Source organism: Oncorhynchus mykiss, chromosome 8, assembly GCF_013265735.2.
Source record: "Oncorhynchus mykiss isolate Arlee chromosome 8, USDA_OmykA_1.1, whole genome shotgun sequence".
Lineage (NCBI taxonomy): Eukaryota > Metazoa > Chordata > Actinopteri > Salmoniformes > Salmonidae > Oncorhynchus > Oncorhynchus mykiss.
The window spans coordinates 82,695,756-82,839,934 of record NC_048572.1 but is presented as its reverse complement, the minus strand read 5'-3'; the positions used below and the strand labels follow the sequence as shown (position 1 = coordinate 82,839,934).

Here is a 144,179-nt window from a genome sequence, read left to right as displayed (position 1 = left end):
GCCCCTTACCCTAACTTTAACCCCCAAATCACTCTTGCCTCTAACCCTAGCACCTAACCCCTACACCTAACCCTAGCCCCTAACCCCTACACCTAACCCTAGCCCCTAACCCCTACACCTAACCCCTGCACCTAACGCTAACCCTAGCCCCTACACCTAACCCTAGATCCTAACCCTATCTCCTAGCCCCTAACCCCAACACCTAACCCTAGCCCCTAAAACTAACCCTAGCCCCTAAAACTAACCTTAGCTCCTAGCCCATATCCATAGTCCCTAACCCTAGCCCCTAAAACTAACCCTAGCCCCTAAAACTGACCCTAGCCCCTAACCCTGGTCCCTAAAACTAACCCTAGCTCCTGACCCTAAAACTAACCCTAGCTCCTGACCCTAAAACTGACCCTAGCCCCTAAAACTGACCCTAGCCCCTAAAACTGACCCTAGCCCATAACCCTAGTCCCTCACCCCAGCCCCTAAAACTGACCCTAGCTCCTAACCCTAAAACTGACCCTAGCCCCTAAACCTAGCCACTAAAACTGACCCTAGCCCCTAACCCTGGTCCCTAAAACTGACCCTAGCTTATAACCCTAAAACTAACCCTAGCCCCTAACCCTAAAACTAACCCTAGCTCCTAACCCTAAAACTGACCCTAGCCCCTAACCCTAAAACTAACCCTAGCGCCTAACCCTAAAACTGACCCTAGCCCCTAACCCTGGTCATTAAAACTAACCCTAGCCCCTAACCCTAGCCCCTAAAACTAACCCTAGCCCCTAAAACTAACCCTAGCCCCTAAAACTGACCCTAGCCCCTAAAACTGACCCTAGCCCCTAAAACTGACCCTAGCCCCTAAACTGACCCTAGCCCCTAAAACTGACCCTAGCTCCTAACCCTAAAACTGACCCTAGCCCCATAACCTAAAACTGACCCTAGCCCCTAACCCTGGTCCCTAAAACTGACTCTAGTCCCTAACCCTAAAACTGACCCTAGCTCTTAACCCTAAAACTGACACTAGCCCCTAACCCGGGTCCCTAAAACTAACCCTGGTCCTTAAAACTAACCCTAGCCCCTAACCCTGGTCCCTAAAACCGTCCCTAGCCCCTAACTCTAAAACTGACCCTAGCTCCTAACCCTGGTCCCTAAAACTGACCCTAGCTCCTAACCCTAAAACTGACCCTAGCTCCTAACCCTAAAACTGACCCTAGCTCCTAACCCTAAAACTGACCCTAGCTCCTAACCCTAAAACTGACCCTAGCTCCTAACCCTAAAATGGACCCTAGCTCTTAACCCTAAAACTAACCCTAGCTCCTAACCCTGGTCCCTAAAACTGTCCCTAGCCCCTAACCCTAAAACTGACCCTAGCCCCTAACCCTAAAACTGACCCTAGCCCCTAACCCTAAAACTGACCCTAGCCCCTAACCCTAAAACTAACCCTAGTCCCTAACCCTAAAACTGACCCTAGCTCTTAACCCTAAAACTGACACTAGCCCCTAACCCGGGTCCCTAAAACTAACCCTGGTCCTTAAAACTAACCCTAGCCCCTAACCCTGGTCCCTAAAACCGTCCCTAGCCCCTAACCCTAAAACTGACCCTAGCTCCTAACCCTAAAACTGACCCTAGCTCCTAACCCTAATCCTAACACTAATTCTAACCCTAACCCCCCCTAGAAATATAGCATATGACCTTGTGGGGATTAACAACATGTCCCCAGTTGGTCCAATTTTTTGTTTGTTTACTATTGTTGTGGGGACTTGTGTGGTCCGGTATAGTTAAACAGATCCAGACACACATATTAAGATGGTAGGTATGGGAACTCACTCCCTCACATGTACAATGTAATGCTTTTACATACATCTACATGCATGTTTACTGCCTCCTGCAAAGTACATTTCCCAACTGGGATAATAAAGATTCTCTCCTGTAATTTCTCTCGTTCTGCAACACAATGGTGCTCGTTCCACTTTGGACGTACAGTTGAAGTCGGAAGTTTACATACACTTAGGTTGGAGTCATTAAAACTCCTTTTTCAACCACTCCACACATTTCTTGTTAACAAACTGTAGTTTTGGCAAGTCGGTTAGGACATCTACTTTGTGCATGACACAAGTAATTTTTCCAACAATTGTTTACAGATTAATTCACTTTATCACAATTCCAATGGGTCAGAAGTTAAAATTACACTAAGTTGACTGTGGCTTTAAACAGCTTGGAAAAGTCCAGAAAATTTTGTTATGGCTTTAGAAGCTTCTGATAGGCTAATTGACATAATTTGAGTCAATTGGAGGTGTACCTGTGGATGTGTTTCAAGGCCTACCTTCAAACTCAGTGCCTCTTTGCTTGACATCATGGGAAAATCAAAAGAAATCAGCCAAGATGTCAGAAAAGTAATTGTAGACCTCCACAAGTATGGTTCATCCATGGGAGCGATTTCCAAACGCCTGAAGGTACCACGTTCCTCTGTACAAACAATAGTACGCAAGTATAAACACCATGGGACTACGCAGCCGTCACACCACTCAGAAAGGAGACGCGTTCTCTCTCCTAGAGATGAACGTACTTTGGTGCGAAAAGTGCAAATCAATCCCAGAACAACAGCAAAGGACCTTGTGAAGATGCCGGAGGAAACAGGTACAAAAGTATCTATATCCACAGTAAAACGAGTCCCATATCGACATAACCTGAAAGGCCGCTCAGCAAGGAAGAAGCCGCTGCTCCAAAACAGCCATTAAAAAGCCAGACTACGGTATGCCACTGCACATGGGGACAAAGATCGTACTTTTTGGAGAAATGTCCTCTGGTCTGATGAAACAAAAATAGAACTGTTTGGCCATAATGACCATCGTTATGTTTGTAGGAAAAAGGGGGAGGCTTGCAAGCCGAAGAACACCATCCCAACCATGAAGCACGGGGGTGGCAGCATCATGTTGTGGGGGTGCTTTGCTGCAGGAGGGACTGGTGCACTTCACATAATAGATGGCATCATGAGGCAGGAAAATTATGTGGATATATTGAAGCAACATCTCAAGCCAGGATGTTAAAGCTTGGTCACAAATGGGTCTTCCAAATGGACAATGACCCCAAGCATACTTCCAAAGTTGTGTGCAAAATGGCTTAAGGACAACAAAGTCAAGGTATTGGAGTGGCCATCACAAAGCCCTGACCTCAATCCTATAGAAAATTTGTGGGCAGAACTGAAAAAGCGTGTGCGAGCAAAGAGGCTTACAAACCTGACTCAGTTACACCAGCTCTGTCAGGAGGAATGGGCCAAAATTCACCCAACTTATTGTGGGAAGCTTGTGGAAGGCTACACAAAATGTTTGACCCAATTTAAACAATTTAAAGGCAATGCTACCAAATACTAATTGAGTTTATGTAAACTCTGACCCACTGGGAATGTGATGAAAGAAATAAAAGCTGAAATAATTCTCTCTACTATTATTCTGACATTTCACATTCTTAAAATAAAGTGATGATCCTAACTGACCAAAGACAGGGAATTTTTACTAGGATTAAATGTCAGGAATTGTGAAAAACTGAGTTTAAATGTATTTGGCTAAGGTGTATGTAAACTTCTGACTTCAACTGTATTTGCCTTTTCAAATAGGTCATTTGTATTTTCTCTCCTTTCTCTAAATGTTTGTATGAATTGTTGACAGCCTGTTGCAAAGCAGGTTTCTGTTCTGGGATAATAATAAAATATATTCTGTACTCAACCCTCAGACTTTGGTATGACCAGAGACATCTATGAGACGGACTACTACCGTAAGGGAGGGAAGGGTCTTCTTCCTGTCCGCTGGATGGCTCCTGAGTCTCTAAAGGATGGAGTGTTCACCGCACACTCTGACTGCTGGTGAGGATACGTGACTGTCTCTCTGTGTCTGTCTGGCTGTCGCTCTGTGTCTGTCTGGCTGTCTCTCTGTGTCTGTTTGGCTGTCTCTCTGTGTCTGTCTGGCTGTCTCTCTGTGTCTGTGTCTGTCTGTCTCTCTGTGTCTGTGTCTCTCTGGCTGTCTCTCTGTTTCTGGCTGTCTCTCTGTCTGTCTCTCTGTGTCTGTCTGGCTGTCTCTCTCTGTCTGTGTCTCTCTGTCTGTGTCTCTCTGTCTGTGTCTCTCTGTCTGTGTCTCTCTGTCTGTGTCTCTCTGTCTGTGTCTCTCTGTCTGTGTGTCTGTGTCTCTCTGTCTGTGTCTCTCTGTCTGTGTCTCTCTGTCTGTGTGTCTCTGTGTCTCTCTGTCTGTGTGTCTCTCTCTGTGTGTCTCTGTCTGTCTCTGTGTGTCTGTCTCTGTGTCTCTCTGTGTCTCTCTGTGTCTCTCTCTCTCTCTGTGTCTCTGTCTGTCTCTCTGTGTCTCTGTCTGTCTCTCTGTGTCTCTGTCTGTCTCTCTGTGTCTCTGTCTGTCTCTCTGTGTCTCTGTCTGTCTCTCTGTGTCTGTCTGTCTCTCTGTGTCTCTGTCTGTCTCTCTGTGTGTCTCTCTGTGTCGCTGTCTCTGTGTCGCTGTCTCTGTGTCGCTGTCTCTGTGTCGCTGTCTCTGTGTCGCTGTCTCTGTGTCGCTGTCTGTCTGTGTCGCTGTCTGTCTGTGTCGCTGTCTGTCTGTGTCGCTGTCTGTCTGTGTCGCTGTCTGTCTGTGTCGCTGTCTGTCTGTGTCGCTGTCTGTCTGTGTCGCTGTCTGTCTGTGTCGCTGTCTGTCTGTGTCGCTGTCTGTCTGTGTCGCTGTCTGTGTCTGTCTCTCTGTCTGTGTCTGTCTCTCTGTCTGTGTCTCTCTCTTTCTGTGTCTGTCTCTCTTTCTGTGTCTGTCTCTCTTTCTGTGTCTGTCTCTCTTTCTGTGTCTCTGTCTGTCTCTCTTTCTGTGTCTCTGTCTGTCTCTCTTTCTGTGTCTCTGTCTGTCTCTCTTTCTGTGTCTCTGTCTGTCTCTCTGTTGCTGTCTGTCTCTGTCTGTCTCTCTGCCTCTGTCTCTCTGCCGCTGTCTCTCTGCCTCTGTCTGTATCTCTGTTGCTGTCTGTCTCTGTGTGTGTCTGTCTGTGAGAGTGTGAGCCTGCTAACTGGTTCCTCAAGGTTTTTCCCAACCTATCCACCTATGGAGTTTTTCCTTGCCACTCGTGTGTGTGTGTGTGTGTGTGTGTGTGTGTGTGTGTGTGTGTGTGTGTGTGTGTGTGTGTGTGTGTGTGTCCCAGGTCATTTGGGGTGGTGTTGTGGGAGATCAGTACCCTAGCAGAGCAGCCGTACCAGGGCCTGTCTAACGAGCAGGTCCTGAAGTTCGTCATGGATGGAGGATATCTGGACCGACCAGACAACTGTGCTGACCGGCTGTAAGTCTCTAGATCAATGTATCGTCCAGCTCAATGATATCACACTGTAGATATCTATGGTGTAGTCGTGGTCATTGTGGGATGGGAAGACCATTTATAGATGACAACGTTAGAACAATCACTCTTCTTTGGTGATCATGATATTGGGGAAATTAGTGATCATGATTTTGGGGATATTGGTGATCATGATACTGGGGATATTAGGAATATTAGTGATCGTGATATTGGTGATCGTGATATTGGGGGATATTGGTGATCATGATACTGGGGATATTGGTGATCATGATACTGGGGATATTGGTGATCGTGATATTGGCGATCATGAGACTGGGGATATTAGGAATATTAGTGATCATGATATTGGGGATATTGGTGATCATGATACTGGGGATATTGGCGATCATGATACTGGGGATATTGGTGATCGTGATACTGGGGATATTGGTGATCATGATACTGGAAATATTGGTGATCGTGATATTGGCGATCGTGATACTGGGGATATTAGGAATATTAGTGATCATGATATTGAGGATATTGGTGATCATGATACTGGGGATATTGGTGATCGTGATATTGGCGATCATGAGACTGGGGATATTAGGAATATTAGTGATCATGATATTGGGGATATTGGTGATCATGATACTGGGGATATTGGCGATCATGATACTGGGGATATTGGTGATCGTGATATTGGCGATCGTGATACTGGGGATATTGGTGATCGTGATATTGGTGATCGTGATACTGGGGAATGTTGGTGATCATGATATTGGGGATATTGGTGATCATGATACTGGTGGTATTGGTGATCATGATTTTGGGGATCATTATATTGATGATGATCATGATACTGGGGATATTATTAATATTAGCAATCGTGATACTGGGGATATTGGTGATCATGATACTGGGGATATTGGTGAACATGATATTGGTGATCATGATATTGGGGATATTGGTGATCATGATACTGGGGATATTGGTGATCGTGATATTGGTGATCATGATACTGGGGATATTGGTGGTCATTATATTGGGGATATTGGTGATCATGATATTGGGTATATTGGTGATCATGATATTGGGTATATTGGTGATAATGTTACTGGTGATCATGATACTGGGGATATTGATCATTATATTAGGGATATTGGTGATCATGATATTGGGGATATTTGCGATCATGATACTGGGGATATTGGTGGTCATGATTTAGGGATATTGGTGATCATGATATTGGTGATCATGATATTGGGGATATTGGTGACCATGATATTGGGTATATTGGTGATAATGTTACTGGTGATCATGATACTGGGGATATTGATCATTATATTAGGGATATTGGTGATCATGATATTGGGGATATTTGCGATCATGATACTGGGGATATTGGTGGTCATGATTTAGGGATATTGGTGATCATGATATTGGTGATCATGATATTGGTGATCATGATATTGGGTATATTGATGATAATGTTACTGGTGATCATGATACTGGGGATATTGATCATTATATTAGGGATATTGGTGATCATGATATTGGGGATATTTGCGATCATGATATCATGGGGATATTTGCGATCATGATACTGGGGATATTGGTGGTCATGATTTAGGGATATTGGTGATCATGATATTGGTGATCATGATATTGGGGATATTGGTGATCATGATATTGGGTATATTGATGATAATGTTACTGGTGATCATGATACTGGGGATATTGATCATTATATTAGGGATATTGGTGATCATGATATTGGGGATCATATGATATTGGCGATCATATGATATTGGCGATCATGATACTGGCGATATTGGTGATCATGATACTGGGGATATTGGTGATCGTGATATTGGTGAACATGATACTGGCGATATTGGCGATCATGACACTGGGGATATTAGGAATATTAGTGATCATGATATTGGTGATCATGATACTGGGGATATTGGTGATCATGATTTAGGGATAATGGTGATGTTACTGGTGATCATGATACTGGGGATATTGGTGATCGTGATACTGGGGATATTGGTGATCGTGATATTGGTGATCGTGATACTGGGGAATGTTGGTGATCATGATATTGGGGATATTGGTGATCATGATACTGGTGGTATTGGTGATCATGATTTTGGGGATCATTATATTGATGATCATGATACTGGGGATATTATTAATATTAGCAATCGTGATACTGGGGATATTGGTGATCATGATACTGGGGATATTGGTGAACATGATATTGGTGATCATGATATTGGTGATCATGATACTGGGGATATTGGTGATCGTGATATTGGTGTTCATGATACTGGGGATATTGGTGGTCATTATATTGGGGATATTGGTGATCATGATATTGGGTATATTGGTGATAATGTTACTGGTGATCATGTTACTGGGGATATTGATCATGATATTAGGGATATTGGTGATCATGATATTGGGGATATTTGCGATCATGATACTGGGGATATTGGTGGTCATGATTTGGGGATATTGGTGATCATGATATTGGTGATCATGATATTGGGGATATTGGTGATCATGATATTGGGGATATTGGTGATAATGTTACTGGTGATCATGATACTGGGGATATTGATCATTATATTAGGGATATTGGTGATCATTATATTGGGGATATTTGCGATCATGATACTGGGGATATTGGTGGTCATGATTTAGGGATATTGGTGATCATGATATTGGTGATCATGATATTGGGGATATTGGTGATCATGATATTGGGTATATTGATGATAATGTTACTGGTGATCATGATACTGGGGATATTGATCATTATATTAGGGATATTGGTGATCATGATATTGGGGATCATATGATATTGTCGATCATATGATATTGGCGATCATGATACTGCCGATATTGGTGATCATGATACTGGGGATATTGGTGATCGTGATATTGGTGAACATGATACTGGCGATATTGGCGATCATGAGACTGGGGATATTAGGAATATTAGTGATCATGATATTGGTGATCATGATACTGGGGATATTGGTGATCATGATTTAGGGATAATGGTGATGTTACTGGTGATCATGATACTGGGGATATTGATCATTATATTAGGGATATTGGTGATCATGATATTGGGGATCATATGATGATTGTGATATTGGTGGTATTGGTGATCATGATACTGAGGATATTAGGAATCATGAAATTGGTGATCGTGATATTGGGGATATTGGCGATCATGAGACTAGGGATATTAGGAATATTAGTGATCATGATATTGGTGATCATGATACTGGGGATATTGGTGATCATGATACTGGGGATATTGGTGAACATGATACTGGGGACATTGGTGATCGTGATATTGGTGATCATGATTTTGGGTATATTGGTGATCATGATTTAGGGATATTGGTGATCATTATATTGGGGATATTGGGGATCATGATATTGGGTATATTACTGATAATGTTATTGGTGATCATGATATTGGGGATCATGGTATTGGGGATATTGGTGATCATGATATTGGGTATATTGATGATAATGTTACTGGTGATCATGATACTGGGGATATTGATCATTATATTAGGGATATTGGTGATCATGATATTGGGGATCATATGATATTGGCGATCATATGATATTGGCGATCATGATACTGCCGATATTGGTGATCATGATACTGGGGATATTGGTGATCGTGATATTGGTGAACATGATACTGGCGATATTGGCGATCATGAGACTGGGGATATTAGGAATATTAGTGATCATGATATTGGTGATCATGATACTGGGGATATTGGTGATCATGATTTAGGGATAATGGTGATGTTACTGGTGATCATGATACTGGGGATATTGATCATTATATTAGGGATATTGGTGATCATGATATTGGGGATCATATGATGATTGTGATATTGGTGGTATTGGTGATCATGATACTGAGGATATTAGGAATCATGAAATTGGTGATCGTGATATTGGTGAACATGATACTGGGGATATTGGCAATCATGAGACTAGGGATATTAGGAATATTAGTGATCATGATATTGGTGATCATGATACTGCCGATATTGGTGATCATGATACTGGGGATATTGGTGATCAGGATATTGGTGATCATGATTTGGGGGATATTGGTGATCATGATTTGGGGGATATTGGTGAACATGATACTGGGGATATTGGTGATCAAGATATTGGTGATCATGATTTGGGGGATATTGGTGAACATGATACTGGGGATATTGGGTTTCATGATACTGGGGATATTGGCGATCATGATATTGGGTATATTACTGATAATGTTATTGGTGATCATGATATTGGGGATCATGGTATTGGGGATCATATCATATTGGCAATCATGATACTGCTGATATTGGTGATCATGATACTGGGGATATTGGTGATCAGGATATTGGTGATCATGATTTGGGGGATATTGGTGATCATGATTTGGGGGATATTGGTGAACATGATACTGGGGATATTGGTGATCAAGATATTGGTGATCATGATTTGGGGGATATTGGTGAACATGATACTGGGGATATTGGGTTTCATGATACTGGGGATATTGGGTTTCATGATACTGGGGACATTGGGTTTCATGATACTGGGGATATTGGGTTTCATGATACTGGGGACATTGGGTTTCATGATACTGGGGACATTGGGTTTCATGATACTGGGGATATTGGGTTTCATGATACTGGGGATATTTATATTGTCTTCTCTCCTCCTTCTCTCCTCCTCCCCTCTTCCTCCTTGTCTTCTCTGCTTCTTCTCTCCACCTTCTGCTCTTCCCCCTTCTCCTCTCTTCTTCCTCCTCTTCTCTCCTCTCTTCCTCCTCCTCCTCTTCTCTCCTCAGACACAATCTGATGTCAATGTGCTGGCAGTACAACCCCAAGCTGCGTCCCAGCTTCCAGGAGATCATTGAGATGCTCCACAAGGACCTTCACCAGTCCTTCCAGGAGGTCTCCTTCTACTATAGCCAGGAGAACAAGCCTCCGGAGCAGGAGGACTTTGACCTGGACATGGACAACATGGAGAGCATTCCCCTAGACCCATCCTCTTACTCCCAGAGAGGGGACCACAGTTCATCTTACTCCCAGAGAGGGGACCACAGTTCCTCCTACTCCCAGAGAAGGGACCACAGCTCTGAGCGGGACGAGGCGGGTTCGTCACTGGGGTTGAGACAAAACAACTACGAGGAACACATCCCGTACACACACATGAACGGGGGAAAGACTAACGGACAACAGACACTAGCCCTCCCTCGGTCTAGTCCCTCCTAACAGAACATTAAATGGAGGTAAGGGTCTAGTCCAGGGGTTTGCAGCTCCAGTCCTCTGATTGGTTCTGATTGGTGTCTTTCTTTTACCTCCATCCTATCAAACACAGCTGATTAATCAAATTGCGTTCTAAACTGAAGATCATGATTCGTTGATTATTGGAGTCAGGTGTGTTAGCTGGGGCAAAACTTTGACACCTATCAGGCCCACGAGGACTGGAAGTGCCCACCCTCGGTCTAGTCCCTCCTAACAGAACATTATATGGGGTAGGGGTCTAGTCCCTCCTAACAGAACATTATATGGGGTACGGGTCTAGTCCCTCCTAACAGAACATTATATGGGGTACGGGTCTAGTCCCTCCTAACAGAACATTATATGGGGTACGGGTCTAGTCCCTCCTAACAGAACATTATATGGGGTACGGGTCTAGTCCCTCCTAACAGAACATTATATGGGGTACGGGTCTAGTCCCTCCTAACAGAACATTATATGGGGTACGGGTCTAGTCCCTCCTAACAGAACATTATATGGGGTACGGGTCTATCTAGTCCCTCATAACAGAACATTATATGGGGTACGGGTCTAGTCCCTCCTAACAGAACATTATATGGGGTAAGGGTCTATCCAGTCCCTCCTAACAGAACATTATATGGGGTAAGGGTCTAGTCCCTCCTAACAGAACATTATATGGGGTAAGGGTCTAGTCCCTCCTAACAGAACATTATATGGGGTAAGGGTCTAGTCCCTCCTAACAGAACATTATATTGGGGTAAGGGTCTAGGTCCCTCCTAACAGAACATTATATTGGGTAAGGGTCTAGTCCCTCCTAACAGAACATTATATTGGGTAAGGGTCTAGTCCCTCCTAACAGAACATTATATTGGGTAAGGGTCTAGTCCCTCCTAACAGAACATTATATTGGGTAAGGGTCTAGTCCCTCCTAACAGAACATTATATTGGGTAAGGGTCTAGTCCCTCCTAACAGAACATTATATGGGGTACGGGTCTAGTCCCTCCTAACAGAACATTATATGGGGTACGGATCTAGTCCCTCCTAACAGAACATTATATTGGGTAAGGGTCTAGTCCCTCGTAACAGAACATTATCCCCATGTCTTTCTCTCACACAGATTAATTGATATGAATATAGTTTTGTTGTTTTGTATAGATGATTACTTTTTTCACTTGTTCAGAGGCCTCCTGGAAGTACACATCTCAAGGACATTATTGCTCTCTGTTGTCAAGATGCCACCCTCATTACACTACAGTATGTAGCCATGTTGTCCAATGTCAACCAGGAGAGAACATGCAACCAACCACATGTACACTTTTTGTATTCAAGAAAGACGAACCTCCCTCTCTACTGCTTCTCTCTTGTCCTCAATCTTTTTTTTATATTGCCAAGTTTCCACGAATGTGTGGCGGAGGTAGAAATCAACTGTGAAAATAATTAAACTTTGGGTCAACCTGAAGGCTGCTAACCCCAGGACTTTCCAGACTGTCCCTTCCCCAAGCTGAGGCTCTCTCCCTGGGCAGCTCAGCCCTCGCTGGGTCCCTAGGTCTCCCTGGGCCATGGAGATCCCCCATGGTGTCGCTCAGTGTAAAAGTGCCCTTTTATCTCTGTCTGTAACCTGCATCGAATGTCATGGAGCTGTGTGTCTGTCTGTGACCTGCATCTAATGTCATGGAGCTGTGTGTCTGTCTGTGACCTGCATCGAATGTCATGGAGCTGTGTGTCTGTCTGTGACCTGCATCGAATGTCATGGAGCTGTGTGTCTGTCTGTGACCTGCATCGAATGTCATGGAGCTGTGTGTCTGTCTGTGACCTGCATCGAATGTCATGGAGCTGTGTGTCTGTCTGTGACCTGCATCGAATGTCATGGAGCTGTGTGTCTGTCTGTGACCTGCATCTAATGTCATGGAGCTGTGTCTGTCTGTGACCTGCATCGAATGTCATGGAGCTGTGTGTCTGTCTGTGACCTGCATCTAATGTCATGGAGCTGTGTGTCTGTCTGTGACCTGCATCTAATGTCATGGAGCTGTGTGTCTGTCTGTGACCTGCATCGAATGTCATGGAGCTGTGTCTGTCTGTGACCTGCATCTAATGTCATGGAGCTGTGTGTCTGTCTGTGACCTGCATCGAATGTCATGGAGCTGTGTCTGTCTGTGACCTGCATCGAATGTCATGGAGCTGTGTGTCTGTCTGTGACCTGCATCGAATGTCATGGAGCTGTGTGTCTGTCTGTGACCTGCATCGAATGTCATGGAGCTGTGTGTCTGTCTGTGACCTGCATCGAATGTCATGGAGCTGTGTGTCTGTCTGTGACCTGCATCTAATGTCATGGAGCTGTGTGTCTGTCTGTGACCTGCATCGAATGTCATGGAGCTGTGTCTCTGACTCTTTGTACTCTCAAGTTGTCAAGGAACGACAGACTTTCTGAGACTTGAGAACTAGCTAACTTTTGGATTGATGAATGTGTCAAATCCATTTTCGAATCTTCGAACAAACTTTATCGATCCACTGGAGAAGCTTGTTGTCATCTCTCCTCACACTCTGCAGTATTACAAACATCACATAAAGAATTAACATATTTCTTTGGTTATATTTTTTTTATTTATTTAGGTTTCATTTTCTCATTTTGAGTTTTCACATTTACAGCTGAAGGATATTTAAAAATCTGAGGGGGGGAGACATTTTTACAAAAAAAAAAAAAAAGAGTTCCTCAGATGACCAATAGATGCTTCTTTTGGTATATTTTAGTGGGTATAGAAAATATAAATATATATATATATATAAATATATTATTGATGGTTTTTTTCTACATAGTTGTTGACATTGTGTTTCATGAGGTATTTCCGGTCTGTTTACATGTTTGTCTTTTATGTTTATTGTTTCTAATCCAGAAATCATACTAATAATCATTTGGACTTGTGATCGACCAGCAGCACTTGGTCTTTCCTCTCCGTATCAGATGCACAGTAAGAGGAGGAGGAGGAGGAGGAGGAGGAGGAGGAGCTTGGCCCGTTGATATCAAACTGTCTGCTCTAGATAAATAAAGCAGTGTGGTGCAACATGACAACACTCTGTCTCTGTCTCTCTGTCTCTGTCTCTCTGTCTCTCTGTCTCTGTCTGTCTCTGTCTGTCTCTCTGTCTGTCTCTCTCTCTGTCTCTGTCTCTCTCTGTCTCTCTCTCTGTCTCTCTGTCTCTGTGTCTCTGTCTCTGTCTCTCTCCTCATGCGTCTGTTATTGTTTTACTATGTAGTTTATTACGTCAGGATGTGGTATGTGTGTACAATTGATCTCAGAGTGAGGTCTTTGTGTAATCAATATACAGTACCAGTCAAAAGTTTGGACACCTACTCATTCAAGGATTTTTCTTTTAAGTTTACTATATTCTACATTGTAGAATAATAGTGAAGACCTCAAAACTATGAAATAACACCTATGGAATCATGTAGTAACCAAAAAAGTGTTAAACAAATCAAAATATATTTTATATTCAAAGTAGCCACCCTTTGCCTTGACAGCTTTGCACACTTGGCATTCTCTCAACCAGCTTCACCTGTAATGCATTTCCAACAATCTTGAAGGAGTTCCCACATATGCTGAGCACTTGTTGGCTGCTTTTCCTTCACTCTGCGGGCCAACTCATCCCAAACCATCTCAATTGGATTGAGGTTGGGTGATTGTGGAGGTCATCTGATGCAAATCCAAATCAAATCAAATTTCTTGGTCAAATAGTCCTTACACAGCCTGGAGGTGTGTTGGGTCAATGTCCTGTTGAAAAACAAATGATAGTCCCACGAAGCGCAAACCTGATGGGATGGCATATTGCTGCAGAATGCTGTTGTAGCCATGCTGGTTAAGTGTGCCTTGAATTTTAAATAAATCACTGACAGTGTCACCAGCAAAGCCCCCCCTACACTATCACATTCACACCTCCTCCATGCTTCACGGTAGGAACCACACATACAGAGATCATCCGTTCACCTACTTGGTGTCTCACAAAGACAGCGGTTGGAACCAAAAATTGCTAATTTGGACACATCAGACCAAAGGACAGATTTCCACCAGTCTAATGTCCATTGCTCGTGTTTCTTGGCCTAAGCAAGTCCTTTAGTAGTGGTTTCTTTGCAGCAATTCAACCAATCTCAATTGCACTCCACACTGCCCTTTCCCACCTGGACAAAAGGACCATTTATGTGAGAATGCTGTTCATAGACTACAACTCAGCTTTCAACACCATAGTGCCCAGCATTAAGCTAAGGACCCTGGGACTAAACACCTCCCTCTGCAACTGGATCCTGGACTTCCTGATGGGCCGCCCCCAGGTGGTAAGGGTAGGCAACAACACGTCTGCCACGCGGACACTCAACACCGGGGCCCCTCAGGGGTGTGTACTTAGTCCCCTCCTGTACTCCCTGTTCACCCACAACTGCGTGGCCAAACAACTCCAACACCATCATTAAGTTTTCTGACAACACAACAGTGGTAGGCCTGATCACCGACAACGATGAGACAGCCTATAGGGAGGAGGTCAGAAACCTGGCAGTGTGGTGCCAGGACAACAACCTCTCCCTCAATGTGAGCAAGACAAAGGAGCTGATCGTGGACTACAGGAAAAGGAGGGCCAAACAGGCCCCCATAAACATCGACGGGGCTGTTGTGGAGCGGGTCGAGAGTTTCAAGTTCCTTGGTGTCCATATCACCAACAAACAATCATGGTCTATACACACCAAGACAGATGTGAAGAGGGCACGACAACACCTTTTCCCCCTCAGGAGACTGAAAATATTTGACATGGGTCCCCAGATCCTCAAAAAGTTATACAGCTGCACCATCGAGAGCATCCTGACCAGTTGCATCACCGCCTGGTATGGCAACTGCTGTGCATCTGACCGTAAGGCGCTACAGAGGGTAGTGCGAACGGCCCAGTACATCACTGGGGCCAAGATTCCTGCCATCCAGGACCAATATAATAGGTAGTGTCAGAAGAAAGCCCAAAAACGTGTCAGAGACTCCAGTCACCCAAGTCATACTGTTTTCTTAGCTACCGCATGGCAAGCGATACCGGAGCGCCAAGTCTAGGACCAAAAGGCTCCTTAGCAGCTTCTACCCCCTAGACATAAGACTGCTGAACAATTAATCAAATGGCCACCAGATGGCCACCTTGTCACAACACAACTGATTGACTCAAACGCATTAAGAAGAAAATTAATTCCACAAATGAACTTTTAACAAAGCACACTTGTTAATTGAACTACCTCATGTAGCTGGTTGAGAGAATGCCAAGTATGCAAAGCTGTCATCAAGGCAGAGGGTGGCAGCTTTGAATAATTTAAAATATAAATTACATTTTGATTTAACACTCTTTTGGTTACTACATTAATCCATGATGTGTTATTTTGTAGTTTTGATGTCTTCACTATTATTCAACAATGTAGAAAATCGTAAAAATAAAAACCCTGGAATGAGTATGTCCAAACGTTTGACTGGTACTGTACATTCACATTCATCTTAAGGCTGAAACATATCGTTATGAAGGTGCTATCCCAAGAAGATTCGATATGTATATCATACATACACTGCGTTGCTTTTGACCCCACACATTGCTTCGTATAGAAAGAGTCTTGAAATAGTTTGGACATTACAGTGTAAATGGAAGGGGGAAACAAGAAGTTTCAAAATGCATACAGTACCAACAAGCCAATTCATAGCCTGCAGTGTCTGATTTTTACCACATGGGGGCAGTGCAGTCCAATGTCAGTTCAGGGTAATCTTTACACAGTTCTGGTTACTGCAAAACAAGGTCCACCATATTACACAATAGATCCACATATTTGTTTTCTACTCAATAATACTAATTCAGGTGTTGTTGCATTGGTGTCTGTTTGTGACAAGAAAAAAGGTTATTGGTCAGTAGTGACAAGTGTTTTTGTGCAACACACACACACACACACACACACACACAGCTGACCTACAAAAAGTAAACAAAACCCAACTGTCATCTGATGGTTTATCAGCAGATCAGAGAGAAGCCGAGTGCTATATAAACCTCCAGACTTGGCTCAGACACCACTGCACATTACATTTCTGTACTGCTTGGTCTCATTGGAATCCTTACAAACAAATGTCAAAGCCGTCAGAACAGTTTCAAAAAGATAGCCATCTGTTTATTTTCTACTCTAGTACGAAAAGGGTTTTCTTGGAGCTTCAGTAGCAGACTGCAGGACAAGTGATAAATACTGTGAGGCATAGGTGGTGTCCTCCCTACTTCTCCACATCCCTGACTTCCTGTCTGTTTCTGAGTCTACTTCCTCCACTGGTCCTTCTCTCCATGGCCCTCCCATCTGTCCACTGTTCGCCCTCTCCTTCTTCCCCCTTTCCTCACCCTTCTGCCTCCCCCTCCTCTCCTCCTCACCCTTCTGCCTCCCCTTCCTCTCCTCTTCATTCTTCTGCTTCCCCCTCCTCTCCTCCTTCTTCCCCTCATCCCCCCAGATGATGACCTCGTCCCAGCCATCCCAGCATGCCCAGTACTGGTCGTCAGCCCACGACACGCTGCCTGTCATGCTCACGCTCTTCTTCCGACGGAACGGCATGGGGCCTCTGTCGGCATGCAGGGGTAAGTTGCTGTACCAGCGTACCGTGTCGACCCCCCTGAGGCCCCTCTGTCGTCCCCCACCTTGAGGCATAGGCGCCAGGGCTCTCTTGTCTTGTCCCTTCATGGAGCTCTGCTGATGAGCCTCTCCCTCCTGGTTCTCCCTACTGGTTCCAATGGCCTGGGACAGGGCAGGGTGGGAGGTGTATGGGGTCCACTCCTCCCTCCGCTTCAGTGGAGCCCCCCCTACACCCCTGCCTGGGGTGTTGGCTCTTTTTGCCTGTATCTCTGTCCTTCCTCCTCCAGGCAGCATGATCACCACAGTGGACTGCTCACCCAAGGCCTCTGTGCTCTTGCAACGCAGCTCACGGCCAATCCCTGTCGCCCTGTCCACTGTCCTCCCCTCAGACCTCCCGGCCCCAGGGGCCACTGGCTCCCTCCTCAGGATGGTGACTCGGGCAGGGTCGGGACCCTGACAGGTCTCCTGCCCCCCAGCTCTGCTCCTCCTGAGGCCCACTGGCTGGTTGATGGTGTCCCCACAGCCATGCTCTGCACTGAGGCTTCTCACCAGGCCACTCATGCTCCTGGCTATGTCCAGATCCCCCTGGGCTGAGTGTTTTCTCCTCTTGTCTACCCTCACCATCTTAAAGTCTCTCTGGTGCCCACCAGCCTTCTTGGCCAGTGGCTCCCTCTGCTCTACAGGTGGCCTACTATGGCACTCCATGTTTCACTGTCAGTCAGTCTGTCCAATTATCTGAATGAATGCACAGAAATTCCTTTTTAAATTACAATTAAATTGGAACGTTTGACAGTTGGAAAGCTAGGCCTAATTATTCTTTGTTTACTTCAACAGCTAATGTTATTTATGAAAATTGATAAGCAAGCTACTGTAAACCTAGACAAACGTTACAGGCTAGGCTATGCCAATCCAATTCTTTGCATAGGGCTAACTATTTGCACATGTATATTGAACCTAAACTTAATTAACTATGTAACTTTCAAACTCTCACAGTACCTGTGCATATGTCCTGATGTGGAGAGATGTTGTGATTGAAGAAAAAACTGCATCATTTCTCAATCATCTCGTTTCCATGGTCACAGACTGAGATGACAGACGTCAAGGATCGTTCCAGCACAGCTGTGGATAGTTCTAGAATGACGTCACTGGTTGACAACCCAATGCGCATTGACTCCACCCCATTTTCGAACGTTGCTATGGACACAGCAAAACAACGGGAGTGATAGATTCGACTTCAGCTTTTCTCCCATATTGCAGCTCGCCGATGGCAAACTTGTCTGAGTAAATTATTTGATAGTCAATTTGTAGTGTATAAAAGTCAATTAAAGAAATGTAAGTTTATAAGTGTTAATGTATATTAATTTCAGTCAGGTTCGCCAAAGTTAGCTAGACTTACTAGTAGGCTAGTTCTGTTGTGATAATAGCATTATTTGTGTTGTGTCTGGGTTTACGTCTGCCCATCCACCAAGAACTATAACGATAAACTATTGGCTACATAACTATAAAACGTTGGTGGGCATCCACATTACAGGACAGTTTATGGTTCTACTGTCCTACACCTGTCAATCAACGGATCAACGCATCCTACAGCAATCTGCCTATTAATAAGGGGGTAAATCTAGACCATTCATGAGATCTCTAGCGCACAGATACTGGTTCAGACCATTCAGTGCTTTCATGTTGTGTTCATTGTCAGTGACAACTGCAAATAATACTTCAATGTACATTTAGGCCTAATAAAAAATAATGTAATGTAGTATTTACAACTCATATTTAAATGTAACAATTCAACAACATAAGCAATTTAGCCTGCGCATCTTTTAAATCAAATCAAATGTTATTGGTCACATACACATGGTTAGCAGATGTTAATGCGAGTGTAGCGAAATGCTTGTGCTTCTATTTCCGACAATGTAGTAATAGTTAACAAGTAATAATTCTTGCTAAATATCACAGCCATACAAGAAAAAAACATCTTATTCATTATTTTTTAAGGTAGATTTAAATAATTACTTTGCCACATTATAATATGTAAGAATAAGAAGGTATTGAAATCAATTGATACTCTTAAACTTTTCAAATTTCTTTTAATGTAAAAACCCTACTCTATTCGTGATGTTTTGTTACTTTTTTTAAGAAGGATGTATCGATTTCTTGTAACACATTTGAATTTGTATCCTTCAAAATGTATAGAATTTAAATTTTAAACACCATTACAAGAATAAAAACAGGAAGTTTATGATTCAATATTTGCTGTGATTTGTTGTCAACTCACATGACAAAATATACATTATTTAATTAATTAAAATAAAATTAATTAAAATAAAAAATGCAGAAAACCCAGTATACATACAGGAAGTATACAAATAGACAATGATAACATGTGCTAGGGGGTACAATAAATGACAGATTATATAAAATATTTTTTTGTACATGTAGACAATGCGAAACAGTATATGGATGCTCAACACAAAAAATACAGTCAATTTTAATGTCTTTTTGGAGTTTCTTCAGGTAATGATTCGCAGGGTAATACTTATGGATCATTCTGAAAGAGACATCTATGACCTTGTTAACAAGTAGGTATTTGTGTGGTAATAACCAGACTTTTTCCCAACAGATATTAGTGACCAATGTATTCCAGTAAATTGTGACATAAGGAATGGATACAATATCACTATAAAATAAAGCACGTATAGGTCTGTTCTGACTGAGCAAGGAGAAACACAGTGTCCCTATTGGAGAATCAACTGGATTAAGCGAGGGAAGGTTAAGAAGGTGAGGTCTGGCTATACCTCTAAATAACATGAGAGTTCCAGATGGAATAGCATCAAAAGCTACGGAGAACTCTCTAGGTGTAACAGAGATATTGTAACGAGATAAAAAATTCTTCACAATTGAGTAACAATCCTTCTGCATTAAAAAGTTGACTCACCAGCAGGATATGATTATTGAACCAGTTCTTTAAAAATAAAGATTTGTTTGTATACAAAATGTCCTTATTGTTCCAAATGAAATACCTATGTGGGGAAAATGATGTTTATATATTAACGACCATGCTAAGAATACTTGTCTATGAAAAGCAGATAATTTTGTAGGAATCTTATCAATGTTGTAAACTCAGCAAAAAAAGAAACATCCTCTCACTGTCAACTGTGTTCATTTTCAGCAAACTTAACATGTGTAAACATTTGTATGAACATAGCAAGATTCAACAACAGACATAAACTGAACAAGTTCCACAGACATGTGACTAACGGAAATTTAATAATGTGTCACTGAACAAAGGGGGGGTCAAAATCAAAAGTAACAGTCAGTATCTAGTGTGGCCACCAGCTGCATGAAGTACTGCAGTGCATCTCCTCTTCATGGACTGCACCAGATTTGCCAGTTCTTGCTGTGAGATGTTACCCCACTCTTCCACCAAGGCACCTACAAGTTCCCAGACATTTCTGGGGGAAATGGCCCTAGCCCTCACCCCACAATCCAACAGGTCCCTGACGTGCTCAATGGGATTGAGATCCGAGCTCTTCGCTGGCCATGGCAGAACACTGACACTGACATATATATATACATTTAAATAAATATTACAATAAAAAATAGAAAAAAGCAATAGAGATCCCATTTATATCGCTGGATTTTTTTAAAAACATGTAAGAAGTTGGGTTGCAAGCAGGAAGAGGTAAGGCAAAAGTGGGCAACTTTGCCTAATTCCTCTTTTCAAATCAAATCTAGAAGTGTCATGATTAAATTTAATGGAACTGTTCCCATTCATATAAAGAGTTTTAATAGTACTCCAAAATAATTCCCCAAAAAACACATTTCTCAAGGGAGAGAAATGGAGACTAATGTTCCACTGTATCGAAGGCTTTATAAAAGTCTAAGAAGGACAATAAAACTATCTTTAGATCAGATTAGATCAGAATAGTCAATAAGGTCTAACACCAGTCGGATATTATTAGATATATGTACACTGCTCAAAAAAATAAATAAATGTCACATGCTGTTGTGCAAATGGAATAGACAACAGGTGGAAATTATAGGCAATTAGCAAGACACCCCCAATAAAGGAGTGGTTCTGCAGCTGGTGACCACAGACCACTTCTCAGTTCCTATGCTTCCTGGCTGATGTTTTGGTCACTTTTGAATGCTGGCGGTGCTTTCACTCTAGTGGTAGCATGAGACGGAGTCTACAACCCACACAAGTGGCTCAGGTAGTGCAGCTCATCCAGGATGGAACATCAATGCGAGCTGTGGCAAGAAGGTTTGCTGTGTCTGTCAGCGTAGTGTCCAGAGCATGGAGGCGCTACCAGGAGACAGGCCAGTACATCAGGAGACGTGGAGGAGGCCGTAGGAGGGCAACAACCCAGCAGCAGGACCGCTCTCCGCCTTTGCGCAAGGAGGAGCAGGAGGAGCACTGCCAGAGCCCTGCAAAATGACCTCCAGCAGGCCACAAATGTGCATGTGTCTGCTCAAACGGTCAGAAACAGACTCCATGAGGGTGGTATGAGGGCCCGATGTCCACAGGTGGGGGTTGTGCTTACAGCCCAACACCATGCAGGACGTTTGGCATTTGCCAGAGAACACCAAGATTGGCAAATTCGCCACTGGCGCCCTGTGCTCTTCACAGATGAAAGCAGGTTCACACTGAGCACATGTGACAGACGTGACAGAGTCTAGAGACGCCGTGGAGAACGTTCTGCTGCCTGCAACATCCTCCAGCATGACCGGTTTGGCGGTGGGTCAGTCATGGTGTGGGGTGGCATTTCTTTGGGGGGCCACACAGCCCTCCATGTGCTTGCCAGAGGTAGCCTGACTGCCATTAGGTACCGAGATGAGATCCTCAGACCCCTTGTGAGACCATATGCTGGTGCGGTTGGCCCTGGGTTCCTCCTAATGCAAGACAATGCTAGACCTCATGTGGCTGGAGTGTGTCAGCAGTTCCTGCAAGAGGAAGGCATTGATGCTATGGACTGGCCCGCCCGTTCCCCAGACCTGAATCCAATTGAGCACATCTGGGACATCATGTCTCGCTCCATCCACCACAGACTGTCCAGGAGTTGGCGGATGCTTTAGTCCAGGTCTGGGAGGAGATCCCTCAGGAGACCATCCGCCACCTCATCAGGAGCATGCCCAGGCGTTGTAGAGAGGTCATACAGGCACGTGGAGGCCACACACACTACTGAGCCTCATTTTGACTTGTTTTAAGCACATTACATCAAAGTTGGATCAGCCTGTAGTATGGTTTTCCACTTTAATTTTGTGTGACTCCAAATCCAGACCTCCATGGGTTGATAAATTTGATTTCCATTGATCATTTTTGTGTGATTTTGTTGTCAGCACATTCAACTATGTAAAGAAAAAAGTATTTAATAAGAATATTTCATTCATTCAGATCTAGGATGTGTTATTTTAGTGTTCCCTTTATTTTTTGAGCAGTGTATATTCCTCATGAAGCCAGATTGGGTCTCTTCTATAATTGACTCCAATTCTGCCGTCATTATTTTTGCAACTATAGATAAAATATATATATATATATGTTTACCTTTATTTAACTAGGCAAGTCAGTTAAGAACACATTCTTATTCTTACCATATAAATATATAAATATATACTTTGCATTTGTTATTGAGCCAAAAAAGACATTCCATTGCATGGGCCACATCAGATAGCATCATTTGAATAAACATTCTACGTTGCCATGACAATCCAGAATCAATTGATAGAACATTCCGAATTGCCACGGAAATTATTTCCTCCGCATTACCAGGCGAGTGTGCCTATGCGTTTACCAGTCAAATTGCCTGGGTTCGAGCTACCAAACCGTTATATTCATTCTATTTCTGTTTCTTTCCAACCACCAAATGAGCAACTCCTCAAGGAAATCCAGCTGCACATTGAACTTTGAGATTGCCGAAAGGCCAGTCTCTTTGACAAACAGGAATGTCGAGATGCGGAATGTTAGCTAAAAAGACAGGGGCCCAGACTACATTGAGTCACCGATTCTCAACTGCTGGGTCGCGACGGGAGTTTATGAACGGGTCGCGTGTGTCAATTATCACAATTTTTTAAATGAAAATACTAGTCTGAATTTAAACAAAAAAAACAAGTTAGAAAGTGTGTAGAAATGATAGTTTAAAAAATAATTTAACCTCTGAACAATTTTTCTTCAATCATAGTATGTTCCATATAGGCCTATAGGTCTATTTGCAGAATTTGTGGTCTCAAACCAGAGTTTAACATTCTTCATCATGGGCTAAACTGAATTATTGACAATGAAAAAGGTGCGACTGTTGTTCACATGTTATATAATTGGTACATTTACTATCAATATAACAGTAAAAATAGTTTCCCAGATTGCATTTAGGTAAACATCGAATTGCCATGCGAATATTGGATTGCAACTGAGACAACCTGGTTCATTTTGGGTCACGAGGCAAAACCAGTTGAGTACACTATATAGACCAGTGGTCACCAACCAGACTGATCATCAAGGCATTACTTGTCGATCACCAAACATTTCTGTAGAAAAGCCAACGATAAAGGCATGTTGCGCTGTTGTTGGTAGGTGCACTTGATTCACATACAGAAAGAAAAAAACATCAGTCCGCCAATACAACGCTAGTAGGCCCAGTGCACTACTTTTGTAAGAGAAAAAATGTCAATTAAATGTATTTGAGTATTTACCAACATTTGTAACTTGAGGCTGACAATTACCTGTAGAAACCAGTTAATCTGATAATACTTATATTACCATTGATTCGTCCCAAAGAGCTGTCATTGTTAATGGGGAGAATCTGAAAGTTGTGTCCAACTTCAGGTATCTCTGCTTCATTTTGGACTCTTAACTTGACATTCAATAAACACGTGAAGAAGGTGGTTAACACAGTAAAGTTTGGATTATCCAACTTTAGGTTTATAAAATCTTACCTTCCTCTGGAGGCCGCCAAACTATATACTCGTGCTATGATATTCTCACATCGGAGATGTTGCCTCACATGCTGCTATTCTATTCTGAAACCAATTGAATCACGACAAACAAACATCTAAGATTTTTGATAACTAACCAAACCGTTACCACCATTGTCACGTCATTCACACACATAATTTATTCAGTCTGGACAGCTTCAAGCAGTATGTAGATACGGGCTTTGTCTTTAGGATCCCGCGTGGTCTTGTTGCTCCACCCCCATGCCCGCATATCATGCTCAAGGAAAGCCCCTCCAGGATAACAAGGGCAGTAAACTAGAGGGGATTGCGTTGTCCCTTTTTCTGACACAGTAAAATCAGTCAATCTGCCTTCTCTCTTAGAGCTACAGTATACTGGAGTGCAATGCCCATGGACTTGAGAAGCTGCACTGATTATTGTACGTTTACATGGAAATTGAAAACATAGCTCAAATCTATCCAAACTTTTACACATGAGTTATCTGTGGTTTCTCATGTGTAAGACAACAGCTGATGGTAGTGTTTTTTATTATGAATAAGTTGTTGTTGTTGTTAGAATTATATATTATTGGATGTAATGTATTGGTATTTTGTATTGTTTTAGTGAGTATTTGTATAGTGGCTGTGTAAAGGTCTTTACCTTCCCAGGGACTACGGGTGCAAATGATCTTTGGCTAACCCCGGCACATTTACATGGATGCTGCATTATTATAATATTGATGTTGATTAATGTGCATTGTCCCCTATAAATAAATACTACCATTTTAAAATAAAAACAACATATATACACTTGCTTGATATGTGTTTTCCAGTTTCTTGAAATACTTAGCAAGTGCAACTTATTTCTATGATCTATTCATTCCTTTTACATATTAGTAGATGCCCTTATCCAGAGCAATTTACAGTAGTGAACACATACATTTCCCCCTGTGGGAATGAAACCCACAACCCTAGCGTTGCAAGCACCACGCTCTACCAACTGAACCACATCATCACAAAGCCCTTGATGTCTCAATGTGTTCAATTACTGTAGTGGTCATTGTTTTATCTCCATGGTGATAGAAAGTCTTCAGGTACAAAGCTAGATGACCAGCCTATGTACAATACAGTCATGTACATTTACATTAAGTGTTTTGTAAGGATGGGAAATTAATGCTGCACAAAAATGGGTTGTTTTCCATATTATTTGACCAAGAAAAATATTTAATTTGATGTGGATGTTTTGTGTCTTTGTCCATAACTTTGCATCTTTTGATGTAAATGTTTGAGGACAGGTTTTGTTCTCTCTGGATTCCATTATAATTTTTAAATATTTTTTTTATTTTACCTTTATTTAACTAGGTAAGTCAGTTAAGAACAAATTCTTATTTACAATGAAGGCCTAGGAACGGTGGGTTAACTGCCTGTTCAGGGGCGACTGTGACTGACATCACAGACGGTTTATATATATATATAATAACAATGCCTATCTACATTAATGTAAAACAAAAAAAAAATACAGCGAAATGGTTGTCTCTGTAACAGGTCTAGCAGAATTAATTTGTGGAATGTGTTGCGTTCATGAAATAAACGAACAACGTCTCCCAGAATGCTAAGAGAAGGACTGATACTGGAGCGTATTCATTACGCCGATTGTGTTACAAAACGATTCTTAAACGGAAGCAAACGGAACGAAACGGGGAGGGACCTACCTGAATTTATTCAATAGAAACTCTCGTCTTAGTTGCAAAACTGTTTGGACTAATGATTACACCCCTGGCTCCTTGATCCAACGCTGGACGGGAATTTTCATTGCTTCATTTTTGTTGTTGGATCACTTGTCGCATAGGAAGTGTTACTTCCCACAGTGAAATGTATGTAGCCAATACAATTGTATCACTTTCCACTGGAACTACGTAGCAGCAGATACAAAGTAAACTTCTTTTATTTATTTTTATTTTACCACCGCTCGTGTTGGGCTCGAGTTGATCGAGAATGGGGTAAGAATTGGTCGAGCGGTTTGATGGCGTATTTTTGTCGTTTTATCTTTTACAGGGAAAGGACATACTTATTGTTGATGTACTCCGGCCAGGTTACAAAGCCTACAGTATGTGAAACTGGCAAAGTACATTGTTGTTCGGTTAGCTAGGTGCTACAAAAACGTTATAAAATTGGAAGCATTTGATAGCTATAATTGTAACTCATTAACTTTCCGAAAATTCCACATGTATTTTGCTAACTATGCTTTACATACGTTGTACAAACAAATGTCAAACCTTAACGCAACATTCAACCTTTACTGCAATTTGAGACTTATACGGTTGTCTCTCCAAGAAAGCTTAGATGTAAACATACACCTACTTCTCTACATACTCTACTGAGCAGAACACCTGCTGTTTACACTCCTGACTATTTCCTGTAAGTATTTAGTCAGCCACCAACTGTGCAAGTTCTCCCACTTAAAAAGATGAGAGGCCTGTAATTTTCATCATAGGTACACTTCAACTATGACAGACAAAATGAGAAAAAAAATCCAGAAAATCACATTGTAGGATTTTTTATGAATTTATTTGGAAATTATGGTGGAAAATAAGTATTTGGTCAATAACAAGTTTCTCAATACTTTGTTATATACCATTTTTTGGCAATGACAGAGGTCAAACGTTTTCTGTAAGTCTTCACAAGGTTTTCACACACTGTTGCTGGTATTTTGGCCCATTCCTCCATGCAGATCTCCTCTAGAGCAGTGATGTTTTGGGGCTGTTGCTGGGCAACACAGACTTTCAACTCCCTCCAAAGATTTTCTATGGGGCCAAACACACCGGGCGGTGTGTTTGGCATCATTGTCATGCTGAAAGACCCAGCCACGTTTCATCTTCAATATCCTAGCTGATGGAAGGAGGTTTTCACTCAAAATCTCACGATACATTGCCCCATTCATTCTTTCCTTTACGCAGAAAAACAGCCCCAAAGCATGATGTTTCCACCCCCATGCTTCACAGTAGGTATTGTGTTCTTTGGATGCAACTCAGCATTCTTTGTCCTCCAAACACGACAAGTTGAGTTTTTACCAAAAAGTTATATTTTGGTTTCATCTGACCATATGACATTCTCCCAATCTTCTTCTGGATCATCCAAATGCTCTCTAGCAAACTTCAGACGGGCCTGGACATGTACTGGCTTAAGCAGGGGGACACGTCTGGCACTGCAGGATTTGAGTCCCTGGCGGCGTAGTGTGTTACTGATGGTAGGCTTTGTTACTTTGGTCCCAGCTCTCTGCAGGTCATTCACTAGGCCCCCCCGTGTGGTTCTGGGATTTTTGCTCACCGTTCTTGTGAGATCTTGCGTGGAGCCCCAGATTGAGGGAGATTATCAGTGGTCTTGTATGTCTTCCATTTCCTAATAATTGCTCCCACAGTTGATTTCTTCAAACCAAGCTGCTTACCTATTGCAGATTCAGTCTTCCCAGCCTGGTGCAGGTCTACAATTTTGTTTCTGGTGTCCTTTGACAGCTCGTTGGTCTTGGCCATAGTGGAGTTTGGAGTGTGACTGTTTGAGGTTGTGGACAGGTGTCTTTTATACCGATAACAAGTTCAAACAGGTGCCATTAATACAGGTAACGAGTGGAGGACAGAGGAGAATCTTAAAGAAGAAGTTACAGGTCTGTGAGAGCCAGAAATCTTGCTTGTTCGTAGGTGAGCAAATACTTATTTTCCACCAAAATTTGCAAATAAATTCATTAAAAATCCTACAATATGATTTTCTGGATTTTTTTTCTCATTTTGTCTGTCATAGGCTTCTCTCATCTTTTTAAGTGGGAGAACTTGCACAATTGGTGGCTGACTAAATACTTTTTTGCCCCACTGTAGGTGAAGAGGTTTTACACCTGTTCAGTCACTGTGCTGGATCCTGCCTCTGTGTTGAATACAGTACAGAACATGACATTAGAAAGACAGATATTGCGCATTGTTCCTCTCCTATAATTATTTGTATTTATTGAACCTTTATTTAACTAAGGCCAAGTCAGTTAAGAAAATATTCTTATTTCCAATTACGGCCTACCCCCGGCCAAACCCGAACGGTGCTGGGCCAGTTGTGCGCTGCCCTATGGGACTCCCAATCACGGCCGGTAGTGATGCTGCCTGGATTCGAACCAGGTTCTGTAGTGATGCCTCTAGCACTGAGATGCAGTGCCTTGGACCGCTGCGCCACTCAGGAGCCCCAAGGTCAATGTGTTCTCTCTAACAAAACAGTAACATTCCATATATTCTCTCTGTTTCCATGGATTATGGCCTGTCCTGTCTCATGATCATTGTGGACCTTGCTAGGAGACCTGACACCTCTCAGATGGCACTTGAAAGTGTGTGTGTGTGTGTGTGTGTAAAAACTCTGGCCAGGCCAGCCATCAGGGAGGCTGTTTTCCCAGTCTGTCCCTGCAGAACCCCTGATGGGAGCAGGTCACATGATTATAATTAGGCCTAGATAGCTGGGCTGGGCTGGGCCACTCAAGATCATTCACCCACATCATTCTTCCCCAGCCTGAGGATTTACACTCTCACCATGAGGATTCGCTGCCACAGTCCACACACACAGAAAGAGACCAAGGGAGGGAGAGACCGGGGGAGAGTGGCGCAGCAATCTAAGGCACTGCATCTCTTGTGCTGGAGGCGTCATTACAGACCCTGGTTCGATCCCGGGCTGTATCACAACCGGCCGTGATCGGCAGTCCCATAGGGGCGGCACACAATTGACCCAGGGTTAAGGGAGGGTTTGGCCGGGGGTAGGCCGTCATTGTAAATAAGAATTTGTTCTTAACTGACTTGCCTAGTTAAATAAAGGTTAAATTAAATAAAGAATACAAAGAGAGAGAGACCTGCAGAAATATACTGTGTGTATAATGCAAAACCCCAAACAATGCACACAGACCAGAATCAGGACTATAGCCACTAGTTATCAAAATACAGAAAAGAGCTGTTAAATGCCAACACATTCCACCACAAAGCCCTCACATACAGAGATATGAACCTAGAGAAGTGTCCTCTAAGCCAGCTGGTTCTGGGGCTCTGTTCACAAACAAACCCCACAGAGTCCCCAGGATAGAAACGCATATGAGACCCAAACAAATTATGAGAAAGCAAAAAGATAACTTTTTGAGAAACTGGAAGGAATCGACCAAAAAACAGAGCAAATTGGAATGCTATCTGGACCTAAACAGAGAGTACACAGTGGCAGAATACCTGACCACTGTGACTGAACCCAAATTAACAAAATCCTTGACTATGTACAGCATTGGAGGCTCCTCAGAGGAGGAAGGGGAGGACCATCCTCAGTTAATTTCAGAAAAATGTAACTGAAACATTACAAATGTTATCCTTTTTAGATAAAACTATACTAAGTATATTCACGTCACCAAATCATTGATTAAAACACACTGCAATGAAGGTCTACAGTAGCCTCAACAACACTCTAGGGTAGCACCATGGTGTAGCTGGAGGACAGCTAACTCCTGTCCTCCTCTGGGTACATGTCCACCCAATCGAAGGATCAGAGAATAAATCTAGTACTGAAAGCATAAGCTAGCTAGCCCTGCAGTGTATAAAATGTCGTTGACTCAAAGAGAGGGAAAGACCATAGTTGAACAGGTTTGAAGCGAGAGAGATTTCAGATTTTTTTTCACTTAGCTTGCTAATGCAGCTTGCTAGTTTAGCCTACTCAAACAGAGAGGAATGCCATGTTAGCTAGCTGGCTTTGGTTATCTAACACTGGAACATTAACAAGTAAAGGTAACCTTTTGGTTTTATTAATTTATTGTCACCGGGGCCTGCCGGTGTAACTGATAAACTGCTTGCTGACTGTACACTGTACTGCATGATTGTAGCGGGTTTACTAACACGTTCTAGTAGCTATGTTGCCTTGATGTTAGCTAATATGGTGACAGTATTATGATATGAAGCTTTGGCTTGGAAAGGTATTTTCGCCTGATCACAGACAGCTGATGTGTTGTGCACTGAAGTCCACAAACGAAGGGAAAAGGTGAGAGGAGGAGGTTGCGTAGATGTGAGAAGGAATTATCCAACCATCTAAGTGATCATGCTGTTTGTACGTGTCTGCTATGAAAGTGAACTGTGTTTGCGTGTGACCAGGGGTGTATTCATTCCGCCGATTCTATTGAAAAACGTTTCTTATACAGAAGCAAATGGAACGAAATAGGGATAAATGGGGAACTGAATTTGTCCAATAGAAACTCTAGTTTGCAACTGTTGGACTAATGATTACACCCTACATCAGCTAGATGAAGGCAAGTTTGTGCAAGGCGGTACCGAATGTGTCACTGTCTGTCAACTTTATTACAAAAACATTATCTCGACCTGTGCACCTGCGCTGTAAACTTTCATTCATACTGTAGGCTAGGTTGTAGCAACCTCATAATGGGTACAGGGAAATTTGAGTATCATGTCATAGCCTAAACATCTCGATGTTACATTGACCTGGGTGAATGGAATATGAATGACAGTCATCCAATATGCTGTAATAGAAATCTTCCTCCCTCATTTTAAATGGCACAGACCACCACTGATGTACAGACTCAGTGAGCACAGCCTTGCTATTGAGGGAGTCTGCCGTAGGCGGTCCTGACTCTCAAGAGAAGACAGGCTATGTGCACACTGCCCACAAAATGAGGTGGAAACTGAGCTGCACTTCCTCACCTCCTGCCAAATGTATGACCACATTACAGACACATATTTCCCTCAGATTACACAGACCCACAAAGAATTTGAAAACAAATCAAACATTGATGAATTTCCGTATCTGTTTGGTGAAATACAGCAGTGTGCCATCACAGCAGCAAGATTTGTGGCCCGTTGCCGGAAAAGAGCAACCAGTGAAACACAAACAACATTTCATACTTCAACTACTTGCACATTGTTACAACACTGTACATAACCAATAATATAACGTTTGAAATGTCTATATTCTTTAACTTTTGTGAGTGTAATGTTTACGAGAGAGAGAGAGAGAGAGAGAGAGACTGTGAGAGAGACTGAGAGAGAGAGGAGACTGTGAGAGAGAGAGAGGAGACAGAGAGCGAGAGAGAGGAGACTGTGAAAGAGAGAGGAGACTGTGAGAGAGAGAGAGAGGAGACTGAGAGAGAGAGAGAGGAGACTGAGAGAGAGAGAGAGGAGACTGTGCGAGAGAGAGGAGACTGTGAGAGAGAGGAGACTGTGTGAGAGAGATGGAGAGAGTGAGAGGAGACAGAGAGAGAGGAGACAGAGAGAGATGGAGAGAAGGAGAGAGAGAGAGGAGACTGAGAAAGAGATGGAGACAGAGAGTGTGAGAGAGGGAACAATAGAAAGAAACAGAAGGGAGTAGGAGAGATACTGTAGCTAGCTACTGTTAATCAGTAAACAGTGTGTCAAGGCCCCTGCCATGTGGGCATGAAGGGAGCATGTTGAACATTTACTAACTAATTGGAGTGTGCGGACTGTTATCAAAAGCAGTCATTATTGTAGGTGAGGGTAAACACAAAAACACTGTTTACACACTACTTTATTTTGTGTGAATGTTAACACACCATTTGTGGAAAAATGCTTTTAGAGGCTTTCGTTAATTCCCCTGGACCAGGCCAACACAGTGTGTATTTCCTGATGGGGTTAAATCAGCATTTTTGGACATAACGAAGGGTGTTCCACAGGTATCGATTGTTGGCCCGGTTCTTTTCACTATTTACATTAACAATATTGGTCTATCTGTAAAAAAAACAAACACAACTTTCACCTGTGTGCACATGACACTTTGCTGTATGTCATCGCCCCCCAGCTGACCAGGCTCTATCAGAGCTTCAATCTACCTTCATTACCCCCCCAAGCTGACCAGGCTCTATCAGAGCTTCAATATACCTTCATTGCCCCCTCAAGCTGACCAGGCTCTATCAGAGCTTCAATATACCTTCATTGCCCCCCCAAGCTGACCAGGCTCTATCAGAGCTTCAATCTACCTTCATTGCCCCCCCAAGCTAACCAGGCTCTATCAGAGCTTCAATCTACCTTCATTGCCCCCCCAAGCTGACCAGGCTCCATCAGAGCTTGAATCTACCTTCATTGCCCCCAAGCTGACCAGGCTCTATCAGAGCTTCAATCTTTCAGTCAACATTCTTACCGGTTATTTAGACTATGGTGATGTCATCTATATGAATGCATCTGGCACCATATCGAAGCCATTGGATGCAGTTCATCATAGCGCATTGCGCTTTATTACGGATGACAGGTTTAGTATACATCTTTGCATTTTGTATCAGAAAGTAGGCTGGCCCTCTCGGAAGTCTCGTGTATTGATGCGTTGCGCTCGTCTTGCATAAACTTCTGCCCTACCTTACTTTATTGTTATCCTTCAGACGTATACCAGACCCGGAGTCAGAGATGACGAACCCTAGAGATCCATTCACCTAGTTAGGTCAATCTAATCAGTGTATTCTGTGTGTTTCGGAGTCATCTTTGTCCGCCTGGAGACAATCTATCTCAGATTCGAACTTAGAGTCACTGTAATTAATCTCTGAAAGTTGGCTCTGTTTGGCAGTGGGAAGTTCCCTCCCTACCAGATCTGGAAGTTGCCCTGGTGAAAGTGGGCTCTGTTCGGCAGTGGGAAGTTCCCTCCCTACCAGATCTGGAAGTTGCCCTGGTGAAAGTGGGCTCTGTTCGGCAGTGGGAAGTTCCCTCCCTACCAGATCTGGAAGTTGCCCTGGTGAAAGTGGCTCTGTTTGGCAGCGGGAAGATCCCGCCCTACCAGATCTGGAAGTTGCCCTGGTGAAAGTGGCTCTGTTCGGCAGTGGGAAGTTCCCTCCCTACCAGATCTGGAAGTTGCCCTGGTGAAAGTGGCTCTGTTTGGCAGCGGGAAGATCCCTCCCTACCAGATCTGGAAGTTGCCCTGGTGAAAGTGGCTCTGTTTGGCAGCAGGAAGATCCCTCCCTACCAGATCTGGAAGTTGCCCTGGTGAAAGTGGGCTCTGGTCGGCAGTGGGAAGTTCCCTCCCTACCAGATCTGGAAGTTGCCCTGGTGAAAGTGGGCTCTGGTCGGCAGTGGGAAGTTCCTTCCCTACCAGATCTGGAAGTTGCCCTGGTGAAAGTGGGCTCTGGTCGGCAGTGGGAAGTTCCCTCCCTATTAGATCTGGAAGTTGCCCTGGTGAAAGTGGGCTCTGGTCGGCAGTGGGAAGTTCCCTCCCTACCAGATCTGGAAGTTGCCCTGGTGAAAGTGGGCTCTGGTCGGCAGTGGGAAGTTCCTTCCCTACCAGATCTGGAAGTTGCCCTGGTGAAAGTGGGCTCTGGTCGGCAGTGGGAAGTTCCCTCCCTATTAGATCTGGAAGTTGCCCTGGTGAAAGTGGGCTCTGGTCGGCAGTGGGAAGTTCCTTCCCTACCAGATCTGGAAGTTGCCCTGGTGAAAGTGGGCTCTGTTTGGCAGCGGGAAGTTCCCTCCCTACCAGATCTGGAAGTTGCCCTGGTGAAAGTGGGCTCTGGTCGGCAGTGGGAAGTTCCTTCCCTACCAGATCTGGAAGTTGCCCTGGTGAAAGTGGCTCTGGTCGGCAGTGGGAAGTTCCCTCCCTAATAGATCTGGAAGTTGCCCTGGTGAAAGTGGGCTCTGGTCGGCAGTGGGAAGTTCCCTCCCTAATAGATCTGGAAGTTGCCCTGGTGAAAGTGGCTCTGGTCAGCGCTTTTAGTTGTTTTGCGCTTCTCGTGTAAAATGATCTCCACAACTCCTTAAAGGTGGATGCTAGAGGACATTTTACTGAATGTCATTTCATGTGATTTGTGTTTTGTTTTAATGTTTAGTGTAATTGATGTTGTATTGCTGTTCATGCAGGGCTCGTCTGTTTAAAAAAAAAAAAAGGCCTTGGTGTCAGCATGAGTCCCTGCCTTAGTAAAGGTTAAATGAACAAAAAGGCCTTGGTGTCAGCATGACTCAGTAAAGGTTAAATTAACAAAAAGAAGAATGCAGGGCACATTAGTCACTGCAAACAGTGATCCGTGTTTATCCACTTGTTTCTACCACTACTTCACTGCAGGCTCTGGCATGACAGGTTGATAATACAATATAGTGGTGGGGACTGACTTAGTAGAATTTTAAAAAACATGAGCTGCCACACGCCGCTGGGATCCTTGGCTGACTTGCTCGTCTAGTTCTTGTTCTGACTAACACAAAAGGGGCTAACCTGTATTTCATGCTCCACATCTTCTCCCAGTCTTCCCCTCCCTGTTCCTCCCTTCCTACCCTGTGCACTATATATAGGGAATAGGGCCTGGGAGGACAGGGTAGGAGGGGAGGAACAGGGAGGAGAGGACTGGGAGTAGGTGTGGAGCATGACATACAGGTCTGGCAGAACACGTGTTGTTTTAGCCTCTCAGCCTTAGTGATCTATCTGACAGAGCAGTGTTGTTTCTTAGCCTCGCAGCCTTAGTGATCTGTCTGATAGAGCACAGTGTTGTTTCTTAGCCTCGCAGCCTTAGTGATCTGTCTGATAGAGCACAGTGTTGTTTCTTAGCCTCGCAGCCTTAGTGATCTGTCTGACAGAGCAGTGTTGTTTCTTAGCCTCGCAGCCTTAGTGATCTGTCTGACAGAGCAGTGTTGTTTCTTAGCCTCGCAGCCTTAGTGATCTGTCTGACAGAGCACAGTGTTGTTTCTTAGCCTCGCAGCGCTAGTGATCTATCTGACAGAGCACAGTGTTGTTTCTTAGCCTCGCAGCCTTAGTGATCTGTCTGACAGAGCACAGTGTTGTTTCTTAGCCTCGCAGCCTTAGTGATCTGTCTGACAGAGCAGTGTTGTTTCTTAGCCTCGCAGCCTTAGTGATCTGTCTGACAGAGCACAGTGTTGTTTCTTAGCCTCGCAGCGCTAGTGATCTATCTGACAGAGCACAGTGTTGTTTCTTAGCCTCACAGCCTTAGTGATCTGTCTGATAGAGCACAGTGTTGTTTCTTAGCCTCGCAGCCTTAGTGATCTGTCTGACAGAGCACAGTGTTGTTTCTTAGCCTCGCAGCCTTAGTGATCTGTCTGACAGAGCAGTGTTGTTTCTTAGCCTCGCAGCCTTAGTGATCTGTCTGACAGAGCACAGTGTTGTTTCTTAGCCTCACAGCCTTAGTGATCTGTCTGATAGAGCACAGTGTTGTTTCTTAGCCTCGCAGCCTTAGTGATCTGTCTGACAGAGCACAGTGTTGTTTCTTAGCCTCGCAGCGCTAGTGATCTATCTGACAGAGCACAGTGTTGTTTCTTAGCCTCACAGCCTTAGTGATCTGTCTGATAGAGCACAGTGTTGTTTCTTAGCCTCGCAGCCTTAGTGATCTGTCTGACAGAGCACAGTGTTGTTTCTTAGCCTCGCAGCCTTAGTGATCTGTCTGACAGAGCACAGTGTTGTTTCTTAGCCTCACAGCCTTAGTGATCTGTCTGATAGAGCACAGTGTTGTTTCTTAGCCTCGCAGCCTTAGTGATCTGTCTGACAGAGCACAGTGTTGTTTCTTAGCCTCGCAGCCTTAGTGATCTGTCTGACAGAGCAGTGTTGTTTCTTAGCCTCGCAGCCTTAGTGATCTGTCTGACAGAGCACAGTGTTGTTTCTTAGCCTCGCAGCCTTAATGATCTGTCTGACAGAGCACAGTGTTGTTTCTTAGCCTCGCAGCCTTAGTGATCTGTCTGACAGAGCAGTGTTGTTTCTTAGCCTCGCAGCCTTAGTGATCTGTCTGACAGAGCACAGTGTTGTTTCTTAGCCTCGCAGCCTTAGTGATCTGTCTGACAGAGCACAGTGTTGTTTCTTAGCCTCGCAGCCTTAGTGATCTGTCTGACAGAGCACAGTGTTGTTTCTTAGCCTCGCAGCCTTAGTGATCTGTCTGATAGAGCACAGTGTTGTTTCTTAGCCTCGCAGCCTTAGTGATCTGTCTGACAGAGCAGTGTTGTTTCTTAGCCTCGCAGCCTTAGTGATCTGTCTGATAGAGCACAGTGTTGTTTCTTAGCCTCGCAGCCTTAGTGATCTGTCTGATAGAGCACAGTGTTGTTTCTTAGCCTTGCAGCCTTAGTGATCTGTCTGATAGAGCACAGTGTTGTTTCTTAGCCTTGCAGCCTTAGTGATCTGTCTGACAGAGCAGTGTTGTTTCTTAGCCTCGCAGCCTTAGTGATCTGTCTGACAGAGCACAGTGTTGTTTCTTAGCCTCACAGCCTTAGTGATCTGTCTGATAGAGCACAGTGTTGTTTCTTAGCCTTGCAGCCTTAGTGATCTGTCTGACAGAGCAGTGTTGTTTCTTAGCCTCGCAGCCTTAGTGATCTGTCTGATAGAGCACAGTGTTGTTTCTTAGCCTTGCAGCCTTAGTGATCTGTCTGATAGAGCACAGTGTTGTTTCTTAGCCTTGCAGCCTTAGTGATCTGTCTGATAGAGCACAGTGTTGTTTCTTAGCCTTGCAGCCTTAGTGATCTGTCTGATAGAGCACAGTGTTGTTTCTTAGCCTTGCAGCCTTAGTGATCTGTCTGACAGAGCACAGTGTTGTTTCTTAGCCTCGCAGCCTTAGTGATCTGTCTGATAGAGCACAGTGTTGTTTCTTAGCCTTGCAGCCTTAGTGATCTGTCTGATAGAGCACAGTGTTGTTTCTTAGCCTCGCAGCCTTAGTGATCTGTCTGACAGAGCAGTGTTGTTTCTTAGCCTCGCAGCCTTAGTGATCTGTCTGACAGAGCACAGTGTTGTTTCTTAGCCTCGCAGCCTTAGTGATCTGTCTGATAGAGCACAGTGTTGGTTCTTAGCCTTGCAGCCTTAGTGATCTGTCTGATAGAGCACAGTGTTGTTTCTTAGCCTTGCAGCCTTAGTGATCTGTCTGACAGAGCACAGTGTTGTTTCTTAGCCTTGCAGCCTTAGTGATCTGTCTGATAGAGCACAGTGTTGTTTCTTAGCCTTGCAGCCTTAGTGATCTGTCTGATAGAGCACAGTGTTGTTTCTTAGCCTTGCAGCCTTAGTGATCTGTCTGACAGAGCACAGTGTTGTTTCTTAGCCTCGCAGCCTTAGTGATCTGTCTGACAGAGCACAGTGTTGTTTCTTAGCCTCGCAGCCTTAGTGATCTGTCTGACAGAGCACAGTGTTGTTTCTTAGCCTCGCAGCCTTAGTGATCTGTCTGACAGAGCACAGTGTTGTTTCTTAGCCTCGCAGCCTTAGTGATCTGTCTGACAGAGCACAGTGTTGTTTCTTAGCCTCGCAGCCTTAGTGATCTGTCTGATAGAGCACAGTGTTGTTTCTTAGCCTCGCAGCCTTAGTGATCTGTCTGACAGAGCAGTGTTGTTTCTTAGCCTTGCAGCCTTAGTGATCTGTCTGATAGAGCACAGTGTTGTTTCTTAGCCTCGCAGCCTTAGTGATCTGTCTGATAGAGCACAGTGTTGTTTCTTAGCCTCGCAGCCTTAGTGATCTGTCTGACAGACGTTTACGTGAATGGTTCGCTGCACAGATAGCACAGCGGTAATCAATCTGCTATTTACAAGGCTAATTGTTTCTTGATGTACTGTACTGCAGGAAGTAACCGTGTCTGTCTGGGTACTTAACCTCTGGCTCACCTGTTATCGGGACTCTGTCTTTATTACCCAGCTACTACCCAGTATTACACACACACACACACACACACACACACACACACACACACACACACACACACACACACACACACACACACACACACACAGACATATAGCAAGTGGGTTACTTTTCTCTACATTACTGTAGAGCACACTAGAGTACAGTATACTGTACTGTACTGAACTCTTCTGTGATGTCCTGTCCTATCTTGTGAAACATAAACGTCTATGATTGATTGGTTCTGGTCTGGTCTGGACCAACCAAATGTGGTCTTGTTTGGGGGCCGAGTTCATTAGAAAAATAGCCCGTGTGTAGAATAATACCCAAATATGCAAAAAAAAAAAAAAAAAAAAGGATATTGCATATTTCTACCTTTTTTTTGTGTACCTTTTCAGGAAACGTCACCTTGATGAGAATAATATTAATATCCATCATTATGCATTTTTTGTGTAGTACAGATCACGGACCCATGGTGTAATTCTGTTACCGGATGTACATCCACTTCATCTACTGTAGTTCAATAACCCAAAATATATTTGTTCAAAGTCCAGGTGTGATGTCATAGCTGACAGCCAGTTCTTTCTGCAGATTTCTTGACATCTTAAGTTTTTTGGTGGAAAATGCAAAAAATGCACAAAAAAAAATAAATGAATATGATCTTTCTACCACATATTTGATGTACGACATTTGTTTATGAAACATCTATGTAAGTCTTAAAAAAGTGTTTATGAAGGCTTCATTAAGTTTATTTCATTTCTTGCAATTTAGTTGACAGGGACAGTGCACAATATCCAAAGTTAGTAGAAGTATTTTTCCTATGTCCTGCTATGTCTTGTGCGAATGCTCATTTTCTCGCTCTCTTTCTCGCTCTCTTTCTCGCTCTCTTTCTCGCTCGCTCTCTCTCGCTCTCTCTCTCTTTCTCTCGCTCTCTCGCTCTCTCACTCGCTCTCACTCTCTTTCTCTCTCTTTCTCTCTCTTTCTCGCTCGCTCTCTCTCGCTCTCTCTCTCGCTCTCTCGCTCTCTCACTCGCTCTCTCTCGCGCTCTCTCTCTTTCTCTCACTCTCTCGCTCTCACTCTCGCTCTCGCTCTCTCTCTCTCGCTCTCTCTCTCGCTCTCTCGCTCTCTCTCCTGTCATGTGTCTCATCTGTAAGCCTCTCGTGCCGTCAGTCTGTCAAACCAGTTTTCTCTTATTTACCTTTTTAGTTTTCACACCACTGCCTTTCTTTCTGTTCTGTGACATAAAACCGTCTGTCAGGATTCAACACCATCTGATCCTCTCTTCCTGTCGGGTGGTTTTGTACACAGGCTTTTGATCGTTCCAAGAAATCAACAGTAGAAACAAGTTTCACACGACCAAGGTGAGTCGATCTCTCTGTATCCCGATGAACTGCCCTTCTGAATATTATGTTAATGTAAATATGTCTAAACATGTCAAATTTACAGCAGGCCACAAAAAAATAAAACTGTGTCTTTACATGAAACCAGACTACCAGGACAGTGGAATTGTGACCTGGCCATGTTTCTACTCAATAGCTTTACAAGTTAGCATTTAAATAATCTCTCTCTCTTTTTTATCTTTCTTTCTTTTGCTCTCTTCTTTCTTTTTCTTCCTTCTTTCTTTTTCTTTCTTTCTTTTCTTTCTGCGTTTCCGCCACATGAACTCCACTGCTAACACCTTAGTCCCATCCTGACCTTTAACCTCTAAGATAACACATGGATGACCTGGATGCTGTCAGAGGACTGTCTCCCCGGCCTGCTCCTCCTCCTGAGGACTCGGTGTCCCTCTCCACGTCCTCCACAGACACCATCAACTTGGAAGGTACGTCACCTGGTTGCTTGCTGTAATAATAGGGGAATCTGAGCTAGAGCCTAGGCATTACTTTGGAGAGCTAATGCAAGTCTCCAGGTCTCAAATCAAGTGGGTGTGGTCAACCAAACCACCTTCATTCCAATATGGCCGTCACCCATTTCATTGTTGATGCCCAACAGATGACCAAGTGTTATTAAGGCTGTGTGTGTTATTGGGTGTGTATAGATGGCCACTACTCTGCCCTACGAGCGGAGCTGGAGGCTGATGCTCAGGACTTGGAGGGAGAGTCCTGGAGTGTTGCTGTGGACCAGCAGCACATAAACAGCCTCCACCAAGACGCTGTAAAGAGGCAAGATGTCATCTACGGTAAGAACATACAGTACTGGAGCTGGATATGAGGGTGGATGATGTTATCTGCAAAAGGCCTGTGTGGAGGGTGATGAGACTGAGGATAATGACTACTACAATTATGCTGATAATGGGCACCTTCGACATTGTAGCCAACTTAAAAGACGAGTTGAGACTGACTGATCTACAAATCATCAAGTAATTACTCAATAATATTTCTAGATCAGTCAGTCCCAAGATGCATCACAGCTTTGATGTTTACATGCACTAAGTTGACTGTGCCTTTAAACAGCTTGGAAAATTCCAGAAAATTATGTCATGGCTTTAGAAGCTTCTGATAGGCTAATTGACATAATTTCAGTCAATTCGAGGTGTACCTGTGGATGTATTTCAAGGCCTACCTTCAAACTCAGTGCCTCTCTGCTTGACATCAATGGAAAATCAAAAGAAGTCAGCCAAGACATCAGAAAAGTAATTGTAGACCTCCACAAGTATGGTTCATCCTTGGGAGCAATTTCCAAACGCCTGAAGGTACCACGTTCATCGGTACAAACAATATAATTAAAATATATACATTATGGGACCACTCAGCCATCATACCGCTCAGGAAGGAGACGCGTTCTGTCTCTTAGTTTGGTGCGAAAAGTGCAAATCAATCCCAGAACAACAGCAAAGGATATTGGGAAGATGCTGGAGGAAACAGGTACAAAAGTATCTATATCCACAGTAAAATGAGTCCTATATCGACATAACCTGAAAGGCCTCTCAGCAAGGAAGAAGCTACTGCTCCAAAACCACCATTAAAAAGCCAGACTACGGTTTGCAACTGCACATGGGGACAAAGATTGTACTTTTTGGAGAAATGTCCTCTCGTCTGATGAAATAAAAATAGAACTGTTTCGCCATAATGACCATCGTTATGTTTGGAGGAAAAAGGGGGTGGCTTCCAAGCCGAAGAACACCATCCCAACTGTGAATCACGGGAGTGGCAGCATCATGTTGTGGGGGTGCTTTGCTGCAGGAGGGACTGGTGCACTTCACAAAATAGATGGCATCATGAGGCAGGAAAATTATGTGGATATATTAAAGCGACATCTCAAGACATCAGTCAAGTTAAAGCTTGGTCGCAAATGGGTCTTCCAAATGGACAATGACCCCAAGCATACTTCCAAAGTTGTGGCAAAATGGCTTAAGGACAACAAAGTCAAGGTATTGGAGTGGCCATCACAAAGCCCTGACCTCAATCACATAGAAAATTTGTGGGCAGAACTGAAAAAGAGTGTACGGGCATGGAGGCCTACAAACCTGACTCAGTTACACCAGCTCTGTCAGGAGGAATGGGCCACAATTCACCCAACTTATTGTGGGAAGCTTTTGGAAGGCTACCTGAAATGTTTGACCCAAGTTAAACAATGTAAAGGCAATGCTACCAAATACTAATTGAGTGTATGTAAACTCTGACCCACTGGGAATGTGATGAAAGAAATAAAAGCTGAAATCATTCTCTCAACTATTATTCTAACATTTCACATTCTTAAAATTAAGTGGTGATCCTAACTGACCAAAGACAGGGGATTTTTACCACAAATGTTAGGAATTGTGAAAAACTGATTTTATGTATTTGGCTAAGGTGTATGTAAACTTCCGACTTCAACTGTGTAACAGGAGTGATAATGTAAAGACACTGTCCCCCTCAGAGTTGATCCAGACAGAGGTGCATCATGTGCGGACCCTGAAGCTGCTGCTGAGTGTTTACCAGTATGAGCTGAGACACAGCCTACATATGGAGGATACTAGGCTTGAGAGGATGTTCCCTCAGGTATCTCCATTTCTGACTCCTAAGGAGTTGAAAAGTAGTTTGAATAAACCACACGGGAGTGTAGTTCAGTGTGTGGACTGTAGTCTCTCTTTCCTTTAATCACATGTATTTGATCTCCTTCTTAAAACCAATCGATGTGTGTAATCGTTCCCTTATTCTTACATCAGATCGACAGCCTGCTGCACATCCACCAACACTTCCTGTGGTGTCTCAGGGACGGCCGGGACGGACACAACCACCACACTGTCACACAGCTGGGAGATATACTCATCAACCAGGTAGCGTGTGTATGTGTGTGTCTCTGTGTGTGTGGGTGTTGAGCTAGCTAACCCCTCAGGAGGACTGTGTTATGACAGGGTGGTGGTGTGCCACTGTCCTCACCAGCATGAATGGTTGCTTTGAGAAAACAAGGAAATCATGACTCTCTATACTTTCCCTTTGTCACACCTGATAAACATGTTGTTTACCTCGTCAGAAGGTTGTTTACCTGACGATCATGTTGTTTTCTAGTTTTCAGGTGAGATGGGGGAGAGGATGAAGGAGAGTTACGGCGTGTTCTGTAGTCACCACGCTGACGCTGTCAGTCTCTACAAGGAACAGCTACAGAACAACAAAAAGTTCCAGAACTTGATAATGAAAATCGGTCGGTTGTCCGTCGTTCGGAGGTTAGGAGTACCAGAATGCATCCTGTTGGTGACTCAGCGGATCACAAAGTACCCCGTCCTGGTGGAACGCATTCTACAGAACACTGAAGGTAACGAACTGACTCAACAAGCATTGTACTACTGAAATCACACAGTTCGACTGTATTGCTGAAGGTAACTAGGTGCACGTGATTAACCTGACTGGCATGGCAGGTAGTTCGAATCTGTTTGGCATTTGACCCAGAGTCTGCAGTGTGACTAGATTGATGGATTTATTTGACAGTGAATACATTGCATTTAAAGATATCAATATCAAATCATTTCTGGGTAACATTGAAAGTCAATATATTTAAAAAATACAAATAGTTTTCTTGTTTTTTGTTGGGGGATGGAGCCAACATGTCTCCATCCAACTTCCCATCCCATTCCCCCACCCAGCCAACATGTCTCCATCCAACTTCCCATCCCATTCCCCCACCCAGCCAACATGTCTCCATCCAACTTCCCATCCCATTCCCCCACCCAGCCAACATGTCTCCATCCAACTTCCCATCCCATTCCCCTACCGCAACCCAGCCAACATGTCTCCATCCATCCAACCTCCCCTACCGCCACCCAGCCAACATGTCTCCATCCATCCAACCTCCCATTCCCCTACCGCAACCCAGCCAACCTACCTCATCCCCATACTGTTTTTATTTATTTATTTTTCTGCTCTTTTGCACACCAATATCTCTACCTGTACATGACCATCTGATCATTTATCACTCCAGTGTTAATCTGCAAAATTGTAATTATTCGCCTACCTCATGCCTTTTGCACACATTGTATATAGACTCCCCCTTTGTTTTCTACTGTGTTATTGACTTGTTAATTGTTTACTCCATGTGTAACTCTGTGTTGTCTGCTCATACTGCTATGCTTTATCTTGGCCAGGTCGCAGTTGCAAATGAGAACTTGTTCTCAACTAGCCTACCTGGTTAAATAAAGGTGAAATAAAATGAAATTATTATTTTTTTTTTTTTAAATCCCATTCCCCTACCGCAACCCAGTCAACATGTCTCCATCCATCCAACCTCCCATTCCCCTACCGCAACCCAGTCAACATGTCTCCATCCATCCAACCTCCCATTCCCCTACCGCAACCCAGCCAACATGTCTCCATCCATCCAACCTCACATTCCCCTACCGCAACCCAGCCAACATGTCTCCATCCATCCAACCTCCCATTCCCCTACCGCAACCCAGCCAACATGTCTCCATCCACCCATCCATCCATCCAACCTCCCATTCCCCTACCGCAACCCAGCCAACATGTCTCCATCCCTCCATCCTCCCATTCCCCTACTGCAACCCAGCCAACATGTCTCCATCAGTCCAACCTCCCATTCCCCTACTGCAACCCAGCCAACATGTCTCCATCCATACAACCTCCCATTCCCCCACCCAGCCAACATGTCTCCATCCATACAACCTTCCATTCCCCTACCGCAACCCAGCCAACATGTCTCCTTCCATCCATCCAACCTCCCATTCCCCTACCGCAACCCAGCCAACATGTCTCCTTCCATCCAACCTCCCATTCCCCTACCGCAACCCAGCCAACATGTCTCCATCCACCCATCCATCCATCCAACCTCCCATTCCCCTACCGCAACCCAGCCAACATGTCTCCATCCCTCCATCCTCCCATTCCCCTACTGCAACCCAGCCAACATGTCTCCATCAGTCCAACCTCCCATTCCCCTACTGCAACCCAGCCAACATGTCTCCATCCATACAACCTCCCATTCCCCTACCGCAACCCAGCCAACATGTCTCCTTCCATCCAACCTCCCATTCCCCTACCGCAACCCAGCCAACATGTCTCCATCCATCCAACCTCCCATTCCCCTACCGCAACCCAGCCAACATGTCTCCATCCATCCAACCTCACATTCCCCTACCACAACCCAGCCAACATGTCTCCTTCCATCCAACCTCCCATTCCCCTACCGCAACCCAGCCAACATGTCTCCATCCATCCAACCTCACATTCCCCTACCGCAACCCAGCCAACATGTCTCCATCCATCCAACCTCCCATTCCCCTACCGCAACCCAGCCAACATGTCTCCTTCCATCCATCCTCCCATTCCCCTACCGCAACCCAGCCAACATTTCTCCATCCACCCATCCTCCCATTCCCCTACCGCAACCCAGCCAACATGTCTCCATCCAACCTCCCATTCCCCTACCGCAACCCAGCCAACATGTCTCCATCCACCCATCCATCCATCCATCCAACCTCCCATTCCCCTACCGCAACCCAGCCAACATGTCTCCATCCAACCTCCCATTCCCCTACCGCAACCCAGCCAACATGTCTCCATCCATCCATACAACCTCCCATTCCCCTACTGCAACCCAGCCAACATGTCTCCATCCACCCATCCTCCCATTCCCCTACCGCAACCCAGCCAACATGTCTCCATCCACCCATCCTAACATTCCCCTACCGCAACCCAGCCAACATGTCTCCATCCAACCTCCCATTCCCCTACCGCAACCCAGCCAACATGTCTCCATCCATACAACCTCCCATTCCCCTACTGCAACCCAGCCAACATATCTCCATCCATCCAACCTCCCCTACCGCCACCCAGCCAACATGTCTCCATCCATCCAACCTCCCCTACCGCAACCCAGCCAACATGTCTCCATCCATCCAACCTCCCATTCCCCTACCGCAACCCAGCCAACATGTCTCCATCCATCCAACCTCACATTCCCCTACCGCAACCCAGCCAACATGTCTCCATCCATCCAACCTCCCATTCCCCTACCGCAACCCAGCCAACATGTCTCCATCCCTCCATCCTCCCATTCCCCTACTGCAACCCAGCCAACATGTCTCCATCCATCCAACCTCCCATTCCCCTACCGCAACCCAGCCAACATGTCTCCATCCATCCAACCTCCCATTCCCCTACCGCAACCCAGCCAACATGTCTCCATCCACCCATCCATCCATCCAACCTCCCATTCCCCTACCGCAACCCAGCCAACATGTCTCCATCCATCCAACCTCCCATTCCCCTACCGCAACCCAGCCAACATGTCTCCATCCACCCATCCATCCATCCAACCTCCCATTCCCCTACCGCAACCCAGCCAACATGTCTCCATCCATCCAACCTCCCATTCCCCTACCGCAACCCTGCCAACATGTCTCCATCCACCCATCCATCCATCCAACCTCCCATTCCCCTACCGCAACCCAGCCAACATGTCTCCATCCATCCAACCTCCCATTCCCCTACCGCAACCCAGCCAACATGTCTCCATCCATCCAACCTCACATTCCCCTACCGCAACCCAGCCAACATGTCTCCATCCATCCAACCTCCCATTCCCCTACCGCAACCCAGCCAACATGTCTCCATCCCTCCATCCTCCCATTCCCCTACTGCAACCCAGCCAACATGTCTCCATCCATCCAACCTCCCATTCCCCTACCGCAACCCAGCCAACATGTCTCCATCCACCCATCCATCCATCCAACCTCCCATTCCCCTACCGCAACCCAGCCAACATGTCTCCATCCATCCAACCTCACATTCCCCTACCGCAACCCTGCCAACATGTCTCCATCCACCCATCCATCCATCCAACCTCCCATTCCCCTACCGCAACCCAGCCAACATGTCTCCATCCATCCAACCTCCCATTCCCCTACCGCAACCCAGCCAACATGTCTCCATCCATCCAACCTCACATTCCCCTACCGCAACCCAGCCAACATGTCTCCATCCATCCAACCTCCCATTCCCCTACCGCAACCCAGCCAACATGTCTCCATCCCTCCATCCTCCCATTCCCCTACTGCAACCCAGCCAACATGTCTCCATCCATCCAACCTCCCATTCCCCTACCGCAACCCAGCCAACATGTCTCCATCCATCCACCCATCCATCCATCCAACCTCCCATTCCCCTACCGCAACCCAGCCAACATGTCGCCATCCATCCAACCTCACATTCCCCTACCGCAACCCAGCCAACATGTCTCCATCCATCCAACCTCCCATTCCCCTACCGCAACCCAGCCAACATGTCTCCATCCACCCATCCATCCATCCAACCTCCCATTCCCCTACCGCAACCCAGCCAACATGTCTCCATCCATCCAACCTCCCATTCCCCTACCGCAACCCAGCCAACATGTCTCCATCCACCCATCCATCCATCCAACCTCCCATTCCCCTACCGCAACCCAGCCAACATGTCTCCATCCATCCAACCTCCCATTCCCCTACCGCAACCCAGCCAACATGTCTCCATCCACCCATCCATCCATCCAACCTCCCATTCCCCTACCGCAACCCAGCCAACATGTCTCCATCCATCCAACCTCCCATTCCCCTACCGCAACCCTGCCAACATGTCTCCATCCACCCATCCATCCATCCAACCTCCCATTCCCCTACCGCAACCCAGCCAACATGTCTCCATCCAACCTCACATTCCCCTACCGCAACCCAGCCAACATGTCTCCATCCATCCTCTCTTTTTTTTGTGTCAGTACTGCCTGCCAGCAGTAATCGTCTCTGATTGATTGAGAGATTAAAGCGGCTATCATCATTAAGTAACATAATAGATGCTGAGCATTGAATATTTATATTAATGCATTTCGATATGATTATTTTTTTTTACTTTTCCCCAGAAGTATTTAACCGCAGGGCACTCCCACTACATATGAAGGAATGTGCCTGCCTGATTTAGGGGACACAGTGAACATTTGGGAGTTGGGGACAATTTCATTGTAAGACTTCTCCTTGGTGTTAAAAACAGTCTGTGAACAAACTTAAACTGTATAAAATGACGGTTGGGATTACGGGATGCCAAGGTGATATTTTTCCATATCCTGTTCCAGTTAAAGGGTTGTTCAGATTAAATTTGGATCTGTTGACTGTACTTTTTGAATGGCTTGTTCAGAATATGAGCTTTCCAAAAGTGTTCTATATATTATAGTCCTTTCGGGAGCCCAGATAATTTATTTTTAAATCCCATCGTTGGATGGTTCGGTAGTTGGATTTCCCAAGGGACTCCATAGCCGGCATAGCTGACCTAAGTTGTAAATATAGAAAAAGGGACTTGCATACACATTACCAGGCATCTTTCAAATCTGGGGATGTTCTCAAACCATTACTGTCCATGATATTGGCATGGGTACAGATTCCACATTTAGATCATTGTGGGGATGCAAGAGGTCTCCCTCAACATGGCAAGGCATTATTGTGAAATATTGGAGTTATGCCGTTTTGATTCCCAGTTACACCGTTTTGAAATGTTGAGCAGTAATAGGATTAAAGTGTAGTTTACATTGTTTAAGAGATATATACAGTGAAGACCACCTCTTCCTGGTCAATAAGAGACACCATATTACATTGAGAAATATATCAGTGAAGACCACCTCTTCCTGGTCAATAAGAGACACCATATTACATTGAGAGATATATCAGTGGAGACCACCTCTTCCTGGTCAATAAGAGACACCATATTACATTGAGAGATATATACAGTGGAGACCACCTCTTCCTGGTCAATAAGAGACACCATATTACATTGAGAAATATATCAGTGAAGACCACCTCTTCCTGGTCAATAAGAGACACCATATTACATTGAGAGATATATCAGTGGAGACCACCTCTTCCTGGTCAATAGGAGACACCATATTACATTGAGAGATATATCAGTGAAGACCACCTCTTCCTTGTCAATAAGAGACACCATATTACATTGAGAGATATATCAGTGGAGACCACCTCTTCCTGGTCAATAAGAGACACCATATTACATTGAGAGATATATACAGTGGAGACCACCTCTTCCTGGTCAATAAGAGACACCATATTACATTGAGAGATATATCAGTGGAGACCACCTCTTCCTGGTCAATAAGAGACACCATATTACATTGAGAGATATATACAGTGGAGACCACCTCTTCCTGGTCAATAAGAGACACCATATTACATTGAGAGATATATCAGTGGAGACCACCTCTTCCTGGTCAATAAGAGACACCATATTACATTGAGAGATATATACAGTGGAGACCACCTCTTCCTGGTCAATAAGAGACACCATATTACATTGAGAGATATATCAGTGGAGACCACCTCTTCCTGGTCAATAGGAGAAACCATATTTCTCTCTCTACTCAGCCAGGGGCAGATGAATCATGTCTAAACCAATTTAGGATGGGGCGAAAAGCTAGTGCTTGGAAATACAATTTAAAGTTTGGTACGTCTTTCCCCCTTTGTAAGTTTGTTAGTTTGATCTGAGGTCGTTTTCCTTGCCACATACATTTTGAAACCGCACAATTATCTTTATCCCATAGCCAGAAGGGGGAGACATGGGAAGCATAGAACTACAGAAATTCAGCCGTTGCAATATGTTAATTTTGACAATAGATATTCTGCCAATCAAGCAACTGAGATATTATTACATCTGATGAGGTCGGATTGAATTGATTTGAGCATTCTGTTAAAAGTTTCTGGTTTTATCTAAGGAATGTTAGCAGTTGATGTTATAATTTAGTAACACAGACCCCAAAGCAAATCAAGGGATGAAAATAGGTTTATTCAAAGAGGATGAATTAGATGTTATGCTGAGAGGTAGATGGTCTCCCCTGTCCTCAGTGATTCTCTCCTGTGATTCTCTCCACAGAACAAAGAGACAGGATGTACTTTATACCCCAGCCCTAGCCCGTGGTTGACTATTTAGAATTCCTTGCAATAAAACTGGGACAATGGCCAAATAACAAGTATCCTATTTCGGGCTTGATGCCTAGACAAATTCCTCCTATGTCTCTGAACCATTGCTCATTAATCCCCTATTACAGAAAAAAAACACTATTTCCGTTGATTGTTAGTACTCTGTTGACTTTTATTCCTCTTAACCTATAGTACTGTATTGACCTCTCGTCCTCGATCTCTGCGTTGTGTATTTATCTGCTAAAACCATTAGCAGTAAGCATAAAATCATTCACATTAAACACCTTGCCTTTCTATAAAACACAAAGGGCATGCTGTACTTGCTGTTACAATAAGAAATAGATTTCAAAAAAGTTATAGAAAACAAGTGTTAACAGGTGTAATGATGTACCTTACAATTCATACCACATCCTGTATTAGGAGGAAACTCACAAAAAAAAAACATAATTGTCTACAAGACAATAATATTCAATCATCCCATTGGCAAGGTAATCATTCACCAAGTCCTTTAATTCCACACTGGTGTCAGTTCCACATTAGAAATTATGTTCTGACAGTCCTGGTTTCAAAAGAAATTGATATTTCACATAGATTTCCCCTAAGTAAGCATGTCCCGATTTTCAAGAAGACGTTGGACATTTCACATAAATATCCCTAATATGACGACTGTGGTGTACAACATAGAAGCTTATCAGGTTCTGATCATCTTACTATGCTTCTTCACTCGAGATTGCTAATCAATCCATTCATTATTCTCCAGGCTCCGCTTTGTCATCAACATGGACAACCTTGCAATGAGTGCCATGTATCCATTGTGATTTTCCCTGGACTTTTACTGCTGATCTTGTTATGAGCAAAACTTGATAGAGGACCTTCCCATTTTGACCCTAATGTCTCTATTACATATTTGTTTACCATCACCCACTGTCCTGGTACTACGTCATGCCCCCCCCCCCCCCCCCCCAGTTATTCCCCACACCTATTTTACTTCCCTACTGCTTTAGAGAGTTATATGCAATAGTTAAGCATTGTGTCGCTCATAAAGTGAACGTCTGCTTTGTGATATGGGCCGACCTGTGACGACCTCAAACGGGCTCAACCCTGTGGTTTTGTTGTGTGTTGCCCGTATACTGCATAATCCCGTAGGCAATGCATCTGGCCATGCTATCCCTTCTTGATGCGTCTTTGAAAGCCTCACTTTCAAAACTCGATTTGTGCGTTCTACCTGTCCACTCGATTAAGGATGATAGACTGGCAACTACACTGCCCTTATGTTCAGAAGAACGAAACACACCATTCCTGTGTAACGAGTGCATTAGTCAGAATGTAATTGTTCCGGAAATCCCCATCTGGGAATGATTTCTCGAATCAGAATTTAGCTGTGTGTTGTGCAGTTCCTTTCTTAGTAGGTTAGGCTTCAACCCATTGTGAGAAACAATCAACAATGACCTGCACATCTTCCTGACCTTTACATTTGGGCAGCGTGATATAATCAAGCTGTAGATGTCTGAAGGTTCCTGGTGGGGCAGGCGCTCATCGTGTCTGTACTTTCACTCATCCCTTGGTGTTGTTTTCCATACAAATGTTGTAATTCGCCACAACAGCCTCAGCTTCTTTCTACACACCAGGATTCCACCATTTGCCCACAAAACAATAAACTATCTTGTCCACACCAATGTGTCCCAAAGAGTGGATCTGTGTTGCCAAGTAGGGTAAGAGTGCATTTGGCGCTACACATCTCAGGTTGTATTTCCACACACCTTTTTGGTTGAGTTTGCATCCTGCAGCCAACCATTCCCACACTTTGTATTTTGGTGCACTGCTTTGCATGTCTCTAATGTGCTGCAATGTATCCAAGGTGTGTCTCCTAATCAGTTTAGGTGATGGAGGTGTTCTCTTGGCAGCCCTGCCAGCCAAGCCATTTCCTTTACTCTCGTCTGGAAAGATTTTTCCATGTGCTTTCATTTTCAAAATCGCAACTTGTCCAGGTAACTGGAGAGCATTCAGTAGAGCCATCACCTCTGGTCCATTGTTCACTGGAGCTCCCAGTGATGTCATGAATCCTCTGTTTTTCCATATTTTTCCAAAATCATGGGTAATTTACCTATCGCCCTCTGTCTCTGCATTGTTTATTTATCTTAGAAATATTCTTATAGGAAGGAAGTATATCTACTCCCAAGTTTTTAAAATGGGAAACGATTGGGATTCCGTAAGTAGAGATGGAGTCCTCCATCAGGGTCTTGGGCGACACTAGGGCTGATTTGGTTAGATTCATTTATAACTTGAGATAAAACAGAATTTACCAATTGATCTTCAATGTGTGCGGGAGCGATTTTTGATGCGTTGTCTAGATATTGGAAAATATTGTCTGTGTTTAACGAGATGAAGTGATCACTAGATTTGAGGGAAATTTGTGTTATTTTCTTCGATTGATGAATTGCTTTGGTCAGGGGTTCCATGGATAATAGCAAAGGTGAAATTGGATCTCCTTATCTGCTGCTTCTAGTGATTCTGAATGGAGCAGAGCAGATATGTCCTCCCTATAGATGAGGGATTAGCATATAGTATTTTAAGCATATTAATGAAATTAGAGACAATTCCCATACAGACTACAATGGACATATCTCTGGGTCTATCAAAAAGCTTTTTCTGCATTGAGAGAGATTACAGCCCAAGGAGCTGTTGTTTCTGATGAAGCGTTTATGATATGTAATAGTTGACGGAGGTTTTCTGGGGGAATTTCTTTTTCTTAACAAACCCGCTTTGGTTCCGTGTGGAGTCTCGAGACGGGATGACAACATTTTGGAAAAGAGTTTCATATGTGTTGATCTAAGATAGGGGGCGATACTGAGAACACTAGGTGGCATCCTTACCGTTTAAAAAAAAAAAAGAAAAAAAATGAATGCTGTATTCACATCTCTCCTGAAATGAACCATTGTGAACGGCTGTGTTCATAATTTCAAGCTATAGTGGACCTAATTTAATCCAACATTTTTAATAGACCTCAGAAGGAATAATAACCCATCCAGGTGATTTGCCTTTATTCATGCTATCCAATGACATAATCTTTAAATTCTGTTCTCTTTTTTTCTCAATAAATGTAAGTTCTGTCTTGACTTTGGAAAGAGTAATAGCCACATCGTCTGAAAAAGGTATTTGTTCAGAATGCTTTAATGCAGTAAATGACATTTCCAATTCTGATATCTACTTTAATTGTGATTTATTCAACCCAGATGCAAATGTAGTTGCATTATTTTAAATAAACCCTTTGGTGGCATCCCATAAAATCCAGGGGTCATCGAGTTAATTTTTATTGATCATTATGAATTCATTCAGTTCAATTTCAAATGTGTCACAGAATGTAGGACTTTGTAGAAATGCGATGTTGAAATGTCATCTTGTGGCTCTTTTAGTAGATTCTAAGATTTTAAGTTGGCAGTAGTAAAAGCGTGGTGGTCAGACAAGCTCTTATGTCAAATGTATATTTTCTTGATTAAAGACAATCGAGGTATAGATAATGTTTTATTCCTGTTGAGTAGAAAGTGTACTTACTGTAATAGTTCCATTAAAGAAGTTCCACAAGTTCCATTTTGATCCTCTGACTTCTCTCTCTCTGTGTCCTCCTCTCCTCCCACCAGCCGACAGTGAGGAGCACGGTGCCCTGATCCAGGCCCTGGTTCTGATCAAAGAGACCATCTCTGCTGTGGACTCCCAGGTCCATGACTATGAGAGGGCCTCCAGGCTGAGAGACATAGGCGGCAGGCTGGAGCCTCGTTCCCATGGCCGGTGGAAGGACGGCAGGGTGTTCACGAGAGAGGATCTGGCTGAGGGCCTCAGAACCCTGCTCCACGAGGGGACGGTCAGCTGTCGGGTGGCAAACGGACGGCTCAAAGGTGGCGACCTCTCTAATCGGCCCTTCTGGGATATTGCAATGGGTTGTTTTTTTGGGGGGGTGGTATTTGCGGTGGAAAAGCTTGGTTTTTACTGCAGTTTTTAGGAAAATTGGACAACGGTTTCTTCTAGTAATCAGTGATACTCATTCTGGACACCCAAGACCACATGTGACCTATCAGGCCCTGATATAGTCTATATCTAGAAGCCATAATTCCTTCTGGTCAGGTCACACAGTCAGAACTCCTGATCATAGTCATACTTATCTATTAGGAATGCTGTGACGATCTGTGAGGACGGCGTATTTGTTGATTTGAGTGTCTGCTTCTATCCCATGTCTTCAGACATCCACGCTGTTCTGTTGTCAGATGTCCTGCTGCTCTTACAAAAAGAAAAGGATCAGAAACTCATATTTGCTAATGTGGTGAGGGAGTTTTCTCAATATAAGAGAATCTGTGTCCAGCTACTCATTTTAATCCAAAAATGTGCTAGTTTTAAAGTATGGCCTCCTTCAAGGAGAGAAGGCCAGAAAATGTTGATAACCTCTGATCCTCTCCTCCTCGTCCTCCTCTCCTTTTTCAGGACAACAAGACGTCGGTGATCTCCCTCCAGATGCTGATCGTCAGGGAGATGGCCCATGAGGACAAGGCTATGTTCCTGATCAGTGCTTCGTCCAGCATGCCAGAGATGTACGAGATACACACCTCCTCCAGAGAGGACTGCAACACTTGGATGAGCCTTATACGAGACGCTGTCAACAGGTAGGAATCACACAGGTAGGAATCACACAGGTAGGAATCACACAGGTAGGAATCACACAGGTAGGAATCGCATAGGTAGGAATGACATAGGTAGGAATGGCATAGGTAGGAATGGCATAGGTAGGAATGGCATAGGTAGGAATGGCATAGGTAGGAATGGTAGGAATGACATAGGTAGGAATGACAGGTAGGAATGACAGGTAGGAATCACATAGGTAGGAATCAAATAGGTAGGAATCACATAGGTAGGAATCAAATAGGTAGGAATCACATAGGTAGGAATGACATAGGTAGGAATCAAATAGGTAGGAATCAAATAGGTAGGAATCACAAGTTATTTTACTTTCTACACTTTCAACTGATTTGGAATCAGCGTATGGGTCAGTTCTTAGGGCTTATAGTAACCGCAATGTGTTTGACTCTCTTTGTATCCCAGTTGTCCAGTAATGGAGGAGCAGCTGAGCAATGAGCAGGAGGAGGCCAGGCTAGCCAGGCTCAGAGACTTCCAAGGTATGAGACTCTACCAACTCTACCACAGAGCTTCAAAATGTCCTCAATAACAGCTGTCCAAATGCCTTCAATTCCCATTATCAAGCCTTAAGGAATGTTTCCAGAGCTTCTCGTGTTTTTTTTTTTTTTACCATAGAATCTGTGTGTTTTCAGAGCGTCTGTATGTGAAGGATTCCCAGATCGTGCAGAGCCTGACAGAGAAGCTGCAGATGTTTGCTGACATGGCGGAGGCTGTAACAGGGAGGGAGGATGTAGCTGCCCACTCCTGTCTGCTGCTCCGCGGTGACGCCTCAGACCTGCAGCAGGGGGAGACACTGCTCAAGGGGGCCATCACTGAGGGTAGGAATGAAGCACGAATCCACTCCTAGACCATGCCCTAAGCCAGGGGTGCCCAAACCTTTTCACTCAGGCCCTCCTTCCAGCATTGGGGAACATCTTGCGCCCCCCCCCCCCCCCCCCCCAATGTCTATTTCTATGGGCACAAGCACTGTTCATTACTCAAACTGTTCACACCCCTGTTGTTGGTGGAGAGAGAATTTAGCAGGTTTTAAGATTTTCTGCAATTCTACACATTTTGTCTAATGTGTATTCATGTGATATTTAAGTGATTGAAACATTATAACAAAATGGATGAGCTAAAAGCCGTTAGCTGACATGGGCTAGTTGATCTGGACATTTCTGACACGTTATAAATAGCTTTCTAAGGTCTTCCCTTAGGGGGAGCGCCCCACAGTTTGGGAACCACTCACCTAAGCAATTGTGGAGGGTTTGATAGGTTACATTTGATAGGTTAAAGCAATATTGTAATATCTCCCCCATCCCCTCTGTTGACCCCTGACCTTGGTACTCCTGGCAGGTCTGATCTGATAATAGTTCACGTCACCATCGTCTTTAGTAAATCTGTTCTAAATGTTGACCCACCATGAGAATCCAATGTCAGCTTGTCTGTCAGATAATCAGATTTTAGGTTCTTCTTATTCTTCTTCTCTCAGTGGAGAATCTGCAGAACCTTCTCCTGTCTGGTGTGACTGTGCGAGATCCCCACCCCCATCCAGAGGACAGCCTGGGACCAGGGAGGTTCAGTTTGAGGCCAGAAGTGGTACGGCTTTATCTACGGGGGCTAGGCCTTGGGCGGCTGGGGAACCTGTCGGTGCATAGGAGAGCTGAGACCTTTGGAGGTTACGACTGCAACCCTCCCACCCCCATCAAGAGTAAGTATTTTATTTATTAAAAAAATAACTAACCCCTTTTTCTCCCCAATTTCGTGGTATCCAATTGGTAGTTACAGTCTTGTCTCGTCGCTGCAACTCCCGTACGGACTTGGGAGAAGAGAAGGTCAAGAGCCATGCGTCCTCCGAAATACAACCCAACCAAGCCGCACTGCTTCTTGACACAATGCCCACTTACCCCTGAAGCCAGCCTCACCAATGTGTTGGAGGAAACACCATACACCCGGCGACCATGTCAGTGTGCACTGCGCCCATCCCACCACAGGAGTCGCTAGTGCGCGATGGGACGAGGATATCCCTGCCGACGCTGGGCCGATTGTGTGCCGCCCCATGGGTCTCCCGGTCGCGGCCGGCTGCGACAGAGCCTGAACTCGAATCCAGAATCTCTAGTGGCACAGCTAGCACTGCGATGCAGTGTCTTGGGCCTTCCGAGTGGTGCAGTGGTCTATCAAGAGTAAGTCTGTCGGTCTGTCGCTCAGTTGGTCTGTCGGTCTGTCGCTCAGTTGGTCTGTCGGTCTGTCGCTCAGTTGGTCTGACGGTCTGCCGCTCAGTCGGTCTGCCGCTCAGTTGGTCTGTCGGTCTGTCGCTCAGTCGGTCTGCCGGTCTGCCGCTCAGTCGGTCTGCCGCTCAGTCGGTCTGCCGCTCAGTCGGTCAGTCGGTCTGCTGCTCAGTCGGTCTGCCGCTCATACAGAGGGACTATTATGTCCATATCTGGTCCTATCGTTCCTCTACCACTGTCCATATCTGGTCCTATCGTTCCTCTACCACTGTCCATATCTGGTCCTATCGTTCCTCTACCTCTGTCCATATCTGGTCCTATCGTTCCTCTACCACTGTCCATATCTGGTCCTATCGTTCCTCTACCACTGTCCATATCTGGTCCTATCGTTCCTCTGCCACTGTCCATATCTAGTCCTATCGTTCCTCTACCACTGTCCATATCTGGTCCTATCGTTCCTCTACCACTGTCCATATCTGGTGCTATCGTTCCTCTACCACTGTCCATATCTGGTCCTATCGTTCCTCTACCACTGTCCATATCTGGTCCTATCGTTCCTCTACCACTGTCCATATCTGGTGCTATCGTTCCTCATATCTCACAAATCCAGTGTTATCTTTTGAACACAGTTTAACATAATGTTTTCCAGATGTGGAGGGACGACCTCAACGTTCAAACTCTGACCCCCAGCTACAGAACCTTGACCAATCAGAGAGCCTGGAACTGTCGGTGAGTGACCGGCTATCCCAATCTCCTCGCAAGTGTGCTCTTGTTTTCTCCTCAGAGAGGAAGGGAGGTGTGGACTAGTTTTTAGTTTGTCTGATTCATGGTTTAGTGATTACAAGCTGATGAGGCACCAGAATCATACTGTAGTTCTCCATGCTCAAATCCATCCTTCCCTGAAGCCAAGTTAGGTGTTACTAGATTACTCTCAACCTGAACATACAATATCTTGATGTTTAGTCTCCTGAATATCTGAAGTCAATTGGTTTTCTTGTCTCAACCTTATTTCTCAATCTCCCCAGTTATTTTGCGCCGTGCTGACGCTCTCACATAGACTCTACGGTCTGCAGGTAAGACATACACCGACTGTACAAAACATTAAGAACACCTGCTCTTTCCATGACACACTGACCAGGTGAATCCAGGTGAAAGATATGATCCCTTATTGGATGTCACTTGTTAAATACACTTCAATCAGTGTAGATGAAGGGGAGGAGACGGGTTAAAGAAGGATTTTTAAGCCTTGAGGAAATGTTGACACGGATTATGTATGTGTGCCATTCAGAGGGTGAATAGGCAAGACAAAATATTAGTGTCTTTGAACAGGGTATGGTAGTAGCTGCCAGGCGCACCAGTTTGTGTCAAGAACTGCAATGCTGCTGTGTTTTTCCACGAGCAACCGTTTCCCGCGTGTATCAAGAATGGTCCACCGCCCAAAGGACATCCAGCCAACTTACCTCAACATGGGCCAGCATCCCTGTGGAACGCTTTCGACACCCTTGTAGAGTCCATGCCCTGACGAATTGAGGCTGTTCTGAGGGCAAAGGGGGTGGGCGGGTGCGCAACTCAATATTAGGAAGGTGTTTCAAATGTTTGGTATACTCAGTGCATATATTATTTACATGCTACAGACACAGTTGTAGGTTCATCCTGTCTTATCTTACCAGTCTGAAGTGTGTCTCCCTGCCTCTCCCTAGTCTGAAGTGTGTCTCCCTGCCTCTCCCTAGTCTGAAGTGTGTCCCCCTGCCTCTCCCTATGTCCCCTGCCTCTCCCTAGTCTGAAGTGTGTCCCCTGCCTCTCCCTAGTCTGAAGTGTGTCCCCCTGCCTCTCCCTAGTCTGAAGTGTGTCCCCCTGCCTCTCCCTAGTCTGAAGTGTGTCCCCCTGCCTCTCCCTAGTCTGAAGTTTGTCCCCTGCCTCTCCCTAGTCTGAAGTTTGTCCCCTGCCTCTCCCTAGTCTGAAGTGTGTCCCCTGCCTCTCCCTAGTCTGAAGTGTGTCTCCCTGCCTCTCCCTATGTCCCCTGCCTCTCCCTAGTCTGAAGTGTGTGTCCCTGCCTCTCCCTAGTCTGAAGTGTGTATCCCTGCCTCTCCCTAGTCTGAAGTGTGTCCCCCTGCCTCTCCCTAGTCTGAAGTTTGTCCCCTGCCTCTCCCTAGTCTGAAGTGTGTCTCCCTGCCTCTCCCTAGTCTGAAGTGTGTCTCCCTGCCTCTCCCTGTCTCTCCCTGGTCTGAAGTGTGTCCCCTTCCTCTCCCTAGTCTGAAGTGTGTCTCCCTGCCTCTCCCTATGTCCCCTGCCTCTCCCTAGTCTGAAGTGTGTCTCCCTTCCTCTCCCTAGTCTGAAGTTTGTACCCTGCCTCTCCCTAGTCTGAAGTTTGTCCCCTGCCTCTCCCTAGTCTGAAGTGTGTCCCCCTGCCTCTCCCTAGTCTGAAGTTTGTCCCCTGCCTCTCCCTAGTCTGAAGTTTGTACCCTGCCTCTCCCTAGTCTGAAGTTTGTACCCTGCCTCTCCCTAGTCTGAAGTGTGTCCCCCTGCCTCTCCCTAGTCTGAAGTGTGTGTCCCTGCCTCTCCCTAGTCTGAAGTTTGTCCCCTGCCTCTCCCTATGTCCCCTGCCTCTCCCTAGTCTAAAGTGTGTCTCCCTTCCTCTCCCTAGTCTGAAGTATGTCCCCTTCCTCTCCCTAGTCTGAAGTATGTCCCCCTGCCTCTCCCTATGTCCCCTTCCTCTCCCTAGTCTGAAGTGTGTCTCCCTGCCTCTCCCTATGTCCCCTGCCTCTCCCTAGTCTGAAGTGTGTCCCCCTGCCTCTCCCTAGTCTGAAGTGTGTCCCCTTCCTCTCCCTAGTCTGAAGTATGTACCTTGCCTCTCCCTAGTCTGAAGTGTGTCCCCTTCCTCTCCCTAGTCTGAAGTATGTCCCCTGCCTCTCCCTAGTCTGAAGTTTGTCCCCTGCCTCTCCCTAGTCTGAAGTGTGTCCCCCTTCCTCTCCCTAGTCTGAAGTATGTCCCCTGCCTCTCCCTAGTCTGAAGTGTGTCCCCTTCCTCTCCCTAGTCTGAAGTATGTCCCCTGCCTCTCCCTAGTCTGAAGTATGTCCCCTGCCTCTCCCTAGTCTGAAGTGTGTCCCCCTGCCTCTCCCTAGTCTGAAGTATGTCCCCTGCCTCTCCCTAGTCTGAAGTTTGTCCCCCTGCCTCTCCCTAGTCTGAAGTTTGTCCCCCTTCCTCTCCCTAGTCTGAAGTTTGTCCCCCTTCCTCTCCCTAGTCTGAAGTTTGTCCCCCTTCCTCTCCCTAGTCTGAAGTTTGTCCCCCTTCCTCTCCCTAGTCTGAAGTTTGTCCCCCTTCCTCTCCCTAGTCTGAAGTGTGTCCCCTGCCTCTCCCTAGTCTGAAGTTTGTCCCCCTGCCTCTCCCTAGTCTGAAGTTTGTCCCCCTGCCTCTCCCTAGTCTGAAGTTTGTCCCCCTGCCTCTCCCTAGTCTGAAGTTTGTACCCTTCCTCTCCCTAGTCTGAAGTTTGTCCCCCTTCCTCTCCCTAGTCTGAAGTTTGTCCCCCTGCCTCTCCCTATGTCCCCTGCCTCTCCCTAGTCTGAAGTGTGTCTCCCTGCCTCTCCCTATGTCCCCTGCCTCTCCCTAGTCTGAAGTGTGTCCCCCTGCCTCTCCCTAGTCTGAAGTGTGTCCCCTTCCTCTCCCTAGTCTGAAGTATGTACCTTGCCTCTCCCTAGTCTGAAGTGTGTCCCCTTCCTCTCCCTAGTCTGAAGTATGTCCCCTGCCTCTCCCTAGTCTGAAGTTTGTCCCCTGCCTCTCCCTAGTCTGAAGTGTGTCCCCCTTCCTCTCCCTAGTCTGAAGTATGTCCCCTGCCTCTCCCTAGTCTGAAGTGTGTCCCCTTCCTCTCCCTAGTCTGAAGTATGTCCCCTGCCTCTCCCTAGTCTGAAGTATGTCCCCTGCCTCTCCCTAGTCTGAAGTGTGTCCCCCTGCCTCTCCCTAGTCTGAAGTATGTCCCCTGCCTCTCCCTAGTCTGAAGTTTGTCCCCCTGCCTCTCCCTAGTCTGAAGTTTGTCCCCCTTCCTCTCCCTAGTCTGAAGTTTGTCCCCCTTCCTCTCCCTAGTCTGAAGTTTGTCCCCCTTCCTCTCCCTAGTCTGAAGTTTGTCCCCCTTCCTCTCCCTAGTCTGAAGTTTGTCCCCCTTCCTCTCCCTAGTCTGAAGTGTGTCCCCTGCCTCTCCCTAGTCTGAAGTTTGTCCCCCTGCCTCTCCCTAGTCTGAAGTTTGTCCCCCTGCCTCTCCCTAGTCTGAAGTTTGTCCCCCTGCCTCTCCCTAGTCTGAAGTTTGTACCCTTCCTCTCCCTAGTCTGAAGTTTGTCCCCCTTCCTCTCCCTAGTCTGAAGTTTGTCCCCCTGCCTCTCCCTAGTCTGAAGTTTGTACCCTTCCTCTCCCTAGTCTGAAGTTTGTCCCCCTTCCTCTCCCTAGTCTGAAGTGTGTCTCCCTTCCTCTCCCTAGTCTGAAGTGTGTCCCCTTCCTCTCCCTAGTCTGAAGTTTGTCCCCCTGCCTCTCCCTAGTCTGAAGTTTGTACCCTTCCTCTCCCTAGTCTGAAGTTTGTCCCCCTTCCTCTCCCTAGTCTGAAGTTTGTCCCCCTGCCTCTCCCTAGTCTGAAGTTTGTCCCCCTGCCTCTCCCTAGTCTGAAGTATGTCCCCTGCCTCTCCCTAGTCTGAAGTATGTCCCCTTCCTCTCCCTAGTCTGAAGTGTGTCCCCTTCCTCTCCCTAGTCTGAAGTATGTCCCCTGCCTCTCCCTAGTCTGAAGTTTGTCTCCCTTCCTCTCCCTAGTCTGAAGTATGTCCCCTGCCTCTCCCTAGTCTGAAGTGTGTCTCCCTGCCTCTCCCTAGTCTGAAGTTTGTTTCCCTTCCTCTCCCTAGTCTGAAGTATGTCCCCTGCCTCTCCCTAGTCTGAAGTGTGTCTCCCTGCCTCTCCCTAGTCTGAAGTATGTCCCCTGCCTCTCCCTAGTCTGAAGTTTGTCTCCCTTCCTCTCCCTAGTCTGAAGTTTGTCTCCCTTCCTCTCCCTAGTCTGAAGTATGTCCCCTGCCTCTCCCTAGTCTGAAGTTTGTCTCCCTTCCTCTCCCTAGTCTGAAGTTTGTCTCCCTTCCTCTCCCTAGTCTGAAGTATGTCCCCTGCCTCTCCCTAGTCTGAAGTGTGTCTCCCTGCCTCTCCCTAGTCTGAAGTATGTCCCCTGCCTCTCCCTAGTCTGAAGTGTGTCTCCCTGCCTCTCCCTAGTCTGAAGTTTGTCTCCCTTCCTCTCCCTAGTCTGAAGTTTGTCTCCCTTCCTCTCCCTAGTCTGAAGTGTGTCTCCCTGCCTCTCCCTAGTCTGAAGTATGTCCCCTGCCTCTCCCTAGTCTGAAGTGTGTCTCCCTGCCTCTCCCTAGTCTGAAGTTTGTCTCCCTTCCTCTCCCTTGTCTGAAGTGTGTCTCCCTGCCTCTCCCTAGTCTGAAGTATGTCCCCTGCCTCTCCCTAGTCTGAAGTGTGTCTCCCTGCCTCTCCCTAGTCTGAAGTGTGTCTCCCTTCCTCTCCCTAGTCTGAAGTGTGTCTCCCTGCCTCTCCCTAGTCTGAAGTATGTCCCCTGCCTCTCCCTAGTCTGAAGTATGTCCCCTGCCTCTCCCTAGTCTGAAGTGTGTCTCCCTGCCTCTCCCTAGTCTGAAGTTTGTCTCCCTTCCTCTCCCTAGTCTGAAGTGTGTCTCCCTGCCTCTCCCTAGTCTGAAGTTTGTCTCCCTTCCTCTCCCTAGTCTGAAGTATGTCCCCTGCCTCTCCCTAGTCTGAAGTGTGTCCCCTTCCTCTCCCTAGTCTGAAGTTTGTCTCCCTTCCTCTCCCTAGTCTGAAGTATGTCCCCTGCCTCTCCCTAGTCTGAAGTGTGTCCCCTTCCTCTCCCTAGTCTGAAGTTTGTCTCCCTTCCTCTCCCTAGTCTGAAGTATGTCCCCTGCCTCTCCCTAGTCTGAAGTGTGTCCCCTTCCTCTCCCTAGTCTGAAGTATGTCCCCTGCCTCTCCCTAGTCTGAAGTGTGTCCCCTTCCTCTCCCTAGTCTGAAGTTTGTCTCCCTTCCTCTCCCTAGTCTGAAGTATGTCCCCTGCCTCTCCCTAGTCTGAAGTGTGTCCCCTTCCTCTCCCTAGTCTGAAGTTTGTACCCTGTCCATCACTGGTGTTAAAGGCAAGATGCACCCATTTTGAATGTTACTTCATATTTGTGCTTCCCCTCGATTCCCAGGGTCATTTCATGTTTTCACGTGTATCTGGGCTATTCACGTTCAAGCAGGAAGGAAATACATGTAGTATGATGAGTTTTGCATCATATGCCCTCTGCCTCCTGGTGTTAAATATGTCCACTGTCCCTCTCCGTAGGCCATCGTCTCGCAGCAGGACAGCCACATTGAGCTCCAGCGTGCCTCTCTTTTGGAGCGTGAGCGTCCGGGTCGCAACCGAGGCAACATGCTCCTGGAGCAGGAGAAACAACGTAACCTGGAGAAACAGAGAGAAGAGGTGGCCAACTTCCACAAGCTGCAGACACAGCACCGTCAAAACCAGGTACAATACAGTGTATTGTGTTAGGGAAGCGGAGGTAGGGAAATTCAACTCTGGACCTCGAAGTCAGATCCGCTGTTTTTGTCATGGTTCCCCTCTAATCAGGGACTGATTTAGCCCTAGGACACCCGGTGGGTTCAATTCATTATCTGGTAGAACAGAAATCCAGCAGGCTCCGGACCTTTTAAGTTAAGAGTTGAATACCCCTGATGTAGTGGATCTATCTCATCTCTCTCTCTCTCTCTCTCTCTCTCTCTCTCTCTCTCTCTCCATCTCTCTATCTCTGCATCTCTCCATCTCATCTCTCTCTCCATCTCATCTCTCTCTCCATCTCTCTCTCCATCTCATCTCTCTCTCCATCTCATCTCTCTCTCCATCTCATCTCTCTCCATCTCTCCATCTCATCTCTCTCCATCTCTCCATCTCATCTCTCTCTCTCTCCATCTCATCTCTCCATCTCTCCATTTCATCTCTATCTCTCTCTCTCTCCATCTCATCTCTCCATCTCTCTCTCTCCATCTCATCTTTCATCCATCTCTATCCCCAGGCTCGCTGGGAGAAGGAGCGGGAGCGTCACCGGCTGCAGGCGGAGGTCCTAGAGGCGGAGCTAAGACAGAGAGAGGAGGAGTGTAGGAGACTGGAGAAGAAACTAGAGACGGAGAGAGAGGAGCTGGAGAGACAGAGAGAGACATACCAACAGGTTGCTGCTTCCTTACAATATAATAATATACAGGAGAAAATCTGACCTCTCTGAAATGAAAATGGATGGCCCTCCCTTCAGTGAAAATATATTTTTACCCTCCCTGAACGTTTGAAAAAGTGATCCACCCCTATACCCCAAATAATAATTAAAACATAAAATGGATAGCAGAGAACATGCCAATCATTTACCCTCATTCCTAGGACAAACCAGAGTCTTAGATATTCAGTTTTAGAAACTGTTCTTCGTTTTGTAAGCATTACATGGCAAAGTACCCAGAAGGTTGTCAATTCACAGACTACCGCGGTCAAGAGTAGGGGTGAAGAGAGATCCGTTGTAATAAAAGCACTAAATTCATCTATCATATTTTTGCAGGCCAAGAAAAATGAGCCTTTTTATGAACTCATTTCATGCAATTCTATGTCATTTCTACGTGACTGTAGACGAGCAGAATCTATTTTAATACCACAACAGAGCATGACAACGAATGTGCACATGCTCCAGTGCCAGATACATTTTGATTTCTATACAGGCTAGTGTTAAAAAAAAGAGGACAGTCTAACAGTGATAAAGTTGTCTATCAAGTGTAAAAATATAGCAGAACACAACCAGTTACGACTGAAGTCTCTGATCATCAATGAATTTCAGAAAAATACATTCATTGTTTAACACAGCAGCCGCATATCATCAGGTAGGCCAATATACACTTGTAACTTTTTTTCATATGCAAAACTATCATTTTCTAATTCATTCCATGATACTGTTGTTACAAAATAGATTTGTGTTGGCTGTGATTAGGGTACGGAAATGTAAGAGCCTCTGCTGGGCTAAATTTAACAAACTAGGCATGCATAGCTCACCACATGATCCTCATACCCGAGACTGGCCAAACTCGTGTTTTATAAAAGCCAATTCAAAAGGCACTGTAGAATCACTGACTGTATAGCCTAATAAGACATTTGTCATTTAATTATTATTTAATTCAAAGTATTTTTTACATGTAGTATTTCATCACAATAAATAAATGTATAGGCATGTTGTTGAAACTCCTGCTAGCTTCTTGCATGTCTCAAATGCTTCACAATGGATTTCTTAAATGGCCTTGAAATAATAATAATAATAATAATAATAATATAGCCTAAATAATACATTTGTTTGTTCCTTCTTAGGCTACCTGGCTGGCTCCTGACTGATTTAGAGTTAATATGTTGTTTAATAGCGTGTTGAAATATTGAATGTCAATTGAAAGTGACAGAATCACACATTACTTCCCAAGCAAAGTACATGTTTTGTCTCCTCAGCAACAGAAGGTTGTAGCGAAGACTCTGAATGTGATAGAGACAAACCAAAGACATCCCATATGCATCGGAGTCACGTCTTTCCCAGCATTGTTCAGCTTGTTTCTAGCATGAAGAATTTGAAAAATAAACAACAAATTCTTATTTACAATGACGGCCTACACCGGCCAAACCCGGATGCTGGGCCAATTGTGCGCCGCCCTATGGGACTCCCAGTCACGGCCGGTTGTGATGCAGGCTAGATTCAAACCAGGGTATCTGTACTGACGCCTCTAGCACTGAGATGGAATGGAACCAGGGTGTCTGTAGTGTCTTAGACCGCTGTGAAACAGCCTGAATGGAACCAGGGTGTTAGACCACTGTGCTATGCTTTCATCCATTTCCTATAACAACAGCCACAATACCCTCACATACTGTACCCTCACATACTGTACCCTCACATACTGTACCCTCACATAACCCCTCAATACCAGATCTGGTTTTAACTGAACACACCAAGCTCTTCATTTAAGACAGATATTTATACGGAGTGCACGGTGACTGACAACATGTATGGATAGTAGCCTAGAAGACCAGAGGGAAGAGTGAACCCTACCTGCCCTCCAACACCACTTCCAGCAGCATCTGGTCTCCCGTCCAGGGACCGACCAGGACCAACCCTGCATAGCTTCAGAGGCAAGCTAGTAGTCAGATGTAGTGTGGTATGTTGCTGACAGCGGAAGGTAGCCTAGCAGTCAGAGCAGTGGACCAGGAACCGAAAGGTTGCTGGTTCGAATACTCGAGTCGACATGGTAAAAAATCTGCCAGTGCCCTTGAGCAAGGCACTTATCCCTAATTTTCTTCAGGGTCACCGTGCTACTATGGTTGACCCTGTAAAACAACACATTTCACTGCACCTATCCGGTGTATGTGACAATATTAGTTTATTTAAAGTAATTTCCATTTGTCATGTAACGTACCAACAGGATCTGGAGAGGCTGAGGGAGTCAATGAGGACGGTGGAAAAACAGAAGGAGCACCTCAATACACAGATGAAGTTGAAGCAGAACAAGACCGTCACCAACCCTGGGAGTTTTAACTTCAAAGCTCAGCAGGTGGGGATGTGGTGTGGTCGTTAAGAACTGAGGACCAATAGTGTGAGGAGCTGTTGTTGATGTATTTGTAGATGTTTACATCATCCGGACATTCTATTCTTCTCCTCAGGCTCCCCTCTCCCAGTCCTTCCGAGGGGATCCTCCCCTCCTCTCCCAGTCCTTCCGAGGGGATCCTCCCCTCCTCTCCCAGTCCTTCCGAGGGGATCCTCCCCTCCTCTCCCAGTCCTTCCGAGGGGATCTTCCCCTCTCCCAGTCCTTCCGAGTGGATCCTCCCCTCCTCTCCCAATCCTTCCGAGGGGATCCTTCCCTCTCCCAGTCCTTCCGAGGCGATCCTCCCCTCCTCTCCCAGTCCTTCCGAGGGGACCTGACAGCTGATTGGATGAAGGGAAGAGAGGTGATCCAGATCCCCAAGGTCCTTGTCCCCCCCAGCCTCTCTGTAGCCACCAACATTTTCCTGGAGCAGCCCCCGAAGGTGAGCTACATAGGACGTAATAGGACAGTGCATTCAGAAAGTATTCAGACCCCCTGACTTCTTCCAAAAAATTTTACGTTACAGCCTTATTCTAAAATGGAATACATCGTTTTTTTCCCTCATCAATCTACACACATTACCCCATAATGACAAAGCAAAAATAGGTTTTTAGAAATTTTAGCAAATGTTATAAAAAATTCAACTGAAATATCACATTTACATACACAATATCACATTTACATACACAATATCACATTTAAATACACAATATCACATTTACATACACTATTACATTTACATACACAATATCACATTTACATACACAATATCACATTTACATACACAATATCACATTTACATACACAATATCACATTTAAATACACAATATCACATTTACATACACTATTACATTTACATACACAATATCACATTTACATACACAATATCACATTTACATACACAATATCACATACACAATATCACATTTACATACACAATATCACATACACAATATCACATTTACATACACAATATCACATTTACATACACATTTCCCTGAGTACAGGGTGTTGAGACCCTGTACTCAGTAATTTATTGGTACACCTGTATTTGTGGAGTTTCTCCCATTCTTCTCTGCAGATCCTCTCAAGCTCTGTCAGGTTGAATGGGGAGTGTCGCTACACAGCTATTTTCAGGTCTCTCCAGAGCTGTTTAATCGGGTTCAAGTCTGGGCTCTGGCTGGGCCACTCAAGGACATTCAGAGACTTGCCCGAACCCACTCTTGCATTGTTTTGGCTGTGTACTTAGGGTCGTTGTCCTGTTAACTTGTTATGGCTGCAATCCCGCTAACGGAATCGATATGACAACTACCAGTGAAAATAGAGGGAGACAAATTCAAACCACAGAAATCTCATAATTACAATTCCTAAAACACATGTGTCTTATATCATTTTAAAGTTAATCTTGTTATTAATCCCATCAAAGTGTCCGATTTCAAATAGGCTTTTCAGCGAAAGCACTACAAACGATTATGTCAGGTCTCCACCAAACCACAATAAGCACAGCCATTTTCCAGCGAAATATAGCATTCACAAAAAGCAGAAATAGAGATAAAATGAATCACTAACCTTGAATTATCTTCATCAGATGACACTCATAGGACTTCATGTTACACAATACATGCATGTTTTGTTTGATAAAGTTCATATTTATATTAAAAAATCGGAGTTTACATTGGCGTATTAGGTTCACTAGTTACAAAAACATCAAGTGATTTTGCATAGCCACATCGTTTCAACAGAAATACTCATCATAAATGTAGATGATAATACAAGTTATACACATGGAATTATAGATATACCTCTCCTTAATGCAACCGCTGTGTCAGATTTCAAAAAAAGTTTACGGAAAAAGCACACTATGCAATAATCTGAGACGGAGCTCAGAACAGTAGCCAAATTAGCAGCCATGTCGGAGTCAACAGAAACCAGAAAATACATGATAAATGTTTCCTTACCTTTGATGAACTTCATCAGAATGCAGTCCTAGGAATCCCAGGTCCACAATAAATGCTTGATTTGTTCGAAGATTTGTCCGTTATTTATGTCCAATTAGCTACTTTGGTTAGCGCGTTTGGTAAACATATCCAAAGTCACAAAGCGCGTCCACTATAACGTGATGAAATGTCCAAAAGTTCCGTAACAGTCAGTAGAAACATGTCAACCGATGTACTGAATCAATCTTTAGAATGTTGTTTACATAGATCTTGAATAACATTCCAACCGGAGAATTAGAATGACTTCAGATGACCGGTGGAACGCAGGTCCTTCCCCTGTGAACGCGCATGGTGAAAGCATGATCAACTCGTGGCAGTGGTGACTATTTCCTGTCTCATTCAACCCCCCTTCACATTAGAGTCATCAGACAAAGTTCTATTGACTGTTGACATCTAGTGGAAGGCGTAGGAAGTGAAAACTCATCCATATCTCGCTGTAATTTCAATGAGAGCTTGGTTGAAAATCTGCTACCCCCAGAAAAAATACAAACAGGAAGTGGAATTTCTCAGGTTTTTGCCTGCAATATGAGTTCTGTTTTACTCTCAGACATAATTCAAACAGTTTTAGAAACTTCAGAGTGTTTTCTATCCAATACTAATAATAATATGCATATGTTAGCAACTGAGACTGAGGAGCTGGCTGTTTACAATGGGCACCTTTTCATCCAAGCTACTCAATACTGCCCCTGCAGCCATAAAAAGTTAAAAGGTGAACCTTTGCCCAGTCTGAGGTCCTGAGAGCTCTGGAGCAGGTTTTCATCAAGGATCTCTGTTCAGCTTTCCCTTGATGCTGACTAGTCTCCCAGTACCTGCTGCTAAAAAACATCCCCACAGCATGATGCTGCCACCACCATGCTTCACCGTAGGGTTGCTGCCAGGTTTCCTCCTAAAGTTCAATCTTGGTTTCATCAGACCAGAGAATCTTGTTTCCCATTGTATGAGAATCCTTTAGGTGGGCTGTGGGCTGTCATGTGCCTTTTACTCAGGAGTGGCTTCCGTCTGGCCACTCTACCATAAAGGCCTAATTGGTGGAGTGCTGCACATATGGTTTTCCTTCTGGAAGGTTCTCCCATCTCCGCAGAGGAATTCTGGAGCTCTGTCAGAGTGACCATCGGGACCAGGGCCTTTCTCCCCCGATTGCTTAGTTTGGCCCAGCGGCCAGCTCTAGGAAGAGTATTGGCGGTTCCAAACTTCTTCCATTTAATGATGGAAGCCACTGTGTTCTTGGGGACCTTCAACAATTCCTTCGACCTCATGGCTTGGTTTTTACTCTAACATGCACCGTCAACTGTGGGACCTTATATAGATAGGTGTGTGCCTTTCTAAATCATGTCCAATCAATTGAATTTACCACATATGGATTCCAATCAAGTTGTAGAATCATCTCAAGGATGATCAATGGAACAGGATGCATCTGAGCTCAATTTTTGAGTATCATAGTAAAGGTAGCAAAGGTACTTATGTAAATAAGGTATTTCAGTTTTTTATTTGTTATAAATTTGCACAAATTCTAAAAACCTGTTTTTGCTTTGTCATTATGGGTTATTGTGTGTAGATTGACGAGGGGAAAAAATGATTGAATCCATTTTAGAATAAGGCTGTAACGTAACAAAATGTGGAAAAGGTTGAGGGGTCTGAATACTTTCCAAATGCACTGTACCGACCATGGTTTTCTAGAAATCCCAGTTAGAGGATTCCTGGAATCAGGAAATAGTACTTTGTCAAGTTAGGAGTATTTTTCAACCCTAACCAACTACGTGAATGTGTGCTCACTTCCCAGTGTTTTTCTATTGTAACATGTTGTTCAATAGTGTATTGATATTGTGTATTTTGCATGCTGAATTTCCATGTAAATGGACAGTAATGTTCCCATTCGGTGCACTTGGTACAACACTCTTGCCAGTTAGATCTCCATAGCTGTGTGTTGTAACTCATTTTCCAGTAGTTCATTCACAGTTATATTCATAACTTTACGTTATTATATCTTAGGTGCCCCCTCGCAGGGAGAGCATCAGCCCCGGGCCCCCTAAACCGGAGTTCCCCATCCACCTGATCAGCACAACCAACCAGGTGGTTCACAAACCAGGGGCCGTGCAACAGCAGATACCCACCAAGCTGGCTGTCCTTGGTAACAAGGGCAAGGAGAAGAGCAGTAAGAAGAGGTCCCACCACAAGCGCAATCACAGCGCAGGTAAGAACCCGGCTCAGTAGAACACGGCGCAATTCAGAACACGGCGCAATTCAGAACACGGCGCAGGTCAGAACACGGCTCAGGTCAGAACAGAACACGGCTCAGGTCAGAACAGAACAGAACACGGCTCAGGACAGAACAGAACACGGCTCAGGTCATAACAGAACAGAACACGGCGCAGGTCAGAACAGAACAGAACACGGCGCAGAACAGAACAGAACACGGCTCAGGTCAGAACAGAACAGAACACGGCTCAGGTCAGAACACAACAGAACACGGCTCAGGACAGAACAGAGTAGAACACGGCGCAGGTCAGAACAGAACAGAACACGGCTCAGGACAGAACAGAGTAGAACACGGCTCAGGTCAGAACAGAGTAGAACACGGCTCAGGTCAGAACAGAGTAGAACACGGCTCAGGTCAGAACAGAACAGAACACGGCTCAGGTCAGAACACGGCGCAGGTCATAACAGAACAGAACACGGCTCAGGTCATAACAGAACAGAACAGAACACAGCGCAGGTCAGAACAGAACAGAACACGGCTCAGGTCATAACAGAACAGAACACGGCTCAGGTCATAACAGAACAGAACACGACGCAGGTCAGAACAGAACAGAACACAGCGCAGGTCAGAACAGAACAGAACACAGCGCAAGTCAGAACAGAACAGAACACGGCTCAGGTCATAACAGAACAGAACACGGCTCAGGTCATAACAGAACAGAACACGGCGCAGGTCATAACAGAACAGAACACGGCTCAGGTCATAACAGAACAGAACACGGCTCAGGTCAGAACAGAACAGAACACGGCTCAGGTCAGAACAGAACAGAACACGGCGCAGGTCATAACAGAACAGAACACGGCTCAGGTCAGAACAGAACAGAACACGGCGCAGGTCATAACAGAACAGAACACGGCGCAGGTCATAACAGAACAGAACACGGCTCAGATCATAACAGAACAGAACACGGCTCAGGTCAGAACAGAACAGAACACGGCTCAGGTCATAACAGAACAGAACACGGCTCAGGTCATAACAGAACAGAACACGGCTCAGGTCAGAACAGAACAGAACACGGCTCAGGTCAGAACAGAACAGAACACGGCGCAGGTCAGAACAGAACACGGCTCAGGTCAGAACAGAACACGGCGCAGGTCAGAACAGAACAGAACACGGCGCAGGTCAGAACAGAACACGGCGCAGGTCAGAACAGAACACGGCGCAGAACAGAACACGGCTCAGGTCAGGGGGGCGCCGCCAACCCAGACAGGATGACCACATCAGTGAATCAACCCACTCAGGTGACGCACCCCCTCCATGGACGGCATGAGATAACCCCAGTAAGCCAGTGACTCAGCCCCTGTAATAGGGTTAGAGGCAGAGAATCCCAGTGGAAAGAGACAGAGACAGCAAGGGCGGTTCGTTGCTCCAGAGACTTTCCGTTCACCTTCCCACTCCTGGGCCAGACTACACTCAATCATATGACCCACTGAAGAGATGAGTCTTCAGTAGAGACTTAAAGGTTGAGACCGAGTTTGCGTCTCTGACATGGGTAGGCAGACCGTTCCATAAAAATTTAGCTCTATAAGAGAAAGCCCTGCCTCCAGCTGTTTGCTTAGAAATTCTAGGGACAATTAGGAGGCCTGCGTCTTGTGACCGTAGTGTACGTGTAGGTATGTACGGCAGGACCAAATCAGAGAGATAGGTAGGAGCAAGCCCATGTAATGCTTTGTAGGTTAGCAGTAAAACCTTGAAATCAGCCCTTGCTTTGACAGGAAGCCAGTGTAGAGAGGCTAGCACTGGAGTAATATGATCACATTTTTTGGTTCTAGTCAGGATTCTAGCAGCCGTATTTAGCACTAACTGAAGTTTATTTAGTGCTTTATCCGGGTAGCCGGAAAGTAGAGCATTGCAGTAGTCTAACCTAGAAGTGACAAAAGCATGGATTAATTTTTCTGCATCATTTTTGGACAGAAAGTTTCTGATTTTGCAATGTTACGTAGAAGGAAAAAAGCTGTCCTTGAAATGGTCTTGATATGTTCTTCAAAAGAGAGATCAGGGTCCAGAGTAACGCCGAGGTCCTTCACAGTTTTATTTGAGACGACTGTACAACCATTAAGATTAATTGTCAGATTCAACAGAAGATCTCTTTGTTTCTTGGGACCTAGAACAAGCATCTCTGTTTTATCCGAGTTTAAAAGTAGAAAGTTTGCAGCCATCCACTTCCTTATGTCTGAAACACATGCTTCTAGCAAGGGCAATTTTGGGGCTTCACCATGTTTCATTGAAATGTACAGCTGTGTGTCATCCGCATAGCAGTGAAAGTTAACATTATGTTTTCGAATAACATCCCCAAGAGGTAAAATATATAGTGAAAACAATAGTGGTCCTAAAACGGAACCTTGAGGAACACCGAAATTTACAGTTGATTTGTCAGAAAACAAAACATTCACAGAGACAAACTGATATCTTTCCGACAGATAAGATCTAAACCAGGCCAGAACTTGTCCGTGTAGACCAATTTGGGTTTCCAATCTCTCCAAAAGTATGTGGTGATCGATGGTATCAAAAGCAGCACTAAGGTCTAGGAGCACGAGGACAGATGCAGAGCCTCGGTCCGATGCCATTAAAATGTCATTTACCACCTTCACAAGTGCCGTCTCAGTGCTATGATGGGGTCTAAAACCAGACTGAAGCATTTCGTATACATTGTTTGTCTTCAGGAAGGCAGTGAGTTGCTGCGCAACAGCCTTTTCTAAAATTTTTGAGAGGCATGGAAGATTCGATATAGGCCGATAGTTTTTTATATTTTCTGGGTCAAGGTTTAGGTTTTTCAAGAGAGGTTTTATTACTGCCACTTTTAGTGAGTTTGGTACACATCCGGTGGATAGAGAGACATTTATTATGTTCAACATAGGAGGACCAAGCACAGGAAGCAGCTCTTTCAGTAGTTTAGTTGGAATAGAACACGGCGCAGAACACGGCGCAGGTCAGAACAAAACACGGCTCAGGTCAGAACAGAACACGGCTCAGGTCATAACAGAACCGAACATGGCTCAGGTCATAACAGAACAGAACAGAACACGGCGCAGGTCAGAACAGAACACGGCTCAGGTCAGAACAGAACACGGCTCAGGTCAGAACAGAACAGAACACGGCTCAGGTCAGAACAGAACACGGCTCAGGTCAGAACAGAACAGAACACGGCTCAGGTCAGAACAGAACACAGCTCAGGTCAGAACAGAACACGGCGCAGGTCAGAACAGAACACGGCGCAGGTCAGAACAGAACTCAGCGCAGGTCAGAACAGAACACGGCGCAGGTCAGAACAGCACAGAACACGGCGCAGGTCAGAACAGAACAGAACACGGCGCAGGTCAGAACAGAACAGAACACGGCTCAGGTCAGAACACGGCGCAGGTCAGAACAGCACAGAACACGGCGCAGGTCAGAACAGAACACAGCTCAGTAGAACACGGCACAGGTCAGAACAGAACACAGCTCAGTAGAACACGGCGCAGGTCAGAACAGCACAGAACACGGCGCAGGTCAGAACAGCACAGAACACGGCGCAGGTCAGAACAGCACAGAACACGGCACAGGTCAGAACAGCACAGAACACGACGCAGGTCAGAACAGCACAGAACACGGCACAGGTCAGAACAGCACACGACGCAGGTCAGAACAGAACACGGCGCAGGTCAGAACAGCACAGAACACGACGCAGGTCAGAACAGAACACGGCGCAGGTCAGAACAGAACACGGCGCAGGTCAGAACAGCACAGAACACGACGCAGGTCAGAACAGCACAGAACACGGCGCAGGTCAGAACAGCACAGAACACGGCACAGGTCAGAACAGAACAGAACACGGCTCAGGTCAGAACAGAACAGAACACGGCGCAGGTCATAACAGAACAGAACACGGCACAGGTCAGAACAGCACAGAACACGGCTCAGGTCAGAACAGCACAGAACACGACGCAGGTCAGAACAGCACAGAACACGACGCAGGTCAGAACAGCACAGAACACGGCACAGGTCAGAACAGCACACGACGCAGGTCAGAACAGCACAGAACACGGCTCAGGTCATAACAGAACAGAACACGGCACAGGTCAGAACAGCACAGAACACGGCGCAGGTCAGAACAGCACAGAACACGGCACAGGTCAGAACAGAACACGACGCAGGTCAGAACAGAACACAGCTCAGTAGAACACGGCGCAGGTCAGAACAGCACAGAACACGGCGCAGGTCAGAACAGCACAGAACACGACGCAGGTCAGAACAGAACACAGCTCAGTAGAACACGGCACAGGTCAGAACAGCACAGAACACGGCGCAGGTCAGAACAGCACAGAACACGGCACAGGTCAGAACAGAACACGACGCAGGTCAGAACAGAACACAGCTCAGTAGAACACGGCGCAGGTCAGAACAGCACAGAACACGGCACAGGTCAGAACAGAACACGACGCAGGTCAGAACAGAACACAGCTCAGTAGAACACGGCGCAGGTCAGAACAGCACAGAACACGGCGCAGGTCAGAACAGCACAGAACACGACGCAGGTCAGAACAGAACACAGCTCAGTAGAACACGGCACAGGTCAGAACAGCACAGAACACGGCGCAGGTCAGAACAGCACAGAACACGGCACAGGTCAGAACAGAACACGACGCAGGTCAGAACAGAACACAGCTCAGTAGAACACGGCGCAGGTCAGAACAGCACAGAACACGGCGCAGGTCAGAACAGCACAGAACACGACGCAGGTCAGAACAGAACACAGCTCAGTAGAACACGGCGCAGGTCAGAACAGCACAGAACACGGCGCAGGTCAGAACAGAACACGGCGCAGGTCAGAACAGCACAGAACACGGCGCAGGTCAGAACAGCACAGAACACGGCGCAGGTCAGAACAGAACACGGCGCAGGTCAGAACAGAACACGGCGCAGGTCAGAACAGAACACAGCTCAGTAGAACACGGCGCAGGTCAGAACAGAACACGGCGCAGGTCAGAACAGAACACAGCTCAGTAGAACACGGCGCAGGTCAGAACAGAACACGGCGCAGGTCAGAACAGAACACGGCGCAGGTCAGAACAGAACACAGCTCAGTAGAACACGGCGCAGGTCAGAACAGAACACGGCGCAGGTCAGAACAGAACAGCACAGAACACGGCACAGGTCAGAACAGCACAGAACACGGCGCAGGTCAGAACAGAACACGGCGCAGGTCAGAACAGAACACGGCGCAGGTCAGAACAGAACACGGCTCGGGTCAGAACAGAACACGGCTCGGGTCAGAACAGCACAGAACACGGCGCAGGTCAGAACACTGCGCATGTCAGAACACGGCTCAGGTCAGAACAGAACATGGCTCAGTAGAACACGGCGCAGGTCAGAACAGAACATGGCTCAGTAGAACACGGCTCAGGTCAGAACAGAACACGACGCAAGTCAGAACAGAACACGGCGCAGGTCAGAACAGAACATGGCTCAGTAGAACACAGCGCAGGTCAGAACAGAACATGGCTCAGTAGAACACGGCTCAGGTCAGAACAGAACACGGCGCAAGTCAGAACAGAACACAGCGCAGGTCAGAACAGAACATGGCTCAGTAGAACACGGCTCAGGTCAGAACTGTACACGGCTTATTTCAGAACAGAACAGAACACGGCTCAGGTCAGAACAGAACATGGCTCAGTAGAACACGGCTCAGGTCAGAACTGTACACGGCACTCCTATAATCTCAAACCTTCCGTTTATTAGTCATGTACTGATTCACTTGTTTTGAAGTCCTACTCTTTCCTCTTGACCTCAGCTGTGCTAGGGGAAATCATAACATTTACCCCATATTGATATTTTCTATGATCTGTTAAAGCAGTGTGCGTATATCTCCACCACAGGAGGCTTGTGGTAATGGCTGGAGTGGAATCACTGGAATGGTATCAAACACATGGTTTCTATGCATTTGATGCCATTCCATTTGCTCTGTTCCAGACATTATTATGAGCCGTCCTCCCCTCAGCATCCTCCACTGATCTCCATAGTTCTGATGCAGTGTTCTCTTTCCTCCTGCAGCGTCCATAGAAATGTCTCAGGTGGTGCCGATCAGAGTGACAGGAAATCAGAGTCTGAGAGGGAAGAAGACTGTGAGCCCACAGAGAAACTACCAATTAGGTAAGAGCCCTCACAGAAACTACATCAGGTAAAACCCGTTACTGATGCTACCAATCAGGTAAGAGCCCTCACTGATACTACCAATCAGGTAAAACCCCTCACTGATACTACCAATCAGGTAAAACCCCTCACTGATGCTACCAATCAGGTAAGAGCCCTCACTGGACCTACCAATCATCTAAGACGAGAACCTTGGGAGTTCCAGATACATATTGTCTGATTTTTACTGTTTTAACATCTCAGGAACTAAATTAACACACACAATAACTAAGTTAACCGTACGCTGTTATGCCTCTTCAGATGATTTCTTTAGTCCTCCAGAGCCCCTGTCCAGCGCTAAGCCCTCCCAGACCCTGTCGTCCAGCAGCAGCATGAGGACCAATAACCAGAGCCACGTCCCTCCACCCAAATCTCCACCTCCCCCTCCACCCTTCCCCAAAGACATAGCAAGCAAACCAACCAAGGAACACGTTATCTACCTGTAAAGATGTGATTTATATATTTTTTTTTACTGATTGGGCTTTCTAATTGCTGGTACTTATTGAGTTCCTGTTGAATTTCCACATTTCCAAAATTAATTTCTATTGTTTGGATGAGTGCTTGTCTCTAAACTCTCTCTGCACTCAAGTCTTTATGTTTTTAAGCCTTTTTAAAGATGATTTAAATTCATGTTAGGAAGCTGGTTATTACTTTGAATTGTTTACAGGTCTGAGGTGCCAAGCACGTAATCTCAGAGCGCATTAGAAACTCTTTTAAATTTGAATTGACCTGTTCCTCGTTTTGTATTTCTTCATGTCATAGAATGTATGGAAGTAAATGTTCATTTAGCTGTGAGGTGTAAAACTGACCAGTTTACCAGACGCAGTTTAAGTTTAGTCCAGCACTAAAAAAAGATTCTCAGTTGAGATTCTCCCAGTTTAAACATTTTTTTTTGTCCAAGACTAGGCTTAATCTGTGTCTGGGAAATGGGCCCTTATGGTATGGGAATTATGGTGTATTTTAACACTGTGAATAATAATGACTACTGTACTAAATTATGCCAATTCTACTGTGGTTTATGCCATTTTGTGATTTTTGTTATGAAGTTTACAGGAGAGGGTTTCATGACATTTTGTCAGACAGCTTCTCCACACCCATATCAACATGGATTGTTGTCAGTCAAGTTTTAGTTTAGTTTTACGACAGGAAAGTTTGTGTGTGAGAGTGAAATGTTAGAACTATCTTATGTGTGTACTTTGAACAAGAGGCAAAGCGTTTTGCCAGATGGTTTTTGTTCATCGTGTACCTGTCAAAAGGTTATGTTCTGGGAACTTTTTGAACAATGTTCTACGGGGAAGATGTTTGGAAGGATTTGTGAAGTATGTTGCTCATGGTTACACGGTTTCCAGTGAACACAGTCTGGGAATAGAATTAGAACACGTATGACAAAACATTTGTTTTTACTGCTCTAATTACGTCGCTACTATCTTCAAAATGGAATCTCCCTATAACACATGTTCTATTGTTTCTACTATGCTGTTGTTCCTTCTAACCTGGGTGGTTCCAGCCCTGAATGCTGATTGGCTGATATAGCCGTGGTATATCACACTGTGTGCCACGGGTATGACAAAACATTTGTTTTTACTGCTCTAATTATGTCGGTAACCAGTTTATAATAGCAATAAGGCCAGACGTGGTGTGGTATATGGCCAATATACCACGGCTAAGGACTGTGTCCAGGTACGCCGCGTTGCGTCGTTCGTAAGAACAGCCCTTAGCCGTGGTATATTGGCCATATACCACACCACGTCTGGCCTTATTGCTTAAATATGGTCTGGACATTCTGCTGTGATGTTGATGTCCTGGAGAACTGTTGTGGTTCCCATCCACAGCCGATGGAAGGAATAAAAAATAATGATGTTGCCTGTAATCAGCCTTGCCTGTTTGTTTCTAGAAGGAGGGCTCAGTCAAGTCAGGCCGGGGTTCAATCCAATGGTTTCCTTTAAAATCTGCATTGGCGTAATCGGATTGAATCACCGGCCTCAATGTCACCTCCGAATGACTCACTTCCTCCCATCCCATGTCCAGTCTGAAATAGCAGTGAAGCAGAGCAAGGACAAAGCAGTTCTGTCGTCGTGTATGTTTTGCCTCCAGTTCAGCCCCTCAATGGGTGAATCTCAATTGTATTTCCTTGATTCCTTTCATCCTCTCGCTTCAAAACACTTGGATGAGGTCAGAGGGGTACCTCAGAATTATAGTCACCATTCTTCTTCTGTTGCTAATATAAAACATTCAGTTGGTGGTATATGACCTGGCAGTAGCTTGAGTTCTGAATGGAGAGTCTGTCTGACTGGGAGAGTCACTCCGGGAGCCGATGGAGACTTGATGCCCTGTCACTACCTGGTTGCCTGGTCCTGGTTGCCTGGTCCTGGTTGCCTGGTCCTGGTTGCCTGGTCCTGGTTGCCTGGTCCTGGTTGCCTGGTCCTGGTTGCCTGGTCCTGGTTGCCTGGTCCTGGTTGCCTGGTCCTGGTTGCCTGGTCCTGCCCGTTAGCGCTGATGAAGTCTCCTCTGGCTCCCGGAGTGACTCTCCCAGTCAGACAGAGACTCTCCATTCAGAACTGATGATTCACACAGCACTGCAGCGCCTCCCTTGGCTCTCATCTCATCAGCAAGGCAGGCACACATTGTGGAGAGAAGGCTAGAGAGTCTGACTGCTGTGAGAGTGTCATTTGAGACGGGGCCAGAATGAAAAGGGTCATTTCATATTCAGTTGCAGTACAACTCTAGCTACTGCCAGGTCATATACCACCAACTGAACGTTTTTATATTCGCAACAGAAGAAGAATGGTGACTATATTTCTGAGGTTGGCAAATGATGAAGCCATGCAGAGGATGAAATGCTTTGTTTATTTATTTTGGCATCCTCCTCAGATGTTTACAAACCACCTGGTGACGTCATCAAATAACCCTGGTGAATATCTCATCTCATTGGCTGCAAAATAGTGTGCGGATGAATCTTGACAGGTCGCAAATACTGAGCTATGTTGTATGCTCAAACTATCCTGAACAAAAATATAAACGCAACATGCAACAATTTCAAACATTTTACTGAGTTACAGTTCATATAAGGAAATCTGTCAATTGAAATGAATTAATTTGGCCCTAATCTATGGATTTCACCTGACTGGGTGAGGGTGCAGCCATGGGTGGGCCTGGGCACACCCAATGGGGAGCCAGGCCCAGCCAATCAGAATGGCCCGCAAAAGGGCATAGGCCCCAGAAAAAGGGCTTTATTACAGACAGAAATACTCCTCAGTTTCATCAGCTGTCTGGGTTGCTGGTCTTCGACGATCTCGCAGGTGAAGAAGCCGGATGTGGAGGTCCTGGGCTGGCGTGGTTACACGTGGTCTGTGGTTGTGTGGCTGGTTGGACGTAATGCAAAATTCTCTACAAATGACGTTGGAGGCGGCTTATGGTAGAGAAATTAACATTCTTTGGCAATAGCTCTGGCGGACATTCCTGCAGTCAGCATGCCAATTGCACGCTCCCTCAACTTTATCTGTGGCATTGCGTTGTGTGTCAGAACTGCACATTTTTCATGATTACTGATCAATTTCTTCATACATTTATAATTAGTAAGTTTTATGTTTTCACAAATATTTTGTATTTTGTACGTATGTATTGTATATCGTGGTGTGGTTTTCATATAAGCCTACATCTGCACACTGTTTTTTATTTCATTCGTTTTTTTGTATTTATCTCTTGTTTTCTTTGGTGCAAATTATTATTTTTGACTGGCCTTTTATTGTCCCCAGCACAAGGTGCACCCCTGTAATGATCATGCTGTTTAATCAACATATTGATATGCCACACCTGTCGGGTGGATGGATTATCTTGGCAAAGGAGAAATGCTCACTAACAGGGATGTAAACAAATTTTGTGCACAACTTTTTTTTGAGAAATAAGCATTTTGTGTATGAAATATTTCGGGTTTCTTTTATTTCAACTAATGAAACACGGGACCAACATTTTAAATATAGCGTTTTTATATATATTTTTGTTTATAGGTGCCGGTACTGTTTATATTTAGGTGCTGGAACTCAACAATACTTTTAACCTAATTTTCTATCAGAGGTTCAGGAACTGTTTATATTTAGGTGCTGGAACTCAACAATACTTTTAACCTAATTTTCTATCAGAGGTTCAGGAACTGTTTATATTTAGGTGCTGGAACTCAACAATACTTTTAACCTAATTTTCTATCAGAGGTTCAGGAACTGTTTATATTGAGGTGCAGGAACTGTTTATATTGAGGTGCAGGAACTGAAACAGTAGAAACATCTGAGGTGCCGATATTCAGTTCCGGAGAGCTCCTGCACAAATATTTAGCAAATGTATTAAGTAAAAAAAAAAAAGAAAGTTACTGGAGATTTGAGACAATTGATTATAAGCTCAGCAAAAAAAAAGGAAACGTACCTTTTTCAGGACCCTGTCTTTCAAAGATAATTCGTAAAACATCCAAATAACTTCACAGATCTTTATTGTAAAGGGTTTAAACACTGTTTCCCATGCTTGTTCAATGAACAATAAACAATGAATGAACACGCACCTGTGGAACGGTTGTTAAGACACTAACAGCTTGCAGACGGTAGGCAATTAAGGTCACAGTTATGAAAACTTAGGACACTAAAAAGGCATCTCTACTAATTCTGAAAAACACCAAAAGAAAGATGGCCAGGGTCCCTGCTCATCTGCATGAACATACCTTAGGCATGCTGCGAGGCATGAGGACTGCAGGTGTGGCCAGGGAAATAAATTGCAATGTCCGTACTGTGAGACGCCTAAGATAGCGCTACAGGGAGACAGGACGGACAACTGATCGTCCTCGCAGTGGCAGACCACGTGTAACAACACCTGCACAGGATCGGTACATCCGAACATCACACCTGCGGGACAAGTACAGGATGGCAACAACAACTGCCGAGTTACACCAGGAACGCACAATCCCTCCCATCAGTGCTCAGACTGTCCGCAATAGGCTGAGAGAAGCTGGACTGAGGGCTTGTAGGCCTGTCGTAAGGAAGGTCCTCACCAGACCACACCGGCAAAAACGTCACTGGACCAGACAGGTCTGGCAAAAAGTGCTCTTCACTGACGAGTCGCGGTTTTGTCTCACCAGGGGTGATGGTCAGATTCACGTTTATCGTCAAAGAAATGAGCGTTACACCGAGGCCTGTACTCTGGAGCGAGATCGATTTGGAGGTGGAGGGTCCGTCATGGTCTGGGGCGGTGTGTCACAGCATCATCGGACTGAGCTTGTTGTCATTGCAGGGAATCTCAACGCTGTGCATTACAGGGAAGACATCCTCCTCCCTCGACATCCTCCTCCCTCATGTGGTACCCTTCCTGCAGGTTCATCCTGACATGACCTTCCAGCATGACAATGCCACCAGACATACTACTTGTTCTGTGCGTGATTTCCTGCAAGACAGGAATGTCCGTGTTCTGCCATGGCCAGCGAAGAGCCCGGATCTCATTCCCATTGAGCACGTTTGGGAACTGTTGGATCGGAGGGTGAGTGCTAGGGCCATGCCCCCCAGACATGTCCGGGAACTTGCAGGTGCCTTGGTGGAAAAGTGGGGTAACATTTCACAGCAAGAACTGGCAAATCTGGTGCAGTCCTTGAGGAGATGCACTGCAGTACTTAATTCTGTTGGTGGCCACACCAGATACAGACTGTTACTTTTGATTTTGACCCCCCCCCCCCTTGTTCAGGGACACATTATTAAATTTCTATTAGTCACATGTCTGTGGAAGTTGTTCAGTTTGTCTCCGTTGTTGAATCTTGTTAAATGGTCATACAAATATTTAGACATGTTAAGTTTTCTGAAAATGAACACAGTTGACAGTGAGGACGTTTTTTTTGTTGTTGCTGAGTTTATTATCATGAGACAACCTCCCCCCTCCCCCCAAACAACATAAAGTATCACTTATCAGTTTAAGAAACATAATAAACTAACACATGAATACAGAACTCTGTCTTCATAAAGCACTATGCACAGAGACATTCCAATTGTAACCATGGACACCAGTAAGGCCAAAACCCATTAAGACAATATGAATTATATAACCAAAATCGGTCGCTCTACATTAGGTCTCCTTATAACCCATGTGTTCACATGGTAGCTACATACCAGTAAGTAGTTAGTGTAATTGATTAGTTACAACTTTAAAAACTGTTAAACATGTTTAAGTACTATTTGAACCTAGCTGCCTACAATGTAATTACACCTATATACTACTGTATGTATCTACCACATAAATACATGGGTTTTACACCTAATGGAAAATGGGACCACAAAATCTACTAGAGAAACGGTGTGGACAACATTAACTGTTGCACCCTTAGTATTATATAAAGACAGTGTGTAAGCTACTATATAAACCACACACTATTGTTGACAGCCTGGTTTAAACCAAACCCATAGCATGCAAAAACAATAAAAGGTCAGATTTAAACCATTGGAGAAGGTTTCCCGGGCACGGATTAAGCCTTATCCAGGATTTATATCAATTTACAAGGAGATTCTCCATTAAGCTTGCTTTTTTTTAGTTCACTAGGAAACCGGCCCTTTGACCCCCTAAATCGATAATCATTCTATACCGTTTAGGTCGTTGAGAATCCATGATAGCACCACATGATATAGGGTATGTACGGTAGATACTTCCTCTGTCATAAACAGAGAGACAGGCCGTAGTGTGGTTCTTCTTCTTCCAGGTGCTTAATAAAGGAGATTGGGAAAAATTGGGAACAAGCTAACCGACAGAGCTTCTGGTGGTAGGACTGCAACACATTGACCTTCTAGTTGTGGAGATTGTTGACTGCTATTTTGCATAGGACTGGTGGGATAAATGACGAACTGGAGGACAGGAGAGTTTGGAGACGAAACGTCTATTTTATGTGACGGGATGATAAAACTCATGAGAGGGGCGTTAAGTCAGCGTAGGTCGCAGCCGGGGCTGTGTATGTTGTGCTCTTTGACCTGGGTCTACAGCGCATCATCCAGGACTCTCAGCCAGTGCTGATCCCTGCTGACCCCAAGGTGTTTCACACGGTGAAGAACTGCCACTGTAGGTTGAGTGCCCTCCCTCTCTCCCGTCTGTCTTTTTCTTACCCTTTTTCACACCAACTGCACTGAAATGTTTATCATTTGTTTAAGAACTTATAGTGTTCCATTGAGATCCTATGTGTCAAAAATAAAATGAAATGAATAAGAAATTGGCATCCTAGAAGTCCTTTACTCTGATTTGCTGGTCTCTTTCTCTGGAAGGGGAGTGTCCTCACTCTGATTGGTTGCATCAGGACCTTGTGGCTCAGGATTGGTGAGGGGGTCATCTGTGGGTGGTCCTGGGGTTTGCATACAGTTGATTGGTTGCAGAACTATGGGAGGCTGAGAGGGATATACAGAGTGGAGACATCAGACCACTGTGGAGCAAGTCTGGGAGACAGACTATTGCCAACAATAGTCACACAGATAAGATTGTTTAAGCAGGATGCCAACAAAATATACAGCCATTCCTCTCAACAAGTGGATCAATCGGCTTGATGGTTTTTCTACCATGAGGTTGTTGTCCTTCACTAGAATCACCACTGACTGGAGGAGTGTGTTAGCCAGCCTGGAAGACCGTTAGCAGAGGTATGGCTGTACATTGAGCTTGAAAACACCTCAGATAAAACTGGTGCCCTGGGTTGGCCTTACAGCACAAACATATTTGGGGACCAGGCTACTTCAGACACACAGAGGGGAAAAACAGTCTCAGGAAGGAAAGTTGCTTCAGAGCACCTCGTTTCACACCACATTCAAACCCAGTAGCTTATAGAAGCATCTTCACACTTTGCAGTTCAGAGAAAATGGGTGAGAGACAGTTCAGAACACTCCCCTTGTCATCACCAGATACAATTTATGTTGTCAATGTGTGAATTCATCACGACTCTACCTACCAATAGTGTTTAATGACCCTAGAAGTATCTATTCTAACACCACAGGACAATCTATTAAGACAATATGACACTTATCTAGGAGCAGAGGAATACAATGGGAGAATCCAGGCGGGTGGCAGACACAGACCCTGGAGCCCTCAGCAGCAAAGCAGAGAACCCACAGTAAAATGACAGTAGAGAACAGGAAGGGGCGGAGCAGAGCAGGGGGGACAGCAAACAGAAACAGCATGTTGGAACGAAGAAGCGGATTATATCTAGTTTGTTTTCGGGGTTACGGTACTCAACTTTAAATTCTAGGTTTACTTTGTGGTACAAAACACTAGAAATGTTTCTTTCCGTAGAAGAAGAAGGCACTCAAATCAAACTGGTAATCACCACAAATCCACTTCCTGTCCAGAATAATGGCAGCTCTTTGCGCCACAGCGCCACCGCCAGGCTGGAGAGGAGGGTGCAAGGCACCAGGTATAACAGGGCCGGTTGACCCATCTGCATCAGGGCCAGAGCTACGAAGGTGATGAGCAGCCCGATACCATAACCTTCATGAGGGAGAGACAGGAGGGAGAGGAGAGTGGGTGGAGGGGGAGGGACGGAGGGAGAGGAGGGTGGGTGGAGAGGGAGGGAGAGGAGAGTGGGTGGAGGGGGCGGGAGGGAGAGGAGAGTGGGTGGAGGGGGAGGGAGGGAGAGGAGAGTGGGTGGAGCGGTAGAGAGGGAGAGGAGAGTGGGTGGAGGGGGAGGGAGGGAGGGAGAGGAGAGTGGGTGGAGGGGGCGGGAGGGAGGGAGAGGAGAGTGGGTGGAGGGGGAGGGAGGGAGGGAGAGGAGAGTGGGGGGAGGGAGGGGAGAGGAGAGTGGGTGGAGCGGTAGAGAGGGAGAGGAGAGTGGGTGGAGGGGGAGGGAGGGAGGGAGGGAGGGAGAGGAGAGTGGGTGGAGGGGAGGGAGGGAGGGAGAGGAGTGTGGGTGGGTGGAGGGGGAGGGAGGGAGAGGAGAGTGGGTGGAGGGGGAGAGAGAGGAGGGAGAGGAGAGTGGGTGGAGGGGAAGAGGAGAGTGGGTGGAGGGGGGAGAGGGGGAGAGAGAGGAGAGTGGGTGGAGGGGGAGGGAGAGGAGAGTGGGTGGAGGGGGAGGGAGAGGAGAGTGGGTGGAGGGGGAGAGGAGAGTGGGTGGGGGTGGAGGGGGAGAGGAGAGTGGGTGGAGGGGGAGAGAGAGGAGAGTGGGTGGAGGGGGAGAGGGGGAGAGAGAGGAGAGTGGGTGGAGGGGGAGAGAGAGGAGAGTGGGTGGAGGGGGAGAGGGGGAGAGAGAGGAGAGTGGGTGGAGGGGGAGAGAGAGGAGAGTGGGTGGAGGGGGAGAGGGGGAGAGAGAGGAGAGTGGGTGGAGGGGGAGAGAGAGGAGAGTGGGTGGAGGGGGAGAGAGAGGCGAGTGGGTGGAGGGGGAGAGGGGGAGAGAGAGGAGAGTGGGTGGAGGGGGAGAGGGGGAGAGAGAGGAGAGTGGGTGGAGGGGGAGAGAGAGGAGAGTGGGTGGAGGGGGAGAGAGAGGAGAGTGGGTGGAGGGGGAGAGAGGAGAGTGGGTGGAGGGGGAGAGAGGAGAGTGGGTGGAGGGGGAGAGGGGGAGAGAGAGGAGAGTGGGTGGAGGGGGAGAGGGGGAGAGAGAGGAGAGTGGGTGGAGGGGGAGAGAGAGGAGAGTGGGTGGAGGGGGAGAGAGAGGAGAGTGGGTGGAGGGGGAGAGGGGGAGAGAGAGGAGAGTGGGTGGAGGGGGAGAGAGAGGAGAGTGGGTGGAGGGGGAGAGAGAGGCGAGTGGGTGGAGGGGGAGAGAGAGGAGAGTGGGTGGAGGGGGAGAGGGGGAGAGAGAGGAGAGTGGGTGGAGGGGGAGAGAGGAGAGTGGGTGGAGGGGGAGAGGGGGAGAGAGAGGAGAGTGGGTGGAGGGGGAGAGGGGGAGAGAGAGGAGAGTGGGTGGAGGGGGAGAGGGGGAGAGAGAGGAGAGTGGGTGGAGGGGGAGAGAGGAGAGTGGGTGGAGGGGGAGAGGGGGAGAGAGAGGAGAGTGGGTGGAGGGGGAGAGGGGGAGAGAGAGGAGAGTGGGTGGAGGGGGAGAGGGGGAGAGAGAGGAGAGTGGGTGGAGGGGGAGAGGGGGAGAGAGAGGAGAGTGGGTGGAGGGGGAGAGGGGGAGAGAGAGGAGAGTGGGTGGAGGGGGAGAGGGGGAGAGAGAGGAGAGTGGGTGGAGGGGGAGAGGGGGAGAGAGAGGAGAGTGGGTGGAGGGGGAGGGAGAATGAAGCAGGTTTGTTACTGCTTGTTTGGAACAAATAGTAGTTGTTATAAAAGACTCTACACACAAATGGCGTTTTTGACTATCAAAAAGACAATGGAAATGTGTGTCGGTCTTACCGATAGTGCAGGCCAGGAAATAGAACCGTGAGGACTGCATTAGGATGTCAAACCTGTGACAGTAGGCTATCAGCAGACCTGAGAAAGAAAGAACATGGTCAGCTCAACAGGGACGAGTACAGATATCTCGCCACAGAAAGATACGATAACAAGAGTTAGATATTATACGATAACACGAGTTAGATATTATACGATAACAAGAGTTAGATATTATACGATAACAAGAGTTAGATATTATACGATAACAAGAGTTAGATATTGTACGATAACAAGAGTTAGATATTGTACGATAACAGGAGCAGAGTACAGTACAGTAGGAGACTACAGGAGTATAGTACAGTAGTAAAATACAGTACAGTAGTAGACTATAGTACAGTAGTAGACTACAGTACAGAAGTAGACTATAGTACAGTAGTAGAGTACAGTAGTATACTACAGTACAGTAGTAGACTATAGTACAGTAGTAGAGTACAGTAGTATACTACAGTACAGTAGTAGACTAGAGTACAGTAGTAGAGTACAGTAGTAGACTATAGTACAGTAGTAGAGTACAGTAGTAGACTACAGTACAGTAGTAAAATACAGTACAGTTGTAGACTATAGTACAGTAGTAGAGTACAGTACAGTAGTAGACTAGAGTACAGTAGTAGAGTAAAAGTGGTAGACTATAGTACAGTAGTAGACTAGAGTACAGTAGTAGAGTACAGTAGTAGAGTATAGTACAGTTGTAGAATACAGTACAGTAGTAGACTATAGTACAGTTGTAGACTAGTACAGTAGTAGAGTACAGTAGTAGACTATAGTACAGTAGTAGACTAGTACAGTAGTAGACTATAGTACAGTAATATAGTAGAGTAGTAGACTATATTACAGTTGTAGACTATAGTTCAGTAGTAGACTATAGTACAGTAGTAAAATACAGTATAGTAGTAGACTATAGTACAGTAGTGGACTATAGTACAGTAGTAGACTATAGTACAGTTGTAGACTAGTACAGTAGTAGAGTACAGTAGTAGACTATAGTACAGTAGTAGACTAGTACAGTACTAGACTATAGTACAGTAGTAGACTATAGTACAGTAGTATAGTACAGTAGTAGACTATAGTACAGTAATATAGTAGAGTAGTAGACTATAGTACAGTTGTAGACTATAGTACAGTAGTAGAGTACAGTAGTAGACTATAGTACAGTAATTTGGTAGAGTAGTAGACTATAGTACAGTTGTAGACTAGTACAGTAGTAGACTATAGTACAGTAGTAGACTATAGTACAGTAGTATAGTAGAGTAGTAGACTATAGTACAGTAGTAGACTATAGTACAGTTGTAGACTAGTACAGTAGTAGAGTACAGTAGTAGACTATAGTACAGTAGTAGACTAGTACAGTAGTAGACTAGTACAGTAGTAGACTATAGTACAGTAGTAGACTATAGTACAGTAGTAAAATACAGTATAGTAGTATAGTAGAGTAGTATTACCTGGGACTAAGATGTCTCCAAATCCAAGCAGAGAAAAGGGCCTGTCACACAGAGCCAGAGGGGAGGAGTTGAGGCGGGGTACTTTGAGCACCATAGGAAGCTGGAGGAAGGCCAGCAAGGACAGGAAGCATCCTTTATTAGTTACATTATCACAGCCTTCTAGTGTTACATCACTTCAAGAGAACAAACAACTGTCATAACGAGACCAAATCAAATCAAATCGATGCCTACTGTACCTTTTCATGTGTGGAGGAGTCAGAGGGCCCAGCCGCCACCTCCACCATGATACTATGACCACTCTGAGGAGACAAACACAGGACAACAACATGGTAGTGGGCTTAAAGCAGGGTTTCCCAAACTTGGTCCCGGGGCCCCCACTAGGTGCACGTGCCGTTTTTTGCCCTAGCACTACACAGCCGATTCAAATAAACAAAGCTTGATGATGAGTTGGTTATTTGAATCAGCTATGTAGTACTAGGGCAAAAAAAAAACTGCATGTTCACCCAAGGGGGGGCCCCAGGACTGAGTTTGGGAAACACTGATAATGTAGTCCATTTATCTAGCCAGTTAGTTAGTTATTGCTTCATGTATAGCACATACAGTGCGTTCAGAAAGTATTCACACCCTTTTGTAATGGCAAGCTTAATTAACAAGATCAGGAGTAAAAATGTGCTTGTGTGCAATAATAGTGTTTAACATGATTTTTTGAATGACTAACTAATCTCTGTACTCCACACATACAATTATCTGTAAGGTCCCTCAGTCGAGCAGTGATTTCAAAGACATATTCAAGCACAATGACCAGGGAGGTTTTCCAATACCTCGCAAAGAAGGGCACCTGTTGGTAGATGGCTAAAAATAAATTGACATTGAATATCCCTTCGAGCATGGTGAAGTTATTAATCACCTATACAACCCAGTCACGACAAAGATAAAGGCATCCTTCCTAACTCAGTTGCCAAAGAGGAAGGAAACCGCTCAGGGATTTCATCATAAGGCCAATGGTGACTTTAAATCAGTTTCAGAGTTTATTGGCTGTGATATGAGAAAACTGAGGATGGATCAACAACATTGTAGTTACTCCACAATACTAACCTAAATGACAGAGTGAAAAGAAGGAATACTTTCTGAAGGCACTGTTTAGCACCGCCTGTATAGCACCGCCTGTTTAGCACCGCCTGTTTAGCACCGCCTGTATAGCACCGCCTGTATAGCACCGCCTGTTTAGCACCGCCTGTATAGCACCGCCTGTATAGCACCGCCTGTATAGCACCGCCTGTATAGCACCGCCTGTTTAGCACCGCCTGTTTAGCACCGCCTGTATAGCACCGCCTGTATAGCACCGCCTGTATAGCACCGCCTGTATAGCACCGCCTGTTTAGCACCGCCTGTATAGCACCGCCTGTATAGCACCGCCTGTATAGCACCGCCTAAGTCTTATCTTTTTTCACTCATTCAGATCAGCTTTTTGCCAATAATTGGTGAAAATATCAGAAATTTGTCCTGTAACAAAAAGCGCTTTAGGATTAAATAGGTATCAATATTTCCTATTCAAAAGGAGAGGCCCCACTGTGACGTACCTTGGTGAAGAGAGGAGTAATAAAAACAAAGAAAACATCGTAGACAAACAGGGTCACCAGCAGCATGGTGCAGGCCTGGAGCAGAACACATGGAAGAACAAGAAGACATGAATACGACTCCTCCAGCTTATGGATGTTGTTCAACGAGGTTAGGATACAGAGGTCATAGGGGGTCGGGGAAAAAAAACTCTTGGTCATTAAACACGCACATGCATGATCATCAGTACAACTCCTGGCCCTAAGTAGTTAATGTGGTCGGTAACACTTTAAAATGACAGACAAATCCACTGACCTTGAATGGGATAGTCCAGTTCTAGTGATTCTACTTTTATTATAGAATCATTTAGTTAGTGCTTGCAATTTGTCCTATTTCACACATGTACTAATAGTGTGTACTAATACGCATGTGTGAATTGGAAATGTTTTTGTTGTGTTTGTAATATCACAACTTGGAGAGTGGGGTCACAGCCAGGAACTGCCATTATCAATGGAGATCCAGGAGCAATTAGGGATAAGTGCCTTGCTCAAGGGCACATAAAGATTTTTTTCGACCTTGTCGGCTCTGGGATTCGACCAAGCGAGATTTTGGTTGCCGGCCCACCGCTCGGCTACCTTCCGCCCTGTTACGCTATGATCCATCTACGTGTATCGATTGAATTACAGTTGAAGTCGGAAGTTTACATACACCAAGTTGACTGTGCCTTTAAACAGCTTGGAAAATTCCAGAAAATGATGTTATGGCATTAGAAGCTTCTGATAGGCTAATTGACATCCTTTGAGTCAATTGGAGGTGTACCTATGGATGTATTTCAAGGCCTACCTTCAAGGCCTAAACTTAGTTCCTTTTCGCTTGACATCATGGGAAAATCAAAAGAAATCAGACAAGACCTCAGAAAAGACCATCCACAAGTCTGGTTCATCCTTGGGAGCAATTTCCAAATGCCTAAAGGTACCACGTTCCTCTGTACAAACAATAGTACGCAAGTATAAACACCATGGGACCACGCAGCCGTCATACCGCTCAGGAAGGAGATGCATCCTAGATCCTAGAGATGAACGTACTTTGGTGCAAAAAGTGAAAATCAATTCCAGAACAGCAGCAAAGGACCTTGTGAAAATGCTGGAGGAAACAGGTACAAAAGTATCTATATCCACAGTAAAACAAGTTTTATATTGACATAACCTGAAAGGCCGCTCAGGAAGGAAGAAGCCACTGCTCCAAAACCGCCATAAAAAAGCCAGACTACGGTTTGCAACTGCACATGGGGACAAAGATCGTACTTTTTGGAGAAATGTCCTCTGGTCTGATGAAACAAAAATAGAACTGCTTGGCCATAATGACCATCGTTATGTTTGGAGGAAAAAGGGGGAGGCTTGCAAGCGGAAGAACACCATCCCAACTGTGAATCACGGGAGTGGCAGCATCATGTTGTGGGGTGCTTTGCTGCAGGAGGGACTGGTGCACTTCACAAAATAGATGGCATCATGAGGTAGGAAAATTATGTGGATATATTGAAGCAACATCTCAAGACATCAGTCAGGAAGTTAAAGCTTGGTCACAAATGGGTCTTCCAAATGGACAATGACCCCAAGCATACTTCCAAAGTTGTGGCAAAATGGCTTAAGGACAACAAAGTCAAGGTATTGGAGTGGCCATCACAAAGCCCTGACCTCAATCCTATAGAAAATGTGTGAGCAGAACTGAAAAAGTGTGTGCGAGCAAGGAGGCTTATAAACCTGGCTCAGTGACACCAGCTCTGTCAGGAGGAATGGGCCAAAATTCACCCAACTTATTGAGGGAAGTTTGTGGAAGGCTACTAGAAACGTTTGACCCAAGTTAAACAATTTAAAGGCAATGCTTCCAAATACTAATTGAGTGTATGTAAACTTCTGACCCACTGAGAATGTGATAAAAGAAATCATTCTCTCTACTATTATTCTGACATTTCACATTCTTAAAATAAAGTTGTGATCCTGACTGACCTAAGACAGGGAATTTTTACTAAGATTTGTGAAAAACTGAGTTAGCATATGTATTTGGCTAAGGTGTATGTAAACTTTAGACTTCAACTGTACATATAGAATCATACTGACTATACAATTATAGGATCTCTATACTGGTGGGCTCCCGCACTGCATCTCAGTGCTAGAGGCGTCATTACCGACACCCTGATTCGAATCCAGGCTCTATCACAACCGGCCGGGCCTTGGGAGTCCCATATAGAGGTGCACAATTGGCCCAGCGTCGTCCGGGTTTGGCAGGTGTAGGCTGTCATTGTACATAAGAATTTGTTTTTAACTGACTTGCCTAGTTAAATAAAATACAAATGAGGTGAATAGGCCTGGCATTAAAACGGTGTATGCACCTTAAACGTGGGCAGTCTGATAGTCTTGAGCATGTAGAGACAGAAGGCTATGCCCAGGGCGTCTTGTAACACCCACGCCCACCTAGGAGAGGACACAGCAGATGGCAGGAACAACAGTTAGCCAGCACAAACAAAACACCTCAAGTAGCAATGCAAATATGACAGTACAGCTATATGGACACTCAGTCACTGTGGTACTTTTTAATGGTGAGTTTACAAAACATAGATTTGAAACTTGTATCTCATTATGTTGAAATAAGTATAGCCAGTTGTAACTGTAATGGCTTAGCAGATAATAAGAAAAGACGATCAGTATTTACCTGACTAAAAGAGAAGGAATTTATCTATTGTTTACAGGAAACTCATTCAGCAATGTTAGATGAAGCTGTGTGGAAAAAGGACTGAGGGGTGAAATATATTCTCCCAATGGGCAAAGACATTTAAAAAGGGGTGATATTAATTAACAGTAATTTTGATCTGAATGTGCAAATTGTCCAAACAGATCCTCAAGGTAGATGGATGATTTTAAAATAGGTTATTTCACCATAAACAGACATGGCTCATTAACCTATACAGTCCGAATAATGATGATCCACACTTCTTTGAAAACATATATATTCTGTTAAAGGTCCCCAAAGCCCACACATCCCTGGGTCCCTTGTCTTTTCAGTTCGCTGCAGCTAGCGACTGGAACGAGCTGCAACTAACACATCTCTTCATTCAAAGGCTCAATCATGGACACTCTTACTGACAGTTGTGGCTGTTTTCTGTGATGTATTGTTGTCTCTACCTTCTTGCCCTTTGTGTTGTTGTCTGTGCCCAATAATGTTTGTACCCTGTTTTATGCTGCTACCATGTTGTGATGCTACCACGTTGTTGTCATGTGGTTTTGCTACCATGCTGTGTGGTCATGTGTTTCTGCTTTGCTATGTTGTTGTCCTAGGTCTGTCTTTATGTAGTGTTGTCTCTCTCGTCATGATGTGTGTTTTGTCCTATATATATATATATTTTATTACATTTGTTTGTATTTTTAATCCCCCGTCCCCCGCAGGAGGCCTTTTGCCTTTTGGTAGGCCGTCATTGTAAATAAGAATTGGTTCTTAACTGACTTGCCTAGTTAAATAAAAGGTTAAATAAAATAAAAAATAAAACATAAAATAAATGATTATGGTGGGAGATTATAATATAGTTTTAAATATCTCTATGGACCGTAAAGGAAATCACACTATAACCTATCAACCTCATGCACTTAAGGAAATCACGAATGTCATGGATATATTAGAACTAGTGGATATATGGAGGTTTAATATCCTGACCTAGTGAGATATACATGGAGGTTTAATACCCTGACCTAGTGAGATATACATGGAGGTTTAATATCCTGACCTAGTGAGATATACATGGAGGTTTAATACCCTGACCTAGTGAGATATACATGGAGGTTTAATACCCTGACCTAGTGAGATATACATGGAGGTTTAATACCCTGACCTAGTGAGATATACATGGAGGTTTAATACCCTGACCTAGTGAGATATACATGGAGGAGGTTTAATATCCTGACCTAGTGAGATATACATGGAGGTTTAATACCCTGACCTAGTGAGATATACATGGAGGTTTAATACCCTGACCTAGTGAGATATACATGGAGGAGGTTTAGTAACCTGACCTAGTGAGATATACATGGAGGAGGTTTAATATCCTGACCTAGTGAGATATACATGGAGGAGGTTTAATATCCTGACCTAGTGAGATATACATGGAGGAGGTTTAATATCCTGACCTAGTGAGATATACATGGAGGTTTAATATCCTGACCTAGTGAGATATACATGGAGGTTTAATACCCTGACCTAGTGAGATATACATGGAGGTTTAATACCCTGACCTAGTGAGATATACATGGAGGAGGTTTAATATCCTGACCTAGTGAGATATACATGGAGGTTTAATACCCTGACCTAGTGAGATATACATGGAGGTTTAATACCCTGACCTAGTGAGATATACATGGAGGAGGTTTAGTAACCTGACCTAGTGAGATATACATGGAGGAGGTTTAATATCCTGACCTAGTGAGATATACATGGAGGAGGTTTAATATCCTGACCTAGTGAGATATACATGGAGGAGGTTTAATATCCTGACCTAGAGAGATATACATGGAGGAGGTTTAATATCCTGACCTAGTGAGATATACATGGAGGAGGTTTAATATCCTGACCTAGTGAGATATACATGGAGGAGGTTTAATATCCTGACCTAGTGAGATATACATGGGGAGGTTTAATATCCTGACCTAGTGAGATATACATGGAGGTTTAATATCCTGACCTAGTGAGATATACATGGAGGAGGTTTAATATCCTGACCTAGAGAGATATACATGGAGGAGGTTTAATATCCTGACCTAGTGAGATATACATGGAGGAGGTTTAATATCCTGACCTAGTGAGATATACATGGAGGAGGTTTAATATCCTGACCTAGTGAGATATACATGGAGGAGGTTTAATACCCTGACCTAGTGAGATATACATGGAGGAGGTTTAATATCCTGACCTAGTGAGATATACATGGAGGAGGTTTAATATCCTGACCTAGTGAGATATACATGGGGAGGTTTAATATCCTGACCTAGTGAGATATACATGGAGGTTTAATACCCTGACCTAGTGAGATATACATGGAGGAGGTTTAATATCCTGACCTAGTGAAATATACATGGAGGTTTAATACCCTGACCTAGTGAGATATACATGGAGGAGGTTTAATATCCTGACCTAGTGAGATATACATGGAGGAGGTTTAATATCCTGACCTAGTGAGATATACATGGAGGAGGTTTAATATCCTGACCTAGTGAGATATACATGGAGGAGGTTTAATACCCTGACCTAGTGAGATATACATGGAGGAGGTTTAATATCCTGACCTAGTGAGATATACATGGAGGAGGTTTAATATCCTGACCTAGTGAGATATACATGGAGGAGGTTTAATATCCTGACCTAGTGAGATATACATGGAGGAGGTTTAATATCCTGACCTAGTGAGATATACATGGAGGAGGTTTAATATCCTGACCTAGTGAGATATACATGGAGGAGGTTTAATATCCTGACCTAGTGAGATATACATGGAGGAGGTTTAATATCCTGACCTAGTGAGATATACATGGAGGAGGTTTAATATCCTGACCTAGTGAGATATACATGGAGGAGGTTTAATATCCTGACCTAGTGAGATATACATGGAGGAGGTTTAATATCCTGACCTAGTGAGATATACATGGCGGAGGTTTAATATCCTGACCTAGTGAGATATACATGGAGGTTTAATATCCTGACCTAGTGAGATATACATGGAAGAGGTTTAATATCCTGACCTAGTGAGATATACATGGAGGAGGTTTAATATCCTGACCTAGTGAGATATACATGGAGGAGGTTTAATATCCTGACCTAGTGAGATATACATGGAGGTTTAATACCCTGACCTAGTGAGATATACATGGAGGTTTAATACCCTGACCTAGTGAGATATACATGGAGGAGGTTTAATATCCTGACCTAGTGAGATATACATGGAGGTTTAATACCCTGACCTAGTGAGATATACATGGAGGTTTAATACCCTGACCTAGTGAGATATACATGGAGGAGGTTTAATATCCTGACCTAGTGAGATATACATGGAGGAGGTTTAATATCCTGACCTAGTGAGATATACATGGAGGAGGTTTAATACCCTGACCTAGTGAGATATACATGGAGGAGGTTTAATATCCTGACCTAGTGAGATATACATGGAGGAGGTTTAATATCCTGACCTAGTGAGATATACATGGAGGAGGTTTAATATCCTGACCTAGTGAGATATACATGGAGGAGGTTTAATATCCTGACCTAGTGAGATATACATGGAGGAGGTTTAATATCCTGACCTAGTGAGATATACATGGAGGAGGTTTAATATCCTGACCTAGTGAGATATACATGGAGGTTTAATATCCTGACCTAGTGAGATATACATGGAGGAGGTTTAATATCCTGACCTAGTGAGATATACATGGAGGAGGTTTAATATCCTGACCTAGTGAGATATACATGGAGGAGGTTTAATATCCTGACCTAGTGAGATATACATGGAGGAGGTTTAATATCCTGACCTCGTGAGATATACATGGAGGAGGTTTAATATCCTGACCTAGTGAGATATATATACATATACACATACACATACACATACACATGGCGGAGGCTCAATCAAGCTAGTCGTCTTGACTACTTTCTTATTTCATTCTCTTTGGCACCAAAAGTAAAAACATTTAAATTAAAAGTTGACAGGGGACAGAATGCGGTCGGACCATCAAATAATTGGCGTATACAGTTCATTCTAAAGGTATTAAAACCCTTAGACTTTTTCCACTTTGTTACGTTGAAGCCTTATTCGAAAATGTTTTTATTTTTTACATTTTTATTGAACTGAAATATTACATCTGCATTAGTATTCAGAACCTTTAATCACTACTTTGTTGAAGCACCTTTGGCAGCGATTACAGCCTCGAGTCTTCTTGGGTACGACGGCACAAGCTTGGCACACCTGTATTTAGCGAGTTTCTCACATTCATCTCAGAAGATCCTCTCAAGTTCTGTCAGGTTGGAAGAGGGAAGTTGCTGCACAGCTATTTTCAGGTCTCTCCAGAGGTGTTAAATTGGGTTCAAGTCCGGCTGGGCCACTCAAGGATATTTAGAGACTTGTCCCGAAGCCACTCCTGCATTGTCTTGGCTGTGTACTTAGGGTCGTTGTCCTGTTGGAAGGTGAACCTTCGCCCCAGTCTGAGGTCCTAAGCGCTCTGGAGCAGGTTTTCATCAAGGATCTCTGTATGTTGCTTTGTTCATCTTTCCCTCAATCCTGACTAGTCTCCCAGTCCCTGCAGCTGAAAAACATCCCCACAGCGTGATGCTGCCACCACCATGCTTCACCGTAGGGATGTTGACAGGTTTCCTCCAGGCGTGACGCTTGGCATTCAGGTCAAAGAGTTCAATCTTGGTTTCATCAAACCAGAGAATCTTGTTTCTCATGGTCTGAAAGTCCTTTAGGTGCCTTTTGGCAAACTCCAAGCAGGCTGTTATGTGCCTTTTACTGAGGAGTGGCTTCCATCTGGCCACTCTACCATAAAGGCCTGATTGGTGGAGTGCTGCAGAGATGGTTGTCCATCTGGAAGGTTCTCCCATCTCCACAGAGGAACTCAATTGCTCAGTTTGGCCGGGCGGACAGCTCTAGGAAGTCTTGGTGGTTCCAGACTTTTTCCATTTAAGAATGATGGAGGCCACTGTGTTCTTGGGGACCTTCAAATGGTACCCTTCCCTAGATCTGTGCCTCAAAACAATCCTGTCTCTGACTTCCAAGGACAATATTTTTTCAATCTTAAATACAGAAATGCTACCAAAAATAATTGACTTAAACTTGTTACAAATGACAGTCACCCATGATTCACCAAATTACATTTTGAAAGAGGAAGTGAAGGACTTAAAGCATATGTTTTTGTTTCAGTCTCCTCCATATCCACTAACCAAAGCGAAGTATGTGGATTTATTTTATATTATTATTATTTTTAAATCGGGCCTCTTGTGTGGCGCAGTGGTCTAAGGTACTGCATCGCAGTGCTAGCTGTGCCACCAGAGATTCTGGGTTCGGGCCCAGGCTCTGTTGCAGCCGGCCGCGACCGGGAGGTCCACAATTGGCCCAACGCTGTCCGGGTTAGGGAGGGTTTGGCTGGCAGGGATATCCTTGTCTGTTTCTCAAACTAGACACTCTAATGTACTTGTCCTCTTGCTAAGTTGTGCACCGGGGCCTCCCACTCCTCTTTCTATTCTGGTTAGAGCCAGTTTGAGCTGTTCTGTGAAGGGAGTAGTACACCGCGTTGTACAAGATCTTCAGTTTCTTGGCAATTTCTCGCATGGAATAATAGACTTCATTTCTCAGAACAAGAATAGACTGACGAGCTTTAGAAGAAAGTTATTTGCTTCTGGCCATTTTGAGCCTGTAATCAAACCCACAAATGCTGATGCTCCAGATATTCAACTAGTCTAAAGAAGGCCAGTTTTATTGCTTCTTTAATCAGGACAACAGTTTTCAGCTTTGCTAACATAATTGCAAAATGGTTTTCTAATGATCAATTAGCCTTTTAAAATTATTAACTTGGATTAGCAAACACAACGTGCCATTGGAACACAGGAGTGATGGCTGCTGATAAATGGGCCTCTGTACGCCTATGTAGATATTCAATGAAATAAAAAAAACTGCCCTTTCCAGCTACAATAGTCATTTACAACATTAACCATGTCTACACTGTATTTCTGATCAATTTGATGTTATTTTAATGGACAAAAAAAATGTGCCTTCCTTTCAAAAACAAGGACAATTCTAAGTGACCCCAAACGGTAGTGTACATGTGATATGAGTAATGTAAGACATGTGAACATTATTAAAGTGGCGTTATTTAAAGTGGCTTTGTATAAAGTGACAAGTGAGCCATTTATTAAAGTGGTCAGTGATTGGATCTCAATATAGGCAGCAGCCTCTCTGAGTTAGTGATTGGGTCTCAATGTAGGCAGCAGCCTCTCTGAGTTAGTGATTGGGTCTCAATGTAGGCAGCAGCCTCTCTGAGTTAGTGATTGGGTCTGTATGTAGGCAGCAGCCTCTCTGAGTTAGTGATTGGGTCTCAATGTAGGCAGCAGCCTCTCTGAGTTAGTGATTGGGTCTCAATGTAGGCAGCAGTCTCTCTGAGTTAGTGATTGGGTCTCAATGTAGGCAGCAGCCTCTCTGAGTTAGTGATTGGGTCTCAATGTAGGCAGCAGTCTCTCTGAGTTAGTGATTGGGTCTCAATGTAGGCAGCAGCCTCTCTGAGTTAGTGATTGGGTCTCAATGTAGGCAGCAGCCTCTCTGAGTTAGTGATTGGGTCTGTATGTAGGCAGCAGCCTCTCTGAGTTAGTGATTGCTGCTTAGCAGTCTGATGGCCTTGAATAGAAGGTGATTTCAGTCTCTCGGTCCCAGCTTTGATGCACCTGTACTGACCTCACCTTCTGGATTGTAGCGGTGTGAACAGGCAGTGGCGTGGGTGGTTGATGTCCTTGATGATCTTTTTGGCCTCCCTGTGACATCGGGTGCTGTAGGTGTCATGGAGGGCAGGTAGTTTGCCCCTGGTGATGCTTTGTGCAGACCACACCACCCACTGGAGAGCCTTGCGGTTGAGGGCGGAGCAGTTGCCGTACCAGGCTGTGATACAGCCCGACAGAATGCTCTCGATTGTGCATCTGTAAAAGTTTGTCAGGGTTTTGGGTGACAAGCCACATTTTTTCAGCCTCCTGAGGTTGAAGAGGCGCTGTTGCACCTTCTTCACCACACTGTCTGTGTGGGTGGACCATTTCAGTTTGTCCGTGATGTGTACGCCCAGGAACTTAAAACTTTCCACCTTCCCCACTGCTATCCCTTCGATGTGGATAGGGGGGTGCTCCCTCTGCTGTTTCCTGAAATCCACAATCACCTCCTTTGTTTTGTTGATGTTGAGTGTGAGGTTATTTTCCTGACACCACACTTCGAGTGCCCTCACATCCTCCCTGTAGACTGTCTTATCGTTGTTGGTAATCAAGCCCACTACTGGTGTGTCGTCTGCAAACTTGATGATTGAGTTGGAGGCGTGCATGGCCACGTAGTCGTGGGTGAACAGGGGGTACAGGAGGGGGTTGAGCACAAACCCTTGTGGGACCCCAGTGTTGAGGGTCAGTGAAGTGGAGATGTTGTTTCCTACCTTCACCACCTGGGGGCGGCCCATCATAAAGTCTAGGACCCAGTTGCACAGGGCAGGGTTAAGACCCAGGTGAAAACCAGGCTACCTTTTATACTGATAACAAGTTCAAACAGGTGCCATTAATACAGGTAACGAGTGGAGGACAGGGGAGCCTCTTAAAGAAGAAGTTACAGGTCTGTGAGAGCCAGAAATCTTGCTTGTTTGTAGGTGACCAAATACTTATCTTCCACCATAATTTGCAAATAAATTAATTAAAAATCCTACAATGTGATTTTTTTAAGTGGGAGAACTTGCACAATTGGTGGCTGACTAAATACTTTTTTGCCCCACTGTATATATCCTGAAAGAAAGAAATTATCTCACTCCAATAAATTTGTATAGAAAGTTAGCAAAAATAGATAAGATCTTGCTACCTTGGAAAGGAAAATACCTGTCTATTTTTGGAGACATCACCCTGATTAACTCTTCAGTCATATCTCAGTTTAATGTTGTTGTTCATTAGTTTACTCCCATTAGAGGAGGGGTGGTAGGGTTAGTTGAAAATGATAAAGGAAAACACCTGTCTATTTGTGGAGAAATTAACTCTTCAGTCATATCTCAGTTTAATGTTGTTGTTCATTAGTTTACTCGGGTGGTAGGGTTAGTTGAAAATGATAAAGGAAAATATATTTTAAAAAGATATGTACGTATAGACATTAAAAAAAAATATATGGGGGATTGAAAATTATGCAGACAAATACATTGATGGAGGCTACAATCTATCTGCAATATTAAATCTGATCTACCACCTAAGAATAAAATAAACGCCTCAGGAAGACTATGTTGGCCACGGAGCTGAAACCTGATGCCTAAGCGTTCATTAGATCTGGGAGCTAAAGGCTCAAGCCAGTCTTCAGGTCTCAGGCAACATTACTCATTCCTCTAGCGTAGACAACCAGTAAGACGGTTGGAAGATTCCAGGAATAAACAGGAAATCCGTGAATCCTCTAACTGGGATTTATGGAAAACCTGGGAATTTTATAGAAGTTACTTTTCCGAATATTCCGGAATTTTGTAGAAGTTACTTTCCGAATATTCCGGAATTTTGCCACTCTAATACTCACTGGTCTTCGTTGCGGAACACACCCCAGGTGACGCTGACTCCGATGCAGAAGGCTGACAACAGCAGCATGCGGACCTGAGGCCTCTTGTGGCAGTAAGGCAAGTTGTTCTCTGGGATCCTGCACACACACACACACACATCAGGAAAAAGTTGGAAAAAGTAAATAAATAAAAAAAATACAACAATAGATGGAGAAGAGTCAACTATTTGCTTTGATTCAATTTCTGTTTTATTTTTTGGGGTTGATTGTGTAATCCTCTTGTGATTTGTGTTGTTGTTAGGTTGATTGTGGACTACTTCCTGGTGATTATAAACAGATCTTTGTTAGCTTGATTGTGGACTACTTCCTGGTGATTATGAACAGATATTTGTTAGGTTGATGGTAAGTCTCTCACCTGCACTTCCCGAAGGGGAGTCTCCTAACAAAGGGCCAGAGACAGCTGTACAGGCCAACAGACGAGGCCAGGCAGAATATCCCAATGATCATATAAACTACGCAGACAGAGAGGATAGAATACAACAATGATCATAGACACTACACAGACAGAGAGGATAGAATACAACAACGATCATAGACACTACAGACAGAGAGGATAGAATACAACAATGATCATAGACACTACACAGACAGAGAGGATAGAATACAACAACGATCATAGACACTACACAGACAGAGAGGATAGAATACAACAACGATCATAGACACTACACAGACAGAGAGGATAGAATACAACAACGATCATAGACACTACAGACAGAGAGGATAGAATACAACAATGATCATAGACACTACACAGACAGAGAGGATAGAATACAACAATGATCATAGACACTACACAGACAGAGAGGATAGAATACAACAATGATCATAGACACTACACAGACAGAGATAAGTGAATGTAGACCAGTGAGAAAGTCAGAGAGACAGGTAAAGGCAGAGAGACAGGTAAAGGCGGAGAGAAAGGTAAAGCAGAGAGACAGTTGAAGGCGGAGAGACAGGTAAAGGCGGAGAGACAGTACCCATACCCGTAGAGACAGGTATAGACAGGTATAGACAGGTAGAGACAGGTAGAGATGGGTACAGGTTTATATATAGGTGGTCATAGACTAGATGAAGAGACAGGTATAGATAGGTAGAGACAGGTAGAGACAGGTATAGACAGGTGGAGATGGGTACAGGTTTATATATAGGTGGTCATAGACTAGATTAAGAGACAGGTATAGACAGGTAGAGACAGGTATAGACAGGTGGAGATGGGTACAGGTTTATATATAGGTGGTCATAGACTAGATTAAGAGACAGGTATAGACAGGTATAGACAGGTGGAGATGGGTACAGGTTTATATATAGGTGGTCATAGACTAGATTAAGAGACAGGTATAGACAGGTAGAGACAGGTATAGACAGGTGGAGATGGGTACAGGTTTATATATAGGTGGTCATAGACTAGATTAAGAGACAGGTAGAGACAGGTAGAGATGGGTACAGGTTTATATACAGGTGGTCATAGACTAGATTAAGAGACAGGTATAGACAGGTAGAGACAGGTATAGACAGGTGGAGATGGGTACAGGTTTATATATAGGTGGTCATAGACTAGATTAAGAGACAGGTATAGACAGGTAGTGACAGGTAGAGACAGGTATAGATGGGTACAGGTTTATATACAGGTGGTCATAGACTAGATTAAGAGACAGGTATAGACAGGTAGTGACAGGTAGAGACAGGTATAGATGGGTACAGGTGTATATACAGGTGGTCATAGACTAGATTAAGAGACAGGTATAGACAGGTAGAGACAGGTATAGATGGGTACAGGTGTATATACAGGTGGTCATAGACTAGATTAAGAGACAAGTATAGACAGGCAGAGACAGGTATAGATGGGTACAGGTGTATATACAGGTGGTCATAGACTAGATTAAGAGACAAGTATAGACAAGTAGAGACAGGTACAGACAGGTAGAGACAGGTAGAGGCAGGTAGAGGCAGGTAGAGGCAGGTAGAGGCAGGTATAGATGGGTACAGGTGTATATACAGGTGGTCATAGACTAGATTAAGAGACCGGTATAGACAAGTAGAGACAGGTAGAGACAGGTAGAGGCAGGTAGAGACAGGTAGAGGCAGGTAGAGACAGGTAGAGACAGGTATAGATCCAGGTCGTACCCAGTTGGTCGTAGAAGAAGTAGAGCAGCACCAGCATGGAGCAGCACATGACAACGAACACAGAGATCATGATGGGCGTCACGTCCACCGTCTCCTCGTCCTGCTTCTCCACGCTGTCATCACGCTTGTGCTTCAGGTAACGCCTGCAGACAGAGGGACACCACAGGGACACGTGAGGGAGGCCCCTGGGGACTGTCGTCAGTAACAGACCCCTCTCCATCCTGAGGCAACTGGTCTTCACCCTTCATCCTAAAGCTAGAGCCCCCCCCCCTCCAGGTAGAAGATCTAAGATCAGCTGTAATACCCTCCTCAAATCCTGGAGAGGCTTTAACTGTAGGATGAAGAGGGGTCTGTCAGTGGGAGGGTAAAGGGGGGAGGGGGGGGGATTGATGCACGGACCGGTTTGTGTTGTTTTATTTACCTTGTATAACATTATTTCAACGTTTGGTTTGTTAAAATGTGTTACGCTTCTCCGGCGTGTTTAGTAATGTCCGTTTTCATGGTTTACTCCATTCGCTATGTGTCGTCGCTCTCCCTCTCTCTTCCACACACGCCAACCCCCCGCTCGCGCCCCGGGTGGGGCGCAAGGGGTTGGCGGGTGGGGCGCGAGGGGTTGGCGGGTGGGGCGCGGGGGCTGATGGGTACCACTACCCAATTTACTCTTGAAAGTTGTAATAGTAGACGGCACAAGGTGCCATTTCTAAATTGGGCAGTGCATCATCAGTTCCTCTTGTCATGTTAGTCATTGTCGACCTTAGAGAGATATTTATAACTTGTCAGAAAGGTCAACTAGACCATGTCAACTGTTTTTTAGCCCATAGATATTGTTGTCATTTCTTTGTCACTCAGATATCACATGAATACACATTAGACATGGCAAAATGTATAGAATTGCTGGAAATAAGCTTTAAAACCTGCAAAATGTTCTCTCCACCAACAACAGGGGTGTGAACAGTTTGAGTAATGAACAGTGCTTGTGCCCATAAAAATAGACATGGCACACGATGCTGGAAGGAGGGCCTGAGTGAAAAGATTTGGGAACCCCTGACATAATGCACACAAAATGTACTTTTTCCACTTTTTCAAATGTGTCTACTCTAGTCTGGACACGTGCTCTCTAGCCAAACGCTCAAAGATACAATGCGGGTAGGCTAGTATATTATAATGAGACTTTTATGGATAAGATAAAAAAATATATTTTTATTTGTCAAACGGCAGTCAAGCATCGATCATCATATCACCCAGACCCTTTATATTTATTGGAAAGGAGCGTCAATATCACTGTGCACTTTCATCACCTTGTAAATGCATCATAAATGATTTAACCTGTAGCCTAATAAACTGCATGGTTTCCAAAGTCGTAGTGGAAGGACCACACACACCATGACTAAGTTTATTTTGATATGATAGTTATTATAATCAATATTTGCGCATCAAAGGCGTTCCCACAAAAAAGATCCCACCACGTCGTACAAACAAATGGGGCGGCAGGGTAGCCTAGTGGTTAAGAGCGTTGGACTAGTAACCGGAAGGTTGCAAGTTCAAACCCCCGAGCTGACGAGGTACAAATCTGTTGTTCTGCCCCTGTTCTTAACTGACTTGCCTAGTTAAATAAAGGTACAATTTAATTAAAAATGATCTGTTGGCATTTATTAAATTGTGCTGAAACTTCCTGTTTTCATCACAGCTGTCGTGATTTTTTTATTTATACGGTATGACTTTACAGGCTTAATAACTGTGGTAGTGGTTATCAAAAGTAACAACTACTTCAGTGACAATCGGCATGTTGGTGACAACGATGCTGCTTTCCACTTTGCATCTTAATATAAATCCACAAGTGTTCTATAATTACACTATCAGTGTGTGTATCTTTTCTTAGCAAATTGTGGCTAAAATAAATTGTGTTAGCTAATGCTAATCGCTAGTTAGCTGGCTAGTTAAATGTACTTATTCAGAGCAGACGTAGCTAGCTAGCTAATACAGCATGTTGTTTGTGCAATGGTAAGGTATATTCTAAATCAGAGAGGAATAGGCGAAGCATGAATATTTTCGCGACATCAAAGCTACAGTAAGAGAACACATTTAATGTAACATGATTTAGGGTCCACTGGAAAACACTGACCAACACTTTGGTTCCTACAGTGCCACAAGAGCCCCTCCCTGGCTTTTTCATTCGTTGTCATGTCAAACATTGTATTCAAAGTGCCCACTAAATTCCAACTTTTGGTTGAAGTTTCATTGAACAGTATAAAACAATCAGAAGGGACAAAGCCCCATTGAAATCACATATAATGTATGTGTTGCCACCCTAAGGTCATGAGCTACTCATAAAGCATATTTAGAACTTTTATTATCCAAAAACATTTTTAAAAAAAACATCAAACATATTGTGATGTGATATTTTGCCCATATCGCCCAGCCCCTGCCGAACTGACCTCTGCTCAGTATCTAGACTAGAGGCAACTTCACTCTTCCCCTCTCTCTCTACCCTGCCCAAAGCGCTCTCTTTTCCCCAGAGATAACCCTTGATAATTTAACCCACGGTCTAAATAAAGCCACTACTATGTGGCCTGGCAAGACTCCCCCTCCCACACTAGCTTTCATTGTAGTCTCAGACCACGCTGCTATCCACAAATGTCTGTTGGAGTGGCCTATGGTTGTCTAGCTGTCTAAGCCGTTGCCTCCGGATCACATATACCACTGCAGCGTGGATTGGAATCTGGCTCCTGCCATTTCAGCAAACTCTCTCCATCTTTTGTGTCTACCTCTGTCCTACCAACAAATCAAAAAGTCAGGTGTCCTTTTGTGAGAGAATACTTTTTACTGTCTGTCAGACTTCTTGATGTCCTTATTACTACTACCACCACTACTAGTACTACTACTACCACCACTACTACCACCACTACTAGTACTACTACTACCACCACCACTACTACCACCACTACTACCACCACTACTACCACCACTACTAGTACTACTACTACCACCACTACTAGTACTACTACTACTACTACTACTACTACTACTACTACTACTACCACTACTAGTACTACTACTACCACCACCACTACTACTACCACCACCACTACTACTACTACTACTACTAGTACTACTACCACTACTAGTACTACTACTACTACTACTACTACTACTACTACCACTAGTACCACCACTACTACCACCACCACCACTACTACTACTACCACCACCACTACTAGTACTACCACCACTACTACCACCACCACTACTACCACTACTACTACTAGTACTACTACTACCACTACTACTACCACCACCACTACTACCACTACTATTACCACCACCACTACTACTAGTAGTACTACTACTACCACCACTACTAGTAGTACTACTACTACCACCACTACCACTAGTACTACTACCACCACTACTAGTACTACTACTACTACCACCACTACTAGTACTACTACTACCACTACTACCACCACCACAACTACTACTACTACTTGTCATGACGTTGCCCTCTTTGGGTACAGCGAGCACCATCCCCCTCTCTCTGTCTCATACAACCAGGCTGCTGTGGTCAGAGAGGTCGTAAATCCCTCGAGGAGATTATCTCCTCATGGCCACAGTATAGAGAGAGAGTGAGTTTTTGTAGAGAGAACAAAGGCATTTCTTCCACCTCACAGAACTTGAGGTCCGAACAATATTTATGTTCTGGAGAAGATATAAAAGATCGGTGAAGAATCCAGCTACGAACTGGTCCGTTTAGTACAATTGCGTGAAACTCATGAGAGACAATACGGCAACATTACCATAACACTGTTTATACAATAGCCTCAGATATGAGGCTTTTACATCTAATTGTTGTATAAGATGAATGAGTGAGGATGATACTGTTTGTGAAATTGTGTAATGTGATTTTGGACTGTTTAATGAAGGAAACTCCAATTCCCTTTGGAGTTTAACTAAATCAGAGGACAGCCCCTGAGCCCAGTTATGGTCTGGTGTCCTGGGACAGACCCTATTCTGCTCTTCCGAATAAAACCCCCACCCGGTTTTTCTATCACCAGACCGAGCTCACCTCAATTACGAGATGGCTAAAGGTCGCAGACCAGCTTACCTCGATAACGAGAGGGCCAAGGTTTGAGATACTAGTAGTGGTGGTAGTAGTTTGATACTACTACCACCACTACTAGTACTACTACTACCACTAGTACTACGACTACTACTACTAAAATCACCACTACTACTACTAGTACTATTACTACCACCACTACTAGTACTACTACTACCACCACCACCACAACCACCAGTACTGCTACTACTACTACTACCACCACCAGTACTGCTACTACTACTACTACAACCACCACTACTACTACCACTAGTACTACTACTACCACCGCCACTACTACTACTACTACCACCGCCACTACTACTACTACTACCACTACCACCACCAGTACTGCTACTACTACTACTACTACTACCACCACCAGTACTGCTACTACTACTACTACTACTAGTAGTGCTACTACTACTACTACTACCACCAGTACTACTACTACTACTACCACCACCACTACTACCACCACTACTACCACCACCACCAGTACTGCTACTACTACTACTACTACTAGTAGTGCTACTACTACTACTACCACCACCACCAGTACTGCTACTACTACTACTACTAGTAGTGCTACTACTACTACCACCAGTACTACTACTACCACCACCACTACTACCACCACCACTACTACCACCACCACCAGTACTGCTACTACTACTACTACTACCACCAGTACTACTACTACCACGACTAGTACTACTACTACCACCGCCACTACTACTACTACTACCACCGCCACTACTACTACTACTACCACTAGTACTACTACTACCACTAGTACTACGACTACTACTACTAAAATCACCACTACTACTACTACTACTATTACTACCATCACTACTAGTACTACTACCACTACTAGTACTATGATCACCACCATCACTACTACCACCACTACTAGTACTACTACTACCACCACCACCACAACCACCAGTACTGCTACTGCTACTACTACCACCGCCACTACTACTACTACTACCACCACCACTACTACTAGTACTACTACTACTACCACCACTACTACCACCACCACCACTACCACCACCAGTACTACCACCAGTACTGCTACTACTATTACTACTAGTAGTGCTACTACTACTACTACTACTACCACCAGTACTACTACTACTACTACTACTACCACCACCACTAACACCACCACCAGTACTGCTACTACTACTACTACTACTAGTAGTGCTACTACTACTACTACTACCACCAGTACTACTACTACTACTACTACTACTACTACCACCACCACCAGTACTGCTACTACTACTACTACTACCACCAGTACTGCTACTACTACTACTACTACCACCACCAGTACTGCTACTACTACTACCACCAGTACTGCTACTACTACCACCACCACCACTACCACCAGACTTACTTCTTGATGTCCTTGCTACCGGCCCAGTACCCTCCGACGGCCACCGTCCCGACAGCCATGAGGAAGATGATAACCATGTTGTAGTCCAGGACGGGCTCCTTGGGCGCGTACATGGCCACCTCTCTGCCCTGTCCAAACATCTGCAGGGAACAGGAAACACAGCATTTGGGTAAATTGACTAATTAACTGATTTGTTGATCTTTGTTAGTAATGTTACAAACATAAATTTTCTTTGAACAGGGTCTCGTTTCATCAGGGCGGCAGATATAAAATGTCACGAATAGAGATGCTGACATGATTCCTGTAGCCTCAATACTTACGCTACACGTCAGAGAGGCATCTCTGTTCTATATGATATAGTTCTGAATGTTCCACAGCGTTTCGTGTGTCCTACTGAACAGTGTGGTTGTAAGGGTTGCAAAATTCCAGTAACGTTTCCCAAAAACTCCCAGGTAGTCCAGAAATCCTCTTGGAAGATTCTGAAATTCCTGCTTATTCATTATTTTTTCCCCGGATAATCTTCTAGCCAGGGATTTCAGGAAAAGCTGGGAATTTGGGGAAAGTTACCAGAATTTTACAAGATGTTGGTCTCTCCTCTGCTCTCACCTTCCTAATGTCCAGCATGTCAGTGTAGCTGAGCAATGCCACAGGGATGTCAATCTCCTCATACTGACTCTTGTTTCCTGCCGGTGGGGTCTGTGATTGGAAAAACAGAAATTACAATTGGCAAACTCTGACTGTACAGAAATGATTTAGAAAATCTATATTCAATCTATTATTTATACACTACAGCTGTAGGATCTTAATTTGATCACCCTGTTGCAGGAGAACTATCCTACAATGCAGGAAATGTAAAATATTTGAGTTTTAAAAACACTTCTGAAGTTTCAGACTTGATTTTCCTTTATTAAACATTTATTAATACCTACAAAAATGTCCATAAATGATAATCCACATAATAATTCACATTTCCTGTTGCTGCAGGATTATTTTCCTGTTGTAGCAAACTGGCTCAAATTAAGATCCTACACACGATGACCTACACTGTGTATACCAAACATTAGGAACACCTTCCTAATATTGAGTTTTCCCTCAGAACCAGTGGAGGCTGCTGAGGGAACCATTGCTGAGGGAACCATTGCTGAGGGAACCATTTCACTCATTCTGCTCCAGCCATCACCACGAGCCCATCCTCCCCAATTTTGGTGCCACCAACCTCCTGTGCCCAGAACAGCCTCAATTCGTTGGAGCGTGGACTCTACAAGGTGTCGAAAGCGTTCCACAGGGATGCTGGCCCATGTTGACTCCAATGCTTCCCATTGTTGTCTCAAGTTGGCTGGATGTCCTTTGGGTGGTGGACCATTCATGACACACACAGGAAACTGTTGAGCGTTCTTGACACAAACTGGTGCGCCTGGCAGCTACTACCATATGACGTTCAAAGGACACTTAAATATTTTGTCTTGCCTATTCACCCTCTGAATGGCACACATACATAATCCATGTCTCAATTGTCTCAAGGCTTAAAAATCCTTCTTTAACCCGTCTCCTCCCTTTCTTCTAAGCTGGTTGAAGTGGATTTAACAAGTAACATCAATAAGGGATCATAGCCTTCATCTGGATTCACCTGGTCAGTCTATGTCATGGAAAGAGCAGGTGTCCTTAATGTTTTCTACACTCAGTGTATATAACCTGTTTACGACAGGTGTGTTCCAATGCTCTTAGTCGGCTTCTTTCCTTCTGAGGCTTTTACAACAGCACTAGTGAAGATAAGAGGGAACAGGAGATGGCTAAAGTACATAGACAGGTCTGGGACCACCAGGCTAATATGATAGGACATAGGATGGTAAGAGTCAAGTTGTCTTTGATATGAATTATATGGGTTGACTCTTACCAGTCTGTCTTTGCTGACGATGAGCAGGCCTTTAGCTCCATTGAGCTGAGCCAGGCGGACCTTCTCATAGAAGGTGCAGTTCCCCCGCATCACCATGGGGATACGATTGGGGAAGCCACCATCGGGGACGTCTGATGGGAAACACAGGACTGACGGTGTCAGGTCATAGGTCTCCAGACGAGACTAGTGGAGGCATAAAGGACTATTGGTTAATAATGGGTTTCATCGTGCACACACACCACACACCAGCATTCTGATAAACTTGTCAGGGCAGAGAGCACAGACACACACACACACACACACACACACACACACACCTTTGTTAGACATCTCTCAAGAAGTGACAATGACAGCCGTTTACTCCACTTACTGCTTTGTTGAGGTCCCGAGGTAGACGAGCCCACTGGGAGTTGAAGAAGATGCAGTAATCCTTTCCTTTGCCTTGACCCTTGTCACTGAAATGGGCCATCCCATATTCCCCCACAACCTGGCAAGAGAGAATTATAACGTGTATAATAGATAAAAGCCTACGTGCCTCGAAGAGGGGTGAGAGCAATAGACAGAGATGCAACAGTGGCCAGAATAACTTGAGATATTTAATAGACTGGTCAACTGACTCTATGAGAGTGTGCAGTACTACATCTTTCCACCAGCTAGTCAGCTTTACACTGATGCACAAGCTTTAACTAGACATTTCCAAAATTGACAATACCAGGGAGCACGATATTCATCTTAAACCACATTGATACATCAAAAATGACCAAAGCCATGTTACAGAATGATGTACAGAGGATATTACTTGCAGATGGGCCCTATAGCTACGACTATTCTCAGCGCCCTAATAGGTTGTGTTCTCCGCAAGCTAACAGTCATGTAGCATGCAGGCTAACTGTTAATTATCTCGACAACAAAATACAACAAGTACTGTTAAACGTTGGATCGGACACATGCGACTTGTTTTACAGATGAATGCCACATTATTTTTGGGGTAAATAGACATGCGACCATCTCACCTGTTTTAAGAGAAAATATGCCCAAACCAGGTTTAGCAAAGCCTTCATGATGCTTGCTTGTTGTCTTCCCATCAACCGCACTGCTCTGCTCTCACCGTGCGGTCACCAGCTGTTTTCACAGCTCTCGCCCACATTCTACAGTGCATTTGCCATTGGTTTATTTTTTAACCAGCACTGAAGTACACGAATTATGATTGGTTTACATGATGTCAATCAAACATATCAATAAATTCCAGAGGTTTTCTGTCAGCTTCTATAATTTAGGGGTCAGCATACTAGATAACATAATTAGGCGGGTGCTTACATTTGTCCTATTTCACTCATGTACATGTGTGAATTGGAAATATATATTTTTTGTATATCCCACTCCCCCTGAGACTCACTTGGAGAGTGGAGTCAGAGCCAGGGATTAGCCATTATTGACCACGACCATGAAGCAATTAGTGCCTTGCTCATGGGCACATCAGACTAGGTGAAAAAGCCGCTTGGGGATTTGAACCAGCGACTTTTCGGTTACTGGACCAACGCTTAGGGTTGCCAACTGTCCCGTATTTGCCAGGATGTCCCTTATATTGGACTAAATTGGTTTGTCCCATACGGGACCTCCCTTGTCCGGAATATTCATCCAATCACAGTGTAGCGTAAACGCGCCAAATTCCTACCAAAGTCATTTCTGTTGTTCGGTCGGTTTGGCATATCAAGTAAATATGGATAAACATGCAAAAAAAGAGAAAAGACTGTGCAGCTACAACAAACAATGGGAAGCAAAAAATAGAAGTGGGTTAAGCCCGTCAGTGGTGACTCGACGAAAGCTTTCTGTACTTTATGCGGTCGGGAATTCTCAATAGGCAATGGAGGGGAGAATGACCTAACTCAGCATGCATCCACAGAAATGCACAAGGCCACGCAAGCTAAAGGTGCCAATAATATCAGTGCATTCTTCGTAACGTCTACTGTGGAAAATAACAACATCGCGGAAAGTGAAGCCTCGTATGTGTACCAGACGGTTAAACACGGACTCAGCTACAACAGCACCGACTGTCTTGTTAAGCTCAAAGGTGCTTTGTTTCATGACTCAAATGTTGTGAAGAAGATGCACTTGGGAAGAACGAAAGCGGAGATGATTACAATGAATGTTTTTGGACCAAATACAGTGCGGGATATTTTGGATGATCTGTCCCCGACCGAAGGTGCGACCGTGTATTTCTCAGTTGCCAGGGATGCCTCAAACAAGGGAAATAGAAAAATGTTTCCATTGTGCGCGAGATATTTCTCTGATGGAGAGTGCAAGTTACTTGACTTTTATGAAGACAATGATGAAACTGCAAATGGCACTCATCAAGCTCTGATGAACTGTCTGGAAAAGCATGAACTGGATATTAGACACATCACAGCCCTATGCAGCAGATAATGCCAATGTCAACTTTGGAAAACACCTCTCCGTTTACCAGTTATTGAGCAGTGACCACAATCGCATTCTGAAAGCTAATTGCCCAGCTCACATAGCTCATAATGCCCGCAAGCACGCCTGCGAGCCACTAAGTTGCCTTGCTAGCTCATAATGCCCGCAAGCACGCCTGCGAGCCACTAAGTTGCCTTGCTAGCTCATAATGCCCGCAAGCACGTCTGCGAGCCACTAAGTTGCCTTGCTAGCTCATAATGCCCGCAAGCACGCCTGCGAGCCACTAAGTTGCCTTGCTAGCTAAACTTGTGATTTACTATATTTTTTCTTTATTTATTATTAACACAACAAATACAAAAAAACAGAAATATACAAACAAGAGTACATAAACCTAACAGACAGGGTATTATGTATCAAGATTCATTTTCAATTTGTTAAACACTTTTATGGTGCTTATTGCTTTTTAGTTTTTACATTTACTGATCATTTCAAAATAATATTTAAATTCTATCTTAAATCATGTGAAAATTGGTTTGTTCTCTGCCCACTTCATTTTGTGGACAAAGAATCTTCCATGAAAGATAAACAAATAAACAATGAAAGTTAAATCAGAGTCCATATCATTTAGATCACAATAAAACATAATATCAGAGTCTTTCAAATTAACATTAATACTTGTTTCTTTTAAAATAAAATCTTCTAACTCACTCCAAAATCTTCTGACAAGAACAGTCCCAAAATAAATGGTCAAGAGTTTCTGGGTCACAACCACAAAATATACATTTGTTATCAATAGCTATTTTAAATCTGTGTATAATAAATGTCTTTACAGGGTCGATTCTATGAATGAGTTTGAATGATACTTCTTTCACCTTATTAGATATACAATATTTACCAGATAACAACAAAACCTTGTTCCAGTTCACTTGTCCTAGGGCTGCATTACAGTACATTTTAGCAGAGGGAATAGTAACATATTGACATAGTTTCCTTATATACATGTTATTACATTTATAGTTTAAAATGTCAATTCCTTCTAGTTGTATTGAGGCTACAAAATCCTCAACAGTTGCACTTGGAGTATTGTTATAGCTCTAAAAACAATTTGATACTCCTCAGGAGTGAATGTAACATTGTGTTGGTCTCATAAATTCTGGATAATCATATAGTTGTCCATCATTATTCAACAATTGTTTAACTCAAATGATGTTGTTGTCAAACCAGTTCTGGAACAATAAAGATGTTTTTGTATTTTATGTCGTTATTATTCCAGATTGTATACCTATGAGGGTAAAAATTGTGTTTGTACATGAGGTTCCAAGGTAGAAGTACTTGTTTATGAAAGTTTGCAATACAGGAAAATAGCCTTACGCCTGAGTAAATTACGAATACCACTAACATTAATTGAACAAAGAAAATAAAGACAAACTTCAACAACAACCTTGTTATGCTAATATAAACTTTTCCTAAGGATATGTAACTCAAAAGGATTTCCATCCCATTATTAACCTCTAACAAAAATGTATATATATATTGGTCATAAAGTTAAAGTATTCTTACTCCCACAAGGGGGAGACATTGTGTAGACTTTACAATAAGCAGTTATTCACCTATAGTTAGTGTTTAGTTTAACAGTTCTCAGGTCAGCCTTTTCTCATTCAAGTGTTTGTGTAAATATTTTATAATAAAAGGCTGCTTTTCACCTGGAAATGAGTTTTTTTGGCCTGACAGTTCTGTCTGAATTAGACTCTGGCTCTCACTCAAATGTTCTGATTTGGCCGCATTTCGTTCCCAACGATGAATACTCTTGCCTTTCTAGCTGCAGCCACCATCGGCCAGGGTTTCTCTCTTGTCACTTTGTCTGCTGAGGTCAGATCCTCAGTGAAACTAAATTTTTTGCTTGATGAGGAATTCACAATTCTTCGCTCGCCTCCAGAGAAGATCCCGTGTAGATCTGTTGGTGAACCGGTTGATGGTTGTCCTTGGTCTCTTGTCTTGATCATTGACTCTTTCCAAACGATGGACAATGTCTACAGTTTCTTGAAGTTTGGCTTATGATTCGGGAATGACAGCTCCACAGATGTCAACAGCTCTGCATTTGATGTCCTCACCCGCCTGCTCTGAAATTCCATGGAGCCTCAAGTTCCACCTGAGCTGGTATCTCTCCGCCTCATTCACCTTTTGCTCGAGTTCAGCCACCTCTTTTCATATTCCTGGCAGATAACTTCCACTTTCTTCATGTCACTTTTGAGGGTTTTCACTTCTCCAATGATTAAAGTCAACAGATTTTTTAATGGCCTCAATTTTCATCGTATTCTCCCTAACCATGACCTCCAAGCCATTTACCCTTTCATCCATCTTTGCTGTCAAAAGCATTACCATATCGTTTTGCATCTCAAGAAGTGACAGACCCTTTTGGCCTCTCATCTTTTCCCCCTGGGGCTTGACTGGAGTGCCGGGGTCGTAAGGTGAGCTGGGGACTGGAGGGGCTCAAGTTGTGAGCATTGTTGTCCGTGCTCACCACATTGTCATCACCCATTGCAGTATTTCCCCCCACAGTTACATTCTGAAGAGGAGTACCCAAAATCACACCATCTTTTGTGGTTAATTGTCCATCTGACGATCTCTCCATTTCTTTCCTTTTGGTTCTGGTCGTAGAAGTTTCCATGTACGTTCGACAAGCTAGTTTTTGAGCTAGCTAGCTATCTAGTGTTGTCGCAAACTTAGTTTTAGGCGCGCCCTCGATTTACAATATATGTAACTGCTAAAAAAGAGGCTATATTGTGAGCTAAATTTGATTTAATGTATATTATGCTAGCCTGAAACAGTTGAAAATAAATTATTATTTTGGGCTTTTCAGCAGTCAAAGGTTGTAGTTGAGGAGAAAAGGGCAAGTACCTCTGGAAAAGGTTCCTTCAAGGCCATAAACTGTGCGTGTGTGTGAAATAATAGCACTGGTGTGGCCATGAGGGTAAGATGGTGGACAGGAAAACGAAGAGAAAAGTGTTACATACAGTTGAGATCCGCCATTTTGAGCCCCACATTTTTAGCAAAAAAATTCAAATATATGTATTTGTTGGTGCTTGCCTGTTTTGCATGTTATTTTGGCATTAATACATGTCACATATTAGTTTGCAAACAATGTAAAAAATATATATATATCTCATTGAGGTAATAAAGCCACATACAAACATGGTCTCTTTTTTGTGTTTTCTTGAATAAGGAAGCTCCAAAATGTAGGTGTTTCAGCCTAGTTCAGTGCTTTCTGTGGTGGTGGGGCAAGCCAGCAGAAAATACGGAGCGTTACGCCGTGATTGGCTCAGTGTTCTGTCACTCTTGGGGACACTACTTCACCACAAAGTCTAAGAGGAGACCTCAAAAATTCGAGCCCTTTGGGTGCTGCCATAGAGTTACATTAGAAGTGCTCATCCAATTAGGCTCAAGGTCATTGGCCACAGATAAAATGTACAGTAGCTTTGATTGGACTGATCATGTCAACTTCATTCTTAGCTTAGCTTCGCTAGCAGTCATCATCATGAATCAAGTCGACAATCTACTGGCAAATCCTTTTTAATCCTTGTCATATGAAGATAAATAATGAAAATAAATTATGGCTGTGTGGTCCCAAATCTGGGATTAAGGGGAATAACTTTTCCAAGTTTAAAATTATAAACATTCAACATTGGCCATGCTGTCAATGTAGCATGATTTGTGCAGAACTGCAAGAACTTGACATCAGTGAGTTCCAGACAACTGGAAAGTTGGGAATAAATAAGCTCCGACTGGGAAAATAAGTTTTGAACATCCAACTCAGAATTGTAAATCTGGCCTCCAGTTGTTTTGAAAGCACCATAAATCCATAGAATGCCAGACTTTGCCAACGAAGGACCGCCGCGCCAGCTTCCTGTTCAAGTGAGCACAGCATAACAAGGTGAGTCCAAAAATGTATTGTTTGCTGCTGCATAAATTATGTAATATGCCAGGGAGATGTGTATACTGTAGCTAAGAAAGTAATACTAAGTGTATGATGTGTAGTAAGATGTTAGTAGCCCATGTGCCTCACTCTAATAATTTGGTCTATTTACCCCGCGTAATTTCACCTACTGTACTGACTTGGTGATGCACATGTAGCATATAACCTGTTTTAGAGAAATGTAATCGTCGAATATTGTAAGAGCTTTTTTGTCTGTTTATATGCCCCCTTTATTTATCCTACTGTTCTGACTTGGTGTACAGGGAGAACACAGCAAGAATGCCCATGTTCTGAATTCTGTCGCTGTACATTTAAAAAGTGTTAAACAAATAATTATATAGCTCGCTCATGAAGGTCTTATTTGAAAGATTACAGAATACCTCTTATCCGCTCGTCCCCTTATTCCATAGTTTATACATCTCAATTGTCATTAGAAACCACATTTGTTTCAGCAAGTCAGACATATCAGCTTTGTTTTTAAAGGGCAGTAAATGAGGATGAATGAACTGTTTCGCTGCCAGACAAGGCTCCGCTGATAGCCAGGAGTAGCAGTGGTAAAATGTTGGGACAGCTTTATGTAGGCCGTAATAGTTTGTGGGCACCGTTTGTCACCGTTATAGTGCAATTCATGTATTGTTTAGTGTTGTGGTTTTACTGGCATGCATCCCACTTCAAGATTTACAGGCTAAAATCGCCACTGGTTACATATAAGTACATATGGAACGCACAAGCCTTCTGGAAGATCTGATGAAAGAGAAGATGGCAGACATGGGGAAAAAAAGAGAAGTGGGACATGTTTTGAATGAATATGGAGTGGTGGAGCAGAGACTTTTGGAAGAGCTACAGAAGGAAATTAAACATGACAAGAGTGAGGATGAATTAACTGCGGTGGCAAGTGCGGTGAAGACCGCCGTGTTTGAGCCTAGTCCTGATGATGACAAAGATGATTCGGGTCCAGTGGGAGTGAGATGGCAGATCCATATGTGGTGTCAGGTTGGGTGGAGAAGAGGTTGCGGAATGTGGAATCGTGTACTATTATTTTTTTTGCGTTTCTGCTGTCCAGAGGGAGCGTGAGCCCCACACCACTGGGGACAAGAACTGTGACTTGCTTTCCTCTCCAGAGCACAGAGTGATAACTGGGGTGGCATTAAGTGTTGAGGAGGATCAACTGAAGTTGAAGAATCCCGGTGTCTGTGACGCACATCGTTTGGTGTGGCAGACTCGGTGGAGAGTGTGATGAAACAGACGACACCGTCTGTACTACAGAGTTTTAAAAAATATATACAAAAATAAATGCAGAGTCAGATAAAGTCAAGTCAGGATGCGTTAGTTATCCCGTGAGAACTTCTGTCCTGAGTCCATTACAGTGTTTTAGGTATCAAGCTTACGGTCACGTGCAGCAGTGTACAGAAGGGAGCTTCCTAGATGTGAGAAGTGTGCAAGAGGACATGAGACAAAGGAATGTGTAGTGTCTGTGGGAAAAGTTGTGCGTGTAAACTTTAAGGGTACCCATGATGCTGGAGATCGGAGGTGTACAGTGAGAGAAAGGCAGGTTGAGGTTGCCAGGATCAGTTAATAGTGCAGAAAGTGACGTATGTGGAGGCAGTGAAGAGAGGAGTAGAAGAAGATGGGTCCAGGGTGAGGGATCCCAAGAGGATCCCTGTGAGTAGGCCGAGGCCAATAAAGAGTGATAGATAGATGTGCTTCGGGAAGGTTGGTATTCTGCCGTACATGTACTGCGGGAATGGAATTTAAATCAAAGAGGACGGATGTGGTGGCAACAGCGGAGAAGTACTTGGGTGTACAAAATTGTACAGCAGATGAGTTACAAGATGCTTTTAACAATAGTGTCCTGTCCTCCCAGGCTGCTGGCCTGGAGTAGGTTCAGATGGGGCCAAAGTAGTGGAATAGTGGTGAGGTTTTAATGGGTGCAGGGTTAGATGGTAGGGCAAATTTTTCAAAGTGTAATTCATTCATACTACTTAATAGTAGGCTGATACACAGCCAATACACTAGGTGGCGGCATGCACTTATAAATGTGTTTGAGGACCGCAATAATACCAACAAAGTAGAAGAAAAAGGTTGGAGTTCGAGAGGCGTGGCTGGAACAGTTTCAAAATGGCGGTGAGTCGATCATATCTTCCATGAACGTATCTAAAACGGCGTTATTTATATTTTCTATTAGCAATTGCGTGCCTCAATCTAGCTACAGTAGTGTTATCTAGCAAATGCAAGAGAGCAGAGTAGGGACATTTGCGAGCGTGCTTTTCAGACAGCATCATGTTAATGAAACCGAAAAAGAAAAGGAATGTCAAACAAAGACAGAAAAATGACAATGTCGCTTGAGAAAAAAGAGCCAATACCCGATTGGGACGATCGTTGCGGATGACAATATTCTGCAAAACCTGCAACATTACGTTAGACTACATAGTGCATGGGCGCTAGATCAGCATTCCCGGTAATAAACTCGTGTCCGCCGTGGACCTGCTCGTACATAAAGCATCATCCATTCAGGCTGCAAAGGCATTTACCTCCTTTTTAATTGCAAGAAGAAATGCGTACTTTAACACAATTTCCACGACCGTTTAAGTATTTTCAGCCAATTCAGGATGTTGCATACCGCGTTCATCCAAGGGTGTGCAACGTTCCTAATCTAATATTCATAAAATGGTGCTAAATGAACACGCAGTTCATTTTAGTGGCCAACTCAGGAGACTAACAGGTAGCCGCAAAAAAATGGCGCTGAGTCGATATCTTAAATAACTGAATTTAAAACCTAATTTACTCACCATTTGTTTTCTAGTTCTAAAAATTTGAAAGCGGTATTTCAATTGAACTACAGTATTCTGACCACTGTTAACGAGATGGAGTGGGTTGAGAAATTTGCTAGCGTTAAGGGCAGACTCTACTGTATGTTGTCAACATCAGCGTGCTAAATATCATGCCATGTTCGTACCCCAGTTTCCCTCCCCATAATCTTTAAACTACATTCTAGAAACTGGGTTCACTTCAATCCTCGTCTTCCCTTAATCTGCTTCTTCTATTGGGTTTAACGGCCTTTGGCATCCAATGTTAACGGTGCATTACCGCCACCAGCTGGAGGAGGTATTTTAACGAGAATGCATCATTACAGGAAAGGGGGAAAACGAAAAGACATTAAACAAACCCCATCCCACTTAAATCACAGTCCATTCCAAAATACATCCCTGCTCAGGGGCCTCAGAGGGTGGGAACATTCAGCGACAGGATTTCTTGCAAGGCATCAGCTGTGACATTACGAAGACCCAAGAAACATTTAGCTGCATTCAATGATGACAATTTTCTCCGCTTGTGCTATACAGTTTATGACCATTGCAATAAATTATACAAAGTCCACCTTTTAACATGTAACATTTCACAATCCCTCTGATGTGAAACAGTCACTGGGTCATGAGGGGCTCTACTATCCTTTTTTTCTTCCCTGCCACTCTGTCGACTTGCAGCAACCACTCCATCTGTCTTCAGTTATCATACTTCTTGCGCCACTTTTTCCACCCTAGAAATAACCCCCATTGATTGGTTCAAAAATCTATACAGGAATCATTCCACTCCAGTATCTCGAGTCTTAAAAACACACACAAAAAAAACTAAATAAGACTGCTTCTTGTGATGTTCAGACTCCATCCGTTCCAAGACGTTCCAGATTTTCAACAGTTTTGCAACAGATTTGGTTTAATAATAATAATACACTCTGGGTTTTATTTTCTACCTGATAATTGCACCCACCTGGTGTCCCAGGTCTAAATCAGTCCTTGATTAGAGGGGAACAATGACAATCAGCAGTGGAACTGGCTTCAAGGATCAGATTTGAATTTGCCTGGCCTATACTGTCGATTCAAAGTTGAACATGGCCGATTTGGGCACTTATAAGCGCATAAATTGGAACACAGGGGTGTCAAACTCATTCCACGGAGGGCCCAGTATCTGCAGGTTTAGGGTTTTTCCTTTCAATTAAGCCCTAGACAACCAGGTGGGATGAGTTCCTTACTAATTAGTGACCTTAATTCATCAGTCACGTAAAAGGGAGGAGTGAAACCCCACAGACTTTTGGCCCTCCATGGATTGACACCGTGCTTTACAGTAACATGCTATAAATCACATCAGAGCGGGTTTTTACTGACAGCCGCTCTGAACATGAGCTCTTCACACTACAAGAAGTTGCCCCCGTCACTCTGGCTAATTGGGCAACTTTTGCAAATGTTTTTGTCTGAGGGAGGTAAATGCTGTAAATTGAGAGGACTCTTATGTATTTTGAAAGATGAGATGTTGAGGACTATAATAAATTCCACTTTGATGTCGTACAAGTAAGCCAAACACCTGTGATTCCAAATGCAATTCACATTTCCATATCATAAAACTCATGTCACATACAGTGTCAATGTTTATAATCACTCTGATGTACAGTTGGATGACATCATACCCTGGGTTGTTCTGAACAGAATGATTTGTCTATTGTGAAGAGAATTTGCGGCTGAACACACACCTGAATGCGCTCATGACTCCTTTCTATGTGCACCAAAATTCGGGTCGGTATCTGTAAGATCATATTTTATAACTCATGTTGGCAATAGAACAAGCTTTCAAATGATGCCCACCTGATCCAGATTGAGATTTATAATGGGCCGTTTTTGGATTGCGTAAACAACGGTAATTGTGTGATGGCGGGTATGCAGGGCTGTATTCCAAACGAAACGACTACAAGTGTGCTTTCTCTAGTTTTCTCAACGGCACAGCTCGGAGAGCATCTATTAAAAGGTGCTTTTTTCCGGAAGACTCTTCTTTGAGTCATAAAAATGCATTGCCATTACTTTGGAGAGATGGGTGACCACTTGGAAACATCAGTTAGTCCTCTCACTCAAAACACTCAAATACCCCAACATTTCCAGGAATATTCTTATGTTACTGAATGTATTTTCAGATTTTGTTATCAACAAATGTGGTAAAAAGTACAGTAATTGTAAAATCTACATTAAAGTCAACAGTGTAATGTTTGGATTCAGTATTTTCAGGTCAACTGTTGTGTCCTTGCCTTGGTCAATTTTTTTCTCTCCATAATCTCAACTGTTCCCTTTTAATTGCTACTCATGCTTATGCATACGTTTTTAATATTATGTATATAAAAAAAACATTTCAATTTAGTGCTATCCATATAGGCTAATTCTCATGAGTGTAAAGGGTTAAAAAAATGTAGCATGATTTGGCTCAATTAAAATGGATCTGATCTCCAGCCCTGTCAGTTTTTCCCACGTCAAGTACTCCTATTGAAATAATAATTATTTGTGTCAAATAAACACATCTACATTTTCAGTATACAAGTTGGATACAACTAAAAGGAGCTGCAGTCCTTGATGGTATGATTAGACTATGGGGTTCAATCCTAAATTCTACTGAATATTTTCCTTTCAGGACAGAAACAAGGAAGGAGAGAAGAAAAAGAAGGAGAGCATCTTTGACCTGTCCAAGTACATCGATAAACAAATCCGTGTCAAGTTCCAGGGAGGACGAGAGGGTAAATCAGTGAAGATAATACTTAGTCCATTTCATTACTATGTTAAAACCTGAAGAACGAAATAAAAAAATACTGTGGGACTTGAGGCTTCCAAAAGAGAACAATGGCCACCTTCTGCCTGTCTGAAAATGCTGTTCCGTGACAGGCCACAGTCCCCATCTCCTTTACTGTTTTTCTCTTTGCCTCCATTCAAGATAATAATCCTTATTTATTTGTGTCAGCCAGTGGAGTCCTTAAGGGGTTTGACCCCCTGTTGAACCTGGTATTGGACAGCACCATCGAGTACTTGCGAGGTATGTAGCAGAAACTAAGACTTGCTTGTATGATCGCATATCACTTCTACAAAGTGAAAATGCACACAATTCAATGGAAAACATATCTGTGATGTTGCCCTTTAGTTAAAAAAATTGACAATAAAATCAAGGTCGTATAAAGAAGGTTGTGCTGGATCATTCATGGTGGAGTTTCACATACTATCAATTACCTCTGACCTGTTATGCCACTTCCTCCTCCAATACAATTTGGTTTGATTTGTTATTTCCAGACCCTGACGACCAGTTCAAGCTGACCGAGGACACGCGACAGCTGGGCCTGGTGGTGTGTCGAGGGACCTCAGTGGTGCTCATCTGTCCTCAGGACGGCATGGAGGCCATCCCCAACCCCTTCATACAACAGCAGGACGGATAGTCCGCAAGCCGTATTCCTCTTGATTTCCTCACAGTAGCCCAATTCCTGGGGTGAATCTTAATTGTATTTCCTTGATTTCTCAAGTCCTCTCCTTGCTTCCTTCTTTGGACAAGAACATCCGAGGGGAGGAACCTCAGATTGTTTGCTCCAATATGCTTTGAAAAGGTGACAAGGTAGGAGGACGTGAGGAATCAAGGAAATATTATTTACTATTCTCCCCTGACCCTTCTACCCGAGGTGCACTTCATGTTCACTCCCATCAGCCCCACACATCTTTCTGAGTCCCTAAAATCAGGACAATTATTTTGTTGTAGTTTAATTGTTGTCACCAGCCTGAATGTTGATGTAGTGTGATGAGCATGTGTTCTGTTAATCATTTTTTCTGGGGGGGGGTTCTCTGACTAGATAAGTGAAAACATATTTTTGCTGTGATGGTAAACATTAAAAAAATACTTTTTACTATGGTTTTCCCTAGGTCAGGCCAGGTTTGAACGATCTGGCATATTATGGTTTTACATTACAAATGTAATAAATTTACTATTTTCTTTTAATGATGTGTCTTCAGTGTTTTGTATCGTCTTTGAACGTCAATAATACGGCCCAAATGGATGAAATAATTTGGATTCATTGAAGCTATTTGACAGATACATTTCAGCTTTTTTTTTTTAAATCTAAATTCATTGCTCTTTCAGATAGTAATAATTAGCTTTTGCGGGTTCAAACTTGTGCACGCACAACGATGAAGTCAGTATGATGTCATTCCATATGGTCCATCCTCCTGTCTCAAAGTGCTGTAATTTTCTTCTACCACCGGAAATTTGACTCGGGAGAGGAATGCAGGACCCGTAGCCAGTTATAATGTAAGTATCTGACTTGTAATTTGTATAGACAGAGTAAGGAACGATAAACTACCATCTCCGGTGTCAACTGACGTTATATGAAAATTGATGAGCGAATGACCAGCGAATCCTGTTCGCTAGTTAACGTTAGTGAATTAGTTCATGTAGCTAGCTAGCACGTTAGCTATCTAATATAGCATTACCAGCAAGCTTTTGTCAAAAATGTAGCTATATTTTCTTTAGAATTTGGTTTTGCCACGACCCATTATCACGGAAAGAGTTTAGGGTTTTAATGTTTGTTGTTATTTCTAGGGAAAAAGTTAGCCGTATCCCAATAGCTCACTTCTCCAGACTCCAAACGGTAGCTAGCCAGTTAGCAGCTAGTTAGCTACATATGGCTAAAGTTAAGTTTTTACTTGTCAACAAAAATAAAAACAATTTGCGGTGTAATGTTAATCCATAGTATTTTCGGATAACAAGAAACCATTGTTTCTCAATCTGAGTAGCAAACGGTTATCTAATGTTAAAACCGCAGTGAGACCCTTTTAATCAGCTAGTTGATGGAAGAAGATGACGTAAGTAAGACCGGTATGCGGAGTTCTCAGTCCTACCAGCCAAGTTTTCCTTCTCCACTCCACTATGTTCATCACACGTGTGGGTGGAGTCGAAGAAACCCAGCAACTCTGCCGTGTTGACTTTGGCCAAATAAGGACGACCACTTTTGAGGAGGGGGGGGGGGGGTTATGCACATCATTGGTTGGGGGTGAATTTGTTCAGGGTCAAATAGTTACATCAATTTACTGTATGTGTAAACTGATTGTATTGACCCCCCCCCCCCCCCCCCCCCCCTGTGGCTAAATTATCCAGCCTGTGGCATGCCTATTGTCACTCTATGACGTGTAGTATGTATTTGATCTAGTTTTGCTCATGTCAGCATCACATAAGTCTATTGTTGCCATGTTATGGGTCTCAATTTCCTTGGCAGGTACTAATAATCATGTTTCCCTGTTCTGTAATTTAGTGTGATTCAAGACACAACTTCTATCAGCAGCAACCCAGTCAGACCATGGCTGGCTTCAGACAAGAGGATGTGGAGGCGTTCTATGATATGGGAGAGGAGCTAGGGAGGTAAGATCTGACCTGTCTGTCTGTCTGTACAGTGTTGCTGGAGGAGGATACAAAGGAGACTTGATTCAGCTCTCCCAATGTGTCAGTGGGCAGAATTTGTACTTTTAGGACGATTAAGGAAAACTCCTACCCAGCATGAGGCACACTGGGCCAATGCAATTAAGTGTGCCTACCGTTCCATGTTCCACGTTCCAGCCATTACAATGAGCCTGTCCTCAAACATTACAATGACCATGTCGCCACAGGAGTCGCTAATGCGTGATGGGACAAAGACATCCCTGTCGGCCAAATCCTCCCTTAACCTGGACGACGCTGGGCCAATTGTGCACCGCCCCATGAGGGGAGACTCGGAATCTCTAGTGGCACAGCTAGCACTGCGATGCAGTACCTTAGATCACTGCGCCACTCGGGAGGCCCCCACCTTTAGTAACTCTTGTATGTAAAGTGAAGCAATATTTCTACAAAGATCTTAAATATTGATTGTTGGGCTCTCCTAATGATACAATCCAAATACCACTTAGTTGACTTGAAATCACATAGCTGGATGAAAACATCCGTTGGCAAATTCCCAGTGTATTTGTGGGACTGTGTATTCAACAGTGTAGAGCTCTCTGTCCTGTTATGCAAACCTGCTCTGTGTTTTTAACAAGTCCTTATAAACTAAACAGAGCCGGAGCACTAGAATGAGTCATTTGCTTCTACAGGATTAAACCTGAATTTGTTCCAAATGGCAACCTGTTGACGTAGCGCACTACTTTAGATTAGAGACCATAGGGCTAAAGTAGTACACTATAAAAGGAATATAGGGTGCCATTTGGGACACAATAAACCTGACTTCCTACCTTTATATGGAAGTTTTGTTTTCTGCAGTGTTGCAGAAGAAGAATGACATCATTGCCTTTCTATGCGTTTATTTCCTCTTTATGCCTCTAGGTTTAGGTGTAGTCTAGCTGTTTATTAGCTGTTTTAGGTGTAGTTTAGCTCTTTATTAGGTGTAGTCTAGCTCTTTATTAGGTGTAGTCTAGCTGTTTATTAGCTGTTTTAGGTGTAGTTTAGCTCTTTATTAGGTGTAGTCTAGCTGTTTATTAGGTGTAGTCTAGCTGTTTATTAGCTGTTTTAGGTGTAGTTTAGCTGTTTATTAGCTGTTTTAGGTGTAGTTTAGCTGTTTATTAGCTGTTTTAGGTGTAGTTTAGCTCTTTATTAGGTGTAGTCTAGCTGTTTATTAGGTGTAGTCTAGCTGTTTATTAGCTGTTTTAGGTGTAGTTTAGCTCTTTATTAGGTGTAGTCTAGCTCTTTATTAGGTGTAGTCTAGCTGTTTATTAGCTGTTTTAGGTGTAGTTTAGCTCTTTATTAGGTGTAGTCTAGCTGTTTATTAGGTGTAGTCTAGCTGTTTATTAGCTGTTTTAGGTGTAGTTTAGCTGTTTATTAGCTGTTTTAGGTGTAGTTTAGCTGTTTATTAGCTGTTTTAGGTGTAGTTTAGCTCTTTATTAGGTGTAGTCTAGCTGTTTATTAGGTGTAGTCTAGCTGTTTATTAGGAGTAGTCTAGCTGTTTATTAGCTGTTTTAGGTGTAGTTTAGCTGTTTATTAGCTGTTTTAGGTGTAGTCTAGCTGTTTATTAGCTGTTTTAGGTGTAGTCTAGCTGTTTATTAGCGTTTTTAGGTGTAGTTTAGCTCTTTATTAGGTGTAGTCTAGCTGTTTATTAGGTGTAGTCTAGCTGTTTATTAGGAGTAGTCTAGCTGTGTATTAGGTGTAGTCTAGCTGTTTATTAGGAGTAGTCTAGCTGTTTATTAGGAGTAGTCTAGCTGTTTATTAGCTGTTTTAGGTGTAGTTTAGCTCTTTATTAGGTGTAGTCTAGCTGTTTATTAGGTGTAGTCTAGCTGTTTATTAGGAGTAGTCTAGCTGTTTATTAGTGTTTTAGGTGTAGTCTAGCTGTGTATTAGGTGTAGTCTAGCTGTTTATTAGTGTTTTAGGTGTAGTCTAGCTGTTTTAGGTGTAGTCTAGCTGTTTTAGGTGTAGTCTAGCTGTTTTAGGTGTAGTCTAGCTGTTTATTAGGAGTAGTCTAGCTGTTTATTAGGAGTAGTCTAGCTGTTTATTAGGAGTAGTCTAGCTGTTTATTAGGAGTAGTCTAGCTGTGTATTAGGTGTAGTCTAGCTGTGTATTAGGTGTAGTCTAGCTGTGTATTAGGTGTAGTCTAGCTGTTTATTTCCTCTCTGGCTCTAGGTATGGTCTTGCTGTGTGATAGGGGGGAGGGAGGGGGGGGGAACTGAGTTTGCTCAGAAAGGGTACATTAAATGGCAGAGCAGAACATTCAGTTCTTTGCAGATAGAGAAGCGCTGTAGACTTAACTTTAGGAATGGCTAGACCCTCAGGAATGCAGAATTTATGAACTCTGCAAAAAAAGAAACGTCCTCTTACTGTCAACTGCGTTTGTTTTCAGCAAACTTAAAATGTGTAAATATTTGTGTGAACATAAGATTCAACAAGTTCAACAAGTTCCACAGAAAAGTGACTAACAGAAATTGAATAATGTGTCCCTGAACAAGGGGGGGGGGGGGGGGGGGTCAAAATGTAAAGTAACAGTCAGTTTCTGGTGTAGCCACAAGCTACATTAAGTACTGCAGTGCATCTCCTCATGAACTGCACCAGATTTGCCAGTTCTTGCTGTGAGATGTTACCCAACTCTTCCACCAAGGCACCTGCAAGTTCCTGGACATTTCTGGGGGGAATGGCCCTAGCCCGCACCCTCTGATGTTAGGTGTAAATGTTTATAATTTAAAAAAAAATAGCCACCCACTTTACATGTTTGCATAGAGTCTTTATCTAATTACATAAAATGAAACTGCCAACCAGTGTGTTGCAATGCTTCCAGTGAACACTAGCCTATACAATTTGTAGTCAAGGATTTATAGCTTTAAATCAGGATTTTCCCCAGATTGGCTATTTGAATTTGGCCCAGTCACTCTTTCTTGTTTCCTGTGTTTATGTACATATTATATTATACTATCGATCATCATCATCCTCATTAACTCTCCTAGTGGACAATTCGCTATTGTACGGAAGTGTAAAGACAAGAGTTCTGGCTCGGAGTACGCCGCCAAGTTAATCAAGAAGCGTCGCCTGTCGTCCAGCCGCCGGGGCGTAAGCCGCGAGGAGATCGAGAGGGAGGTGAGAGAACCACAATGGAAATAAGAATTCGGGCTTTACGTTTTATCCTCAATCATTGTATGTACTGGCAGGACCAGCTTTATATGCCTTTTTAAAAAAAAAAAAAAAATAATAATGAAATAAATCAAATGAAATTCTAGGTGAACATTCTGAGAGAGATCCAGCACAGCAACATCATCACGCTGCACGACATCTTTGAGAACAAGACGGACGTCATCCTCATCCTGGAGCTGTGAGTAGAGCTACACCAGTTGATATTTGGGGCTGATCTAGGATCAGCCACCTCCCCGTCCTTGTAATCGCATTCACTATGATCTAAAAGGCTAAACTGATCCTAAAGCAGCATTCGTCTGAGACTCTTTCTGAATACAGGCCCAGACCTGTACTCAAATAGTATATTGATAAAATAGAGTTTTTTTTTTTTTAACCCCGTTCTGTGGTGTGGTCCAGAGTGTCTGGAGGGGAACTATTTGACTTCCTGGCAGAGAAGGAGTCTCTAACAGAGGAGGAGGCCACACAGTTCCTCAAACAGATCCTGGACGGGGTCTACTATCTACACTCCAAACGCATCGCTCATTTTGACCTGAAGGTGGGTAGGGTGGAGTCTGGGGAAGGAGAAGCCAGGCTGGCATTGTAAACTAAAGTTCCATCTTGACTTGACGTATTCCTTTAAACTCCTATTGGAGCACTCCGACTCCTCACTCAATGTATAACTTGATAGACTGTTTTGAGTCATTGGCACGTCAGTGAAAACGTCCAAAAGATTTCCATCATTTGAGAAATATACAGTTTGGTGTCTTAAAAAAAAACAAAAAAACATCTGTATTGTATTATTATCTGCATTCTGAAATGTTTGTTTGTGCCGTAGCCAGAGAACATCATGCTGCTTGATAAGAACGTCTCCAACCCCAGGATCAAACTCATCGACTTTGGCATCGCTCATCAGATCAAAGCTGGAAATGAGTTTAAGAATATCTTTGGAACGCCAGAGTTTGTTGGTGAGACCATAGAGATGTGTTTGTAATATGTATTAATAATAATACTAGCAATTTAGTGTTCCACATATATTTCGTTATGTGTGTGAGACACTCCTACATATTCATTTTCCTTATTAAAACATACAGTATCTTCAAACAGTATATTATTTATTTTTATTTTTGGACATTTGAACTCCCTTTTTTCGCCCAAATTTTGTGATTTCGATCTTGTCTCATCGCTGCAACTCCTCAACGGCCTCGGGAGAGGTGACGGTTGAGTCATGCGTCCTCCGAAATATGACCCGCCAAACCGCGCTTCTTAACATCCACCGGCTTAACCCGGAAGCCAGCCGCACCAATGTGTCGGAGGAAACGCCGCTCAACTGAGGACCGAAGTCAGCTAGCAGGCGCCCGGCCCGACACGCCACAAGGAGTCGCTAGAGCACGATGAACCCCCCCCGACCAAACCTTCTCCTAACCCGGACAACGCTGGGCCAATTGTCCGCCGCCATATGGAACATGCGGTCACGGCCGGTTGTGACACAGCCGGGGGTTGAACCCCAGGTCTGTAGTGACGCCGCAACACTGCGATGCAGTGCCTCAGACAGCTGCGCCACTCGGGTGGCCCGTATAGCTTTAAAATAAAAATAATAATTCCACAATGATCTTAATGTTATGGAATGGGGAAAATATTCCTTCATATTGGTTTTAATAAGTGGAGGTCTGTGTGTTGAGATCTCCCTGAAGATCATCTGGGTTCTAATAATCCTGCTTGTTTTACAGCTCCAGAGATAGTCAACTATGAACCACTCGGACTGGAGGCTGACATGTGGTAAAATAAACTAAGATTATTTTAAATGTTTTTTCTGATTTTGAGAACTTTTTGTTATTGTTGTTTTTCTCTGTTTCTTTACCCTTCAGGTAAATCTCACTAATTTGTTGTCCTCTTGTTTCTCCAGGAGTATTGGAGTTATCACGTACATTCTGTAAGTACTGCCTCACATTATAATGGTGTCAGTTGAGCGACATAAACCGTGTCAAATATGTTGTTAGATTATTTCTAAATCTACAGACATTCTTGATCATATTCTGTATCTGTTTTACAAAATGGAGAACGACACAAGTGAATGTTATTTCTGAGCAATCCAATCATTTTACATGATGAAATAGCAAATTAAGCGATTGTATTTAATATTTTGTCCATACCACTTGGTTAACCTTAGGTTGAGTGTTCTCAACATGTTGTCTTGTCTTCCTCAGGTTGAGTGGTGCCTCTCCGTTCCTGGGGGAGACCAAGCAGGAGACTCTGACCAACATCTCTGCTGTCAACTATGACTTTGACGAGGAGTACTTCAGCAATACCAGTGAGCTGGCCAAGGACTTCATCAGACGCCTGCTGGTCAAGGATCCCAAGTAAGGCTGGTTTACTGTGGATAGAACGGGCCTGGGAATACTTAGAACAACACACGCAGGGACATGACAGTAACTATTTGCTTTTGTTTGTCTTGTTAGTTAATATATCATTGTAGGGACTCTAGCAAAAGATGAACGTTTACTGAATCAGCACCATAGCCTTGGAGAACTTTGGTCTTCAGTGGAAATGATATAATTGCAATTACTAAAGGCATGACAGTAAAGCAGAAAGTAATAATTGATTTATTTTTCATCTCTTATTTCTCCAGGAAGAGGATGACCATCGATGACAGCCTTCAGCATCCCTGGATCAAGGTAGACATCTCTCACAGATTTTACATCTTACTGATCCCAAATGTTGGACTATCCCTTTGCCCTCTTTCACTTATAAAGCAACTGTTGGCTTTTAGCACCTGGTTTACTGCCGCTTTACTGATGGTTTACTGCCGCTTTACTGATGGTTTACTGCCGCTTTACTGATGGTTTACTGCCGCTTTACTGATGGTTCACTGCCGCTTTACTGATGGTTTACTGATGGTTTACTGCCGCTTTACTGATGGTTCACTGCCGCTTTACTGATGGTTTACTGATGGTTTACTGCCGCTTTACTGATCGCTTACTGATGGTTTGCTGATGGTTTACTGCCGCTTTGCTGATGGTTTACTGCCGCTTTACTGATGGTTCACTGCCGCTTTACTGATGGTTTACTGCCACTTTACTGATGGTTTACTGCCGCTTTACTGATGGTTTACTGATAGTTTACTGCCACTTTACTGATGGTTTACTGATGGTTTCCAGACGCTTTACTGATGGTTTACTGCCGCTTTACTGATGGTTTACTGCCGGTTTACTGCCGCTTTACTGATGGTTTACTGCCGCTTTACTGATGGTTTCCAGACGCTTTACTGCCGGTTTACTGATGGTTTACTGCCGGTTTACTGCCTCTTTACTGCCGGTTTACTGATGGTTTACTGCCGCTTTACTGATGGTTTACTGCCACTTTACTGATGGTTTACTGCCGCTTTACTCATGGTTTACTGCCGCTTTATTGATGGTTCACTGCCGCTTTACTGATGGTTTACTGCCACTTTACTGATGGTTTACTGCCGCTTTACTGATGGTTTACTGATAGTTTACTGCCACTTTACTGATGGTTTACTGCCGCTTTACTGATGGTTTCCAGACGCTTTACTGATGGTTTACTGCCGCTTTACTGATGGTTTACTGCCGCTTTACTGATGGTTTACTGCCGCTTTACTGATGGTTTACTGCCGCTTTACTGATGGTTTCCAGACGCTTTACTGCCGGTTTACTGATGGTTTACTGCCGGTTTACTGCCTCTTTACTGCCGGTTTACTGCCGCTTTACTGATGGTTTACTGCCGCTTTACTGATGGTTTACTGCCGCTTTACTGATGGTTTACTGCCACTTTACTGATGGTTTACTGCCGCTTTACTGATGGTTTACTGCCGCTTTATTGATGGTTTACTGATGGTTTACTGATGGTTTACTGCCGCTTTACTGATGGTTTACTGCCGCTTTACTGATGGTTTACTGCCGCTTTAATGATGGTTTACTGCCGCTTTACTGATGGTTTACTGCCGCTTTACTGATGGTTTACTGCCACTTTACTGATGGTTTACTGCCGCTTTACTGATGGTTTACTGCCGCTTTATTGATGGTTTACTGATGGTTTACTGCCGCTTTACTGATGGTTTACTGCCGCTTTACTGATGGTTTACTGCCGCTTTAATGATGGTTTACTGATGGTTTACTGCCACTTTACTGATGGTTCACTGCCGCCTTACTGATGGTTCACTGCCGCTTTACTGATGCTTTTTGACCCATTAACGCTCCTCTCCTCCCAGGTGATCAAGAGGCGGAACGTGCGCCAGGAGGAGAGCGGGAAGAAGCCGGAGCGCAGGCGCCTGAAGACCACGCGTCTAAAGGAGTACACTATCAAGTCCCACTCCTCCATGCCCCCCAACAACACCTACGTCAACTTCGAACGCTTCTCCCAGGTGCTGGAGGAGATCGCTGCTGCTGAGGAGGGGCTGAGAGACCTGGAACAGAACCAGAGGTGAGAGGGAGGGATGAATCGATAGATGGATGGATTCGTAATTTTAAGTTGATTATTTAAAAAATGCATGTACAGCCGCTCTAATTGGATACAACATACGTGTTCCATGCATTCTAACATCTCCCTGACTTATCCAGGTCGTGCCGGGAGGACGTGGCTGCTCTCCTGTCTATCTACGAGGAGAAGGAGGGCTGGTACAAGGAGGAGAACCAGAGCATCGCCAGCGACCTGGGTCACATCCGCCAGGAGCTGCAGCGTACCCAGGCCCAGCGCAGGCAGAGTCAGGAGGATGCCCGCGCCACCATGCTGGCTGCTAACGCCCTCAAGAGGAAGTTTGGCCGTCTGGAGAACCGTTACGAGGTCCTGGCAGAGCAGGTGGCGTCGGAGGTGCTCTGGGTGGAGGAGCTGGTCAGGGGGATAGAGAAGGAGAAGGACAGCCTCGTCATGCCCTGAGTTTGGCCTGGCTTCTAGTTTCACTGACCTGGCCATGCCCTGATGCCAGCCTGGCTTCTAGTATCACTGACCTGGTCATGCACTGAAGCCAGCCTGGCTTCTAGTATCACTGACGTGGTCATGCCCTGAGGCCAGCCTGGCTTCTAGTATCACTGACCTGGTCATGCCCTGAGGCCAGCCTGGCTTCTAGTATCACTGACCTGGTCATGCCCTGAGGCCAGCCTGGCTTCTAGTATCACTGACCTGGTCATGCCCTGAGGCCAGCCTGGCTTCTAGTATCACTGACCTGGTCATGCCCTGAGGCCAGCCTGGCTTCTAGTATCACTGACCTGGTCATGCCCTGAGGCCAGCCTGGCTTCTAGTATCACTGACCTGGTCATGCCCTGAGGCCAGCCTGGTTTGGTACAGACACCGGTCTTATATACCAGCTGTCATTAGATTCAGAACAAGGGCCCAGAGTTTTTCTGGTGAGGGAAAACTCTGGCCCCTGGTCCTAAGTCAAGATGCTACACCCCCCCCCCCCAGACATTTGATTAGGGAAAATGATCCCCCTTCCCCATCTTCCCTTTCTAATGAGAGCACCAACAATGTCCCTCCCTACTATGAATACATTTAATCCACAAAATATGTGTTTAAAGACTGTCCATTCCAGTATTTTCTAAATTAATTCATAACGTTAAAAATGGTAAAGATTGTGATTAATTTTTTTGCAGTATATTTGGTTAAGATGATGATACATACATGCATACAGGAAGGTTTTCTGCACCTGCAATCATTTTTCTATAGTTTTTTAGCCCCATACTTAAAGGGATATTTATCATTAACAGCTGACTATGATTGACCAATAAGGCCCAAGGGGGTGTGGTATACGGCCAGTATACCGTGTCTAAGGGCTGTTCTTATGCATGATGCAACGCGGAGTGCCTGGACACAGTCCTTAGCCGTGGTATATTGGCCATATACCACAAGCACCCAAGGTGCCTTATTGCTATTATAAACTGGTTACCTACATAATTAGAGCAGTAAAAACAAATGTTTCGTCATACCCGTGGCATACAGTGTGATTTACCACGGCTGTCAGCCAATCAGCATTCAGGGCTGGAACCACCCAGGTTAGAGGTAACAACAACATAGTAGAAACAATAGAACATGTGTTATAGGGAGATTCCATTTTGAAGATAATCTTATTGACACTCAACAACCGTCTTGCTGTACTGCGATGCGAAACTACAGACAGATACTATACTATATATTTTATACCATATAAATACTAATAGTTCTCTTACGTGTGAAGAGAGTTGTCTTAAAATGGATTGTACAAACCTGTTTTGCAACTTGCACGCAGCTTGTACATTGAACACCTTATTGCCTATACATAAGCTAAATCAAGTGTGTAGTAATGTCTAAACCTTTTCATGAATAATGGAAGTCTAGTGACTGTCCCTCCAAAACGTTTTAGGCCGGTTTCCCTGGACCCTGGACTATAAATAATGGTCAATGGAGAACCTCCATATAGAAAATAGCGTTTTGGTTCAGTATTTAGCTTAATCTGTGTCCGGGGAAAACCGTCCCTTTCAAATACAACTATTGCACAGTAGCCTCATACCAAATGATCTGCATGTCTATCTGCTACTATATTTGAATGATTGTTTTAGTCAGCCTTCTGTCGTTATGACCATAGCCCCACACTACAGACATTCCATGAGTTGGTCTTAAATCTATTCATCACATTCCATGTTCCACATAGAACTCTATGTACTGTACATTTCCCTAGTTTAATATACTATTTTGCACTTAAATATAGCCTTGTTCCAAACTATTTCCCATTCAATCATTTTTTTTTTTGTGTTTTTAAAAAAAAATGTACCCAAAACTTATAATGGTATGTATTGTTAAGTTTGAATGATGACATATTTAGATGGGGTTTTGTTTCAAATAAACAAACTCATAACCTAAAGGAATCTTTCTGGTGTATATTTTTTCTGTCCATTGAGATTTTGCAGGTCCAGATTTCTCAGCTTTTTTTTTTTTACATAAAAAAAGGATCCTTCCACCTGGAGCTTATGGAACTTGTCTCTCTGTTTCCATAGTAACTCAGAACTAAGGAATATGATCTTTGTTATTCAACGCAACCCCTGTTCCCTTCGACAACATGGCACGGTCTAACAGTTAAGTCGTCCGGGACGTGCTGTAACCTGTTGATGGCAATGCTGCTGACCCTGTGGTGTCCCTCACTGTGATGTGGGCCAGTGCAAGGTAGCCCGAAAGGTGTGTGGACCACAGTGCCTGTCTGCTTAGCAGTAAAGCTTCCCACTGGGCAAAAACAGGTTGAATCAGCATTGTTTCCATGTCATTTCAACCAAAACATTTAATGTGATGAAGTTGAATCAATATAGAAAACCTAAGGGACTTTACCATTTTCAGCCAACTTTAAACCTAAAGCCAATAAAGGGGGTACATTTTTGGTTGATTTCACATTATTTGACAACTCAAATGTTGAACCGACATCCGTTCCCAGTGAGTTACTCCCTCTGGGTACAAGCCTCCTATCCTGGGGGGTGTACTTGTAAATCACACTGGCTCACACTACAGAAACAGGAGATGGATTGGTGTCCTGTCCAGGGGGTGTACTTGTAAATCCCACTACAGAAACAGGAGATGAACTAGTGTCCTGTCCAGGGGGTGTACTTGTAAATCACACTACAGAAACAGGAGATGAACTAGTGTCCTGTCCAGGGTGTGTACTTGTAAATCACACTACAGAAACAGGAGATGGACTCCAGTCCCTATGGACTGTTCTGGCTCGGATAAGGCTTACTTCTCCAAGGTGTAACGTTCCCACAAGACAAACTCAAAATGACGCTCACAACAAAGATAATCAGATCGTCGTTCTTAAAGACACCCACCATGACAAACTATAAGAAAAAAACACAATTTAGGACAGGGAGTACAAAGAACTGAAGAAACACCAAAACACAGGCTTCTTTCTAATGTAAAAAGGTTGAACTCGCACCACAGCTGACAAAGTGTAGCTCTCCTTAACATCTCTCACGCTCAACTGGAGCACTGGGCCAGCCCGTCCTAAATAGCACCTGGGCCAACACAGGTTTAACACACTGACTGACGAGGTGACACCAATCGGTGCGACCTACGTGCTAAATTCCAAACTCAAAACATGAATAAAAAAACAAAGCCTGTAACAAAGGCTTATTTCCTTTTATCTAGGTACCTCCTAGGCTACAATAACTCCAACCAGAGCTTATCGTCTGTTTACCGATACGATCTAAACTTCATAAAACGGGCCCTGACGGAGAAGATGGAGGGGGCAAAGGTCATGTGAGAGAAAGACCCGCAGGCCTTGCTGGAGGTGATAAGGCTGAGCATGGAGATGCTGTTGCTAAGAGACTGACAGAAACTATCATGTCGCTGTGTCTGTCTGCAGGAGAATGTGTTTACATTTAGCCTCCAATACCACTTTTACATGTTTGACATCCTCGTTCGTGTTCAGAATATATACTGTTGATAGATTTTATATGCTGTTTATGTTCAGAACACACCTCTTTGGAGACAATAATATATAATATACTGAACAAAAATATAAACGCAGTTACAGTTCATATAAGGCAATCAGTCAATTTAAATAAATTCATTAGGCCTTAATCTATGGATTTCACATGACTGGGCAGGGGCACAGCCATGGCTGGGCCTGGGAGGGTATAGGCCCACCCACTGGAACCAACAGGACCCTGAAAAGCTTCTACCTCCCAGCCATAAGAGTCAATGAACAAGCCTTTCGCTACACCCACAATAACATTTGCTAAACATGTGTATGTGACCAATAAAGATTTGATTTGATAAATAGTTAGATAGCGACCCGGACTATCTGCATCGACCCTGTTTTCACTAACTTTGACTCATCACATAAACTCCTCTTACTGTTTATTATCTGTCACTTTATTCCTAGTTATGCTGTATGTACATATCTACCTCAATTACCTCGTACACCTACGGTTTGACACAGTACTGTTACCCAGTGTACAAAACATTAGGAACACCTGCTCTTTCCATGACAGACTGACTAGGTGAACCGGTACATCGCCTTGTATAGAGGTCCTGGATGGCAGGAAGCTCGGCCCACGTGATATACTGGGCTGTATGCATTTTGGTAAATCCGACCACACCTCTATCCTCCTGATTCCTTCTTACAAGCTAAAACTAAAGCAGGAAGCACCAGGGACTCGGTCTATAAAAAAGTGGTCAGATGAAGCAGATGCTAAACTACAGGAGTGTTTTGCTATCACAGACTGGAATATGTTCCGGGATTCTTCCGATGGCATTGAGGAGTACACCACATCAGTCACTGGCTTTCTCAATAAGTGCATCGAGGACGTCATCCCCACAGTGACTGTACATACATACCCCAACCAGAAGCCATGGATGACAGGCAACATCGCACTGAGCTAAAGGGTAGAGGTGCCGCTTTCAAGGTGCAGGACTCTAACCCGGAAGCTTACAAGAAATCCTGCTATGTCCTGCGACAAACCATCAAACAGGCAAAGTGTCAATACAGGGCTAAGATTGAATCATACTACACAGGCTGCGATGCTCGTCTTATGTGGCAAGGCTTGCAAACTATTACAGACGACAAAGGGAAGCCCAGCCGCGAGCTGCCCAGTGACACGAGCCTACCAGACGAGCTAAATCACTTCTATGCTCACTTCGTGGCAAGCAACAAATCAAATCAAATGTATTTATATAGCCCTTCTTACATCTGTTGATATCTCAAAGTGCTGTACAGAAACCCAGCCTAAAACCCCAAACAGCAAGCAATGCAGGTGTAGAAGCACGGTGGCTAGGAGAAACTCCATAGAAAGGCCAAAATCTAGGAAGAAACCTAGAGAGGAACCAGGCTATGAGGGGTGGCCGGTCCTCTTCTGGCTGTGCCGGGTGGAGATTATAACAGAACATGGCCAAGATGTTCAAATGTTCATAAATAACCAGCATGGTCAAATAATAACACTGAGGCATGCATGAGAGCATCAGCTGTTCCGGACGACTGTGTGATCACGCTCTCCGTAGCCGATGTGAGTAAGACCTTTAAACAGGTCAACATACACAAGGCTGCGGGGCCAGACGGATTACCAGGACGTGTGCTCCGGGGATGTGCTGACCAACTGGCAAGGGTCTTCATTGACATTTTCAACATGTCCCTAATTGAGTCTGTAATACCAACATGTTTCAAGCAGACCACCATAGTCCCTGTTCCCAAGAACACAAACGCAACCTGTCTAAATGACTACAGACCCGTAGCACTCACGTCCGTAGCCATGAAGTGCTTTGAAAGGTTGGTAATGGCTCACATCAACACCATTATCCCAGAAACCCTAGACCCACTCCAATTTGCATACCGCCCAAACAGATCCACAGATGATGCAATCTCTATTGCACTCCACACTGCCCTTTCCCACCTGGACCTTTCCCACCTGGACCTTTCCCACCTGGACCTTTCCCACCTGGACCTGGACACAAAACACTTACAGTATGTGAGAACGCTATTCATTGACTACAGCTCAGCGTTCAACACCATAGTAAATCTCATCACAAGCTAAGGATCCTGGGACTAAACACCTCCCTCTGCAACTGGATCCTGACAGGCTGCCCCCAGGTGGTGAGAGTACGTAGCAACACATCTGCCACGCTGATCCTCAACCCTGGAGCCCCCCAGGGGTGTGTGCTCAGTCCCCTCCTGTACTCCTTGTTCACCCACGACTACATGGCCAGGCACGACTCCAACACCATCATTAAGTTTGCAGACGACACAACAGTGGTAGGCCCGATCACCGACAACGACGAGACAGCTTATAGGGAGGAGGTCAGAGACCTGGCCGGGTGGTGCCAGAATAACAACCTGTCCTTTAACGTAACCAAGACTAAGGAGATGATTGTGGACTACAGGAAAAGGATGACCGAGCACGCCCCCGTTCTCATCGATGGGGCTGTAGTGGAGCAGGTTGAGCGCTTCAAGTTCCTTGGTGTCCACATCACCAACAAACTAGAATGGTCCAAACACACCAAGACAGTCATGAAGAGGGCACGACAAAGCCTATTCCCCCTCAGGAAACTAAAAAGATTTGGCATGGGTCCTGAGATCCTCAAAAGGATTTATACAGCTGCAAAATCGAGAGCATCTTCACTTTTTGCATCACTGCCTGGTAGGGCAATTGCTCAGCCTCCGACCGCAAGGCACTACAGAGGGCAGTGCGTATGGCCCAGTACATCACTGGAGCTAAGCTGACTGCCATCCAGGACCTCTACACCAGGCAGTGTCAGAGGAAGGCCCTAAACATTGTCAAAGACCCCAGTCACCCCAGTTATAGACTGTTCTCTCTACTACCGGCAAGCGGTACCGGAGTGCCAAGTCTAGGACAAAAAGGCTTCTCAACAGTGTTTACCCCCAAGCCATTAGACTCCTGAACAGGTAATCAAATGGCTACCCGGACTATCTACATTGTGTACCCCCCCCCCCCCCCCCGCCAACCCCTCTTTTACGCTACTGCTACTCTGGTGTTTATCATATATGCACTGTCACTTTAACTATACGTTCATGTACATATGTACATACTACCTTAATTGGGCCGACCAACCAGTGCTCTCGCACATTGGCTAACCGGGCTATTTGCATTGTGAGAAGATTATTTTATATTCTTACCCGTATCTGAGTCATATTGTATGCAAACTTTCATACTTGTGTAAGGATACTGACACACACACAAACACACATTCTATAATATTGAACTCTGCTGTGGTCAAATAAAGCATCCATTACAAAACAACTTATCGGGGCTAAATTTGAATTGGGACCCTTACCCATCATATGCCATGATGAAACAACTTTGATGGGCTTCAACTCCGGCACCACAGTCTTCATGAACCCTCACACATTTTTGGCAGGCTAGACAGGGTAATGACCTATAAGCACAAAGTAACAAATTGATACATTGTGTGCTCTCTGATATGACATTCATTGAAAACATAATACTTTCTGATATAATAGAATGTGATCGATAAACAAAAGGTTATTTCCCTTGGCCAGCTGTCCACCTCCTTGACAATTCAATTCCCCGTCAGAAGAAGGAAGCGTAGGTTGATTTTGGCAATCATGTGCTTCTCTTCGAAATGGCCAGCATGCATCTCGGTCAGCACAACCTCTTTCTCCTCCTTAGTAAAAAAATCACACTCCTGTGTGGCTGGCCATCCTTCCCCCGTAGGTACATACTGTATGATTACTTAACAAGTTGGAAGAGAAGAGTTGTTAAAATACTGAAGTCTAAGTACATTTCCACTGCTGTCTTTCTCTCTCTGTCCCTTTTCTCACTTTCATATTTTCTTTCTCTCCTACCCCCCCGCCCACTCTCAATTCAAATCACTGGTTTTATTGGCATGGGAAAACACATGTTAACAATGCCAAAGCAAGTGAAGTAGAAAATAAACAAAAGTCAAATAAACAATATAAAATGAACAGTAAACATTACACTCACAGAAGTTCCAAAATAATAAAGACATTTTAAATGTCATATTATGTCTAAATACAGTGTTGTAACAATGTGCAAATAGTGAAAGTACAAAAGGGAAAATAAATAAACAAAAATATGGGTTGTATTTTGTTCTTATTTGTTTGTTCTTGTTTGTTCTTGTTTGTTTGTTCTTGTTTGTTTGTTCTTGTTTGTTTGTTCTTGTTTGTTTGTTCTTGTTTGTTTGTTCTTGTTTGTTTGTTCTTGTTTGTTCTTCACTGGTTCCCCTTTTCTCGTGGCAACAGGTTACAAAACTTGCTGCTGTTATGGCACACTGTGGTATTTCACCCAGTAGATATTGGAGTTTGTGTAATCTGAGGGAAATATGTGTCTCTAATATGGTCATACATTTGGCAGGAGGTTAGGAAATGCAGCTCAGTTTCCACCTCATTTTGTGGGCAGTGTGCACATAGCCTGGCTTCTCTTGAGAGCCAGGTCTGCCTACGAGGACCTTTCTCAATAGCAAGGCTATGCTCGCTGAGTCTGTACATAGTCAAAGCTTTCCTTAAGTTTGGGTCAGTCACAGTGGTAAGGTATTTTGCCACTGTGTACTCTCTGTTTAGGGCCAAGAAGCATTCTAGTTTGATCTGTTTTTTTGTTAATTCTTTCCAATGTGTCAAGTAATTATATTTTTGTTTTCTCATGATTTGGTTTGGTCTAATTGTGTTGCTGTCCCGGGGCTCTGTGGGGCCTCCCTCTCCCTCTCTGTCAGTCTAGCAAAGACACCTAGTTAAGGACATTTGGAATAACCATAATTGCTTACACCTATCCATTTGATTGATCAGGTTTAACTTATAGCTAGACACCTCAATATGACAGATATACACCTATATCAGTGGAGGCTGCTGAGGGGAGGACGGCTCATAATAAATGGCAGGAATGGAGTGAATGGAATGGCATCAACCACATACCACGTGTTTGATACCATTATTCCATTTACTCCATTCCATTATGAGCCATCCTCCCATCAGCAGCCTCCACTGAACTATATGAATAGCCAGCAACATGTAGATGACCAACTAGCTAGATGGAAAAAATGTTGTTGAAAAATGGTTGTACATAACTAAATCCGTCCAGTTATCTAACAGAAGTTAACTGCTTAACGTTACCCTGAATTGTGAATTTCTCTGAATGATGCGCCTCTTGTCCGAGATCAGTGGTACCTTCAGTATTTCGCCTGGTTGTAAAAATTAAATAAAATCTTCTCAGGGGATACCATTGAAGTGCAAGCTACATAGAAAGATTAAGCTACAATAACAGTAACAGTAGCTAACTTAGCTAGCTAACGTTAGCTAAATAAAAATCTGGCTAGCTAGCTGGCTCGCTGACTAGGCAGGCTGAGGTATAACGTACAGTAGCTAGTGTCGTAGAAATATTCAGTCAATAATATCTCTCAAATACCGGAGCCTGTGAGTTCAAATAGACTTTTATTACAATATAATAAAAGCCGAGCCGGTTCATGAAAACAACTAACTTTCCAGTCTTGGCACACACTTCTTATACATTTTTCCTTCTTACGTCACACACATAGTAACTCCTCTTAATGACTCATCCACTCTGGCATTTAGCCACCGGTTATCTTTTTGCCGTGCACTAGTTTTTAGTTTGGTTTCATATTAGGGCATGGAAACTTTAGAGCCACACCAATAGTTAAAAAATACAGACTGGTTCTCGCCTAAGACAGGTGCATTCATGTAGGACCATAGCAACAGTAAATATGAGGCCATACCACTGTTACAGAAATAACCAGACATGTCCACTCCCCAGACAGGTGCATGTCTAATGGTGTCTCATGACCCAGAGCACATATAGAGAGCACTAGTCTTACTGGCACCTCTGAAATAAATAATTGCCACACATGTTCTGGAAAATTCTCAATACTAGCAACGTTAATCTAAAAACAGCTCACATTATTTATTCATATTTAACAAGAGTTTATTATATAAAGACATATACAGTTGAAGTCGGATGTTTACATACACCTTAGTCAAATACATTTAAACTCTGTTTTTCACAATTCCTGACACTTAATCCTAGTAAAATTTCCCTGTGTTAGGTCAGTTAGGATCACCACTTTATTTTAAGAATGTGAAATGTCAGAATAACAGTAGAGAGAATGATTTCAGATTTTATTTACAGTGCCTTGCGAAAGTATTCGGCCCCGTTGAACTTTGCGACCTTTTGCCACATTTCAGGCTTCAAACATAAAGATATAAAACTGCATTTTTTTGTGAAGAATCAACAACAAGTGGGACACAATCATGAAGTGGAACGACATTTATTGGATATTTCAAACTTTTTTAACAAATCAAAAACTGAAAAATTGGGCGTGCAAAATTATTCAGCCCCCTTAAGTTAATACTTTGTAGCGCCACCTTTTGCTGCGATTACAGCTGTAAGTCGCTTGGGGTATGTCTCTATCAGTTTTGCACATCGAGAGACTGACATTTTTTCCCATTCCTCCTTGCAAAACAGCTCGAGCTCAGTGAGGTTGGATGGAGAGCATTTGTGAACAGCAGTTTTCAGTTCTTTCCACAGATTCTCGATTGGATTCAGGTCTGGACTTTGACTTGGCCATTCTAACACCTGGATATGTTTATTTTTGAACCATTCCATTGTAGATTTTGCTTTATGTTTTGTATCATTGTCTTGTTGGAAGACAAATCTCCGTCCCAGTCTCAGGTCTTTTGCAGACTCCATCAGGTTTTCTTCCAGAATGGTCCTGTATTTGGCTCCATCCATCTTCCCATCAATTTTAACCATCTTCCCTGTCCCTGCTGAAGAAAAGCAGGCCCAAACCATGATGCTGCCACCACCATGTTTGACAGTGGGGATGATGTGTTCAGGGTGATGACCTGTGTTGCTTTTACGCCAAACATAACGTTTTGCATTGTTGCCAAAAAGTTCAATTTTGGTTTCATCTGACCAGAGCACCTTCTTCCACATGTTTGGTGTGTCTCCCAGGTGGCTTGTGGCAAACTTTAAACGACACTTTTTATGGATATCTTTAAGAAATTGCTTTCTTCTTGCCACTCTTCCATAAAGGCCAGATTTGTGCAATATACGACTGATTGTTGTCCTATGGACAGAGTCTCCCACCTCAGCTGTAGATCTCTGCAGTTCATCCAGAGTGATCATGGGCCTCTTGGCTGCATCTCTGATCAGTCTTCTCCTTGTATGAGCTGAAAGTTTAGAGGGACGGCCAGGTCTTGGTAGATTTCCAGTGGTCTGATACTCCTTCCATTTCAATATTATCGCTTGCACAGTGTTCCTTGGGATGTTTAAAGCTTGGGAAATATTTTTGTATCCAAATCCGGCTTTAAACTTCTTCGCAACAGTATCTCGGACCTGCCTGGTGTGTTCCTTGTTCTTCATGATGCTCTCTGCGCTTTTAACGGACCTCTGAGACTATCACAGTGCAGGTGCATTTATACGGAGACTTGATTACACACAGGTGGATTGTATTTATCATCATTAGTCATTTAGGTCAACATTGGATCATTCAGAGATCCTCACTGAACTTCTGAAGAGAGTTTGCTGCACTGAAAGTAAAGGGGCTGAATAATTTTGCACGCCCAATTTTTCAGTTTTTGATTTGTTAAAAAAGTTTGAAATATCCAATAAATGTCG

At 44.2% G+C, this 144,179-nt stretch overlaps 5 protein-coding genes across 7 annotated transcripts in view; 4 read left to right on the top strand and 1 right to left on the bottom strand.

Moving 5' to 3' along the window:
• Positions 1 to 11,962, top strand: part of LOC100135871 (insulin receptor) — a 171,769-nt gene extending 159,807 nt beyond the window's left edge. Inside the window, exons 21-23 of the mRNA XM_036986535.1 lie at positions 3,715 to 3,844; positions 5,158 to 5,292; positions 10,184 to 11,962. Of these exons, the coding sequence (XP_036842430.1) occupies positions 3,715 to 3,844; positions 5,158 to 5,292; positions 10,184 to 10,610 (692 nt within the window). The 3' untranslated portion in view covers positions 10,611 to 11,962. The remainder of the gene's footprint in view (positions 1 to 3,714; positions 3,845 to 5,157; positions 5,293 to 10,183) is intronic.
• Positions 11,963 to 25,899: 13,937 nt separating this feature from the next.
• Positions 25,900 to 77,946, top strand: LOC110530782 (rho guanine nucleotide exchange factor 18). Of its 2 annotated transcripts, none has more exons than XM_036986533.1 (22): positions 25,900 to 26,151; positions 39,038 to 39,090; positions 39,439 to 39,551; positions 39,768 to 39,908; positions 41,588 to 41,709; positions 41,877 to 41,987; positions 42,220 to 42,463; positions 52,754 to 53,008; positions 53,351 to 53,430; positions 53,589 to 53,767; positions 54,204 to 54,277; positions 54,431 to 54,616; positions 55,270 to 55,488; positions 56,655 to 56,734; positions 57,031 to 57,078; positions 62,352 to 62,534; positions 63,079 to 63,231; positions 65,495 to 65,623; positions 65,733 to 66,095; positions 69,641 to 69,842; positions 75,939 to 76,037; positions 76,338 to 77,946. In XM_036986533.1, exons 3-22 carry the CDS (start codon positions 39,446 to 39,448, stop codon positions 76,520 to 76,522), a joined length of 3,159 nt encoding a protein of 1,052 aa, XP_036842428.1. In that variant the 5' UTR covers positions 25,900 to 26,151; positions 39,038 to 39,090; positions 39,439 to 39,445; the 3' UTR covers positions 76,523 to 77,946. The 2 variants fall into 2 exon arrangements, with proteins under 2 accessions (XP_036842428.1, XP_036842427.1); XM_036986532.1 differs by having other exon boundaries at positions 39,413 to 39,551.
• Positions 77,947 to 81,929: 3,983 nt separating this feature from the next.
• On the bottom strand, positions 81,930 to 111,453 carry LOC110530781 (signal peptide peptidase-like 2B). 2 transcript variants are annotated; one of them, XR_005052974.1, is made up of 15 exons: positions 111,314 to 111,453; positions 110,671 to 110,787; positions 110,301 to 110,483; positions 109,013 to 109,102; positions 108,407 to 108,546; positions 102,900 to 103,042; positions 101,128 to 101,224; positions 100,734 to 100,850; positions 91,812 to 91,893; positions 89,446 to 89,520; positions 88,102 to 88,164; positions 87,866 to 87,965; positions 86,388 to 86,465; positions 84,304 to 84,554; positions 81,930 to 83,467 (listed from the first exon to the last, which is right to left on the bottom strand). XR_005052974.1 is itself a non-coding variant. In XM_036986531.1 (15 exons), exons 1-15 carry the CDS (start codon positions 111,383 to 111,385, stop codon positions 83,315 to 83,317), a joined length of 1,671 nt encoding a protein of 556 aa, XP_036842426.1. In that variant the 5' UTR covers positions 111,386 to 111,453; the 3' UTR covers positions 81,930 to 83,314. The 2 variants fall into 2 exon arrangements, 1 of the variants encoding a protein (XP_036842426.1); XM_036986531.1 differs by having other exon boundaries at positions 84,394 to 84,554.
• Positions 111,454 to 118,681: 7,228 nt separating this feature from the next.
• On the top strand, positions 118,682 to 123,474 carry lsm7 (LSM7 homolog, U6 small nuclear RNA and mRNA degradation associated). The gene is made up of 4 exons (XM_021614042.2): positions 118,682 to 118,812; positions 122,134 to 122,236; positions 122,458 to 122,529; positions 122,781 to 123,474. The coding sequence occupies exons 1-4, from the start codon at positions 118,807 to 118,809 to the stop codon at positions 122,921 to 122,923; spliced, it is 324 nt and encodes a 107-aa protein (XP_021469717.1). The 5' UTR covers positions 118,682 to 118,806; the 3' UTR covers positions 122,924 to 123,474.
• A 175-nt stretch (positions 123,475 to 123,649) lies between these two features.
• On the top strand, positions 123,650 to 134,332 carry LOC110530779 (death-associated protein kinase 3). The gene is made up of 12 exons (XM_021614041.2): positions 123,650 to 123,783; positions 124,784 to 124,890; positions 127,926 to 128,055; positions 128,196 to 128,287; positions 128,506 to 128,644; positions 128,924 to 129,053; positions 129,816 to 129,864; positions 129,992 to 130,018; positions 130,293 to 130,445; positions 130,715 to 130,760; positions 132,314 to 132,525; positions 132,663 to 134,332. The coding sequence occupies exons 2-12, from the start codon at positions 124,829 to 124,831 to the stop codon at positions 132,976 to 132,978; spliced, it is 1,356 nt and encodes a 451-aa protein (XP_021469716.2). The 5' UTR covers positions 123,650 to 123,783; positions 124,784 to 124,828; the 3' UTR covers positions 132,979 to 134,332.
• Positions 134,333 to 144,179: the final 9,847 nt, after the last annotated feature.

Excerpts from the sequence above, each read along its gene's own strand:
- LOC110530782 (XM_036986533.1), top strand. The coding sequence starts at position 39,446 with ATGGATGACCTGGATGCTGTCAGAGGACTGTCTCCCCGGCCTGCTCCT. Across the intron at positions 63,232-65,494 it reads AGAGAGAGACATACCAACAG|GATCTGGAGAGGCTGAGGGA; the intron begins GTTGCTGCTTCC and ends ACGTACCAACAG. Across the intron at positions 65,624-65,732 it reads TTAACTTCAAAGCTCAGCAG|GCTCCCCTCTCCCAGTCCTT; the intron begins GTGGGGATGTGG and ends TCTTCTCCTCAG.
- LOC110530781 (XM_036986531.1), bottom strand. The coding sequence starts at position 111,385 with ATGGGAAGACAACAAGCAAGCATCATGAAGGCTTTGCTAAACCTGGTT. Across the intron at positions 91,894-100,733 it reads GTGTTCCGCAACGAAGACCA|GTGGGCGTGGGTGTTACAAG; the intron begins GTGAGTATTAGA and ends GTCCTCTCCTAG. Across the intron at positions 83,468-84,393 it reads GGACAGGAAGTGGATTTGTG|CCTCCCATAGTTCTGCAACC; the intron begins GTGATTACCAGT and ends TATCCCTCTCAG.
- lsm7 (XM_021614042.2), top strand. Across the intron at positions 122,237-122,457 it reads GTTCCAGGGAGGACGAGAGG|CCAGTGGAGTCCTTAAGGGG; the intron begins GTAAATCAGTGA and ends TATTTGTGTCAG. Across the intron at positions 122,530-122,780 it reads CACCATCGAGTACTTGCGAG|ACCCTGACGACCAGTTCAAG; the intron begins GTATGTAGCAGA and ends TGTTATTTCCAG.
- LOC110530779 (XM_021614041.2), top strand. The coding sequence starts at position 124,829 with ATGGCTGGCTTCAGACAAGAGGATGTGGAGGCGTTCTATGATATGGGA. Across the intron at positions 130,446-130,714 it reads CTGCTGGTCAAGGATCCCAA|GAAGAGGATGACCATCGATG; the intron begins GTAAGGCTGGTT and ends TTATTTCTCCAG. Across the intron at positions 130,761-132,313 it reads TTCAGCATCCCTGGATCAAG|GTGATCAAGAGGCGGAACGT; the intron begins GTAGACATCTCT and ends CTCTCCTCCCAG.